At 42.6% G+C, this 144,179-nt stretch overlaps 3 protein-coding genes and 1 non-coding gene across 4 annotated transcripts; 1 reads left to right on the top strand and 3 right to left on the bottom strand.

Annotated features, from left to right (window-relative positions):
- Positions 1-33,321: 33,321 nt before the first annotated feature.
- Positions 33,322-38,366, bottom strand: CDKN1B (cyclin dependent kinase inhibitor 1B). The gene is made up of 3 exons (XM_012447694.2): positions 37,416-38,366; positions 36,772-36,901; positions 33,322-34,634 (listed from the first exon to the last, which is right to left on the bottom strand). The coding sequence occupies exons 1-2, from the start codon at positions 37,888-37,890 to the stop codon at positions 36,780-36,782; spliced, it is 597 nt and encodes a 198-aa protein (XP_012303117.1). The 5' UTR covers positions 37,891-38,366; the 3' UTR covers positions 33,322-34,634; positions 36,772-36,779.
- A 33,318-nt stretch (positions 38,367-71,684) lies between these two features.
- On the top strand, positions 71,685-98,271 carry GPR19 (G protein-coupled receptor 19). Its single transcript, XM_012447605.2, has 2 exons — positions 71,685-71,889; positions 96,660-98,271. Exon 2 carries the CDS (start codon positions 96,682-96,684, stop codon positions 97,927-97,929), a length of 1,248 nt encoding a protein of 415 aa, XP_012303028.2. The 5' UTR covers positions 71,685-71,889; positions 96,660-96,681; the 3' UTR covers positions 97,930-98,271.
- Positions 98,272-118,915: 20,644 nt separating this feature from the next.
- On the bottom strand, positions 118,916-143,710 carry CREBL2 (cAMP responsive element binding protein like 2). The gene is made up of 4 exons (XM_012447693.2): positions 143,437-143,710; positions 126,870-127,067; positions 125,495-125,639; positions 118,916-121,787 (listed from the first exon to the last, which is right to left on the bottom strand). Exons 1-4 carry the CDS (start codon positions 143,449-143,451, stop codon positions 121,783-121,785), a joined length of 363 nt encoding a protein of 120 aa, XP_012303116.1. The 5' UTR covers positions 143,452-143,710; the 3' UTR covers positions 118,916-121,782.
- Positions 132,567-132,699, bottom strand: LOC135275528 (small nucleolar RNA SNORA5). Its single transcript, XR_010343150.1, has one exon. It is a non-coding gene; the product is annotated as a small nucleolar RNA SNORA5 (small nucleolar RNA).
- Positions 143,711-144,179: the final 469 nt, after the last annotated feature.

Genomic DNA, 144,179 nt, shown 5'->3' with positions numbered 1-144,179 from the left:
AAGAAACGAACTTCATCTCCTTATAAGTCAAAATCATGAGACATTAAAGGTAAAAGAAAGTGAAGTTTAAAATAAAATTATCTTGTGTGTGTGGGTTAAAGTTCAAAGAAGTCCAAAATGTATCTTCCCCAATTTCTTATTATGCTTTGTCTCTACTGGAGGGGATTTCAATCTGGGGGTAGAGTTAGGGACCTTTTGCCAAGTGCAGCTTTATGCTGTATTTCATTGGAATGGGGGCATTTCCTTCAGGGCCTCCAAGTCAAAAAATAATGATAATATTGTTACCAGTAGAGGGTCTTGACTGCAAGTTGTCCAAGTTCTTGGCGTTTTGAACAAATAATTAGACAAAATGCCCAGCAAAGCAAAGAAAGAATGAAGCAACGAAAGAACAAAAGCAGGGATTTATTGAAAATGAAAGTACACAGCACAGTGTGGGAGCAGCCTGAACAATGGCTCAAAAACCCGGATACAGAATTTTCTTGGGTCCAAATACCCCTACAGGTTTTCCACAGGCTACTTGGAGGTCACCTCATGTAAATGAAGTGAGGGCCTGCAGTTGGTCTGATTGGTTGCAGAAACCCACCAATCAGAGGCTGAAGTGAAGTTACAAAGGTCACACTCCGGTGCAAACATCTAATTGGCTGCAAAAAGCAATCAGTCAGAGGCTAAAGTGAAGTTACAAAGTTGCACTTCTATGAAAAACGAAGACCCTGTCTGCAATCAGTCTGATTGGTTGCTGACAGCCAATTGCCCATCTGCTGGGCAGAAAAGGTGGGAGTTTGCAAAGGGAGTAGCCTCCGGTCCTTTTGTTATTTAGGCGTGGAAAGTTAGGGTTTTCCTTTCAATTTAGTTCTAGGAAGTTGGCATGAAACGGCCTAAAGTATTTTCCTGTTTCCAGACCCCATTTTCCTGCCTCAGTATCAGCCTAGTCTGGGGTGTACTTTTTTCTAAAGAGTCTATAGATTTAACAGAACATGTAAAAATGATCATAGCACTGACTCTATACCAACCACATTCATAAAACGTATTCCTAGCAGGTAGCTCAAGCAGACTTGCATACCCAGAATCAGTGCTTTCGGTGACCAAAGACTGTTGCACAGACTGCAGCCTCACCAAAAAATGCCAGCTGATCGATGCCAAGAGTACAAATCCACAGCCTGTGAATTTAAACCCAGTTAGTAGAAATCTCCTAGACACAGGTTAATTTCAGCACTGTGGGACATCACACTTACCGTATCTGGGAAGATCTCCCTCTGAGTACTGTTTGTCTGTCTCAGAGTATTTGAGAGGATGTTGCTTTCTTGCAGAGTTTAGAACTATGCAATGGCAACATCTTCAGTCATCACATCTTATTTGAGAGGAGCTGTTCTTTCTCACCCAGATATTCAAAACCTTTACATTTCCATGTCCCCGTTAAACTTTAGGTGCCTGCTCTGCAGTACTGCAATGAAGTGAACTTCCGCCTAGTAACAGGGTCACACAATACCAAATAAACATATTTTTTTCCTATGCCACAGTGGCTTTTTCCACTATCTTTTTCTTTTTCTTTTTTTTTTATTTTACTGATTATCAGGTAATGAAGAATTCCCACTATCTTTTTCTGTGAAATTCCTTAGGTCTAAAAAAAAAAAAAACCATTATTATATATTTCAGAACAGCTAGAAGAAAGATTTAGAATATTCTCAAATAAATGATAAGTGTTTAAGGTGATGTATATCCCAATTACCCTGATTTGATCATCACACATTGTATGCATGTATCAAAATATCGCATGCACCCCAGAAATAGGCACAAGCATTATGTATGTTTTAAAAATTAACAAAAAAAGATTGCTTGATACTTTATCCTGCCAAGAAAGAAAGAAAGAATCCAAGCACCCAGTTTCTAGCAACCTTGAGAACAAGTAGAGGGACTGATTCTTTATCCACATGAAATCAAATTTAGCCCCTCCACCCTTGCCCTCTCCTGCCCTTGAGGATATTGCAAAACAACATAAAAGAGGAATTAAAACTCGGACTGTCTATTTACATTACCTACCTACCTTCCATTAACACACTGGAAACCAATCTCTCACTAAGGCTCTGTGGTCCATAGAAAACCCAGCTGCTCCATGGTTTAAAAACACCTAATATTGGCTGGGCACGGTGGCTCACACCTATAATCCCAGCACTTTGGGAGGTTGAGGCGGGCGGATCACAAGGTCAAGAGATTGAGACCATCCTGGCCAACATGGTGAAACCCCGTCTCTACTAAAAATACAAAAAAAATTAGCCAGGCGTGGTGGTATGCGCCTGTAGTCCCAGCTACTCGGGAGGCTGAGGCGGAAGAATCGCTTGAACCCAGCAGGCGGAGGTTGCAGTGAGCAGAGATTGCGCCCCCACATTCCAGCCTGGTGACAGAGCAAGACTCCATCTAAAAAAAAAAAAAAAAAAAACCAAATTTTTTTTACTCTCTTAATATCTAAAAGGATAGTATGTGAAAAGGATGTTTCTTTCCTCCTGTAATTGAATACTTGCATCAGCTGTGACTGCTTATTAAGGCTCTTCAGCCCACCAGTCCCCACTTAGGCCCTCTGATAGCCCCATACCCTTGTCAAGGCCCTGCTACAGCCTCTGAGTGGCTTTTCTAAAATTTTTGCCAGGCCACGGCTGTTAAGAGCTAACTGTTAAGAGCTAATAGCCCAATATAAGCCTATACAAACTGCCAACATCAAAATGTCCTGCACACAGTAATAAGAACAAGACTCAGGGCCAAGGCCAATAAGCCTATACAAACTGCCAACATCAAAATGTCCTGCACACAGTAATAAGAACAAGACTCAGGGCCAAGGCCAATCTCTCGCCACTCCAGAAGCCTCGATCACTCCATATGTGTTCATTTGTGTTGGAAATAGATGGTCGGTGCCGCAAAGAAAAATTTGCACTGAGACAAAGGATCTTTCAGCAACGAAATTTTTACTTCCTGGACTATAGGAAGAGTACCCTCACTAGCCATCGTGCCACGAGAGTACAATGAACAAAGGAAAACAGACAAATTAATCCCTTGTGAATTTGGGATTGTCCTTACTGCTGTGTCTGATCTCTGTTGGCTGCAGCCAGATCTCACAAACTAAAACCCAATCGGCTAATAACTTCAAACTTTTCTAAACAGGTAAAAGCAATGGAGAGATGGGACATGCCTGTGAGCACGTCCAGCACAGGTATTTTGGTTAAAGTACAAGGACATAGAATGTACTATGTGCCTGTAAGCATGGCATGTCTAACAGCTACATAGGATAGGGCTTAACAAAGTTATTAGCACACTTATTTTTTAATAAGAAAAGAAATTTTAAAAAGGAAATTCACTGCTTCCCACAACTTGCTTCTCCTTAACTGTGCTTCTTCCTTTTTTTCTTACATTTCAATTTCTTAGCCAATGCACCAAATGTTGGAAGAAGGGCCCAATAAAAACACCCCTCCTCCTTTTTAAATTTCACAGAAAACTAAGAAATTAGATAAAGGAATAGAGGGAGAAGACCAAATTATTAGTTTATTCCTGATAGGACTGGGTTGCAGGATGCAGTTTAATCTGAGAGTCAGAAGAGCTTCCCAATACCAAGCTGCAGAATGAGATGTAGCAGTTCTGGTCCAAAGTAGACTTGCCTCGCTGGGGGCCGGAGTGTCAGCCTGCCCCTACAGCAGACCTGATGCTGGCTGGATTCCCAAGGGGAAAGTGGACAGGATAAGCTGAGCATGCCTCCTTTATTTTCCCCAAACTTTCCAATAAATTCACAGTTCAGGAGCAGAGTTAGGAAAGGGCAGAGAAAAGCCAGGTGTTACACTAAAGCAATTATCTTCACCTGGAAGGACAGGTTTTGTTTTTTAACTAGTAAGAGACATGGGCTAGGCACAGTAGCTCACACTTATAACCCCAGTGCTTTAGGAGGCCAACATGGGAGGATTGCTTGAGTCCAAGAATTCGAAGCTGAGGTGAGCTATAATGGCACCACTGCACTCCAGCCTGAGTGACAAAGCGACACTGTCTCTAGAAAAAAATATGTATGTATTATTACATGGATAATTAAATAACTTAAAAAGCAAGACGGTAGAAGCTACTACCTGGTGCCATGGTTATAATTTGGAAGTCTAAAGATAAGATTTATCTGGCATTATCAATTAACATCAGAGAATATGCAGTCATTTGAAAAAAAGAATGAAATTATGTCCTTTGCAGCAATATGGATGTAGCTGGAGGCCATTATCCTAAGCAAATTAATGCAGAAACAGAAAACCAAATGCTGCATATTCTCACTTATAAGTGAGAGCTAAACATTGGGTACACACAGACATAAAAATGAGAACAATAGACATTGGGGAATCCAAAAGGAGGGGAGGGGGAAGAGGATGGGGGAAGGGCTAAAAAGCTACCCATCAGGTACGATGTTCACTACTACTTGGGCAACAGGATCATCCAGAAACCCAAGCCTCAGCATCATGGAATATACCCATGTACAAACCTGTGCATGTATTCCCTGAATCTGAAATTTTAAAAATTAGAGGATGTTTCCCCATGTTCTCCAATAGTTTTTTAAAATGTCTTTATGAAGATATCTGAGTTCATACACTTAGTCATTCACACTGCAAGGTGTAAAATTAATTTCCTGAGTGATCATAGAGCTGCCAGATGACACCATGTGGCATTCAGGGGATTTAGCTCTGCTAAGTAGTATGAACCTCAGCCACAGCAAATGGGGACAGGAGGGAGCTGGCAGATAAATATCTCTTCTTTATATATATGTATGTATGTGTGTGTGTGTGTATATATATATATAGTATTGCTCTTTAGGTTCTGGGGTACATGTGAAGAACATGCAGGATTGTTGCATAGGTACATACATGGCAATGTGGTTTGCTGCCTCTATCCCCATCACCTTTATCTGGTCTTATTCCCCATGTTATTCCTCCCTAACTCCCTACCTGCCACTGTCCCTCCCCTAGTCCCCGCCAACAGACCTCATTGTGTGATGCTCCCCTCCCTGTGTCCATGTGTTCTCATTGTTCGACACCCGCCTATGAGTGAGAACATTCGGTGTTTGATTTTCTGTTCTTGTGTCAGTTTGCTGAGAATGATGGTTTCCAGGTTCATCCATGTCCCTACAAGGGACATGAACTCATAATTTTTTATGGCTGCATAGTATTCCATGGTGTATATGTGCCACATTTTCCCTGTCCAGTCTATCATCGATGGGAAATGCGCTCTTCTTGATCCTCTTGCCACCTTTCTAGAGAATCCTGAGTACGGAGCAAGCATGCTGGCTGAGAGGCCTGGAAAGATCAGCTTGCATCTTGCTTGCCTTTTGCTTCCCTTCTTCCTCTCCCTTCTCACCTGAAACTATCTGTGCTATTTTGAGTCATCCTGCTCTTGCCTTGAGGCCAATCTCAGCACTTAGTACACCCAATCTACCACAAATTTAATGTGTACTGGATGCTTAAGCAAAGAGAATGTTATACTACATGCAATATAGGAAGCCTTCCATTAAAATATTCTTTGGGTTTCTTTCTTTCCTCAAAAATTGACAGCTCACTTATCTCTCCTTCGTCTTCTCTTCAATTTTTTTTTTTTTCTTGAGACAGAGTCTCACTCTATTGCCCAGGCTGGAGTGCAGTGGCACAATCTCAGCTCTCCACAACTTCCACCTCCCAGATTCAAGCGATTCTCCTGCCTTAGCTTCCTGAGTACCTGGGATTACAGGTGCCTACCACTATGCCTGGATAATTTTTGTATTTTCAGTAGAGACAGGGTTTTGCCATGTTGGCCAGGCTGGTTGCTAACTCCTGACCTCAGGTGATCCAACCGCCTTGACCTCCCAAAGTGCTGGGATTACAGGCGTGAGCCACCGCGCCCAGCTCTCTTCAATCTTCTTGTAAAATTCTCTTTCAAATATCTCTTCATTTTGTGTTGGGTAGAGCAATTTGGTCTTCTCTCTGCCTTTTAATTCTCATAGTCAATCACCTGCTCAATTCAACAAAGGCCCTCTAAGGAGATGAGTACCCAAACTATTCACTTTTTAGACAAGAAGGGAGGTATTGCCAGTACATCATTTTAATATATTTTTCCCTCTGTCACACAGGCATAAAACAATGAATTCCAAGCAGGCAAGAAGTAGAGGGAAGAAAAAGCTTTGTCGGAGTGAAGCAAGTGTGGGGTCCAGGCAGGCACAAGTTCATAGTGATATCTGGTGAAGGGAAAGCAGATCACAGCACATGGATCTTATTCCATGATCTGCCCCCGTGGAGTCAGGCAGACAGACGCTCTACATAAAACAGGTTCAGAATGAGGCCAAATCACCTGGCAAGAGGAGGCCAGGAGCTAGACAAACATGGAGCACAGGCAACAGGAAAGCAGCTTAATAGGCAGTGAACCAAGTTCTAAGGCAGAGCACCCCAGAAATGTACTGCCAGGATCAGAACTGATCCCAGGGGCAGTGACCAATTCCCATCCCTTAAGTGGACAAATACACCACCTGCCTAGAGTCAAGAGCTGAGAAATGAGGAACCAAGCAGTTCTTTTTTTGTTTGTTCGTTTTTTTGAGATGGAGTTTCATTCTGACTCCCAGGCTGGAGTGTAGTGGTGCGATCTCGGCTCACTGCAACCTCTGTCTCCCACGTTTGACTGATTCTCCTGCCTCAGCCTCCCAAGTAGGTGGGACTACAGGTGCATGCCACCACACGCCTGGCTAATTTTTGTATTTTTAGTAGAGACAGCCTCCCATAGTGCTGGGATTACAGGCCTGAGCCACCACATCCAGCCATTCTTTTTAAAACAGGGTCTGGCTCTGTTGCCCAGGCTGGAGTGCAGTGGCACAACCTTAGCTCACTGCAACCGCCGCCTCCCAGGCTCAAGCAATCCTCTCGCTTTAGCCTCACAAGTAGCTGGGACCACCCAGCTACTTTTTATATTTTTTGTAGAGACAGGGTTTTGCCATGTTGCCCAGGCTGGTCTCAAACTTGTGAGCTCAGGCAATCCACCCACCTCGGCCTCCCCAAGTGTTGGGATTACAGGCATGAGCACCGTGCCCAGCCACTTCCCTACTCTTAATATTTTCCTTTCACACTTCAGAATACACTCTCCATATGTGTTAATTTCCTACTGCTGTTGCAATAAATTACTACCAACTTAGTGGCTAGAAACACCATACAATTAATTTTTAATTTTTTTTTTTTTGAGACAGGGTTTCCCTCTGCTGCCCAGGTTGGAGTACAGTGGTGCCATCATAGCTCACTGCAGCCTTAACCTACTAGGGTCAAGAGATCCTCCTGCTTCAGCCTCCGAGTACCTGGGACTACAGGTGCACACCACCCCTTGCTAATTTTTTATTAGTAGAAACGAGGTATTGCTATGTTCCCCAGGCTGTCCCAACACTTTGGGAGGCTGAGGCTGGTGGATCACTTGAGGCCAGGTGTTTGACCTCAGGAATTTGACCTCAAGTGATCCACCAGCCTCAGCCTCCCAAAGTGCTAGAATTACAGGCATGAGCTACTGCGCCCAGCCATCATCAATTTAATATCTTGCAGTACCAGAAGTCTAACATGAGTCTCACTGGGCTAAAAGCAAGGTGTCAGTAAGGCTGCATTTGTTTCTGGAGGCTCTGGGGGAGAATCCTTTTCCTTGCCTTTTCCAGCTTCTAGAGGCTGCTGCATTCCTGGGCTCCTAGCCCCGTTCCTCCATCCTCAAAGCTAGCAACAGCAGGCTAAGACTGACGTCACATCACTCTGAACCCCTCTTCTGCTTTCCTCTTCCAAGATTCAGGACCTTTGTGATTACATTGAGTCCATCTGGATAATCCAAGACACTCTCCCAATCTTATGGTCAGCAAATTAGCAAACAATTCCATTTGCACTCTTAATCCCCCTTTGCCATATAACATACCATATTCATAGGCTCTGGGGATTAGGATGTGCACCTCTTTGGAGGAGGCATTCTTGTGCCTCCCACAGACTGGAGAAAACAAAGCAGGGACAAGGGAAAGGGGGTGACCACTCTTCTCTAGTCACCTGTCCCTCTGACCACAGCTGGAAAGGCTCTTTGCTTTTGCTTTTAAGGATTTATTTTGTTAAACTGGGCTCACCTGGATAATCCAAGCTACTCTCCTCAAGGTGCATAACATTCATCACACCTGCAAAGACCCTTATGCCATTTAAGGTAACATAGTCCCAGGTTTCAGGGATCAGCATGTGGACATCTTGAAGGGCACCGATATTCTGCCTGCCATGCCTTATAAGTGATGGAATTTTCCAGGCATCTAGGCTTGTTGCTGACTCTGAAATTTCCAACTGGTGCTCTGTTAAAAGCCTGTGGTCGAAAATTCAGTTGATGGATATGATTATTTCAATTCAGTCAGAAAGCATAAGATTTCTCACTATTAGCTTCCCAGACATGAAAAATGTGTGCATCTTTTCTCTTGACTTGGATGTGAAGCAGCAATACGCTGCCATCACCACCATCAAGATACAAGAGTTACACCAGCCCAAGTCATTCCCTGTGCAGCCTCTTCGGAATCAAAACCCTCTCCTAACCCCAGGCCCCTGGCCCCTACTGATCTGGTTTCCATGCCTTTACTTTTGCCTTTCTGAGAAAGCCATACTAATGGAATTATACAGCATGCAGACTTTTGGATCTGGCCTCTTTTGTGCAGAAAATTGCCTTTGAGATTCATCCACATTGTTGCATACATCAATAGTTCTTCATTTTTCTTTGCTAAGTAGTACTCCATTGTATGGATGTACCATAGTTTATTTATCCATTCAATTATTGAAGGACATTTGAGTTTCCAGAGTTTTTTCATTTTGGTTTGGGTTCAGGTTTGGGCTTTTTTTTCTAGACAGGGTCTTGCACTGTTACCCAGGCTGAAGTGCAGTTGCACAATCATGGCTCACTACAGCTTCGAATTCCTAGGCTCAAGTTATCCTCCTGCCTCAGCCCCCCAAGTAACTGGGACTACAGATGCATGCCACCACACCCAGCTAGTTTTTGTATATTTTGCAGAGACAGGGGTTCATCATGTTTCCCAGGCTGGTCTCAAACTCCTACACTCAAATAATTTGCCTGCCTCCACCTCCCAAAGCGCTGGGATGCAGGCATGAGCCACTGCACCCAGCCCTGGTTTCCAGTTTTTGGTGATTAGGAATAAACCTGCAATAAATATTCATGTGCAGGTTGTGTTAACTTAAGTTTTCATTTGCCTTGGGTAAATACCTAAGATTACCAGATCGTATGGCAAATGGATGTTTATTTTTATAAAAAGCTGTCAAACTGTTTTCCTAAATGGCAATATCACTTTGCATTCTAACCATCAATGTTATGAAAATTCCAGTTGTTCTACATCCTTGCTAGCATCTGGTGTTGTCCGTTTTTTGCTTTGGTTTCGTTTTGTTTTGGTTTCGTTCTGACAGATATATGGTATTACCTCATTGTGGTTTTAGTTTGCAATTCCCTAATTACTAATGACATTGAGCATATTTTCATGTGCTTATTTGCCATTCATGTATATTCATTCTCTCATGGAGTGTTTGTTTAAAATCATTTGTCCAATTTAATTTCGGCTCTTTTCTTTTCTTGTCTTGTCTTGTCTTTTCTTTTGAGACAGAGTCTGGCTCTGCCATCCAGGCTGGAGTGCAATGGCATGATCTCAGCTCACTGTAACCTCTGCCTCCCGAGTTTAAGCGATTCTCATGCCTTAGGCTCCTGAGTAGCTGGGATTACAGGCATCTGCCACCGCGCCCAGCTAATTTTTGTATTTTTAGTAGAAATAGGGTTTCACCATGTTGGCCAGGCTGGTCTCGAACTCCTGACCTCAAGTGATCTACCTGCTTCGGCCTCCCAAAGTGATGTGATTATAGGCATGTGCCACCGCACCTGGTCCTGGGTTGTTTGTTTTCTTACTGTTGAGTTTTGAAAGTTCTTATATATTATATATGTAAGTTCTTTATCAGATAGGTTATTTGCAAATATTTTCTCCTAGTTTGTGATTTGTCTTTCCATTCTTTTTAAAAAACTTTTGAAAGACTAGTCAAGTGCAGTAGTGAGCAAAAGGGAAACAGTAGAACAAGGAGTTTAATAACTGTGGGCTTTTGTTTATTTGTTTGTTTGTTTTCGAGACAGGGTCTCGCTCTGTCACCCAGGCTGGAGTGCAGTGGTCCCATCTTGGCTCACTGCAGCCTCAGCTTCCTGGGTTCAAGTGATCCTCCCACCTCAACACCCCAAGCAGCTAGGACTACAGGCATGCACCATCACGCACAGCTAATTTTTTTCTATTTTTTGTAGAGATGGGGTTTCACTACGTTGCCCAGGTTGGTCTCAAACTCCTGAGCTCAGGCAATCTGTCCACTTCAGCCTACCAAAGTGCTGGGATTACAGGTATGAGCGTCCAGCTGGGAGTTCAATAACTGTGAACAATCTATTGATAACTTACTACCTTTGGATGAGCCTAAACATTTTAAAATTTATTTTATTTTATTTTAGAGTCATGGTCTCTCTATGTTGCCCAGGCTGGACTCAAACTCCTGGATTTGAGCAATTCTCTTGCCTCAGCCTCTTGTGTTTCTGGGACTACAGGTATGCACCACCACGCCCAGCTTAACAGTGTCTTTCACAATCAGGTACAGTGGCTCATGCCTGTGATCCCAGTACTTTGGGAAGCCGAGGCAAGCTGATCACCTTAGCTTAGAAGTTCCAGACCAGCCTGGGCAACATGGCAAAACCCTGTCTTACAAAAAATGCAAAAAATAACTGGGTATGGTGGTATGTACCTATAGTCTCACCTACTCAGGAGGCTGAGGTGGCAGGATTGCGTGTGCCCGGGAGGTCAAGACTACAGTAAGCTGTGATCACACCACTGCACTCCGGCCTGGGTGACAGAGCAAGACCCTGTCTCAAAAACACAGTGTCTTTCACCAAGCAAAAATTTTTAATTTTTACGAAATCTAATTTATAAGTTTTTTTTTATCTTATGGATAATGCTTTTGACACTCTATCCAAGAACTGTTTCCCTCATCCAAGGCCACAAATAGGTCTATGATTCATTTTGAGGTGAGTTTTATAAAATGTGCAAGGTAACTGTTGAGGTTCTTCTAAAAATTGTTTGCATATGGTTGCCATTTGCTCCAACACCATTTATTGAAAAGACTATCCTTCCTAAATTGAATTGGTTTTGTGGTTTTTTTAAAAAATCAATTGACAATACATGGGTGGGTCTGTTTCTGGACTTTGTATTCTGTTCCACTGATATATGTGTCTATCCTTTCAATAAATACTACTCTTTTGATTACTGTAGCTTTGATGAGTAGATAACTCTATTTTATTCCTCCAAAAAGCTCCATCAGTCAAGATGTGTCATCTTGAGCAAGTTATATAACCTCTCTTAACCTCAGTTTTCTCCACTATAAAAAGAGGATATTGAAGCTGGAAGGGTTGTTCACGCCTGTAATCCCAGAACTTTGGGAGACCAAGGCAAGAAAATCACTTGAGCTCAAGGAGTTCAAGACCAGCCTGGGCAACATAGTGAGATCCCATCTTTACAAAAAATAAACAAAATTAGCCAGGTGCGGTGGTGCCCATCTGTGGTTTCAGCTATGCAGGAGGCCAAAGTGGGAGGATCACTTGAGCCCAGGAGGTCGAAGCTGCAGTGAACCATGTCTATACCACAGCACTCCAGCCTTGGCAACAAAGAGAGATCTTATCTCAAAACAACAACAACACAACAACAAACAAACAAAAACATAAAAGAGATAGGGGCAGGGAAAAGATAGACATTGAAAAGTCACCACCTGAGTACATAAACCAGCTTCCTCCAATTAGACATAACATTGACTTGCACTGCTGTTAATAAGAGTTAGCATTTTGAAGCACTTCCATTAATCACCATTTTCACACATTATAATAATAAATTTGTAAAGCACTTCCAGATACATTATTTCAGTCAATCATGACAACACCTTTGTGAGGTTGTTTTCTTTATAAGCTTAGAGAGGTTAGGCACAAAAATAATGGCCCAACCTACAAGTTGGTCCTGGCCTAGCTGATGGAGATGTCCCACTGAGGGAGACTGCCTTAGATTTCAGTCAGTCAGATCCACACCCATGCGCACCTCCATCCAGGAGTACATTTTCATCAGAAAAGCAAATGGCCACTTCTGTGCCTGTACAGTGGGGCTGAAAAGAGAGGCTGAAAAGAAGACCTAAAAAGAAGACCTAGGCTTTAATTGTTCTTTACAGAATTAATTTGAAAATAGGAACTGAAAAACAGATTAATGAGAAAACTTCCCTAGGTTTTTTTTTTTAAGAGATGGGGTCTCACTATGTTGCCCAGGCTGGCACCAGTGATTGACTGGGCTCAAGAGATTCTCCATCTTAGCCTCCTTAGTAGTTAGGAATACAGGTGTGTGACACCCTACTGGGCTCCATAGGAGTTCTTTGATTGCACAAAGAAAATGACATTTAAATGAGATCCTTAACTCAATAGAATTAGCAAACAACATTTGGCTCTTATCTATCTACACCCTACCTCCAAAGTAATCTGGGTCTCCCCTTTCAGGCAAATGATATAGGAGGTGGGAAATCAGCTCAACTAAGATTGGCAGATAGAAAGCTTTGTCCATGGTGGGACACAGTGGCTCATGCCTGGAATCCCAGCACTTTGGGAGGCTGAGGCAGGAGGATCACTTAAGCCCAAGAGTTCGAGACCAGGGCGACGTGGCAAACCCCATCTCTGCAAAAAACACAAAAACTTAGCAGGTGTGGTGTCACATGCCTGTAGTCCTAGCTACTCAGGAGGCTGAGGTGAGAGGATCACTTGAGCCCTGGATGTCAAGGCTGCAGTGAGCCGAGATCGTGCCACTGAACTCTAGCCTGGGTGACAGAATGAGACCCTGTCTCAAAAAAAAGAGAAAGCTTTGCCCAGGGCCTTCTTATCTGCCTTGGAAGAAGGTGGTCTTTGAGAAACACCTATACGGAGGTGAGCATCAGAGGAGGTTTAGAGGCAAGTTCATTTTAAAACTTCTCCCTTGGACCTTCCGTGCTTTCCTAACTGTGAACACCCTTTGTCCTTTGCGAACGGGCTTCCTGACCTTAAAATATCCTGTGATAGTTGTAACCTGCCATAAAAAGTGGCTGCTAGTCCTAATAAAGTAGTATCCATTGTTTCTTTCTTTCTTTCTTTTTTTTTTTTTTGGCCGAAGCAACCTCAAAAAATGATTTTATTCTTTCCATCTTCCCTCAGAAGAGGCTAAGGTACAGAGAAGCAGAAAGGTGTTCTTAGAGCCATTCCAGACATAGCTGGGGTTTTGTTCTTGTTTTTAATGAAACAATTACTAGAGATATTGTGGTATTATTTTTCAATAAATGGCAAGACATTGCTGGCCAGAAATATTTAATTACCATATGGTCTTTTAATTGGGCAGAAAGTGAAAGGGAATAATTCAGGATTGAGTGTCACACTGAGCCAGTTGGCCTTCTTCCTGTTGAGATTATTTATAAGAATGACAGGAGAGTCCAAAGACCTGAATTTGAGCCCAGACTCAGCCGCCTCGTGTGACACTGAGCTACAGCTCCAAGGCTCAGTTTCCTCATTGTTCCAGCTACTTCTCAGAATTTGCATCAGGATTAACGGAAATAAGGTAGATGAGTGGCTTAGCACACACTGAGGCTCCACAGATGTTAGCTATTGTTGTTATTTATTTAACTGTACAGAGAGAACATCTCTCTGCTTATCAGACTGTGTGCTTTATTTTGTTTTGTTTGATTTGTATTTTGTTGTTGTTGCTGTTGTTCTTGTGTGCAGACTACACCAAAATGCAACCCAGGAACTTCAGGGATCTATAACTCAAAATCTAAAATTAGGAATCATTTTTTATACTTTTTCCCATTATAAACTGGAGATAATCCATATGTTGCAATAAAAATTGAGTTGGGGCTGGGCACAGTGGCTCATGACTGTAATTCCAGCACTTTGGGAGGCTGAGGCAGGAGTACTGCTTGAGGTCAGGGGTTCAAGACCAGCCTAGACAACATAACAAGACCTTCTCTCTACAAAAAAAGAAAAATGTTCTAAATTAGCTGGGTGGGGCACATGCCTGTAGTCTCAGCTACTCGGGAGGCTAAAATGGGAGGATCACTTGAACCCAGGAGTTTGAGACTGTAGTGAGCTGTGATGGTACCACTGAGTTCCAGCCAGGGCGACAGAACAAGACTCTGTCTCCAAAATTTTTCTTTTTTTAAATTGAGTTCATAGAAGAAGTATGAAAGTTTGCAACTGATAGTCCAGGTTACAACCTAATATTCGGTCTCTTGCATTCTAAGGTATTTTTTCCAAATGGGGAGGTAATGGTAGGGGATATAATTTTTTTTTTTTTTTTTTTTTTTGGTACAAGGTACAAAAAAGGTACAAGGACTTTGAGAGACATAATTAATGGGTTTGGTTTTTTTCCAGGTCACCTCTGCTAAATTCCTGTTTCACCATGGCTATTGAAATACGTGATTATTGAGTAATTGCATTCTGCTATTGTCAAGTGTCCTTAATTTTCAGGTAATACTCAACAGCCTTCTGCCTCAGCCTCCCAAAGTGCTGGGATTACAGGTGTGAGTTACCATGCCCAGCCCCAACTCAGTTTTAATAGTAACATATAGATTGTTTCCAGTCTGTAGTGAGAAAGATGTAAAAAATTATTCTAAATATTAGCTTTTGAGGCAAAACCTAGTAAGAATTTTCAGGTAATACTGGGCACATCCCCTTCCCTGTGTAGAGGGCAGGCTGAAGATCACTGCCTAGAGGGTCCATGAAATTCATTATTGCATTAAGGCTTATAATTATCTGTCCAACCAGTTTTGGAAGGAACTTTAGAATTGCCAACCCATTGTTAGGGAAACAGAGAGATTGCGATATTAAGTTCACCTAGTTCAGAGGACAGTTAACTACTGGGGTTCAGGTTTTCTAAAGGTGAGGACAACGCAGAAAAGGAAGGTAAAAATGTTGAATGGGGCAACTGGGACCTCACGGCCGAAGAAAGGAGGGTGTCCATAGAAAGAAGGATCTGAGGACCAGGTGCAGTGGCTCACACCTATAATCCCAGCAGTTTGGGAGGCCGAGGTAGCAGATCACCTGAGGTCAGGAGTTCAAGACCAGCCTGGCTAACATGGTGAAACCCCATTTCTACTAAAAATACAAAAATTAGCCGGATACGGTGGCACATGCCTGTAGTCCCAGCTAGCTGGGAGGCTGAGGCTGGAGAATCACTTGAACCCGGGAGGCGAAGGTTGCAGTAAGCCCAGATCACATCACTGCACTCCAGCATGGGTGACAGAGTGAGACTCTGTCTCAAAAAAACAAACAAAAAGTTAGATCTGGCAGGATCTGAGAAATATACTCCTTAATGAAAGATGAAACATAAAGAACCCAAGCTTCTAATATTCAGTTATAGCTATAGGACCATATTTTTTAAACCCATGTAATTAAAAGCATAAAATTACTCACACAACCTAAAACAAAAAGTTCACTAAGAAAAAGATAGCCATTCCTCAATGTGATTATATGAACATTAAAGTTAATAAAAAAGGTTTTTCTCCTTTTAGAAACTCTTAGCATATCAAATTATCTTTACAAGTCACTCTGAGATTTATTTTTTAAATATTATTTTCAGTTGCTATCCAGTAAAGGATACATTTCAAATGTATCTTGATTAGACAATCACCTGTAACAAAAGTTCCTTTCCTTGAAAATGCTTGCAAGGAGTTCAGAAAACATAGTAACTCCACTTTACTGTAACACTGATACTCTGTTCCCGGTCCAGCTTTTGCCTGCTTCTTTTTAAGGCACAAAGAGCACTCATCTTCTCAATCTCCCTGGCTTTCAGGCCACTTGACGATAGCAGAATGCAAATTCCTCAATAACCACCTATTTAAATAACCAAAGTAAAAACAGGAGTTTAGCAGAGTTGTCCTGGGGAAAAAAAAATCAGTGACCTGTACAAGATGTGTGTTCTCCCCATTCAGTCTCCCCCTACTATCTGTCCCCACCTGCCAAGCCAACTGTATCTCTTAGTACTCTCCAGAACACCCCTGTCCCCAGATCTGTCCCTTCCAGAGCCACCAATTTTACAGTCAGTTCCTTGCTCAAAAATCCCCAAGGACTTCTGTATCAGTTAAGATTTGCATTTGGCAGCTAGTAACAGAGCCCAGAAATCCTAGTGGCTTAAATGAGATAAAAGTGTATTTTTCTTTTCTGTAGAAGAATTCTGGAGATAAGTGACACAGAGTTGGTGTGACATCGCCTATAGTTCCTGTATCTTTCTGCTCCCCAATGCACCTTCTATCCTCAGGAACAAAGGATGCCTCCTCAAATTGCAGCCATCTTACACACCTTGTAGGCAGCCAAGAGGGGACAGACAGGCAGATGTCAAACTTCTTTTCAAATGCCGTCAGGACCTAACGAAGTCCAGCATACTTCATCAGCATTCATTAAATAATTTCAGATACAAGAACCAATTGATTCTGTGGCACTACTGAAGCAGGGCAATTTATCATGCACAAAACTTTATAGTAAATATCAACAGTATACCTAGGGCACCATACTAGGAACTACAAAGTATCATTTGAAATTATTAAAAGGATAGTCTTTTGGCCGGGCGCGGGGGCTCACGCCTGTAATCCCAGCACTTTGGGAGGCCAAGGCAGGCAGATCACGAGGTCAGGAAATCGAGACCATCCTAGCCATGGTCAAATCCCATCTCTATAAAAATAATAATAATAATAAAATTTAAAAAGGACAGTCTTTTAAGATATGTAAATATCTACATAATTAATCAGGTACAGTGGTTCATGCTTGTCATCCCAATGATTTGGGAGGCTTAGGTGGGAGACTGCTTGAGCAAAGGAGTTCAAGACCAGCCAGGGCAACGTAGTGAGACCCCATCTCTCAAAAAAATTTTTTTAATTAGCCAGGCGTGGTGGCACGCGCCTGCAGTCCCAGCTACTCAGGAGGCTGAGGCAGGAGGATTACCTGAGCCTAGGAGGTTGAGGCTGCAGTGAGCCAGGATTATGCCACTGCACTCCAGCCTGGGCAATAGAAAGAGCCCCCATGTGTCTTAAAAATAAATAAATCAATGCTTGCTCTGGTGAGTACAGGGAGAATCTGTCCTCATGTGTAGGAGTGGTGGCATATTCCAGAGTAAAAACATAATAATAAAATAGTGAACACACACAAAGCTACTACTTTATGCAGGCCTTGTTGTAAGTTCTTTACATATAATCAATGTTTTTCTTATAGAAATATATTCTTAAAACTGTGAAGAGAGAAGAAAGACAGGAAACAGAATTTAGGTATGTAAGGTACTTACTTAGTCCAGGACCTGGCACATAGTAGGCACTCATTATTGTTGTTGCCAACAAAATGTCTCAAGAGAACATTCAGTCCCCTTCCTCCCCCTAGATAACGACCCTCCACATTCTCAGGCATTCACTGAATCTCACTCCACTATCCTGCAGCCACATTCCCACGGTTGAACAAATCCGTCAGAAGACATCAATAGCAACTACAGCTCTGCTCAGGTAGATAACACCAACCCTGAGCCCCCCAGCCTGGATCCTCAGCCGAGGATACGCCAGAGATAAGCGCCCAGCTCCCTCCTTCTCGCTTTCTATCAGCAGTACTCTCTCTTGAGTGTAGATTTGTTTTATTTTGTTTTACTGGAGAAGGGAAGGAGGAGAGGTGAAGGCAAAACAGGGGAAAGGAAACAAAGAAGATAAGATGCAGGAGTTATTTCAGGTCTCAGTTTTGGCTGGGGCTCATATGCAGAGCTGTTATGTTTGAGACATATAAATGGCTCAAACTTTTCCTAAAGATTGAAACAGAAACAACTGTGATTGGACTGGGAAGTATACCTCACTTAGCTTAGCTCCAAAAGAACCTGAGTTGATGGCTGAAGAAATGAACAAGTGTAAAAGCGAATGGGGCGGGTCACAGCCACTGTAGCTTCCGGTGGTCACTGGCCAACTCTAGGTTGTTACACCACTGTAGCCAGCAGAGGTCTCTCTTTTATTAATCTCCAATTTAAAAAAACAAAATGAAGAAACGACCAAAAAAACTCTGGGTTGTTTATTTCCATTATCCTTTTGAAGTCTCTTTCTAAAGCCAAATAAATAATGAATCATTTGGCCAAAGCATCTTCGAATATTGAATCTAGTCACTTAGCAAAAATGAAAGACAAAAATGCTGACCTACTTGAAGCAAAAGATTCAGTATTCCTCTAAGCTATTCATTTCCTTAGAAGATTCACACCAATTGCACAGCCAAAGAGCAAAACATGGGCCAGACCCTAAAACAGCATGGGCAACTGACTCATTATGACAATGAAAAGGGAACTCCAGCTAAGCCTGGTAGCTGGGTGGAGCAGGAGGCTGGCAAGGTCCACTTCTTTGGATCGCTGGTTTTAAAGCTGACACGAGGCATGGCTCTTCCTTGAATGTGCTCCCTCAAAAGCCTGAAATATACCACTTGTGACCACATTCCCCTCTAATGGTCCAAGCACTTCACATTACATCCTCCTTACTTAATAAAACCAGAGTTTTGCCTGGGTTCAGTGGCTCATGCCTGTAATCCCAGCACTTGAGGCGGGTGGATCACAAGGTCAGGAGTTTGAGACCAGCCTGGCCAGTATGGTGAAACACTGTCTCTACTAAAAATACAAAACAAAATAAAACCAGAATTTTGGTTTTCGAAAATCAGATTGTGTATGTTAAACAGCATCATGGAGAACTATGAAAGCGAAAGCTTGAACTTCCCCTCCCATGTCCTGTGGAATGACCCCAATGGAAGACTAAGGATTTCAACTAATATTTGATAAAATGAGGAAACAATTATATTTAATTGAAGCTGCTCAAGCCACTCTCATTTAATTTTATTTAATTTTATTTTATTTTATTGAGACAGGGTCTTGGTCTGTCACCCAGGCTGGAGTGCAGGGGTGTGATCATGGCTCATTATAGCCTTGACCTCCTGGGCTCAGGTGATCATCCCACCTCAACCTCCTGAATAGTTTGCACTACAGGTACACACCATCATGCCCAGCTAGTTTTCTGTATTTTTAGTAGAGATGGGGTTTTGCCATGGTACCCAGGCTGGGTTCAAGTGATCCACCAGTCTCAGCTTCCCAAAGTGCTGAGATTACAAGCATGAGCCTATTTTATTTTAGAGACAGGATCTCACTCTGTCACCCAGGCCTGAGTGGCAGTGGTGAATTATAGCTCACTAAAACCATGAATTCCTAGGCTCAAGCAATCCTCGTGCCTCAGCTTCCCAAGTAGCTATGACTACAGGTGCTTGCCACCATGCCCAGCAAATTTATTTATTTATTGTAGAAATGAGGTCTCACATTGCCCAGGCAGGTCTTGAATGCCTAACCTCAAATGATCCTCTTTGGCCTCCCAAGCAATCCACCTCAGCCTCCCAAAGCACTGAGATTGCAGGCATCAGCCACTGCGCCTGCCAAGTCACTTTTAAATTATCCAGTGGTTTCCCATTGCTCTTAAAGTCCAAAATTCCTAATGTGGCTTAAAAAGCCCATCACTCCAGCCACAGCACTCGTTCCTACTGCCCTTGGCTCACTGCCCCCCAGCTATGAGCACCTTCTTTCAAAGCCCTTCTCTGACTTGCAGCCTTGGACTGTGTTCTGCTTGGATCACTCTCCTTCCCTTCCTCCTTTCAACTGGTTAACTCATGCTCAGCTTCCAGGTCTGAGCTTGAAAGTCATTTCTTTAGGAGAGATTCCCTAGCCCCTAGCTGTCAGGGCCCCTATTTCAGACTCTTACAGCATCCTACAAGGCAGCCACTGGAACACAGGGGAAGGCACTGCTGGTGAGGGGGATGGTATGGCGTTTTTTTTAAAATTTTTTTAGAGATGGGTCTTGCTCTGTTGCCCAGGTGGACTCAAACTCCTGGGCTCTAGGGATCCTTCCACCTCAACCTCCCAAGAAGCTGGGACTGTAAGTGGCTGCCCAGCTAAAGGGAGTGTGGAGTGGATTTTAAAGGCCCTTTTCTTTTCAGTAAACACAGGCTGGCTTGGGAAAAGAGTTTTGATTTTAGCCCCTGCTTGCTTCCTCAGCTGGTCACCTTTGTCTGGGACCCAAACTGCTAGAGCATGAAGCAGAAGCTCTGAGGTCCCTTTGTGGCACTCATTCTTCACAACATTCACCTAAATTCCATGAAATAATTATAGCTGTGATGCCTTGTGGTCTCTTCCAACAGCCTGGAGTTCCAGGAGGCCAGTGCTCCTGTTTGTGACCTTGGTAGAGGCTCCCTGAGTGTGGACGCAACGGTGCAGCAATGTCTGGCACTGCTAAGCAACCATCAGGTTACACATTCACGTGTTTTTTTCTAGTGAGATTATAAACGTACATTGTTCAGCCAAACTATTGTATAGTCGTCTTCCTTTGACTCCTCTGAATATGTGGTTTGTGGCCAAAAATCAAAACTCTAGCTTCCCTGAAAAATAACCAGATCCACAGGGATGGAATGTATGATCTTGACTAGGAAACAGGAAGTACAGAGCTGTAAGCCGGAGGAACCTATAAATCATCTCGCTTAACTTCCCCACTTTACAGGAAATCAAGAATTAGAATATTCTCATCTGTAAAATGGAGAGAGTGGATACAGTGATCTTCCACAGCCAATATTCTGAGATCCTAAGATGTGCCCCAGGTCAGTCACATGGAGAGGGACAGCCAAAGATTAGTCAGCTAACTTGAAATATAAAACAATTTTCCCAGCACTGTGTCCTAAGTAACTAATCTAAGGCAGGGAGTTGATCTGTTGAATTCCCAGGCGGATTCCCTGTGTGTGCCAAGTGCCAAAGATCAAGGAACGTGAGATTTGGGATCATGTTACCAGTAAAATCCCATATGGCAAAAAGATGGAATAACCTCAATTTTCCATGGTTTGTTAAGACATCCTTAAGTTAATGAGGATGATATTTATACCTCATGTATGTGCCCCAGAAGCCAGACTATGTACACAAACACGCATACACACACTCCTCATAACTCATGTACAGATTTAATGGCATCTGAAGTTACAGATAAAAATGGAGGAGAAATTGTTATAAAAATGCCTTGTGCTCTGCCAATGTCTGAGAAGAGCAAAACCATATATGAGACGTAAAGAGAAACTCTGATTCCGCGCTTAAGAAATTATCATGATAATTCTTTTTCAAATTTGAAATACCGGCTGGGCATGGTGGCTCAAGCCTGTAATCCTAACACTTGGGGAGGTGAGGTGGGCAGATCACTTGAGGTCAGGAGTTTGAGACCAGTCTGGTCAACATGGTGAAAACCCGTCTCCACTAAAAATACAAAAAATTAGTTGGGTATGGTGGCAAGCATCTGTAAGTCCAGCTACTCGGGAGGCTGAGGCAGGAGAATTGCTTGAACCTAGGAGGCGGAGGTTGCAGTGAGCCAAGATCGTGCCACTGCACTCTAGCCTGGGCGACAGAGCAAGACTCCGTCTCAAAAAAAAAATTTTTTTTGAAATACCTTTATAGTTTTTTCCTTGTTAAAATCTACTGTTAAAAATGCAAACAGTATATAAACGTTTAAGAGAAAGTATCTTCATAATCCTGCCCTCAGAAATAGGAACTACAGATGTTAATCTGATGGGTAACCTTCCAGGACTATTGTATGCCTATATACATGTGAATTTTAAAATTTTTCACAAAAATACTTTCATACCGTTCTGTGCCTGCTTTTGGCCATAATGTGTTATGGAAACTTTAATATTAAGCCGTGCCGGGCGCGGTGGCTCACGCCTGTAATCCCAGCACTTTGGGAGGCCGAGGCGGGTGGATCACGAGGTCAAGAAATCGAGACCATCCTGGTCAACAAGGTGAAACCCCGTCTCTACTTAAAAATACAAAAATTAGCTGTGCATGGTGGCACACGCCTGTAGTCCCAGCTACTCGGGAGGCTGAGACAGGAGAATTGCTTGAACCCAGGAGGCGGAGGTTGCAGTGAGCCAAAATCATGCCATTGCACTCCAGCCTGCGTAACAAGAGCGAAACTCCGTCTCAAAAAAAAAAAAAAAAATTAAGCCATATAACTTTTTTTTTTTTTAAGACACGGTCTTGTTCTGCCACCCTGGCTGGAGTGCAGTGGCGAGATCATGGCTCACTGCAGCCCCTACTCCTGGCTTAGGTGATCCTCCTACTTCAACCTTCTGAGTTGCTGGGACTACAGGCCTGCGCCACCAAACCTGGCTAATTTTTTGCAGGGGGTATTTTTTTGTAGAGATGGGGTTTCACCATGTTGCCCAGGCTGGTCTCAAACTCCTGGGCTTAATCAATCCGCCTCTCATGGTCTCCCAAAGTGCTGGGATTACAGGCATGAGCTACCATGCCCAGCCAAGACATATAACTATTAATACATATAAAGCTACCCAGAGTGTTTTAATGGCTATAATTTGTGCCGTTCTTGCATATACTACAGTTGGTTCAATCACATCATCAATTCTGTAATCCTACATCTAAAGGTTTTTATTTGGTTGTTTACTTTTTTGTTCTTATTAAAATCTAATATGTAACATTACAGTGATTACTCTGGTAAATATATCTTTAGTCACACATCTGACTGTTTCTCAAAATTAAATCTGTAGAAAAATGCGTACTTTTTTTTTTTTAATACAGAGTCTCACTCTGTTACCCAGGGTGAAGTGCAGTGGCACAATCTCTGCTCACTGCAACCTCTGCCTCCCAGGTTCAAGCAATTCTCCTGTCTCAGCCTCCTAAGTAGCTGGGATCACAAGCATACACCACCACACCCAGTTAATTTTTGTATTTTTAGTAGAGACGATGTTTTGCCATGTTGGCCAGGGTGGTCTTGAACGCCTGACCTCAAGTGATCCTCCCGCCTCAGCCTCCCAAAGTGCTGGAATTACAGGTGTGAGCCACCGCACCAGCAGAAAAGTACATTCACTTGAAACGCACAGTACATAAAATTTAAAAATGTGTGTGTGTGTAAGGGGGATTTGACATTTTTCTCCAAACAGTTAGCTGTAACCTAACACCATTTATTGCATAACATACTTTCTCTCTACTAAATAGACAATTTATGTTTATCATGTAATCAACTCTTCGTGAGGCTTTTAAAAGAGAATAGAGAGCTTTAAGGAAAAGCCAGAATAAGATGATGCTTTCAGAGAGACTGGTATTACCAGTAACATACAGGCATTAAAATCAAAAGCAGGAATGTATGGGGATGTGTTGAGAGAATCAGCCTCTTACACACTTACAGTTGTGCAGGCTGTAAAAGGCTGATTCAGGGGATATCTTTTTTCTCTTTTTTTTTTTTTTTTTTTGAGACAGATTCTCACTCTGTCGCCGGGCTGGAGTGCAGTGGCGCCATCTCAGCTCACTGCAACCTCCGCCTCCCAGGTTCAAGCAATCTTCCTGCCTCAGTCTCCCCAGTAGCTGGAACTACAGGGACGCGCCACCACACCCAGCTAATTTTTGTATTTTAATAGAGATGGCGTTTTGCCATGTTGGCCAGGATGGTCTCGATCTCTTGACCTCATGATCCTCCCACCTCGGCCTCCCAAAGTGCTGGGATTACAGGCGTGAGCCGCCCTGCCCAGCCGATACAGGGCATTTCTATGTATAAAGTAAGGAGATGCCACTAAGCTAAAGATGAGATTATTTGGATGAGAGAGATTTTACACTGAACCTGAAAGATGGTCGTGGCTTCCACACATGCACTCTTTGCTTCTTTGGTCACCAATGAAGCTGGAAAAATATCACTCACCCTTGGATAGAAAGGAGGGAAGCAAAGGTTAAACTGTCAAGAAAGAATAATGGCCGTCTTTGTATCTGTGTGTCTTAATTTACCTAAATTTATATATTCTGTATTTGGTTTATATCCTAATAGTTTGTAATTTAGCATGCCTTCATTTCTTAAGAGCCTTTCCTATTTCCTTTTCTGGTAACTGTGTTCATAACCTTTGATTATTTTTCTACTGGTTTGTGTTTTCTTCGTTGATTTGTAGAAACTCTATTTATTGGAGAAGTTAACCCTTTGATATATGGGTTGCAAACATTTTTCCCAATTTTTCATTGCATATGTATGTGGGTATATGTGCTATTGATTTATTACTGCAAATAAACCTATACTAAGTCCTTTCAGAAATCATTAGAAGTGACACTAAGTTCAAAAGGTGCCTCACAAAATTTTTGTGATAAAAATACATAAAATTTACCATTTTAACCATTTTTACATATCTAATTGTTTATTAAATGCCAATTTAAAATATTTGCTTTTCTTAATGGTTAGAACAGCAGTAATTAAAATAATAAGACATATTGACGAGGTGAACATAGTGTACTGGCTGTGGTTACTGGGAGAAGACTGGGTATCTCCATTAACTTGATTGTTTACAAATATGTAATGGTCATTATTATATACTGAGTATTGGGCTAAATACTGCACATATATTATTCCACTGAATACTTTTAATAACCCTATGAAAGTTATAAGCATCCTTATTATATAGACAAAGAAATAAAAACTTTAAAAGGTAAAGTAACTTGCAAATGGCTGTTCAGTAATTAGACTCAAGACCAGGCAGTCGGATTCCAGAACCTGAAATTCAACCACTGCAGCGTCTCACAAATAATGCAACCCAGTACACTGTGTGAGACTCTTTCAGACATAACATGAATGAACTTTTAAAATTTTCCAGTGGGTCAGGTATGATGGCTCATGCCTGTAATTTCAGCACTTTGGGAGGCTGAGGCAGGAAGATCACTTGAGGCTAGGAGTTCAATACCAGCCTGGACAACATAGCAAGAACCTGTCTCTCTCTCTCTCTCTCTCTCTCTCTATCACACACACACACACACACACACACACACACACAACATTAGCCGGGCATGGTGGTGTGCACCAGCTGTCCTAGCTACTTGGGAGGCTGAAGCAGGAGGATCATGTGAGCCCAGGAGATCGAGGTTGCAGTGAGTCATTGCACTCCAGCCTCGGTGGCAGAGTGAAACCTGATCTCAAAACAAAACAAAAAAATGTTCCAGTAATTGTATTTTTTTTTTTATTGTGGTTAAATACAAGTAAGATAAAACTTGCCGTTTAAACCATTGCTTTATTTATTTTTTATTTTTTTACAACTGCTACGCTATAGTGCAGTAGTGAAATCATAGCTCATCGTAGCTTGAGCTGCGGCCCTGAACTCCTGGGCTAGAGCAATCCCCTTGCCTCAGCCTCCAGAATAGCTTAAATTTATTTTTATTTTTATTTTTTAGAAACAGGTCTCACTGCCAAGATCGCACCACTGTACTCCAGCCTGGGCGACAAAGCAAGACGTCTTAAAAAAAAAAAAAAGAAACATCTCACTATGTTGCCTAAGCTGGTCTTAAATTCCTGGCTTCAAGAGATCCTTCCAGCTGAGCACAGTAGCTCACATCCGTAATCCCAACATTTCTGGAGACCAAGGCAGGAAGGTCACTTGAGGCCAGGAGTTCAAGACCAGACTGGGCAACATAAGGAGATCCTGTCTCTACCAAAAAGAAAAAAAATTACATCTTTTGAATTCTATGTTTATTGTTGTACTTAGAAATACTTTCCCCAACTCTGAGATTTTATTTTTTAAAATCCTTTGAGGTTTATCCTTGGATGTCTATGGTTTCATTTCTTTCTACTTCATTCTCTTTGATTCTTCAGGAATTATCCTGATGTGTGCAATAAGAATCCCACTTTATTTTTTATAATGCTGACACAATTATATTTAAAACTAGACAAGTTCATTTTAAATTCACATGGGAAAAATAGCAAGCAAAAGAAGACAGGAAAATTCTGGAGAAAAAAATAAAAAAGTAAAGGGACCCATCGACATGTGGAGAACCAGTCCTACCAGCAATTAAAACATATTATAAATTTACAGTCCTTATAATATGATCCTGAGTGAACAGACCACTAGAACAAAGGAACGAAATAGGATGATCAGAACCTATTATCAGAATTCAGTATAAAGAGGTGCAGATGAATTAGGGAGTACTACCATCTTTGTCATGCTGGGTGTTCCCATCCAAGAATATGGTACACCTTTTCACTTGTGCAGGCCTCTGCTAGAGACTCAATCTTAAAATAAGCACACTGCTCTGTCTCCCCACCGTCTTCCCATCCACGGAAGAGTAGTAGTGAGGCTCTGCCTGTGCAGGTTTTGTTTGGGGTCTAAATATTTTTTTTCTAGAGTCATTCCTAACATATTGGACTTTCCAATCTTTCTTTTTCTTTTTCTTTTTTTTTTAGACAGGGCCTCACTGTTGCCCAGCATGCAGCGGCATGGTCTCAGCTCACTGCAACCTCAGCCTTCTAGGCTCAAGCAATCCTCCCACCTCAGCCTCCTTAGTAGTTGGGACCACAGGCAGCACCACCACACCCGGCTACATTTTTTTGTTGTTGTTGTAGAAACGAGGTTTCACCATGTTACCCAGGCTGGTCTGGAACTCCTGAGTTCAAGCTATCTGCCCGCCTCGTCCTCCCAAAGTGTGCAGATTACAGGTATGAGCCACTGTGCCCAGCCTCCAGACTTCCTACTGCCAAAATGTGAAAAGCTGTGATGACCAAGTATGAGTTCATCAGACATATCTATACTATATTCCCATAGTCTGGGCTTGAACCCTACATTAAGTGTTAAAGATTAAACAGATTGGGCTCAGTGGCTCTCACCTGCAATCCCATCACTTTGGGAAGAGAAGGTGTGAGGATCACTTGAAGTTAGGAGTTCAATACCAGCCTTGTCAACACAGCGAGATCCCCATCTCTACAAAAGTAAAAAAACTGCTGTGTATGGTGGCACACATCTGTAGTCCCAGCTACTCCAGAGGCTGAAGTAGAGGATCTCCTGAGCCCAGGAGCTTGAGGCTGTAGAGAGCCATGCTCATGCCCAGTGCACTCCAGACTGGGTGACAGAGTGAGACCCATCTTTAAAAGAAAAATAGGCTGGGAGGGGGCGGTGGCTCACGCCTGTCATCCCAGCCCTTTGGGAGGCCAACGCGGGTAGATCACAAGGTCAGGAGTTGGATACCAGCCTGGCCAATATGGTGAAACCCCGTCTCTACTAAAAATACAAAAACTATCTGGGCGTGCTGGCAGGCACCTGTAGTCCCAGCTACTTGGGAGGCTAGGACAGGAGCATTGCTTGAACCTGGGAGGTGGAGGTTGCAGTGAGCCAAGATTGTACCACTGCACTCCAGCCTGGGCAACAGAGTGAGACTCTGTCTCAAAAAAAATAAATAAATAAAAGAAAGAAAACAAAATAGATAAATAAATTAATTAAAGATTAAACAATAGGTGTTAGATGTTGGCAGAATTCTATTTAAAGGTTTCAGAGATGCTAGGTGTGGTGGCCCATGCCTGTCATCTCAGCACTTTGGAAGGCTAAGGCAGAAGAATCATTTGAGGCCAGGAGTTCAAGACCAGCCTAGGCAACACAGCAAGACTCTCTCTACAAAGGAAAAAAAAAAAGGTTTCAGAGCACACATGTAATTGCAGTGACTCTGGAGGCCAAGGTGGGAGGACTGCATGTGCCCAGGAGTTGGAGTTTGCAGTGAGACATGACCACACCACTGCACTCCAGCCTGGATAACAGAGGGAGACTCTGTCTTAAAAAAAAAAAAAAAAAAGAAAAAATAAAGGCCAGGCTCGGTGGTTCTCACCTGTAATCCCAGCACTTTGGAGGCCGAGGAAGGCAGATCACCTTAGGTCGGGAGTTCGAGACCAGCCTGACCAACATGGGAAAACCCCATCTCTACCAAAAATACAAAAAATTAGCTGGGCATGGTGGTGCATGCCTGTAATCCCAGCTACTGGGGAGGCTGAGGCAGAAGAATCACTTGAACCCAAAAGGTGGAGGCTGCGGTGAGCCGAAATCACGTCACTGCACTCCATCCTGGGCAACAAAAGTGAAACTCTGTTTCAAAAAAAGAATAAATAAATAAATAAATAAATAAAGCTTTCAGAAACTGAGTTTGTGTCTCACTTTAATTTGAGAAGTTAGGATGGTAGCTGGAAGTTACCACTTACTCCTCAGTATCAATAGTCACCACTCTTAAAGATGGGGCCTTAAATTACCACAAGTGTTTTCCAACAGTAATGTCCAATAGAAATATAATTTGAGCCACATCTATAAATTGTCTAGTAACTACACTAAAAAAAAGAAACAGATGAAATTCATTTCAATATTTCATTTAGCCCAATAAACAAAAATATTATTTCAATATGTAATCCATATTAAAATTATTAATGAAATATTTAACATTTTCTTTTCATACTAAATCTTGGAAATGTGGTGTTTATGTCACATAGCACATCTCAATTTGGACTAGCCACGTTCAAGCACTCAAATAGCCACACAGCTCTACAAGATGCTAATGAGCAAGGAAAATGGCTTAATTTAGTGGAAATCCAGAAAGGCCAAGGTTGGAAATACAGTTTCTTAAGGGTCTGAAATAGACTTTGAAATCACTAGTCCAAATAATATTTGATATTTGAATCTTGTCTACAACGTTTCTATCAAGGGGTCATCCATGACTAGTGGTTGACTCACACTCCAGGGATGGCGAGCTCACTGCTTCCTGAGGCTAGCCTGTCTTCAACTCAGAAAAATTCTTTCCATTAAGGCACACATGTTTTCTTATAGTGTCCACCCTGGGTAGGTGGGTACCTGGAGGTCAGGAGTAACTAGTAGACCTTTATGATGTGGGATTAGAGATTAAGTGTACACAGCCTTGCTAAAGGCATAATCAGGTTGGTTTATGGCCTTTCACGGACCTTAGTTGGGTTGAATAATTAAGAGGTTTGTTAGGCTAAGAAGGACTGGGTGAGTTAAGAACTAAAAAATGTCACCACTGCGTTAGGAACTGTTAGAAGGCTAGAGCTGGATATCTGGTTAAAATCGTCCAATAGACTGCAGCAAGATTAACAGAGAGAAAGAAAAAGGTTATGTATCCATGCAAATTTTGCTAATATGGAGAAAGAATTTCACTAATGTGGACATAGTGATTGGGAGAATCATTTAACTTATTACAAACTTTAAAAATGTTCCCAAAGTAAAACATAATTGGGTTCTAAGTCATAAAGAATGTCATTTTTATTAGATGTGTGTTACCAAAAAAAAGTTATCCTAAATCTTAACATACACATATTTTATCAAAAGAATTTCCAGACCCAGAAATCAAAGGCACTTCAAAAGTCTCATTTCCTATCTTGAGATTGTTTTAACATATTCCGCCCGCAAAAACACTGGAAACCAGAAAACTTTTTAAAATTTTAATTCAATAAAAATGACCCCGACTGGCTCAATTATGATGGGTTCTGAGTGGCGGTTGAAATAACACATTTTTCCTCTATTTCTATTTCCTCTCTCTTTCTTTTCTTTTCTTTTTTTTTTTTTTTTTTTTGGTTGCGAAGAGGTGTTCTTTCTTTTCCGGGCCACCTTCACCCTCCCGCACTCCCCAATTCTACCTTTCCAAGGCAGGGGAAGGTGCATCCTCGCCAGGCTCCTGCCCGCACGCCTTCCGAGTACCCCGGCCCGCACCCGGTGACAAGGCGCGCAGGACATCCTTGAACGGGTTCGGTTACATCTCTGCCCCTGCGAGGCTCAGATAGCTGACCACCCCGCGTACCCCCGCCAGCCTGCACACTGTCAACCGCACTTAGGGGAAAATTTTGGAACAGAAGCTCCGCCCATTCTCCTCCCTTCTGCCTCCACGAACCGGCTCAAAACCCCCACCTCGGGCCGCCGAAGCAGGTTTCGCCACACGTTGTGGGGGACTGTATTTTTTACAAGAAAACAAGCATCCAAAAAAAAAAAAAAATTCAAACTGCACGCGCCGGCCAATGGGGACGAAGTAGGAGGTGGGCGGAGGCGGCGCGCGGGCGCGGCGGGGAGGGGGCGCCGGGCGGGCGCGGGGGCAGGGACCGCGGGGGATTCGGAAAACGCGGCGGGCGCCCGGTTCGGGGCTTTTTTTTTTTTTCTTTTTTTTTCCCTCCTCCCAAACCAGCTGGAGCGCGAGACTCCGCCTGAAACTGCAGCCTCTCCGATCCACCTTAAATCTTGAGCGGACTCGGCGTCGGGGTCAGTGGGCGCAGCCAATGCCAATCAAGTTTACAACCAGCAGCACAGGAGGAAAAAAAAGAGGAAAAAAATCATCGGCAAGTCCCCCTACACAAAATACGCGCGCACACACACACGTACGCGCGCGCGCGCACACACACACACACACACACACACGGAAAGGAGGGGGTGGGGCAGGCGCTCGGGAGAGGGCGAGAATGTTTGCGAAATACGAGTCCTAGGCTCCAGGGCTGCGGCCGGAGCGCGGGGCAGGCGCGCGGGGAACGCGGCCCGGCCCGAGCGCCATGATGGTCGCCGCGGCTCGGAGCCCGTTTTCTGGAGGGGGAGCCGCAATGATGCAATCCCCCGGCCCCGCGTCCCGGCTGCGCGCCCTGCTCCCTGCCTTTTCTCAACGTTCCTTCGGAGGCGCGTCGAGGTTTCGCGCCCAACGCCTTGATTTCTTTCTGTACTGCTCACTCTGATGCCTGCCCGCCGTGTGTCCCCACGCGTGACAGGCCTGGCGCGCAGGCGGCGGCAGAGGGGCTGGGGCTTACGTGTCAACTTGGCACTTTCGGTTCCGCGGGGTCTGCCCGCGGCGGACCCCACCCCAGCCCGGCCCCCAGGCCAGCCCCGATCCGGGAGGTGGCCGTTGAGGTTTTCCAGCGGGATTGTGGGCCCCTTCCCCACCCCCAGCTGCGCCTGTAGGATTTTTTTTTTAACCTCCCTTTTGGTGGAGAGTGGGTGGGTGGGCGTAGGGTGTGTCCCAGGTGAAAGACACGGCAAGTTTTAAAAAGAAATTTAGACTCTGAACACGAGACCCGAGATCCTAGACGAGCTTTAGAATCACCTTTTTCAGTGCGAAGAGCTTGAGAAGAGCAAGTGTGGGCGTTGTGATAATGAAGATGAAATGGCGAAGGCAGCGTCCCCCGGCCTCCGCCAAAGCCGCTCCGTGAGGCCGGGGTTGGTGGGCGCACCCCAGCCGGAGAGGCCGCTCGCCCCGCTCCCCGCCTGTGAAGCCCACGTTCCCAAAGTCCCCCAAGCACGCCCCCAGGTCCACATTTCCCCCGTCCCAGGCCCTCGCGCCGGGCGGCCGGGGATGCGATGGGGGGACGTTGCCAAACGTGGGTGAGGGCGCAGGGGACCCCCGCGGGCGGCAGTGGCGCTGGGCCCGGGCTGCGCGCCGCTGTGGCCCTCCCCGGGCGCGGGCGAGCCGGGCGGGCTTTCGAAATGCGCGGGGTTGCGGATCATTGGAGCCCAGGGTAGGGGTGGGAGCGGGCTGCCGCGCCCGAGGGTCCGCGAACTCGGGACGGCGCTCCCCTTAGCTCGGATATCCCCACGGCTCGGGAGGCGGCCGGTTACTCAGGTGGAACGTCCGTTTGCGGAGAGGTGTAGGGGCTTTCGCTGCTATCTCAGCGCAGAGGAGTGGATGAGGGAAGAAAGTTTCTGAGAAACCGCCCAGCCCAGCTGTGTGGCGGAGGCGCGGCCGCCTTGCGCGGCCTGCGGGCGCCCGGGCGCGGGAACTCTGCGCGACGACGGGGACAGTGCGGGGTCTGCATGTTACAGATGGGGAGCAAGACTTGATGGCCTTTTCGTCCCGAGGCACCAGCCAGCCCGACCTTGCAATTGCCGCGGCCGGCAGGCGCGGGACTGCTGGGCCGTTTGGGGAGACGACGGCGCAGTGGCCTGGGTAGCCGGGCCAGGGGTGGTGGGCGCCGGCGGCCGCATCCCCGCAAAGGGACTTTCGCGGCGGCCCCAGCAGACCTGGTCGCGGGGAAGGACGAGCTGAACTGTGGGTCACTTTTGGAAGCTTGACACAGGCAGGTAAAGGACGAAGGATACGGTCACTCGAGGCTGCGTTCCTGTGAACGTGCCTGGCGCGGCGAGCATCCACTTCTCCCTGGCCCGCATTCCTAAAACGCAATCTCTCAAAATTCTCTTTAAAGAGACCTCTTTACGAAAGGAGACGGGTGCCTGCAGCGATTCAGGCGATATTTTTTCCACTGTTAGAGACACTTGCTGAATTATCTTTTTTTAACTCAGAGGAACTTTCATTATTTTCTGACCCTCCACTCCTTCCTCCCCATTTCGAATTGTTTTTCTTGCTCCCTCAGTCTGTTTCTGAAAAACACTCTTGGATGCGAGTTTTAAACAAAATCACAAAACATCTTTAGTCTTTCATTAAAATAATACCTACTTGAAGGATGTGGACCAGCCACTAAAGGACCTATATTTCCCTTCCAGGAGGCCGGAGTCCAACCTGCTCAAAAAAAAAAAAAAAATCTTAGGGTCAAAAACTGTTGAAACTATTATTTGAGAGCTCCTTTTGGGTTACGATAAATGGAAATGTAGATATTTGAGCAAAATAATTTAACCCAAATCCAGATTTTTACGATTTACCCACTTACTAGAGTAAATAAGTCCTACAACTAAAATAATTTACTGTTACACCTTAAACACATTTTTTTAAATGTGAAATTATAGGAAATCATTTTAGTAATCTGACTTTAAAAATGCTTTCTCTTATACTTTTTTCCTTCGGTAAAAAATATATATCTGCTGTATGGATATGGAGACTCAAAACCCTCAGATTTGGTTCCTTACATTAGCCAATTTTTGGTTGTGTAGATTGTAACAAGGATATTTAGAAATTGAAATAATTTTTATATGACAACCAGTTAAATTTCAAAAATAACTACCTAGTGTAGAGTGCACACCGATTTCTTTAGGGCCCCTATGTGAACATTTTAAGCAAGATTTATATATTAGATGGTCCAAACAATTGCTTTAATTCCTCATAACACTTCTCATGTGTAAATACAGAGAAGTCACCATGTTACTTTCATTTTCAATCCTGCAAATGTGTATCAGTCTACATTTATGTAAGGATTTTTTTGGTTCTGACATGTTCATATCCTAGAAGACATTTTCACTAATGCAGACTTTGACAATCTTATTCATATGAAAATGTAGCTTTTCCATTTTCACCTTCTAAAGTTTTGTCCACCCACACAGACCTAAGTGGAAAACAGTAACTGCTAACTACATTCGGACTACATAAAACATCATCTGGGTTGTGGGCCTGAATTACCTAGATATTTGCCACTTCACATTTACATTTGTGTAAATATGACTAGAATGCCAGGTCAAACACCTCGTTTGGTAAAGCACATTACAATTTGACTCAATGAATAGCTATGGAAGTTTTCTTTATTGATTGCTTAATGTGTAACAATAATTGGCATCCTTTTCACACATTACAAAAAATTATACTTGGCTCAGTATGCAACCTTTTAAGCATAGCCATATTATTTAACAAAAGAGGAAGAAAACCTATTCTACCCAGTACAGCATTTACAAATGCACAAAACATGCCACTTTGGCTTGTATATTGTCTAGATTAAAAAAAAAATCTTTTAACATAAATAAGTTAGTATAATTTTTCAGTGTTTTTACAGAGTTATGTACACAGGTACACTTCAAATGGTTTTTTCATACACAGGCAAAGAAATACTGTTTAAAGATGTAGTATCCATTTCACTTATCCTACAAGTATGATTTTCTCTACATGAACCTTTCTTTAAAAATACCACTTTCCTTTGGATAAATGGACAGAGTAGGAAGCTTTAAATTAAAAATTATTTCATTTTTTAATGTGAAATTACAGATCTTTAAAAATATCGAGGGATTTAGAATTATTTTGACTGTGCTCAAAATGAAAAGAAAATGAAGAAATTTTGTCAACGAATTGAATAAAAGCAGATGGTCAATTCTCCCCCCAAACACCTCGGATTTTTGCCCCAAACCACCTGGAGTGATTACCAACCTGCTAAATAATTAACTGTGAAATTCCAACTTTAAGAGAGGCTGTGGAGGGCACTCAGGGTAGATTTTTGTTGCTTTTTAAAAAAAGCCATATGCAGCTATCTAACAATTTAGATAACTTAGGAGATCACTAGATCACCAAGTGAGAATAAACTTCCTATAAAAATAAAGAGCAATTATCTTTAGCCAGTGTTCAAATTTTGGCAATTTTTTAAATGAAGTATCAGCCATCTCTGAAAGGGACATTACATCTTTAAAGAAAACAATTCAAACCCTTCCCCAAAATTGCTTCTCTTCATGCAAGTCCAATATTTATCTACTTGCTGTAAATCAAAGCAAGCTCTTCATACCCCCCCTCCATGTGAGTTCCTCAGCCCCACCCCACCCTCCCTTCCCCAAAGTTTATGTGCTACATAAAAGGTAAAAACTATATACACAGGTAGTACAATGAAGCAAATAAGGAAAAACCTAATTGCATAATGCTACATCCAATGCTTTTAGAGGCAGATCATTTAAGAGTGCCTAAAATTTTAGTGTTATTGTGTTGTTGCTTCTCAGTGCTTATACAGGATGTCCATTCCATGAAGTCAGCGATATGTATTTTAAAAATTTTCATGTCTATCTTCCTTGCTTCATCAAGCAGTGATGTATCTGATAAACAAGGAAACATATTCTTAATTCTGCAAAAGAAAACAAGACAGAAGAATTAGAGGAAAACCACTAGAGTAACGTTACCAATATACTACAGCAATTATTTTGTCACCACGTTACTGTGGAAATAAACTTGAGTGATGGGGAAAAACGTATGTACTCTAAGTTTGATGACTACACTCATCTCCACCTAATATTCTGTTAACTGGATTTTTTTCCCTCTCTGATCCTATGTACTTTTGTCTAGAGCAGTGGTTCTTAACAGTGGGCACTGTTGCCCTTGCCCCCCAGGGAACATTTGGCAATGTCTGGAGACATTTTAGGTTGTCACACTGGGGGAGAAGATGCTGCTGGCATCAAGTGGGAAAGGCTAGGGATACTGCCAAACAATCTAAAACACACAGGGCAGTTTCCTACAACAAAGAATTACTCGGCCCAAAATGTCAGTAGTGCAGAGGTTGAGAAACCCTAGTCTAAAGAATCTAGGTCACAGACAAGTGGGAAAGAAACAGGAAAATTAGGAAACTGTAATAATTAAGGGTAAAAATTTACAAATTTTTTATTCAGAAATTTTTTATTTAAAAAATTTTTTTTAAATTAAAAAAATTTTTTCTCTACTCCTGTGACATATTAAATTTTCTAAATTTGAAAAATGGTTAGGAATAAAAATTACAAAGGCCTTCCAGAAGAAAATTTTATTAACATCATTTTCAAATTTTTTTTTATTCATACACAGAATTTACTCATGAATCCTTTTGAGTAAGTTCTTACTAATATTTCTGGTATTATTTGAACTGGCAATATTACTAACAAATGCCTCTCGCCATGTCAGAATGGGGCCAGATCAAAATCCAGGTCTGATTCTCGTGGCTCATCTGATGAGCTAGATTACAAGTCACAAACCAACAGGAGCTGCGAGTGTTAAGTCTGCTTCGGGAAATTTTTCACCTAATTTTCTCACTTCATATGGTTCTATGAAACAGAGGTTCTATAGTACAGTTTTGTATAAGCTCTGAAAAATATAAGGTATAGTTAAGTCGAATACACGATTTCAAGATACAACAAACCTGAATCCCACCTTAATCCCTGTTAAAATTTTTATAAGTGAGGATTTAATAAGTTAACATCAATATTTATTAAGATCACCTCATATGCTAAGCTATGTATGGGCTTTAAAAAAGAAAGAGGTCACAGTCTTGGTCTATAATATGCTAACAGACTGTTAATATGTATGTTAATTCGGTAATTATGACTAGCTAATCCATGTACATTTGGGGCCTGAATTATTCAAATTAGCTATTAACGGTGATCAGATTTTTGAGTATGGAAAAATCTCCACTTCCTTTGTGCTGGGTTGACCCACGGTCACCAGTCTTGATATTTACTACCCATTTCCCCTACAAATATCGAAATCACCCTGTTACAGCACAATTAGCATACGCTGGCTGACGTGTTCATGGATTGCTTACTGACAGCGTTAATTTAACTTCTGCTTTGCAACTTCAGTGTTCCCAGAAATTGAGAAACTTTAGTAATTTTTTATCTTTCCATTTTGCTTTTTGTAAATACTGATTCCTTCTCTCTACAAACTCTCTAGAACAGGGAAAGTGACCGTTTATGAAAATGTCAAAGATAGAACACAACATAGCACCCTATTCACATCTCTAATCCCTTGCATCATCCAAAAGTGAGCAATTTCTACCAAATATTCCCCTCAAAATTTAAACTTAATTATGTATTTGCCATGTTTCCACGTATGGCTCAAAAATGTTACTGACTCAAGCTGAACCTCTGGGAAATGAATTCTCATGAAGTGGGACTGGGGGAGTACCCCAATTCTTGTTCAGATAGGGAAAGAACCTATTGTTATATGTTTCAGTGGGACTCACAGAAAAATGACCTTCCTACCCGATGGGGCCTTGGTTACAGTAGCTGCTCTGGTCTACTATTTCAAGAGAAAGTATCTTCGGGCAAAGAAACTTTGAAGAATTACAGTATCCCCATAGTGATTCCCAGCCTTCCCAATCGCTACTTTTTTGACCTCACGAAGTATAAACAAAACAAAGCCCCACAGGCTTTTAATCTGCCAGCAAACAGTAAGATCAGGTATCGTGAGTTCTGAAGGCCCTGGGTTCCAGTGCGTGCTCCTTTGCTGATCAAACCCACCGAGCTGTTTACGTCTGACGTCTTCTGAGGCCAGGCTTCTTGGGCGTCTGCTCCACAGAACCGGCATTCGGGGAACCGTCTGAAACATTTTCTTCTGTTCTGTTGGCTCTTTTGTTTTGAGTAGAAGAATCTAAGAGTGGGGGAAATTTTTAAAAAGAACACACAATCTTTATTAGAAAAAACAATGGATGGCAGAAGTTGGCCCGATATTTAGGGGATGAAAAACCCACTACCTCCACCCACAATCCTGGATCCGTCATCCCAAATGGCCTTTAAGGGCACAAAATGAGGTTGTTTTCAAAAAACAGAAAGTGCATTCTCCGCCCCAGAGCGCTCTCGCTAGCCAGGAGGCGGACCCTTGATAAACATCCCAACTTTGTCACATACCTAAGGCTGGCTAGTGGGAGGGACCGCGATGTCTTAAATTAGGGAAATTATCGGATCTTACCATCTCCAGTTTCTGACTTAAAAGTTACAAACAAACAAGCAGTGGGTCGGGTAGCACTGGAAACCTAAGACCAATAAAGTTCGCTCTTCCAAAGCTAAATCAGAATACGCCGGAAAGCAAGCTGAGGTTAACACCCTCCAGGAGGCAAAGTGGGGCCCCAGACACAGACAATCTACGGTTGGGAAGGGGCCATTACCGTCAGCTGCAGGTCGCTTCCTTATTCCTGCGCACTGCTCCGCTAACCCCGTCTGGCTGTCGGACGGATCAGTCTTTGGGTCTACCAAGTGCGTGTCCTCAGAGTTAGCCGGAGCCCCAATTAAAGGCGCCGCCGGGCGGCTCCCGCTGACATCCTGGCTCTCCTGAGCCGGCACCTTGCAGGCGCCTTTGGGGGGCCGCGGGGGTCTGTAGTAGAACTCGGGCAAGCTGCCCTTCTCCACCTCTTGCCACTCGTACTTGCCCTCCAGGGGCTTGTGATTCTGAAAATCGAAATTCCACTTGAGTTGGCTCGCCTCTTCCATGTCTCTGCAGTGCTTCTCCAAGTCCCGGGTTAACTCTTCGTGGTCCACCGGGCCGAAGAGGTTTCTGCAGGCCGAGGGCTTGGGGTGCTCCGCCTGCCTGGCGTCCATCCGCTCCAGGCTGGGGCTCCCGTTAGACATTCGCACGTTTGACATCTTCCCCCCGGGTCTGTACGGCCGCCTCTCTCGCACTCTCAGAACAAAACAAAACGCCTCTACACAGCCCGAACCCCACTCGGGAGCCCAGCGACTGCCCTCGGAGCCAAAAGACACAGACCTGGACGAGCCACGGCCCGAGCTACAGGAGCGCAGGGTCTGCGGGAAGGGGCTGCGAGGAAGCCCCTGCCCAGCCGCCGAGAGTCTCCGCGGATCAAGTGGACTGGCGAGTGGGAGGGCGGGGAGGGGAGGGGAGGGGACCAGGCAAGTGGAGGGGGTGGCAAAGCCCGTCCGAGTCCGGGCGGTGCAAGCCCGCGTGTCCCGCGAACCCAGCCGCTCTTCAAACCTTGCCGGCGTCGGAGTCGCAGAGTCGTGAGCAAGCGGGGACAAGGGAGGGGGCGAAAAACACCCCGAAAAGACGAGCCCCCTTTTTTAGTGGCCCAATATGGCGGTGGAAGGGAGGCTGACGAAGAAGAAAATGATTGACACGGCTAGTCTATTTAAACAGAGGAGGAGATCCATTGGTTGCGGCGGCGGGAGCCGCCCCGCCGAGGCTGGCTAGCGCAGCCTTAAGGTGGCCCCGGCGCGGTTCCGCCTCCTCCCCGCGTTCCCGAGCGCGCCGCCTTCCCGAGCGCCGCCGGGAGATTGGCTTGTCGCGTGACTGCTGGAGGTGTACTGCTGCCAACAAACCTGCTCTGGCTGGCCTCGGAGAAATTAAAATTAAGACAAACAAACTAGCCAAACGGCCGGGAACCTGGGGCGGGGCCTGGGGTTCGGGGCCCGGTGCTGCGCTGGCGGGCACGCCGCGGCGCCTAAGTCCCGACCTCCCGCTCCTCGCCCGGGAAGCCGGGGGCCTAGACCAGAGGACCTCGAAGGTCACCAGCAGCTCGCTTAGAGCCAGAGTGGCGAGCTGCCCCCAGCTCAGCCTTCCCCAGTGGCCCCCACCTCGCGGCCTGTAGGGGAGGCCGTGGAGCGTTTGCTGGGGGGGCTGGGCACCGCCCCTGCCGGTTTGCCTTAGCTGGGGGTGGGTGGAGGCGGTGGGCAGTGGTTCGCTCAGCCTTAACCCAGAAGTTTCTGCCATCCCTGGGGTGGTAGGAGGCCTAGGGAAGAAGCCAAGGCGAAGGTCTTTCTTTTAGAAATTAGCCAGGAGTAGACGCGGCACTTAACATGAACTCAAGCTCTCCCTCAATGAAAATAAGAAAGGAACTCAAGATTAAAAAAAAAAAAGAAACTCGAGTAGTCTCTCAAGTCCGTTAATAAACTCCGTAGCTGTCTCAGACACATTTAGTTTTCAAAAACGAGGTTATACCCCTGGCCCAGGCTCTTGCTTCCCAAGCACAGTTAAGGCCATGGATGTTGGCTGCGTGTGGGAACTCGTTTCTTTCTACTTTTCAGTTCTTTCCCGGGATTGTAGCAGTTTCCTCTACCTGAGTCCAGCCGCCAAATACAACAGCTCCTTCCTTCCTCCACCCTTCTCTCTCACCAGATTTCACTGCTCCAACAAACTCAGAACAATATTCAGATGCTAGTGAATGCTTTCAGAGGACTGAAGGGTGAAAATACTCCCCTCGGGGTCAAACTCCAGATGATGAAATGATTTTTAAAACCACCAAACCATGTCCTAATGTCCGATACTGGTATTCCAGTGTTTCTCTGCTCCCTTTTGCAGCTAGAAATTTCTCTCATTGTGGGCTTGAGCACCGTGGTGGAAGGTAAAGTAGGAAGATGAGCAGGGCTGCCCTGAGACAAAGCTCAGTGGATCTTCAGCTGCTCTCCCCACCCCCGTGCCCAGTACCCATCATCTTGGTTTGGGCCAAAGTTAATGCATTTTACTGGAAACCAACCTTCCGTTCTAATATTACACAGCAGCATAATTTTCTTATGCACCTATGCTACAGATGAACTTCATGTGTAGCTTTCTTAGCCACATCTTGTTTGTCCACTTTGTGTGCCTACCTCATCTCATACACTCCAGAATGTGACAGCTGGAAGGGACCTTCGGGACCCTGTGGTTTAACCCTCTCGTTTTTACCACGGAGGAAATTCAGAGAGGTTTCCTGTCCAGGGACATGCATTCGGTTGGTAACGGATACAGGACTAGCTGCAGGTCTCCTACCACTCCGGTTGGTTCATATTCTGTTCCTTTCCTTCCTGATGTTCCTCACTGGTTCAGGGTTTTGTCTGGGTTTGATTGTACTGTAGTCTGCAGGTCCTGCTGTCTTACAAGTGACTCAAAATGGCTCCTTCCCAGGCCCTGGGTTGCCTGCAGATGTTTCCTTGATGCGGCCTGTGGTCGCTGATATTTAAATGCAGCTGTCACAGGCCTTTGGTATCACCATCCACTAGTTCAACTAAAATACAGACTCTAGAAAAACAGGAGTGATACCCAGAGAGCAGTAAAGGAGGCTGTGCCCAGAACTAGTTTTAAAGTCAGGACTTCTACCTAACTGACAGAAAAGAATTCACCTAGGATCAAGCAGGAGATCTCATCCTCTTTATTTTTTCTACTTTCAATGCTCTCAATTTATTGGACTGAAGACTGGGAGAGAAGGGACAGGAATATTAGGGTAGGCCTCACTACCATAATTTATACCTTACTCCCGAAATTAGATAGTTGTCCAAATTTTAAAACAATTGCTAGACAATACAGGAACTCTATATTATATATGTACATCTATTCATTTGCATAAACACCCAAACTACCACATATATGTAAACGGACACATTCTAGAGTATTTCACCTTGCCACAGCAGTTTGATTTTACTCGTGGAATTCATGTCTTATATGAAAGTGGAAAATTAACACTTAGATCCCCTTCACATGCTGAGTCTTTCAACTATTATATAAGAGCACCATTTTGTCGCTTTTTTTAATCTCGAAAAGTAAGCAAGTCACAGTCACGCCACCTTAAGAGGTCTGGCTGCCAGCAGAAAGGCTTTGCTTACAACGACCTCGCAATGATCTAAAGTGTTTTGTTTACAGTCAAGGCACCGGAGATCTGTACAGCAAATAATGAGAACGCAAACGTCTGCTGTAGTAGCTACGAAGCGTGAAAAAATATACTATGGAGTCCCCGAAGGAAGAGGGAGCGTGGAGATCAGAGCGCCATCCTCCTGCAGAGTGGGCAGCTGCAAGCTAGTAAGCCAGGGAGAAAATTTTCAGATAAACAGTGTTAAAGGCGGAGCCTGGTAGCAGACAGAAAGATCTACGCTGCACTGCTCTGAAGTGAGCTCTGTTTCCCCAAGATCATCAGTCCTGTGTGATGTTTTGGTTGCCATTTTCACTGCTGTTTTCCTACTTAGAGCTGAGAAGTGTCCCATAAGCCATCCCAGATTTCTGTATGCCTCAAAATCTGAGGAGAGAGGCAAAGACCAAAACAACTTAAGAAAAAACACCTGTGTCACAGACAAGTGCTAAGAGGGGGGTGGATGGGCAAGCCGCCGACATCGCCAGCTCGCAGATGCAGCGCTCTCACCGGGGAGTTGTGCAGCCCCGAATGTTTCTGCGAAGGTTCACGGTTCCTTGCGCAGCTGCCCCTCCCACTGCAAGCACACAGTTTCAGTCCTTCCTCGAGGATGTTTATAATGAGGCAGCACTCAACTCCACCATTCTTCTAAGCTCACATGTTTTTAGAGTTTAGGAATTTCACAGTCGTCTCTTTCTGACACTTTTAATTCTATTTCACAAATATTTACGGAGCACCTTCTATTAATTTGCTTATTCCTTCTTTCTTTGAAAAAATATTTGAGTGCCTCCTCTATACCAGACATTATCCTAGGCTCTGGGAATACAGAAGTAAACAAACAAACAGATTTAAACTAGAATGATGCTGACATTCCAAAAGGGGGAGGGGAGACAGAAAATGAACACAGCCCATGAAAGAAATATATACTGTGTAAGGAGGTGAAAAATGCTACGAAGAAAGAATAAACTGGGGAGAGGGAAAGGGAATGTTTCAAGGATCACAACGTGAATAAGTGGTCAGGGAAGGCCCCGTGGAGAAAGTGGCCTTTGAGGCCAGGTGCAGTGGCTCACACCTGTAATCCCAGCACTTTGGGGGGCAAAGGAGGGTGGATCACTTAATGTCAGGAGTTCAAGACCAGCCTGGCCAACATGATGAAACCTCATCTCTACTAAAAATACAAAAATTACCCAGGCATGGTAGTTCAGGCCTGTAATCCCAGCTACTCAGGAAGCTGAGGCAGGAGAATCACTTGAACCTGGGAGGTGGAGGTTGCAGTGAGCCGAGATCTTGGCACTGCACTCAAGCCTGGGTGACAGAGGGAGACTCAGTCTCAAAAAAAAAAAAAAAAAAAAAAAAAGTGGCCTTCGAGAGAAGCCCTGAAGACATAAGAAAGCAGCCATACAGCTCTCTGGGGAAAGAGCATCCCAGTAAAGGGAAGAGCAAATCAAGTGTCTCTGAAGTGGGATCTTGCCTAATGTGTTCAAAACAGCAGAGAGGCCCATGGCGTGGACAAGGCGAGCAAGTGGGGAGTGGTAATAGAAACTTCAGGGCCAGGCGCTGTTGCTCATGCCCGTAATCCCAGCACTTTGGAAGGCCGAGGAAGGTGGATCACTTGAGGTCAGGAGTTCAAGACCAGCCTGGGCAACATGGTGAAACCACGTCTCTACTAAAAATACAAATATTAGCCAGACATAGTAGTGGACACCTGTAATCCCTGGGAGTTGGAGATTGCAGTAAGCCCAGATGGTGCCACTGCACTCCAGCCTGGGCAAGACAGAGCGAGACTCTGGGTCCCTGACCTGATTTGGGCGAGACAGAACGAGACTCTGTCTCAAAAAAAAAAAAAAAAAAAAAAGAGAAAGAGCATCGGATCAGATAGGACCAGGTAGGTGTAGGTAGGGCTTTTATCATTGACCTGGTGATATGGTAAGCCACTGGGGCATTAGGAGGTTTTAAGCAGTGATCAATACCATATGTAAGGTATTGTCCAAGGCATTATTCTCAACAACGTGGGAAGTAAAGAAATGTTTAAGTCACAGTCCTTGCCTGTGGGGAGTATATACCATGTGCACAAAAACTAGAGGTAGGAACCAGGCCTAGTGGCCTGCACCTGTAGCCCTAGCAACTCGGAAAGCTGAGGTGGGAGGATCACTTGAGCCCAGGAGGTCGAGTCTGCAGTGAGCTATGATCATGCCATCGCAGTCCAGCCTGGGTGACAGTGCAAGCCATCGTGTCCAATAAACTAGAGGTAGAAAGCAATACATAGAAAAACATGATGCTATGAAGTACAAAGCAAGGAGAAAGAGGAAGGTCTCATGAAAGAGGTGATATATGAGTCAGATCTTGAAGAATAAGAAAATGTCAAGATAATGATGTTAAGGCTGTATTGGTAGGGGTGGTAAGGGGGGGTAGGATCAGACAGTGGTTGGCCATGGATGGCATGCTAAAAAATCTGTTGCTCAGTAAGTGCTGCAAACTGATGGAGCTTATGGTAAAGAGGATGATCAGTGTCCAAACTTTCCTCCTGAACAAAAGCAAGCCTGGGCCCTGGGCCTGGGTTGGAGCTATGGAGTTTGGATTTGAGAGATGGAGTGACCTGCTGAAGACGGGGCTGAGGGTGATATGAGAGGCAGTTTCTAGGGACAGGGCTAAATGAAAAGCTGGGAAGACAGTCCCACTGTGGTGTTCAAGTGTGAGGCAGAGAACCCTGAGCCCAGAAGGACAGGGCTTTGCACAGAAAGCAGGAGGCAGTCGTCTGCCATAATCTCCTCAGCCGCAAAGGTGTAGCTGCAGATGCTTTCTATATGGTGCTTCCAGCCTTGACTATGAGGGGGGAGGTGCACGTTAAGGGGCCCAAGCTGTCTTGGACAACCAGATCTTTGTGTTGAGAAGTAGTGTCTGACGGCAGAGTAAAGGATGGATGCGATGAGCCTGGAGAGACTGACACAGGGGGCTAATTTTGGAGGCTAATGAGTTAGTCAAGCAACAGATACAATGGATTTAAGTCGTGCTGTAGAGGAAATGGAAAGCAAGGAACAAACTCAGGGTTACTTAGGTAGTTGGAACAGATAAGAGGATTGGGAGAGATGGAGAAAGGGAGGACGAATTTAAGGACTCAAGGTTGGGTATTTGGGAGAGTAAGGCCATTAACTAAGAGAGGTAACAGAGAAGGAGAATATAGGAGAGACTATAACCTTGAACTCCTGGGCTCAAGTTTATCTTCCTGCCTCAGCCTCTCATGTGACTGATGGATCCAGTCCATCAAAATCTGTTGTTGCCTTTTTTCCCAGTGTCAGAATTATAACTGAGCATACAACTGCCCATCAACATGAAATTCCCCAGTCTCCTTTGCAATTAGGTGTGTCCTTATGATGAAGTATTTGCCAATAAAGTGTAAGCAAAGGTGATACGTGTCTTCTAGGCCTAGTGCATAAAACCTGCCGTGTGACCCCCTCAGAATCCGCCATTCTCATTCCCCCTTCTCATGGGCTGGAAGGTGAATACTAGAGTACTAAAGCAGCCTTGGAAACCACATGTTGAAGATGACAGAGCCACCCTCAACTTGGGTCCCTGACCTGATTTGAGAGAAAAAATAAATTTTTATTTTGTTAAACCATTACATTTTGGGTCCTTTTTTTTTTTTTTGAGATGAAGTCTTGCTGTGTTGCCAGACTGGCGTTGGCGTGATCTCGGCTCACTGCAACCTCCACCTCCCAGGTTCAAGTAATTCTCCTGCCTCAGCCTCCCAAGTAGCTGGGATTACAGGTGTGCGCCACCACACCCAGCTAATTTTTGTATTTTTAGTAGAGACGGGGTTTCACCGTGTTGACTAGGATGGTCTCAATCTCCTGACCTTGTGATCCACCCGCCTTGACCTCCCAAAGTGCTGGGATTACAGGCATGAGCCACCACTCCCAGCCCATTTTTTATAGCATTCAAATCACTCCTAACTAATGCACAGGGACCAGTTTGGGAGATAGGGAATAGGGAAGGTGAAGAATTTGGTTTATTACAGTCAGTATGAGCATTGAAATTAACTTAATCCCCAGAGAAAAGAAAGAATGAAAAGGTATGTCCCTTAAGAGGGCAACAGAAGGCCAGGCACAGTGGCTCATGTCTGCAATCCCAGTACTTTGAGAGATTGAGGCAGGAGGTTTGGTTGAGGCCAGGAATTCAAGACCAGGCTGGTCCACATAGCAAAACCCTGTCTCTACAAAAAAAATTTTTTAAAAAACAGCTGGGCACAGTGCTGCACACTTGTAGTCACAGCTACTTGGGAGGCTGAGGCAGAAGGACCATTTCAGCCCAGGAGTTCAACTTTATAGTGAGCTATGATTGCACCACCGCACTCTAGCCTGGGCAACAGAGGGAGACTCTGTTTTAAAGAAAATAAAAAGAGGGCAAAAGAGACAATACTGGAGACATGCATCTGACACAAAATGTGAAGGGATGTTATGATTGGTGGGGGTCTCTGAGACCTATCCATATTTATAAATGTGCCATTAATCATATGGCCAAGTCTGATCCTAAGTAGATTAGCAATTACTCAGGTACTGGAATGGGTTCAAGTGATTCTCCTGCCTCAGCCTCCCAAGTAGCTGGGATTACAGGCGCACACCACCATACCCAGCTAATTTTTTGTATTTTTAGTAGAAAAAGGGTTTCACCATAGCAGCCGGGCTGGTCTTGAACTCCTGACTTCAGGTGATCCACCCGCCTTGACCTCCCAAAGTGCTGGGATTACAGGCATGAGCCACCATGCCCAGCCATATGTGGTATTCTTAATTCTTATACATCACACTTAAGGTACGCAACACTCATTGTTTCTCTACTGTCCTGTACTCCCTTCTCAGACTCTCTTCCAATAACCTCTGCTGGAAGACAGCAGATTATGAAAACTGATTCCCATTCCCTTACCAAAGTTGACCAGTCAAGGGGAGAGGAGGTGGTTATTTGACCTAAACTTGGCTAGCCAAATTTTTTCTCCTGAAAATTTGGAATCAAGTTTAAGAAACTTCAATAAGTAAAGTGTAAGAATTGTAAGGCAGAGACTAATGAGGTAATGTAGACTGGAGATTGAAAGTGAGTTTTTGTTTTTTTGTTTTTTTGAGACGGAGTCTCGGTCTGTCGCCCAGGCTGGAGTGCAGTGGCATGATCTCGGCTCACTGCAACCTCTGCCTCCTGGGTTCAAGTGATTCTCCTGTCTCAGCCTTCTGAGTGGTTTGGGAATGGTCTGTGAGGCAACTGCTATTATCCTCTCTTGCAGATGAAGTCCTGAAATAGAGAATTGAGAGTTCCAAAGCCACAAAAGAGAGCAGAGAAGGCACTAGGACTAGTGTACTTATTAGTTCTACTTAAGCTGAGTCCAGAATCCATTGTAGAAGATGCAGTGACTTAGTGAGTTTGCAATTATATCACTAAGACTTCACTGGTTTAATTTACTTAGAATGCACTATTCATAAGACACAGGCTCTGGGGAAAATGGGACTCAAATGCCTGGAAAAATAACATCTTCGAAAAAATTAGATTCAAGAAGGGTTTAAGACTAATCTAGTGGGGTCAGAATTTAAAGGAAAAAATGCATCAGGCATTTTACTTAGATGAAAATTTTTATTTCCACGTAAAATGTAATGAATAAACGCAAGTTTACCAGCATTGCCAGCATCATAAGAACAGAAAATAGGCTACGGTGGGAAGATTGCTTGAGCCCAGAAATTTGAGACCAGCCTGGGCAAATAGCAAGACCCCATCTCTACAAAAAATTTAAAAATTAGCTGGGCACAGTGGCACGTGATTGGAGTCTCAGCTACTCAGGAGGCTGAGGTGGGAGGATCGCTTGAGCCAGGGAGATCAAGGCTGCAGTGATCTGTGATCACGGTACTGCACTCCAGCCTGGGTGACAGAGCAAGGCCACATCTCAGAAAAAAAAAAAAAAAAAGAGGATAGAGAATAAATAGCAAAACTTAGATTCATAATCACACACATAATTTAATTTCTACGGATGAAACATAAGTGGACAACTTCCATGACTAAAATATGGAATTTGGGCTGGGCACAGTGACTCATGCCTATAATGCCAGCACTTTTGAGAGGCCAAGGTGGGAGGATCACTTGAGGCCAGGAGTTTGACCCTGCAGTAAGCTATGATGGTGCCACTGAACTCCAGCTAGGCGACAGAGTGAGACCCTGTCTCTAAAAAATAAATACATAAATATGGAATTTGGAACAATAAACATATTTACTACCAATCCACCATATTCAAGTACATTCTATGTTTTACATTGAGAAGACATAAAGGAGAACATTTCCTCTGATTCTGATCTTAGTCTTCAGTTTATACAAACTTCCATGTAAAACAAAACTGGAAACTACCCACTTGCTGTTCTTGACCAACTCTCTGAATAATTACCCACATTAATATTTGTTCATTTCTTCATTCATTAAATTTTTAATGAGCCCTCTCCAGATGCCAGGCTCTCTGAGGACACAGCAGAAAACAAAGATAGCCAAAGTCCCTGCTGTCATGAAACGGAGCTTACACTCAAGTGTGGAAGACAGACAGTGCACAAATAAATAAGCATAATAGGTCATGCTGCTGTTAAGTACTAACATGACAAATCAACTGGTTAAGAGTACAGAGGGTAATGAAGGCACATGCTATATGAATAAGGAAGGACTTTTCAATAAAGTGATATTTGAGTAGAATCCTGAATGGAATGAGGGACTGGACCATGTAATTTTGTGTTGCAGGCACAGGAAATAGCAAATCCAGAGGCTCTGAGGTAGGAATGTGCCTGGGATAGTTGAGGGACAATAAGGGAACTAGTAAGCTGGAAATATGGTGAGTGGGGGCTGGGGAGTAGGAGATGAAGTCAGAGAGGAAGGAAGTAGAGACCCCAATCATGTAAACTGGATTTTATGCCAGTTGAGGTACATCATCCTTGAGCAGAGAGTTTTTTGATCTGACTTTGGGTAACTTTTATCACTTTGACTGCTAAGTAAGAAGTATTTTAAAGAGTCAAGAGAGAAGTAGGGACACCATTTATCACAGCAGACTATGCAGTAATCCAGATAAGGGGTCATGGACCTCAGACCAGACTGGTAGCAGTGTACGTGAAAAGAAAAGTAGAGAGTTGATAGATGTGTCTTTTGAAGATACAGCCAATAAGATTTGCTGAAGATTTGGGAATGGTCTGTGTGTGTGAGAAAGAGTTCATGATGACTCCAAGCAACTGAAGAAAGGTGTGACTAGTTGCTGAGATGGGGTTGATTGAGAGATAAATTTTGCTTTGGTCATCTTAAGTTTGCGATGTCCACAGACATCCAAATGGAGATGTCGAGTAAGCAGATGGATATATGAGGGCAGGGCAGAAGGGTCTATGCCGGAGACACACATTTTGAAATGCATAGCATTTAGATGATATTAAAGCAATGAGACTAGATAAGATCACCAAGGGAGTGGGTTTAGACATAGAAAAGACTTAGGCAGTAAGCCTTAGGGTAGTACAGCTTTTTGAAATCATGAGAAATATCTAAATAAAGGATATAGGGAAGGAGCCCCTGGTAGAGTGGAGGAGAGCCAAGAGAGGTGACCCAGGGATCAAATAAAGAGAGTGTTTCAAGGAGGAGAGCATGGTCAAATGATTCAAATGCTGCTGATAGGTCAAGTAAGATGAGCACTGAAAACTGACCACTGCATTTGGTTATCGAGGCCAGGGAGGTAGAGGCTGCAGTGAGCTGTGACTTGTAAGAGGAGCTTTGGTAAAGATGTGAAAGCCTGACTGGGGTGGTTTAAAAAGAGAAAGTCATGTGTATGCATGCTTATACCCACATGAATAAAATATGCACACACACTCCTACTCTAAGCAAAGGGTAGACGGGTTCTGATCAGGAAACCAGTCTGGCAACAGGTCAGGTTGGGGCCAGGGGTGAGGGCTGGCTGATGCGGAAGCAAGCATATTAAAAAGGTGCCACATATTGACGGCCTTCCTCCACTCTTTTATTGCATGGTTTTACACTGTTTCCTTCAATATATTTTCTTAACTGTCATCAAAAAGTTGTCATACTGGTCAGGCTTGGTGGCTCATGTTTCTAATCCCAGCACTTTGGGAAGTGGAGGCGAAAGAATCACTTGAGCCCAGGAGTTCAAGACCAGCCTGGGCAACATGATGAAACCCCATGTCTACAAAAAACACAAAAATTAGCTGGGTGTGTGGTGGTGTGTGCCTGTAGTCCCGGCTACTGGGGAAGCTGAAGTGGGAGGAGCTCTTGAACCTGAGTTGAAGGCTGCAGTGAGCCATAAACATGCCACTGCACTCCAGTCTGGGCAACAGAATGAGATCCTGTCTCAAAAAAAAAAAAAAATTTTGCCATGCTGACAAATGACCTTATCTTTGAAAGTAACCAGTTTTGCAGGGTATGCTAAAACACTTAGCAAAGAATTAGCTTCTCTTGTGAGTCCCACATTTCAACTGGCTAATGTTCTGCCTAGAAAATCACTGTAGAACAGCAATTTCTGTTCCCACCATAATACACTATCTTATTTTCCAAATAAACTGTGTAAGGTTTTATTATAAATTCCCAGTGTTTTTAAAGGGCAATAAGATGCATTTCTATTTATTCTTGACAAAAATAGGCAATTGGTCTCCATAATATGTAATTGATATAATCAATTATATCTCCATTGTCAAATGCATTTACAATTAGTTGCCTTTTTCCTTAACTCAGGATTAGATTGTCTGACCTAGAATGTTTCCAAGGAGTTTCCTTCCCTTCCTTTACTGAAGAAGCAGAAGCATCCAAAATAGTTAGGCGCCCTGTGGCCACAGGAGGACAGAAGAGGGTTAGTAATGAGACAGACTACCCTCCCACATCTCGGAACATTCATGAAGCAGGAATGTAATTGACCTGCTGTTTTGTTTAAACAGCACAGGAGGGCAGCACAAGGCCAGAACTGTCAGCCCTAATCCTGCAAATATTCCGAACCACAACCGTATTTATAATCTATTTTTCTAAATGCATGCACAAGAGTTTTAATCCCCATCAAATTTAATTGAACTCTAAATTTGCATAGATTCTACCTATTAAAGATTTTTTATCATGTTCCTACATTACCCACACAATAATCTGAATTTAACAATTATTTTATGAGAGTATTTTTTCTGTTTTTGCTTTTGTTTTCTGAGACAGAGTCTCACTGTTGCCCAGGCTAGAGTGCAATGGCATGATCTCGGCCCACTGTAACCTCCTTCTCTTGGGTTCAAGTGATTCTCCTGCCTCAGCCTCCCGAGTAGCAGGGATTACAGGCCTGCACTACCACACCTGGCTAGTTTTGTATTTTTAGTAGAGACAGGGTTTCACAGTGTTGGCCAGGCTGGCCTCAAACTCCTGACCACAAGTGATCCGCCTGCCTCAGCCTCCCAAAGTGCTGGGATTACAGGTATGAGCCACCACACCCAGCCTTATGATAGTATTTTAACAATTTTCTATAGTCAAGAGAAGTATTACAACCCTTAACAAGTGAAGTAGAACAAAAGATAAAAGGTGACTTCTTTATAGTCACACATACGATTGGTTGCAAAGTCAAGATAACAACCTAAATTTGATCCTTTCCCACTAAACATAGCTCTTTCAGAAAGTGCTTCCTCCGCCACATACACACCAACACATACACTGTCTCTATGACTTAATCACCTTGAATTCAGACATGACTCTATATAGTCTTTAATCTTTTTTGTATCCTCCAATGAGGCTAATTCTAATGCTTTAAACGAAATAAATGCAAAGTAGGTAATTAGCACCCAGTAGATATGATTGGCAAGTACACCTGGTTCCAGCGAAGATCTCGGAGATAGCTCCCAGTGAGCAGTATTAGGAATCTTAGACATGGCAGTCATGGAACTTATAAAGCCTACAGCCCCTTCCAAGAGAAAGTACCCAACCTCCAGGCACTGGCTTGGGCTCCTGACTCAGCACTATGGTTTATGATGGGGCCTGGTATAGACTGCTCTACCCAAAAGAAAGAAAATGGTTATAAGCTAAGCCAAGAATTAGAACTAGGAAGTACAGTAAGAACTAGGAAGTACTGGAAGAAGAAAACAGACAGATGCATTGAGAAGGCATAAGGGGCCAGCAGAATCACTATGTGCTGGAGCAAGGGGCCATAGGCTTCTATGGCAAAGATGTCTAGAATTCCCAGACCTCGGGAATCTTTGATTACCATTTACATGCAAACCTTTCAAGGTCCCATAGTTTGGCTTTTCATGTGCTTAAGACTTGGCATTATGGCTAAGATTCCTGTCACACACATGAACACGCACTCACGCATACTCCATACATTACTTGTGGTAACAAGTGAGACTGTCTCACAACCAATAGACCTTATCCAACCACCACTGCCACAGACATAGAGGCAAGCTCAAATTAGGTAATAGATCCTTTCCATGTCCAATATAAGTGCAATCTGACCCCAACCAAGCTCATTTGGAACATGTGCTACTTGATTCCAGGTGTACTTCATTCACTCAATATGTATCCTTTATTACCTACAATGTGTCAGGCATTGTGCTGAGTGCTGGAGTTATAGAGACAAACAAGCAAATAAGATGGTCTCTATTTTTGTGGGGCTCCTAGCTCTGTGGGAAAAGCATAGGAACATCATACAAAAAAAAGGAAAAAAATTATAGAAAATGTAAGGAAACTGTATACTGATTGCCTAAATGGTAGATTCTCTTTTGCACCTAAATCATCCTAACAGCTCTTCTATCCAAGTTCAGTTTATCAGTCCTGATGAGATACAAGAACAAAATTAAATAATTTTTTAATGCCTTTATCACTGGGGTGTAGAATAGTGTAATTAGAGGGCCAGGGTTAATAATTACTAAGTTCATTATGACCATTATTTAACAGGAATGCTGAGTTCTCAGGATTTTAAATGTGATTACGATGTTTTTGATTTAAAAGTTAGATATCCCTTACTGATTTCTTGTTTTGAGTGATTATCAAGGCAGAGAAATAAGGAAAACATAGTTTAAAATAGAGGAAGACAAGAAGGCACTGAGTAAAAGGGAGAAGGGAGATCCAGAAAACCAGGGTCTTTTAAAATGAGTCACCACTCTATGGATCTAGATTTACCACAGGCCTATATTTACCATGGATTAATCATAATTACTTAAAATATATATTTTTAAAACCCACCAGTACGTACTCTAACATGTTTAGCCTGACTTTATAACACTATTTTATACAGAGTGTTCTGTCTCACTTTTTTTTTTTTTTTTTTAGAGATGGAGTCTCGCTCTGTAGCCCAGGCTGGAGTGCAGTGGTGCGATCTCGGCTCACTGCAACCTCCGCTTCCCGGGTCCCGGTTCAAGCAATTCTCCTACCTCAGCCTCCCAAGTCGCTGGGATTACAGGCACCAGCCACCACACTCAGATAATTTTTGTATTTTTTTTTTTTTTTTTTAGTAGAGATGGGGTTTCACCATGTTGGCCAGTCTGGTCTTGAACTCCTGACCTTGTGATCCACCTGCCTCGGCCTCCCAAAGTGTTAGGATTACAGGCGTGAGCCACCACACCTGGCCCTGTTGCACTTTTTTTAAGCACTAGAGATGTGAGTCAAATACCAACTTATATTTTAAATTTTAGAAATATTCTATTATATCTAGTCTGTTATTCTATTACTAATAGAATGATTCTATTATTCTATTAATATTTAGAAATATTCTCTTATTCTATTAGTATTCTATTATTTTAGGATACAGCACAATTAAATTCAACAAATATGTAACTGTATCTAATTTGTAAAATCCATAAGGCTAGTCATCAGAGGAATTTTGAAAAGTGAATAAAATACAATCACTGTCTTCAGTCAGGGGAGCTTTACGCTACATATGCAAATTAAAAATATTATTCTACATATAAAAATCAGACAATAACATAAAAATAAGGCCAAATATGTGTTCTATAAAAAGATGATACAAGCAAAATGCTATGAAGTTTCTATAGGGGAGATCAGAAAAAGATTCACAGAAGAGGTAGTGTTTATTTATTTATTTATTTTTTTTTTTTTTGAGACAGGGTTTCACTCTGTCACCAGGCTAGAGTGCAGTGGCACGATTATGCCATAACCTCTCCAGGCTCAAGCAATTCTGCCATCTCAAGCTCCTAAGTAGCTAGGACTACAGGCACATACCACCACACCCAGCTAAATTTTTTGTATTTTGTAGAGACAGGGTTCCGCCATGTTGCTCAGGCTGGTCTCGAACTCCTAGAGTCAAGCAGTCCTCCTGCCTTGGCCTCTCACAGTGCTAGAATTATAGGCATGAGCCACCTGGCCTGGCCTTTGAAGTGGGTCTTTAGAACGCAATGGATTTTAGCAGGGAGAAAGGGGTAATTGAGTAAATCAAATGGAGCGATTAACTAAATGTTAACTTGGTGAATAGAAAGGACACTGTCCAAAATATCCCATAACTGTGTACCAACTCTTTGAAACTACAGGATTAGGATTTTCTCTCCCTTTTGTCTACTGGCAGTTCTATCTTCTACAATAAAAGCTTTACATGCCAGATATAGTCATTATTAGCTAATGGGCTACCAGCAAATGGGGAGATAATGTCAATATAATTCAGAAATTACATTGCTTCATTATTTTTCCCAGCACACTAACATTTTGTGGCAAGCAGGGACAACCTTCTCACAGTTAAACAGAAACCCTTAGCAACATATAAAGATGTTAAGAAAAAAAGCAAAAAAATTCTGCAAGAATGCCTTCCTTTGGTGCACATAGAAGCTTGTTTGGTGGCTTCAAGAGCTGTTTACAACATTAAGTTCTGTGGTAAAACTGTGAAGTGTAAGTGAAGGTACAAAACCATTTTCCCCCACTGGGGGAAAGCTGATTGATAAAAAAGGCAAAATCCGCAATCAGATTTTTAATTTTAATGAAACCGCTCTTAATTGGAACTAATGCCCTCAAGGGCATATACATCCAAGGAAGAATCATGTGCCCCAGGATTCAAGAAACTCAAGCAGCACTGTCCAACGGGAACTTGAGACAATTTAGGTTTTCTAGTAGCCACATTTTAAAAAAGTAAAAATAAAAAGAAATGTTGAAGTGACACTTCAACGTGTAATCAATATAAAATGTATTGAGATTTTTACATTTTTATACTAAATTCTTAAAATCTTATGTGTATATTTTAATTTTTTTGAGTTGTAGTTTCGCTCTTGTTGCTCAGGCTGAAGTACAATGGCACAATCTCAGCTCACTGCAACCTCCACCTCCCGGGTTCAAGCGATTCTCCTGCCTCAGCTTCCTGAGTAGCTGGGATTACAGGCATGTGCCACCAAGCCTGGCTAATTTTGTATTTTTAGTAGAGACAGGGTTTCTCCATGTTGGTCAGGCTGGTCTTGAACTCCTGACCTCACGTGATCTGCCTGCCTTGGCCATCCAAAGTGCTGGGATTACAGGTGTGAGCCACTGCACCCAGCCATATGTTTTCAATTTTGAAATAATGCTTTGGTGGATCACTTGAGGCCAGGAGTTCTAGACCACCCTGACCAATATGGTGAAACCCCGTCTCTACTAAAAATACAAAAAATTAGCCAGGAGTGGTGGTGCACACCTGTAATCCCAGCTACTCGGGAGGCTGAGGCAAAATAATCGCTTGAACCCGGGAGGAAGAGGTGTCAGTGAGCTGAGATTGCGCCAGTGCACTCCAGCCCGGGCGACAGAGCAAGATTCTGTCTCAAAAATAAATGCTTTAAGTTATCTATCATGAAAAAATGTCCTTGGCCAGGCACGGAGGCTCACGCCTGTAATCCCAGCGTGAGCCACCGGTAGGAGGCCAAGGTGGGCAGTTCATCTCGGGAGTTCGAGGCCAGTCTGACCAACATGGAGAAACCCCATCTCTCCTAAAAATACAAAATTAGCTGGGCGTGGTGGCACGCCTATAATCCCAGCTACTTGGGAGGCTGAGGCAGGAGAATCGCTTGAACCCGGGAGGCGGAGGTTGCGGTGAGCCGAGATCACACCATTGCACTCCAGCCTGGGCAACAAGAGTGAAACTCTATATCAAAAAAAGAAGAAAAGAAAAAAATGTCCTTCCACTCAGTTAATAAGTAAGGTTAAACTGTGTTGTTTCAACCAAGTTTGAGTAATGGGGAATGCATATCAGAGTCATTATTTGGCAATTTCTTTCGTTTGTCCTAGGGTCACAGTAATTCAAGAACTCAGATTCACATAAATATGTGGATACAAATGGCAGCAATTTTTCACTACTTTACAACAGGGTAATCACAGGGTAACATCCCAGAATACTGGCTAAACAAATGGCATGATTAACTTTTTCAGCTACTGATTGTGGAAATTTTGGTAAGTATATTTTCTGAGTCATAGGGCAGACTAAGTTACCAATCCATCAGTCAGTTTCTATTACTCACCAAAGATTTTTTTTCTTTGAGTGAAGAAAAATATTTTGACAACTTACTATTCTTAGACTATAATTTTCATCACATCTAAATGAACTAAGAGTCTCAAAGAAGTTACTGTTCTTTATCAGCTCTTCCACTCCCATACTTAATTTTCATTCAAGCCTTCTCATCACGTGCAATGAAAGTATTCAGCTTGTTTAATACTGGTTATTTGCCTTGACAAAGTAAGCCAGCTTTCTGAGTTAGTCTTTTTTTTTTTTTTTTTTTTTTTTTTTTTTTTTTGAGACGGAGTCTCGCTCTTGTTACCCAGGCTGGAGTGCAATGGCGCGATCTCGGCTCACCGCAACCTCCGCCTCCTGGGTTCAGGCAATTCTCCTGCCTCAGCCTCCTGAGTAGCTGGGATTACAGGCACGCGCCACCGTGCCCAGCTAATTTTTTTGTATTAGTAGAGACGGGGTTTCACAATGTTGACCAGGATGGTCTCGATCTCTCGACCTCGTGATCCACCCGCCTCGGCCTCCCAAAGTGCTGGGATTACAGGCTTGAGCCACCGCGCCCGGCCATCTGAGTTAGTCTTAATTATTAAAGTGAACAAGACACTCATTCACTTTATCTGCATTTCTTCTTCATGATGAAAATGCCAGTTCAATACTGGCTTGGAAAATTGATTTTCACCTTACCTTAACCAAGTCAGAGTACCTCTAGATAATGAAGCAGAATTTTAAAGTTACTTCGTACTTTGTTACAAATTTGTGTTAAAAGCTAAGTGTAAGGCCGGTCGCCTCGCCCCTCCAGAACCTCGGACACGCCCACCCCCCCTCAGCGCCTAGAAACTACTTCACCACTCCACGCCCAGCACAAAGCTCTGCACTCAGCACCTAGCTCGCCGTTAAAGAACCCCGCCAAAATTCAAAAAAGAAGCCCCGCCAGGACCTGCCCAATAGCATTTTGTCCCGTCCAGGCCCCACTCCCCCGGGCGGCCCGCTCACCAGAAATCCCGCCTACCTGCCAATAGCAGCTTGCCGTCCATGTCCTGCTCTCCCACAACCAATCAAACGCCTCCACTCCCTATAAAATCCCACGTCTAAGCGAAGTCCGTGGGACTTTTCTGGCCTCTCCTGTCGGACCGCGGAATCTAGCCCAGGAGCCGATTAAATTTCTTCATTCCAATAACTGGCCTCCGTTGCCTCTCATTTAAACCTTACAGTAAGTATTCAAGCTGCTGTTTTTACTGACTTTTACCATCATATTGAACATAAGAAAGTCCAGAGGCTAGCTTTTCGACATAAAAGGATTTTTCTGTGATCGATGCTGGACGCATGCAAAGCTTTCAGAATTGGGCTCCATTTGCTCACATGTCCATACATATTCTCTGCTTAATTTCACAGCTCTTGAAAATCCCACTTTCCTTATAGAAAATTTCTTGTTGCAAGTTGAAGTCTTCAAATGGTGACATTCAAAACATAACAGAGTCCAATAAAATTGCCAAATTTTTAACATTTATGCTTTTATCCAACTCTAAGATAATAATGATCCAGTTTAGCTGAATCTACCAGTTATTTAAGGTTGTTTTTTGAGCACATTAAAGTGTATCATTAGAAACACTTCCATAAAAATACTTTTTAAAAAGCCAGTTTGCCTGCCTTTTGTTTTCAAACGAATCCAGTCATATCTGTAAAACAAGTTTCCATCATATCTCATTTTATAAGCAACATCCTCTTCTAAGCCACCTGAAACTGACTTTGAAGAGATCTTCAAACCATTTCAAAAATCTGTTTGTCGGCTTGACCTTTCTCGGGTTAGTGCTTCTAGAGTCATCTCTAAGTTTCAAATTTTGCAGAGCTGCCTGTTTTTTTCCTTTGCTTCAAAAGTCAGTCTTCAATCATGCAGGCATCGCTCGAGGTTTGCTCGAGCAAAAAGACCTTAGGTTTGGTCTGTCTTGCATTTTCACCACAACTGGGCCTACATTCTAAATAGGTACCCAAATACCACCCATGCATTTGACTAACTATGGCTGCTTGCCACTTTGAGTTCTGGTTAGGGTGGTGCTATCGTTTTTCCTCAGCTTCATTATCAACATCTTTCATGACAGCTCTGACACGGCACCGATTTCTGAGTGTCCAGGGTTTTCACTACCATTATTTTCCTTTGTTTCAAGTTGACACACGTCCAGTTTTAAACCTCCGATCCGTGTTCCCAAATGAAAACGTGACTTCCATTATGAGTTACACGTCAAGGGAGCAAACCAAGGCGCTCGCGGCGAAGTGGGACTCAGCGCTTCGCCTGAGCTGGTCCACAAACCACCGAGCAGGCGCAATGGCAGCAGGACGGTAACCTGGGTAGCCGCCAATGGACTTTTTCGTAGAGTGAAAAGCGGAAAAGCCAAACAAAACGCTGGGTCCAAGGTGGTAAACTGGCTTTCTTTATTTTTACTTAAAAAAAATTGTTTCTTAAGGACTAGTTGTAAGGCCTCTGGGCCTTGCAGAGATCTCCCTTGTGGAATTCATAGGCCCCAGAGAAATGCCGCTAGCCTGTCGGCTGGTTATATTGGCCTAATTTTTTGTCTTGACCTTTTTTCATTTGACTGCAGCACTAATCCTAATCCACTGAGGCGACAAAAAAAAAAGGTCGGGGAGGGCAGGAGGAATTCTAACGCCACAGAAAACCTTTCTACTAGCTGGCCATCCCCAAACCACGCGAGATCTGCCTGAGGAGAAGCGCGACCTCGCGAGTGCACGTTTGCGCATGCGTCTGAAAGTTTCCAAACTTTCCATCTAGTGAGAGGCGGCCAGATTTTGCCCTCGGGAAGTGTCTGTCGCGTTGATCTGATGGATTCAAGTACACAACACCACATTCTTCGAGATTTTGCAGGCAAAAAGTCCACAAGCGTGTATGGTCGTCCCTTCTTTCCGTTTTTATATTGGCCGTGAACCCTGTGAGGGAGGTTTGAGCCAATCGAGTAGTAAAGGAGTGGGAGCAGGAGAGCCGATCAGTGAGCTTGTAGAATAAAAGAGAAATCTGAGGGGCCATAGGATTTATTTACTTTTCGGCTGGTGACCAAGAGGATGTGAGTGTGAGCTAAGGTAATACAGTAGGAAGGAGAAGATGGGAAGATCTGAGAGGTAAATGAAGGTAGTAGCTATATAGTCTACCTGAGAGGTCAGACTAGAAAGAAATTGACAATAGAGGACATTTTTCTTAAAGGAGTGTGAACTTATATGCATGTTGGTAAATAGGCAGAAATGGCATGCATTTAGTACATGATGTATATAAGGTGGAAATTGGGAAGCCCCTAATGGAGTGGAACGAGGAAGTTTCTAAAAGCCATAGTCCTGAACACAGGCTGAGGTGGAATTGAGAACGGTCGTGATAACAGAAGTCAGGAATTTGGGAACTGTCTGGAGTGATTTGACCTCTTTATGTCTCTCAGGATATATGGGACACCTGCACAGGCATTGGATTTTGCCCCGCAATATCTTAACGGTGCCACCCAACACCTGAAGTGTCTGCCTCCTTCGGATGGAGCCTCCTGGCTCCTCCCACCTCTCATCAGCTTTACCCTTTAGCTGCAATGAAATGTGGATTTCATGGAATAAAATGGTGGCATTCAGCTACTACATTACTCAGATGTGTCACTGACACCTTATAAAAGTACATGCTTCTAGCCTCTAGCCTCCCAGTTCACTAGATATTAGAATCCATCTTGATATTGGCAGCAATTCTATGCCACCTAGCTAGTATATTTTGATTCTTTGTGAACTCTCTGGAGTACAAGGCAGAAGAATGCTTATGGAATACATAATTTTACTCCAACGAAGGCATGGCTGACAGGTAAACAATATCACTTCATCTATAAGAAAAACTAAATATGGAAAGCCACAGGATTGAAGCTAGCAGTGATGGAGAAGGATCCTGGTGTGAATATATAGAATGGAAGTACTTCAGTAAACAGCCAGGCATGGTAGCCACCTACCAAGAAGGTGACTTCATTTCATTTTGGCAGCCTAAAGTATATCCTGGCAGCTGGGTTGTATGTGTGAAGTGCATAGGCAAATGCTGCAGGAAAAATCCATGGAGGCAATGAAATGGGATTTCAGGGGTAAATATTGGGTGTCTTGTTTTGGGGAGTGGGATCGTCCAGCTCTGAGAGGCATGACATCTCAATATGATGTCATATAAAGTGTGTAGAATTGGGAATCAGACCTGGGCATTGACTTTAGGGTCTGCCAATCACTCTATGTGACCTGTCTGAGTCTCAGTTTCTCTATTTGTAAAATAAGGATAATAGTGCCTATGTCACAGGATTATTGTAATGACAAAATGAGGTAGCATAGAACTTAGTATATAGTACATGCCACCTACCCATTGAGTTGTGGATGCTCTATGCATCATAGGTCTGTCTGTATTTAGGGAGACTTAAGACAGGTACTCTACCATGCCTACACATTAGAATCACCTTGGGAGCTTAAAAAAATCCTAATGCCCTGGCTTTACCCTAGACCAGTTAAATCAGAAGCTCTGGGAGTGGAGCCAGACATCAGTATTTTCGTAAAGCTCTCTATTTTGCAACTAAGGTTGAGAACCACTGCATTAACAATTCCCTGTAGAAGGAGAAAAGAAACCTGTGGCTTAAGACCTCCTGATCTGGATGGTTATATATTTGAAAAATTTCTGGAGGAATAAAGTTTAGAGCTTGAGACAGGCAGATAAGTAGGGCATCATGAGCTCTATTCAGGAAGGAGGCCACTGTGATAAGAATGGGGTTAACATACTAATTTGGGAAAGGTCATTGATAAAGCCATCAGGATAATTGCCAGATATACACAGAATTAGCTATAAAGATAGAAGAGTTTCAGTCTTCCAAGCTGGTCTTTTGATCTAGCACAGGAAACACAGATGATGATGTCTTGATTGCATTACACATGATGAATCTTGGGCCATCAGCAGGGCTGATGGCAGTAGTGGGTTGGGACAGATCTTTACAACCTGCATTGCCTCATTGGTTGGGGAGGGCATCAAGGCATGATTGAAATGTTATTTTCCAATGATAGGCTGCTATACATGGGAATGCATGTGCAGCGGAGCATTGATAATGAAGCTTTTTCCCATAGCCTATCAGGGTTGATGTGGCTGCTCTGACCACACAAGTGGTTTTGTTATTAACAGACGAGAAAGGTGAGGTTCAAGCCTGTCTTTGTAGCCTTTCAGGGAACAGAGAATCACTTGGAATAGGAGAAGTGGCATGGTCAGGAATTTCTGCTTCTAAGAGACAAGTTACTTACTAGTAGGACAATTCTGGTTTCTAAGTTTATAAATAATTCAGAAGTTGAAGTCACTATACTACTTTAGTTATTCAATATAAGACAAATGCATAGTGAGAATGGCCAAGAATATCTTTTGCTACATGAAGTTACCTGTCTTTAATTGGGTTCCTTTTTTTGAAAAGCAGGCACACATGAGTGAGAGAGTCTTCCTGGGACAGATAGGAATGCTGGACACATTGGTCTCTGTCTTTAAAGGTTTTTATGAGTTACAGTGAGCCAGAACTAGAGCCAAAGACAAGTAATGCTTCAGTTTCTTAAGGGCTTTTTCAGCTGCTGGAGGCCACTAGTACTCTTGCTCAGAAAGCAAAAAAGAAAGGGGCTTAAACCCAGTTGAGGAGAAAACAAAAAAACTATAGGTAGGTCTTTTCTGCTTTGTGGATCTCAAATACCTGTTGGACCTTGTTCAGAAACTTTCATATTGTACCAGTATGGGATTCTGGTTCTATAAATGAGGCTATCCAGTCCATCTTTCTTTCTGCCTCTTTTTGGGATGTAAGAAATTAAATTTGGGCTGGGCGCAGTGGCTCATGCCTGTTAACCCCAGCACTTTGGGAGACCAAAGCAGGAGGATTGCTTGAGCCCAGAAGTTCAAGACTAGCCTGGGCAACATGGTGAAACCCCATCTCTACAAAAAATTAACTAGGTGTGGTAGTGTATGCCAATAGTCCCAGCTACTTGGGAGGCTGAGGTAGGAGAATCACTTGAGCCTGGGAAGTCAAGGCTGCAGTGAGCTGTGATTGTTCCATTGCACTCCAGCCTGGGCAACAGAGTGAGAACTTCTCTATAAATAAATAAATAAATTTTAATATAATTGATATAGTTCAGTAAGGGGACTAACTTCCTTGAATATAAGTGGACTTTTCTTTTGTATGCATTTTTTTTTAAAACAGGTTCTCACTCTGTTACCCAGGCTGGAGTGTAGTGGTGTGATCACAGCTAACTGCAGCGTTGACCTCATGGGTTCAAGCGATCCTTCCACCTCAGCCTGCCATGTAGTTGGGACCACAGGTATGCATCACCACACTTGGCTAATTCTGTTATTTTTTTTTATAGCAATGAGGTCTCACTATGTTGTCCAGGTTGATCTTGAATTCCTGGGCTCAAGCGATCCTCCCATCTTGGCCTCCCAAAGTGCTAAGATTACAGGTATGGGCCACCGCTCCGGACCTGCAATGTATTTTTTACTCTAAGAAAAGTATTTTGGGTCAGGTGCTAGGAAGCTTGATGATACGATGTATCTTCTAAAAATGTATCTCCTATTACTACAGTTGCAGCCTGGGATCCTGAATGAAGTGTTATCCTCGGATATGGTAAATAATCACAAGAACTGAACAAAAGATTTGCCCAAGCCATAGGTGGCCCAGTTGAGATTAGAAAATATAAGTCTGTGCTGGGTCCAATCAGTATAGCTTTGTGAACTTTTCAGTCAACAGTCACAAGGCCAAGAACAGAAACAGAGAAAGAGGCTATTGGGGGTTACCAGGATCAGAGATTGCTAAAGTGGGTACAGGGAGAAGACAAAGAAATGGCTAAACACTGTTGGCCAGATAAGGAGACACAGAATTCAGAGACTGTGCTGGAGGTTATGAACTGGGTGAAGAGCAGATTATGCAGAAGTGAGGAACAGAATGTGGTAGAAGGGTAGGAGACACTGGGTGAGGAGAGAAGCAGGTTGAAAGTTAGAAATAGAAAAACTTCAAGTGGGTAACAGTTTAACAGCTCTTATAAAAGTACCTCAAAATAGCAGTGCTGCCTTACATCCCAAGATAGGAGATACCAGAGGGAGGCCACTCTGTGGGACTTGCCCAGAATGTACGAGGGTGAGAACTGATTAGATTACTCTTTAACTCTCGCCCATATCAAGGATCTAAAAGAGCCAAGAGTGAATGCTAAGAAAGAATTTTTTGGTTTTGAGGTGTTATTAAAAATTTTTACATATTTATTTTTAATAGAGACAGGGTCTCGTTATGTTGTCTAGGGTGCTCTCAAACTCCTGAGCTCAATCGATCCACCCGCCTCGGCCTCCCAAAGTGCTGGGATTACAGGCATGAGCCATCATGTCCAGTGGAAAGGGGTTTTGAGAAGGATATTTAAATGGAGTTATTGGAGTGCTATGACGAGTTCATCACTGAGAAAGAAGAGAAGGGGATTTAGCTCTTCACCCAGATACTAGGGAAAGGGGCCTTCAATGAGACCACTTGGAAAGCTTCCCAGAGTTTAGGTGGACACAATGGACTAATGACTGTCTTCCACCTGAGCACTCTTACAGGTTGAAAGAGAGAGGCCGGGCACAGTGGCTAACGCCTATAATCCCAGCACTCTGGGAGGCCGCAGCAGGCGGATCATTTGAGGCTGGGAGTTCGAGACCAGCCTGACCAACATGGAGAAACCCCGTCTCTACTACAAAAATACAAAATTAGCTGGGCGTGGTGGCACATGCCTGTAATCCCAACTATTCGGGAGGCTGAGGCAGGAGATCGCTTGAATCCGGGAGGCAGAGGTTGTGGTGAGCTGAGATTGTGCCGTTGTACTCCAGCCTATACAACAAGAGCGAAACTCTGTCTTCAAAAACAAGAAAGAAAGATAGAGAGGTTGCTACTTTGTTGGGATGGACTTACATTCCCAGAATTTCTCAGGACAAAGAAGGCATATGTATTTCCTGCAAACTAGATTTGTGTTACAAAAAAAAAAAAGAGAAAGAGAGACGCCAGCAGGGAGTCATCACTGGACCTGACCAAGATGACCACCCAAAGACAAGAACAGACTTCAGCAAGGAAAAGCCAAAGGTCTTTCTGGAGTTAGGGTAAGTGGCCTGCTGGTCAAAGGAATTGTAGTTGAAAAGTTCGTAGAAGTAGGGGTTTGTCCCCACAAACCCACATAAGTGCCCATGAGATAAGGAATCCGTTTTTAATACCTGTGAGGTACAGGGAAAGTGATGGCAGTCCAACAAAGTAAGACGTATTGCTCATCCTCCTCTCAAACCCTGGAGGGATCAGCAACTAGGAGCGGCAAGATGTAAGGAAACAAGTCAGGAAAAGAGAGAAGTGGTCACACTCTTTTCCTGAATTTAGGCTTCCCTATCTACAGAAGGCACAAACTGGGAGGAGGGAGAAATGCCTAAACTAAGTCAGGTGCCAACTTTTGACTGTTATACAGGACTGGATATTTTAGTTATTACCATCTCTTAACTAAAGGTGACCAGAAGAAGTAATGGGACCACTCAAGTTTTAATTCAGGAATAGGAGAAGAGCCAATCTTGCAACCAAACACCCTTGAAGGGAGTTTTCAAAGGGACAGTGGACAATAAAATGAAATGGTTTTAGGTTAATCTCAAAAGTCATGCTTATTCAGTGTGCTGTTACGCTATTATTGAGCACCTGCTTTACTCTTTTAGATACTAGAGGTATAAAGATGAATTGGATGACATCCGCCCTGCAAGAATCTATGAGCTCTATGCAATCATTTAAGTACTATATGTGAAAATTAAAGTACTATAGCAAAATGGAAGATGTGAGTAACTTATTTTGGAAGGGTACAGAGTGGGAGAGAAATAGAACTGTAAATAAGACAAAACCCATCAGAGCTTGAAAGAGTAGATGTTCACAAGGAGGACAAGGCAGAGAAACTGTGTCAAGTCTAAGCCATGGAGGCATGAAACAACATGGTGGACGTATGGAAGCAGTACAAGCAGTGTGAAGGGCATGGTTGTTCAGCAGGTGACTCAAATGGAGGTGAAATGGAAGTCATAGGGGTTGAGGAGTTTAGACCAGAGCTGTTGGCAGGCTCATTCTGGAGAGTTAATGGAATTTTAGAAACATACACCATGATACCATTCATTTCATCTATCAGTCATTCCTCCTGTTTGCCCTTGCCTTTTATAAAAGTGGCCAACAGCCCTTTCTAGAGAGTGCTGAGAAGATAGTATGGGAACTCTTCTCCATCCTGTTCTCCCATCTGATTGGATCTGGCTCTGTATCTGACTTAGGGTGGGTCAAACAGACTCTGCCTCCTAAGAATTTAGAGTCAGAACATTGAGAGACTGGGTCACTCTGACAGGAGCATTGAATTTATAAATGTGAATTTCAGCTCCAAGGGCACCAAAGGGCAGCCATTTTGGGGCCAGTAATACAGTAAGGGACAAACAGAACTAGTTGATCTCTCAAGAGAAGTCAGTGAATGCAGCTAATGAAGAGAAAGAATTGGAGGCAGTAAGCCATGTAGCCTCAGAGAGAAAGAAAGAGTCAGTAGCTACCTTGACTCTGACCACTTTCAGGACCCTTATTTCAGTCCTGTCTAAGGTCTGGCTGCCACTTTTTGTTCTTGAGTTCCCTGTACTTCCCCCTGAGTCATAATAAATCCATCTCTACCTAAGGGGCTTTCTTTTTCTCCTTAGACAACAGTGTTATGTGCTTAACTATGTTCTCCCCTTCTTATAGTTCTTTGTCCTAATAAAACCGTGTTATCTTCCACATTAGGGATATACATGTATAGCAAAGACACTTATTTAACTCATTACAGTTCAGATATCTCATGAAGATGTGGGTCCTTTATTTTGTCTAGAGTTTTCATCTATTAGTCATCTATTACTGCATACCAGTATTCCCCACAGTTTAGTATCTTGAAAGAATAATATCAAGTTCAACAGAGCTTAAAAAAGAAAACAAGCAAACAAAAACATTATGTCCTAGTTTCTGTGGATCAGGAATTTGGGAGCAGCTTAACTAGGCCATCTGGCTTAGGATCTCTCACAAAGCTGTAGTTGAGATGTTGGCTAGGGGTATGGCCACTTGACTAGGGCTGGAAAATCTGCTTCCAAGGCCGCTCACTCACAAGGTTGACTAGTTAGTGCTGGTTGATGAGAAGCCTCGGTTTTCTATGTGTGGGCCTGTTCACAAGGCAGCTTGGGTTTCCTCAGGACGTGGTAGCTGGCTTGCCTGGAATAAGTAATCCAAGAAGGTGAGAGCCAGGTAGAAACTGTCGGAGAATCACTTCTGTCACATTCTGTTTATTAGAAAGAAGTAACTAAGTCTATCCCACATTCAAGGGAAGGTGGATTAGGTTTCACATCTGAAACCTAATGTGGCAGCCAGAGCTTACTTAGATGCAATCTTTGAAGGCATATCAAAGATTTGTGGATATATTTTAAAACCACCACAACCTGTTAGGTTACAGGAAAAAAAAAAACCCAAAATGTCCAGTCCTGTTCCAAATACAGTTCAGTTTCATTCAGTTCCTTTCGATAGTATAAGTCTCCTATAATACCTCCCAAAGAGGTCCTGTCATCTTTTCTGATGATATTTGTATGGAGGGAAGCAGGGGTATAATTACATATCCTTGTGGCACTGATGAGAGAGAGGGTACCTCCTGGCTTCATTCTGGACCTAGAGTATGCACTGAGTGGTACCTTCAGGTTTCCAGGACGACACCCTGATGTAGTTTGAATATTTGTCCCTAATAAATATCATGTTGAATTGTAATCCCTGGTGTTGGAAGTGGGGCCTGCTGGGAGGTGTTTGGGTCACGGGGCAGATTCCTCATGTCTTGGTGCTGTTCTCACCATAATGAGTGAATTCTCTTAAGATCTGCTTGTATAAGTGTGTGGCACCATCCCCAACTCTCTCTCTTGATCCTCCTTTCGCCATGTGACATATAAACTTCTGCTTCACCTTCCGCCATAAATAAAAACTCCCTGAGGCTTCTCTAGAAGCTGAGCAGATGTGGGCACCATGCCTCCTGTACAGCCTGCAGAAGTGTACAGTTAAACCTCTTTTCTTTATAAATTACTCAATCTCAGGTATTTCTTCATAGCAATGCAAGAACAACTTAATACATACTCCTTGTTTGTCTGATCCCTGGGGAACATGCTGTCCTGGGATGCTGAAGCCTGCAGCTGGTGAACTCATGGCCCATCTTTGGATTCAGACAAATCTCCCAGGGAGTGTTGGCCACCTCCCCTGGCAGACTCAGTACCCCTGTCCCCTGCTGTGGGGTTACCTTGACTTGGCTGTGGCACGCCTACTGGCTGTTAGTTCAGCATCCTTCAAGAGAACAGAAAGACTTGGAATAATTGATTGCCCTATCTCTGTCTGACCATGCTATTGTGGACTTGGCCCGAACAGCCATAAAAATGCAAGGAATCTGGTATGAGGGACTTGGGCAGTTGTCTCAGAAAGGGCGTCAAGGCAGAAATCCCTTACCCTGAACACTGCTCTCAACATGGAGGTAACTCCCTGTGATAGGCAGCTTTTTATTTCATGATTTGACTTTTTGATGAGTCCAAGCTAGTTCTCTGTAGAACATTCTGCATTCTTGATTTGGCTGATTATTTCTTCATAATATCTTATTACTTCTTTCTCCAACTCTTGCCTTTTTATTAAAAAAAAAAAAAAGTAGGCCAGGCACGTTGGCTCATGCCTGTAATCCCAGCACATTGAGAGGCTGAGGCAGGAGGATCTCAAGATCAGGAGTTCAAGACCAGCCTGACCAACATAGTAAAACCTCGTCTCTACTAAAAATATAAAAATTAGTTGGACATGGTGGCACACACCTGTAATCCCAGTTACTTAGGGGGGGAGGCAGGAGAATTGCTTGAACCCAGGAGTAGAGGTTGCAGTGAGTGGAGATCACACCATTGCATTCCAGCCTGGGCAACAGCTAGACTCCATCTCAAAAAAAAAAAGAAAAAAAAAAGACATCATATGTACAGATTTGATTATATTTAACATTTTTAGAAAGAATACTTCAGTAACATTGATAGCTTACATCATTTCAGCTTAGGCACGAAATTTCAGCTTGTCTCATTATTAGTAATGATAAATTTGGTCACTTGGTTAAGTTGATGACCTCCTTCCCACTGTCTCCACTGAAAATGGACACACATCCTTTGCACTTTATAAGTTAATCTACAAATAACCTGTTCAACAACTTTTCATGTTACGGTGTGAACACCATTTGTGATCTTCTCCTGAATCGGTTACTTCACTGGGGGTTGCAAAAATGGTGTTCTAACTATAGTAGTCTGTATTTATTAACTAGCATTTTGTGTAAAGAAGAGCCTTTTTTTTTTAGATGGCGTTTTCGCTCTTGTTGCCCAGGCTGGAGTGCAATGATGTGATCTCAGCTCCCCGCAACCTCCACCTCTGGATTCAAGCGATTCTCCTGCCCCAGCCTCCCGAGTAGTTGGGATTGCAGGCATGCGCCAACACACTGCTAATTTTTGTATTTTTAGTAGAGACTGGGTTTTGCCATGTTGGCCAGGCTGGTCTTGAACTCTGACCTCAGGTGATCCCACAGGCCTCAGCCTCCCAAAGTGCTAGGATTAGAGGCGTGAGCCACCGCATCCAGCTGAGCTTTCTTTCTTTTAAGAGATGGGGTCTAGCTCTGTCTCCCAGGCTGGAGTGCAGTGGCACCATCAGAGCTCACTGAAGCCTCACCCTCCTGGGTGCAAGCGATCCTCCCACCTCAGCCTTCTGTGTTGCTGGGACTACAGGCACATGCCACCATCCTCACTAAGAGCTTTCTTTTAAGAAAACTATTTTAATGAATTTCTCAGTGGACTATTGGGTAGTGGTTTGTTTTCAATTTCGTTGAAAGTGCTTGGAAAGCTCCTGATTTTTAAAAGGATTTGTTACCCAAGTATTGGAGCTATTCACTTTCTCAATACTATTCCCATTATTTTCAGTTATTTCTATGTTTGGTCCCCAGGAGGTTTTTAAATTCAGGCAATGCAGGATTTGAGGTAAAGGTGGAAAAGAGGGTCAGCAGTCTATGGTAAGATGAAAGAAAAGCTAGGTGGAAACCAAGAACCAGCATGACATCTCGACTGCACTAGTTCTCAGAGAAGCAGTTTTAAAATGCATACTTGTAGAAGTTGAGGATCTGGAAATTAGTTCCCATAAAACTCTGCATGCTTTGGGACCCTCTGGAAAGTTTTTGCATGAAGCCAGAGCTCTACAGGACAGAACACTGAGCAAAGTCTTCCAGGTTTGGTTGATGACAAGCTAAGAGCAGAGCTAAAGGAATTTAGAGACTGGCTTTCAACACAATAGCCTGGATTTCAAGCCTATTATCTTGTTCCTATTTTGAATTTCAGAGGCCAAATACTAATTTCTTTTTTTCCATTCCTTTTGTAACATCTAAACAGTGCCAAAACCCTATCTCCAGGGCAAATGGACTTTCCAGGCAGATGAGAAAAAGATCACATTACTCATGTTCAAAATATTACCTCAAAATATTACACAAGCATTGTGGAATTTTGTGCATTTGGATGGAAAACAACTGTTTCTTTATCTTCATCCAATGTCAGGAGTAAGTTTGGTGATTATAAGTACAGTATATTTTAAGCAGAATTAGTATAATATATAACATGTTTTATGACCATCCTTAATAAAATTTTGGGTTATGATTCCTTATAAAATGATTTTTGAATATCATTAAGCCATAATTTATACATGCAGTCATCCTGGAAGGAACAAATGCTTTGGTCATTTTTTTGGTTTCAAATAATTTAAAGCAATCTTTGTGATTTATCATGTCAAGGGGCCATAGTAGCAAGTCACAACACATTAAACCAACCAGTTATTTTAGTCTAATCCATTATTGATGATGCAGAATAGCATAGTACACTGTGCCTGCTCTGGAGGCTGAGTCAGTGGTTCCAAATCCTGGCTCCCACACTATGCAGCTTTGAGCACATTAGTTATCCTCCCTAAGCCTCCATTTCTTCATCTGTGAAATAGAAATGCCAGCAATCATATTCGTCTCGTTGGGTTGATAGGATTAAATGATATAACATATATAAATATCTGGGCACATGTTAAATATTAGTTGTTCTTATTGTCGTTGTATTTATCCTTGACTAAGAGAGGAGATGACATCCAAGTGACCAGCCTGCTGACTCAAAGAATTTCTTCAAACACTTACCTAACTTTCTTGATAAGTGAAATTTCTTAAAATGTCAAGTGTTACAATTAACAGTTGAATTTCTCTGAGTCTTACATAGAAAACTAGAATTAACCTCCTCCAAAAATAAAAATAGAAAATATGATGAGGATATTGATCCAGGAAGGACCTTCGGTTTCTTGAAATTATACTCCAGCTTCCCTGTGCCACCTCTTTCCTTACAAAGTTTTCATTTCTACACATGCAAGTCAGCATTCCTCTTCAAAAAAGTAAATATTCTGAATTGCCTGGTTAGGATTCTGAGTTAGAAACAACTAATTATACGCCAGTGTTATAAGATAAATGTATAGTCAGTTTATATTTCTGACTCGGAGTAATCCAAATGCTACCCAAGCATTAGTAAAATGTATATTTATTTAAAATAATTTGGCAACTCACATTAAAAGAAAATTTGTCTTTTCTCCCATAATATTATAAAGAATCCTCACATTGTTCCTTGTATCAGCAATCAGATGTGGTTCTAAAGTATCTCCCAATTAAGGCTGTTAGGACTTAGCTAATGGCTTCTCAAAAGTCAGATCTTCTAAACTGAGGAGAAACAGATTTCTTGAGTTCTTTCCACCATCCTGTGACGGCACTTTATGGTCATTCTATGAAGCTGGAATTTTCATTCAGTTGCACCTAACTAGATTTTTTTTTTTTTCTGAGGCAGAGTCTCACTCTGTCACCAGACTGGAGTGCAATGGCATGATCTCAGCTCACTGCAAACTCTGCCTCCAAGGTTCAAGCAATTCTCCTGCCTCAGCCTCCTGAGTAGCTGGGATTACAGGCATGCGTCGCCATGCCCAGCTAATTTTTGTATTTTTAGTAGAGATGGGGTTTCACCATCTTGGCCAGGCCGGTATTGAACTCCTGACCTCGTGATCCACCCACCATGGCCTCCCAAAGTGCTGGGATTACAGGCATGAGCCACCGTACCTGGCCCCCTAACTAGATTTTTAAGGAAAAAAAGCAGAGGAGGATGGGGAGAATAACTATTGCAGTGTCCATACTAATTCCTAGAATCCTTTCAAGATTTAGGATCAGCAACAATCTAATTTGGCTCTAAGAATACTAGCTGAAATGCCTCCTCAGCAATTCAGTCCTTTTCCCTCTGCCTTTCTTTAGTCAGCAGGGTCCCATGGTGACCGGTTTTAAAAGAAATTATCCTCTTCAGCAGTTACCTAGCACCATGGCAACCAGGACGTCAGCAAAGCAGGATAGACCCTGCACAAAACAGCTCCAACCAGGCTCCCTCCCTCCCTCTCCACTTCAGTCCTGCCTGAAGGCTAGGGATGGGGCTGATGACTTCTATATTTGTACATCCAATAATTCCTATGTGTTTCTGTGGTTTTTCCCATAAGCATAGATATTTGGGCATACTGTAAACTATATTATAAAAATCTCCCTTCCCCCGCACAAAAAAAGCATAGATCATATTTAATGGGTGAGGACGTGTGATGGGATGGGGACAGGGAGGTAGATATGAGATGGTCTTTTGGGTTTAAGGAAATATAAAAATTATGTTTGAGTTTATAAGGTAACAATAAGCTGATAGTAGGGGAAGTCAGAGCCCTAAACATATAGTGTGGTTTATATTTAGGCACAGGACCTCAGGGCAATTGTAAAAAATATTTGTATTTACTTGAGAGTAAATTAGACAATGGCTTTAACAAGCACTGAAGGGGTTGTAATGCTGTCCGTGGTGCTGAACACTCCATTGTCCCAGATATGTGCTAAGGGGGATCCAGAGGGAGGTTAAGGAACACCTTACCAGGTCAGGGTACTGCCTGAAAGAAAGAGAGGGGTTGAGGAGAAAGCATCATTTATCTCCCATACAGAGCAACTCTGAATGCTCAGGATTAAATCTTCAGATGGAAAAAAGAGAAAGTAGAGAAGGCAGGGGGTTTGGGTGACTGAATCTTCCCCTTTTCATATGGAGATTTTTGGCTGGAGCCAATCAGGGCAGAGATTTCTGCTGCTTTGCTCCTGAAAGGAAAAGTGGGGGAAGGGAGAGAGAGAAGATGGCTACATTCTCTCCTTCAGCCACATGATCCATATCCCATGTGATACATTCCAGAGCCTTAGAAAGGAGAAGGGAGGGGCATCAAGAGAGTGGGGCTGGGGGCGGGAAGATGGTTTAACAGTCTACCCTGCACAGCGTCATCTTGTCTCCCTAACAGGAAGCAGGCTGTGAGCCAAGGGGAAGGCAGAGGACAGAAATGAATGTGTTTCCAGGCTTTCCTGGTGGTTTATGGCATTCTCCAAACTCCTATGCAAGGGCTATTCCTGACCAAGAAGAGCTAAGGAAAACGTCTCTGAAATCAAGTCCGGATGAAGGTATGTGATAGGGATCCCTTGGTATTGTGACTGAAATTTGGTTCAGAGGACATAATACCTTCTTTTTTTCCAGGCAATTTGGAGATTTTTGTCCTGCCTTAGATACTGGTTAGAGGCTTTAGATTTGTTACCAGTCCAGAAAAGATGCCTAGGGAGTTCTGTAAAATGATAATTCATCAGAGTATGTGCCTGTTGAAAAATTGGATGGAAATTGTGTATAGTGATAATTAATGAAACAAAGCATTCATTGATGAAAAGGATTTTTCCCCCTTGAATCCTGGAAAGAGGGGAAAAAAATTACCGAAACCAACTAGGTTTCATCATCACTGCAATAAAAGCCTGTTTCATCCCTTTTCAGCTGCTTATTCTATGCCCATGTTCCTAGAGGTTATTGGCAGTGGCTTGGGGAGCCGAAGTGGGCAGGTGTGCTGTTCCTTTGTGCTGTGTGATCATCTTCCTTCTGATGTTCCTGGTACCAGGAGTCTCGTGATTGTTCCCAGCTCTGATTTAAGACAGTAGACTGCCACAGAATTTCACATCTTGTAGAATTTCTAGCAACAAGGCCCTGGGGAAATTCTCAAAGGAATCTACCAAAGTTACAGGCTAAAATAATCAGCCACGAACTCAAATTTTCATGTCTTTGACTATTTCCAGCACAAAGAGAGGAGCTAGCAAATTTAAATTTTATTTTTTATTTATTTAACAGATACTTAGAAAGTTCTTGCTATGTGCAAGGCACTGTTCTAAGCACAAACAGTCATTGAATCCTTATAACAACACTTTGAGGAAGATTTTATTACCCACATTTTAAAGATGAAGAAACAGAGGCACAGAAAAGTTAGGGAACTTTCCAAAGGTCACACAGCTAGCAAATAGTAGAAGCAGAACTTGGACCTATGAAGCTTGACCCCAAAGCCCATGCTCTTAACCACTGAGCTATGCTGCTTGCCTGCTCATATTATTTCAAATGATGTCAGTGTCAGTTTGGCTTCAAATTTTGTTCAGCTGATGCTACTAGAAGATTGAATTGTCTCGCTTTGCTAAAAGAGATCCCCAGAGAAATCTATATTTAATCTTAAATTATCCCTATAGTCACATTCTGTACCCCCAAGTAACTTAGTAAGTAATTGCTGTTCTATTTCTCTTGTGTTCTATAGATCTCTGTAGTAAAACACTATGTTACTATGGTGACCAACTGATGTCTAAAGAAAAAAGAAATCTAGAATTATATCATGGGTTTTAAAAAATCAAACCTAGAAACACTCTTCCATCCTCAGAACCTAGTAAGACCAGCCTAAGCATATTGTCTTTAAAAGCACCTACCTAGTTCTCAAAATAAAATAAATAGATTAAAAACTTCTAAAATTATGTATATAAACTATAATATCAAACTGACTGGATTTATTGTTTTAAAATGATGTTATCATACCTTAAAATAAGGGAACTGATTTCTTTTGCAAATTATTTTAGGTTTTTAAGGGTAAAAGAGGAGATTTGCTAATAACTTTAACGCTAGAAATTTCTGAGATACAAAGATTTCCTTTTTTTGATCTGTGTAGATTTCCTTCTGGTCTTTGATAATAAAGGATGACTGATCTGATTCCTATAAGCTATGGAAAAACTGTGAGAAATAACTAGTTCCCTTCAGGGTTTTATTGCACAGTACTTTAAAAAATAATTGTGTCCCCTACAATATTTAACTTTAGTCTTTAAGCTTAAGCCTTTGATCTCTGCTGAAATCTACATTTCCCTGGGACAAGTAACACTTTTATGCTATTATAGTCACAGGAAGTGAGCTTCTTGAGGGACAGTATCCTTTCCTCTTTGGATTTCTAGCCCTCATCACCAGGCCTTGTTTAGGATTGAGCTCTCAATATATGGTGAATGAAGACTGGGAACAGTCAAAACAATGACAGTATTCTGCTGGTGCTAATTTGGGAGTCCACGCCTGTTTTATTTTGCGTGTGTTTTTAGGGATGACAGTGAGGAGACACATGTGTAGTAAGAATTTGGCAACAGTCAAAATTATGCCTGAAGTTTATATAGTTAGGCTGGCCCTGGAACAGCAGCAAATTAGAGTTTAGAAAGTACACATAAATTATTTCCTGGAGATCACCAATCCCCCTGACATTTTTATTAACATTTAGAATGAAGTTCCTCTGATATTTTTATTCATATCTAGATGGAAGCACCCCTAACAGTATTATTCTCCTCTGATGTTTTGCATGGTCCCATCTCCCAGTGTTGAAACAGTTCAACTCAGTTTGAGAGTGAATGTCTTGAGAAGAAACTCCTGCCCCAGGCAATTCTCTCCTAATTCAATCTGGCTCCCCATCCTTCGAACTCTGTATAGAAAGCTCACAGGACTGCAGGACTGTTTCCCAGGGAACTCTGGGATCTTGAGTGTCAGTGTGGGTTAGGTTCAGATTGCCTTTCCCAAACCATGGCAGTTAGGACTGAATGAAGAAGCTTGTCCTGGGGCATTTTGAAAGCTTGGTCAGGATTTAAATTCAAGTTCTCAAGATAGTGAGACTTAAAATAGTCACCCTCCTGATAATATACACAAACATAGCCTATGATTTTTCCATCTAATTAAATCATTAAGGGGTTGTGGATAAGGTGCAAGTCCTTGAATTCTACCAGCATATGTTGCTCACCTCAAGCATTACCTGCTGAGCGAGCTGCATAAAAGAAACAACAGCCCTGATGGAAGCACTAACGAGCTGGCAAGTGCTCCATGCCCCCCACACATCACACATGCAGGGCTTCTCAGATAGGCAGGGCTAGCACACACATGAGCCATGGATCTGGAAGCCTAGCTGGGCTTCCTACGCAGCCCTCTGGAATCTAAAAGGGGGCAACCTACTCAACCAGCTAAATGGGAGGATAGAACAGAGGGAGAGAAAGTGGAGAGGCTTCCCCTTAAGGAGAGGCCTTGCCAAGTATGATTTCAACCTAGATATGATGGGTGAAAGCAGAAATAAGAAGAGGGAGAATGAGCTAGGGTGAAGAATATGAAAAGTGATACCTGGGTCCTGCCTTTCAGAAACAACGGCTTGCCTGCAAGTAAACCCTGCCAAATGAGTCAGGGCCTGCCAGAGGGATGATCAAATCCTTTCCTAGGGTGGATGTAGGGAGGGGAGAGAAGAGAAAGAAGGACCTAAGCGTGGATGCAGTTTCTTCTCTATCAGCCAAGGTAAAAAATGGGATGACATAGGAGTTGTGCTCTTTAAGAGGATGGTTTAAAAAGGAAAAAGGGAGGCTGAGTGCCATGACTCACGCCTGTAATCCCAGCACTTTGGGAGACTAAGGCAGGAGAATTGCTTGAGCTAGGAGTTTGAGACCAGCCTAAACATAGGGAGACCTTAGGCCAGGCACAGTGCCTCATGCCTGTAATCCCAGCACTTTGGGAGGCGAAGGTAGGCGGATAACTTGAGGTCAGGAGTTCTAGGCCAGCCTGGCCAAAATGGTGAAACCCCATCTCTACTAAAAATACAAAAATTAGCCAGGCATGGTGGCAGGTGGCTATAATCTCAGCTACGCAGGAGGCTGAGGCAGGAGAATCACTTGAACATGGGAGGCGGAGGTTGCAGTGAGCTGAGATTGCGCCACTGCACTCCAGCATGGATGACAGAGCAAAACTCTGTCTCAAAAAAAAAAAAAAATAGGGAGATCTACAAAAATAGCTGGGTATGGTGGCACGCACCTGTGGTCCCAGCTACTCAGGAGGTAGAGGTGGGAAGATTGCATGAACCTGGGAGGTTTAGGGTATAGTGAGCTGTGATCACTCCACTGCATTCCAGCCTGGGTGACAAAGTGAGACCGTGTCTCAAAAAAACAAAAAAGGCAAAAAGGGAGTTACCATCATGAATATATTTCCCTGTTTGTAGAGTCATTTTCCCTTGGCCAAACCTTTAAAGCAGTTATCTCCTGGAGCATTTTATTCAGTATACTGTCCCAAACACAGCAAGTCTGTCATGTTTAATTCTCATAGCAACTCTCTATAATATGCATTATTAGCCCCAGTTTTGGCTGAGGAAACTGAAGCTCAAAGAGGTTAACTCACCTGCTCAATGTCCACAGACAGCAAGTAGAATCAGGATCTGAATCTAGGTCTTTTCATTCTGTGCCCTTTTTACTATATCACAAGTAAATTTCTTTTCTCTGCATTCTTTTAAAACATTTTTGGATATCAGATCAATACAAATATCATTCTAGAAAATTTGGAAAGTATAAAGCAGTATAAAAGGATAATTAAAATAAAAATCAGTGTGATCTTGCCACCTGGAAACAATCACTGTTAAAATTTTGGTATATTTCTTCTCAATTTTTTTCAATGCATATAATGATAGCGAAAGCAAATGTTTGTTGAGCACTTGCTTTGTTCCAGACGTTGTCCTTAGCTCCTTTTTTGTGTAATTTATCATTAAAAAATCAATAAAGTGAGTATTGTTATTATTATTTATTCTTATTCTTGAAGACACTCAGTAAACACAAACTTGTAAAATAATTTACCAACGGCTACACAGATTATAAGTGATTTGAACCCCAGGCAGGCTGACCCTAGGGCAGGCTTTCTCAACCTTAACACTATTGGCTTTTGGGGCCAGATAATTCTTTGTCATGGTGGCAGTGGGGGAGACTGTCCTTGTCATTGTAGTTTTGGTTTTTGGTTTTTTTTTCACAGAGACAAGGTCTCACTCTGTAACCCAGTCTCGAGTGCAGTGGTACAATCATGGCTCACTGCAGCCTCAAACTCCTAGGCTTAAGTTATCCTCCCACCTCAACCTCCCAAGGAGCTGGGACTGTAAGCATGCACCACCATGCCTGGCTAATATTTTTTTAGTTTTTGTTTTTTTTTTATAGAGACATGGTCATACTATGTTGCCCAGGCTTATCTTAAACTTCTGGCCTCAAGTGATCCTCCCACCCCAACCTCCCAACGTGCTGCGATTATAAGCATGAGCCACTGTGCCCAACCCATTGTAGAATGTTGAGCAGCATCCTGGTTTCTACCTACCAGATGTCAGTAACACTTCCCTCTCCCAGATGTCACACCTAAAAATGTCTTCAGACATTGCCGAATGTTCACTGTGAGGCAGAATTATCTCTGATTGAGAACCACTAGTCTAGAACCTGTGCTCTCAGCCACTATATTATATAGCCTCTTCATGTTTAAAATGCACATGAAGAGTCAGACGTAGTGGCTCATGCCTATAATGCCAGTACTTTTGGAGACTGAGGTGAGCAGATCACTCAAGGTCAGGAGTTTGAGACCAGTCTGAGCAACATGGCAAAACCCCATCTCTACAAAAAAAAATACAAAAATTAGCTGGGCGTGGTGGCATGTGCTTGTAATTCCAGCTACTCAGGAGGCTGAGGCACAAGAATCTCTCCAACCCAGGAGGCAGAGGTTGTAGTGAGTTGAGATGGCACCACTGCACTCGAGCGTGGATAACAGAGTGAGACTCTATCTCAAAATAAAATATTAGGTCAGTGCAAAAGTAATTGCAGTTTTTGCCATTACTTTTCATGGGAAAAACTGCAGCTACTTTTGCACCAACCCAATAAAGTTAAAAAAAAAAAAAAGAAAAAGAAAATGCACATAAAGATATTTTATTCTATATCCAAAGAGGGAAATAAATCTTCAAATTTGGGTGCAGGCCATGAAACTTTGCTGGAATGTCAGTGGCTTTATGGATCAAGAAAAGTGCTCATTGGTAGATTCTTATAAAATACTTATTAGTAGACTCAGAGAACTGGTTATACACTCGCAGTACCCAGTAGAGAGAATAACTGCACTTTTCTCTCTTATTACCTTTCCCTGGTTCTCTGGGCCAAGCACCTTAGCCTTTAAGAATTTAGATTTGATGTGTACATTCGCGGCATATCAGGACTATGTATATCAACAAAGGTGTCAAAATATATTGCTGTGTCCCAAACACAGCATGCTGCAAATAACTGCTTACTAATAAATAATCAGTGGTTTATTTTTTTTACAAGTAATTGGAATAAATTTAAGGATACATAAATATAACAATTTTTTTTCAGTATGATTCTTAGGTGGAGATTAAAGGGTTGGAATTACAGGTCAAGCTCCTAGAATTGCCCATAATTCTGGATATATCCATGAGGATATATCACACATATGAACACATTTGTCATGTGTCTCTGAAAAAGAAAGATTGAAAATTGCTGTCATAGGTGATTTGAGTCAGCCATTACTGATATGCAGAGAGCATTGAATTAAGAAGCACTGAGAAGTGATCATTTATAAACTGTCTAAAAACAGATGGCACTGCATATATATATTATCCAGGTGAAATATACGTAAATACATGTTCATCCGTGTTTTCATATAGTGGCATAATTTGTCCATGAAAAAATATACGTTAATGCAATATTAAAGTTAACATCTGTGGCCAGGCACAGTGGCACATGCCTGTAATCCCAGCACTTTGGGAGGCTGAAATGGGTGGATTACTTGAGACTAGGAGTTCAAGACCTGGCCAACATGGTGAAACTCCATGTCTACTAAAAATACAAAAATTAACTGCATATGGTGCACATGCCTGTAATCCCAACTACTTGGGAGGCTGAGGCACAAGAGTTGCTTCAACCCAGGAGGCAAAGGTTGTGGTAAGCCAAGAATGCACTACTGCACTCCAGCCTGGGCGACAGAATGAGACTCTGTCTAAAAAAAAAAAAAAAAAATTAACATTTGCTTCATAAACTTGAAGGTTGCTTTCTAGAAAACCCTGACTGAGGACAGTGGTACAGATGAAAGTTTACCCGGAATGTTGACACGAGATTTGAGACGGAAGGTGAATGCTCCTGAGAAACGTGCTTAGTAACTTCCTGCTCAGTGCCTATACTCGTTTTGTTTTGTTTTGTTTTTGTTTTTAAAGCAAGTGCTGCCACATCTGGCTAATTCTTTTATTTTATTTTTTATTTATTTTTTGAGACAGAGTCTCACTCTGCTGCCCAGGCTGGAGTGCAATGGCACCATCTTGGCTCACTGCAAGCTCCACCTCCTGGGTTCAAGTGATTCTCCTGCCTCGGCCTCCCGAGTAGCTGGGACTATAGGTGCATGCCACCATGCCGTTTGTATTTTTAGTAGAGGTCGGATTTCACCAGGTTGGCCAGGATAGTCTTGACTTCTTGACCTCGTGATCCAGCCGCCTCGGCCTCCCAAAGTGCTGGGGTTACAGGCATGAGCCACCATGCCCGGCCTATACTTGTTTCTTAACAAGTCCTTCACTTTCTTTTTAAATAGCTGTAAATCCCAACTACTTCATTGCTCTTTGCTTTGATTTTTATTAAGTCTAGTCTTTGCCTCTTGATACTGAAGTCAGAACTTAGAAATGAAACCAAACATTTACCTCCAAAACAACTGGCTTCCTCTAACTCAATGAGCACACAGCAGGTGTTCAAAAAATGTTTGCTGTAATGAATTGAATTTAGTGAGGTGCAAATTCCTTGGCCAAATTGTTTTCTTCAGAAGTTGAAAGACCTCATACTGGGAAGAAAGGTGTAGAAAACTGACAGAGGACACTCGATTGTAGAAATGTTTCTCTTCTCTGAGAGGTTTGGTATTAGATAGAACGGAAAGCAAACACTGGTGGCAGGTTCTCTTTGACCAGACCACTGCTTGCAAGGAATCTTCAGTAAGAAGTTGTTGACATATCGAGGATAATTACTGTGGAAAGCTGGGCTGGACCCTAGGTAAAATTTGTCTTTCCTTTGGAGACCCATGCTACTGATCTATGATATAAAAAACTACCAGTGCTGGGTCCCCAGCAGCCCTAAACAACTTCCCAGTCCTCCCATCAAAATGCCCTCTCAGAACAAGCTCCCTGCCAGATGAAAGTGGTGGGTTATAAATTAAATGAGCTCATCTCAGATAACAATGTCCGCCTGTCACTTTTTGCTCATAGAGCTGAAATGACCTTAAAAATCATCTAGGCAAACTTATGCATATTGTAGACATGGAAACAGATTCAGGGAGATTGATTTACTTAAGGTTCTTATGCTGAAATAATAATAAGACTGGGGTCTTTTGACTTGTTCAGTGCTTATAATCAGAATTAGAACCCAGGTTTCTTAACCCTCAGCCTAATGTGTAAGGTGAAGTAGAAAACACTATACTTTTTAAGATTTTTGGTTTTCTAATATTTCAAATGCTAGTGGGGTAGTAGAAGGTGATACAATGACTGGTATGAATTTTAGTACTCACACTCAAATTATATAAGAAATGCTATACTAGTTTCTATTGCTGCTGTAACAAGTGAACACAAATTTAGTGGCTTAAGATAACACTGTTTATTATCTCACAGTTCTGCAGGTCAGAAGTCTGGGTAGGTTTGGCTGGGTTCTCTGCTTAGAGTCTCCCAGAGTGAAAATCAAGATCATAGCAGGACCGTGATCCTTTTTAGAGGCTCTGAGGTTGACTACCCTTCCAGGTTCATTCAGATTGTTGACAGAATCCAGTGCCTTGTGATTGCAAGACTAAGATCCTATTTCCTTGATGGCTATCAGGTGGGAGCCACCATACCTCCTAGAGACTTCATCCTGGTCTGTCTTTGTGGGTCCCTGCATCTCAAGCCTGCAATAGCATGTCAATTCTTTCTCATGCTTGGAGTTCTTTTTTTGACTTCTCCTGCTACTGCCAGAGAAAGTTCTCTGCATTTAAGGGCTCCTGTGATTAGATTGGGGCTACCTGGATAATCCAGGATAATCTCCCTACTTTAAGGTTCATAATCTTCATTATTATGCAGAATCCATTTTGCTATATAACATAACGAATGCACAGGTTCCAGGGATTAGGGCATGGATATCTTTGGGGGACCATTCTGCCTACTACTCACATTATTTCCTTTAAATAATGGCAAGGCTCTATCCTACCAGGATGATTGGAACATCAGTGGCAAACATTACAGAGACTCCCTTCCTCTTCCTAGGTCCTGGGATTCTTACACAGAACAAAATATATGGGGTACTTTGTTCCTTTCAGCTCCTCTTATCCCTCTTTCACCCTAACCTGCTCCCCACATGATAATTTATGTTCTTTTGTCTACAAAAAACTCTGAATTGCCTCCAGGACAACAGACTATCACAAGAGTCCTAAGTCCAGCCCTCATGGAGCCTAAAACATTGTTAAGGACTTGGAACACGGCTGGGACCTAAGGCAGCATGTTGGCTACACTCTCTTGTCAAATATTTATTTATTTGGTAGCGACAGGGTCTGACTATGTTGCCCAGGCTGTGATAGCCTCTTTTTTTTTTTTCTTTTTGAGACGGAGTCTGGCTCCATTGCCAAGGCTGGCGTGCAGTGGCTCCATCTCGGCTCACTGTAACCTCTACCTCCTGGGTTCAAACAGCAGGGTCCTGCTGAGTCTACCTTAGATGAGCCATTCTTCATCATCTCTGCTGCTGCTTCCATTGTCTCCCCAACCCCAGCCCAGGGGAGGGTCCTCACCATGCTCTTTTATAGCAGTCTACTCTTCTTTCATTGGACTTACTACAATTTACTACATTCATTTCTCCGTATCTGTTTATTACTCTCCACCCCTCTACAACTAATTAGACTATGATCTTCATGAGGGTAGGGATACAGTTTCGATTACCATTGTGTATCTAGTTATTAGCATAGTGCATTTTGGAGCATAGTATGATCTAGTGTATATTTATGGAGTGATGAATGAATTGGTTAAAATGGGCAAAGGTTTTCAAAAGACATTTTTCCAAACTTACATATTCAATAGCCAACTGGTATCTCTACATGGATATCTAGTGGGAATTTAACTTGTCTAAAATAGTATTATTGATTTCAAGCTCCCTAAAATTTTTTTCTCTTGCTCTCAGGCTCTCAAAACTAGGAGTCATGCCCATCCCCTAACCCAATCACACATCAACTAATCTTATTGGGTCTGTCTCCATAATATTTCCAATATTTCCTTTTTTCTTTTCTTTTCTTTTTTTTTGAGATGGAGTCATACTCTGTTGCCCAGGCAGGAGTGCAGTGGTGCGATCTTGGCTGATTGCAACCTCTGCCTCCCAGGTTAAAGCAATTCTCTTGCTTCAGCCTCCTAAGCAGCTGGGACTACAGGCACATGCCACCACACCCAGCTAATTTTTGTATTTTTAATAGAGATGGGGTTTCACCATATAGACCAGGCCAGGTCTTGAACTCCCAACCTTGTGATCCACCCACCTTGGCCTCCCAAAGTGCTGGGATTACAGGCGTGAGCCACCACCTCAGCCCATAATATTTTCTTTTTTTTTTTCCTTTTTGAGACAGTCTCACTCTGTCACCCAGGCTGGAGTGCAGTGGCACGATCTCAGCTCACTGCAACCTCCGCCTCCCAGGTTCAAGCAATTCTCCTGTCTCAGCCTCTCGAGTAGCTGGGATTACAGGCATGCACCACCACACCTGGCTAATTTTTGTATTTTTTAGTAGAGACAGGGTTTCATCATGTTGGTCAGGCTGGTCTCGAACTCCTGGCCTCAAGTGATTCGCCCATCTCGGCCTCCCAAAGTGCTGGGATTATAGGCGTGAGCCACCGCACCCAGCCAATATTTTCAGTATTTATCTACTTTTCTCCACCTACACTGCTACCACCCTGGTCTAAGCCACCATCATCACTTACTTAGATTATTGTAATAGCATCTTATTTATTTATTTATTTAGAGATAGGGTCTCACTCTATCATCCAGGCTGGAGCACAGTGGTGTGATCACAGCTTACTACAGCCTCAACTTCCTGGGCTCAAGCAGTTCTCCTGCCTCAGCGTCCCACCATACCCAACTAATTTTTATTTATTTATTTGGTAGAGATAGGGTCTGACTATGTTGCCCAGGCTGTAATAGTCTCTCTTTTTTTTTTTAATTATACTTTAAGTTCTGGGGTACATTTGCAGATCTTTCAAGATTGTTACATAGGTGTACACATGCCATCGTGGTTTGCTGCCTCCATCTCCCCTTCACCTACATTAGGTATTTCTCCCAATGTTATCCCTCCCTAACCTCCCCACCCCCTGCTATCCCTCCCCTAGCCCCCGACCCTGCAACAGACCCCAGTGTGTGATGCTCCCCTCCCTGTGTCCATGTGTTCTCATTGTTCAACACCCGCTTATGAGTGAGAACATGCGGTGTTTAGTTTTCTGTTCTCGTGTCAGTTAGCTGAGAATTATGGTTTCCAGATTCATCCATGTCCCTGCAAAGGACACGAACTCATTCTTTGTTATGGCTGCATAGTATGCCATGGTGTGTATGTGCCACATTTTCTTTATCCAGTGTATCCATTTTTTTTTTTTTTTTTTTTTTTTTTTGAGATGAAATCTGGCTCTGTTACTCAGGGTGTAGTACAGTGGTGCGATCCCAGCTCACTGCAACCTCCACCTCCTGGGTTCAAGTGATTCTCTTGCCTCAGCCTCCCAAGTAGCTGGGATTACAGGTGCCCACTACCATCCTGGGCTAACTTTCGTATTTTTCGTAGAGACTGGGTTTTGCCTAACTATGGCCTAACTATTTGCCTATGTTTATTTGTTTTGCCTAGCTAAAGAAATAAAAGTGTCAATAATTCAGAAATGATTAGTGCTGTGTAGAAAAATAAAGCAGAATGAGGGCCCAAGACTTGATAGGAAATGGAGTGGCAGATGGTTGGTTAGTTGGTTACCCAGTGACCATTCCCAACTCCTCCCTCTCCTGCCTCTTACTTAAGAGGCTAAAAAGGGAAGATAGTAATTTCCCCACTATCCCTTGCAGCTAGGTGTGGTCACATCAGTATAATCTTCTTCTATGCGGAGACAAGAGAAAGTCTCCTAGAAGGGTGTTGGGATGTTCTTGGAAAAAATACTTCTTCCTTGACAAAAGAAAAGAGGTATGTGGTGGGTATTCTCATGGGCTTGGCTGCCTCTCTGCTTCTTGCCTCTGCAAACTGTCATATGAAGATATCAGGGCACTGGGTGGTATCTTCTGAGGTCAGGGGAACTCCTGAGACTCACCGAGACACAGTGCCCTGACACTGGTGCTGCTAGAACACTCACCTCCAGACTTACTAAATAAGCATCAGTATCTTTATGGCTTAAGCCACTTTGAATTTTGTTACTCACCACTGAAAGTACCCTGACTGAAACAGAGTCTGGTTTTTTGTTTTTTGTTTTGTTTTTTTTTTGAGAGAGAGAGAGAGTCTCACTCTGTCACCTGGGCTGGAGTGCAGCGGCACGATCTCCACTCACTGCAACCTCCGCCTGCCAGGTTCAAGAGATTCTCCTGCCTCAGCCTCCCGAATAGCTGGGATTACAGGCACCTGCCACTATGCCCAGCTAATTTTTTGTATTTTTAGTAGAGATGGGTTTCACCACGTTGGCCAGGCTGGTCTCAAACTCCTGACCTCATGATTTGCCCGCCTCGGCCTCCCAAAGTGCTGGGATTACAGAGAGTCTGGTTTTAGATGGAGTGGTTAGAGAAGGGTTCTCTGAAGAGGTTCTGTTACATCTGAAACCCCAATGACAGGAAGCCAGCCATAATATTCAGGCAGAAGAAATGATGAGTGCAAAGACCCTGGTGCAGGAATGAGCTTGTTACGTGGCTGTAGCACATAAATGCCAAAGAAAATGATAAACATAATATAATATAATATATTATAATATAACTGGAAAGGTGGGCAAGAGTAGGATTACACAGGGCATGTAAGGCATGGTTTTATTCTATTGAAGGAAAATCCATCACAGGTTTTAGGCAAAGGAGTGAAATTAATATGACATGTTTTTTTTTAACCCTCTCACCCCAATTTATATTTTAAAAATACAACTTTAGTTGCTGTGTAGGTGGCCAAAAGTAGAAGCAGAGAGAATAGTTAAGAGGCTATTACACCCAGCACTTTGGGAGGCTGAGGCAGGTGGATAACTTGAGGTTAGGAGTTCAAGACCAGCCTGGCCAACATGGTGAAACACCGTCTCTACTAAAAATACAAAAATTAGCCGGGCGTGGTGGTGTGTGCCTGTAATCCCAGCTATTCAGTAGGCTGTGGCAGGGGAATCGCTTGAACTCAGGAGGCAGATGTTGCAGTGAGCCAAGATCATGCCACTGCACTCTAGCTTGGGCAACAGAGCAAGACTCCATCTCCAAAAAAAAAAAAAACAGGGATCTTGTCTGTCTAATTACTATAACATCTGTGTCCCCAGCAATGAACACAACTCTGGCAACACTAAGTGATTTTTTAAAAAATAGACAAATGTTATGATTGAAGACTATTTTGCACATAGTCTTCAATCATAACAAAATGATCATTTCTTAGGGTGAATCTGGAGTGCAGTGGTGTGATCTCGGCTCACTGCAACCTCCACCTCCAGGGTTCAAGCAATTCTCCTGCCTCCCAAGTAACTGGGATTACAGGCACCCACCACCATGTCTGTCTAATTTTTGTTTTTTTAGTGGAGATGGGGTTTCACCATGTTGGCCAGGCTGGTCTCAAAACTCCTAACCTCAAGTGATCCACCTACCTCGGCCTCCCAATGTACTGGAATTATAAGCGTGAGTCATCACACATGGCCAGGGTGAAATTTTTTTTGCACTGGTTTCTTTTACATTTTATCTTACTTTACAGATTTTGTGTGAACATAGGGAGGTAGGGAAGTTCAGGATTAAACCTGCAGCTGGGTCCTGTATACACGAAACTCTGTTAAGCTACTAAGAAGCTGTTGGGATAAGAAATATTAGATAGTATTCTTTATACATCCGTGGGGGTGGTCACCCCTAAAGAGATGCCAACATGACCTAACATTTTTTTCATGCAATCTTGTTTACAAAGAATTAGGGGTGGACTGCAGCCTGTGGACGACATAAACCTTCATGTGGGCTAAAGCTCAGGCTCCTTTCAGTTACATTCCTTTGGGTAGGGTATCTACCCAGTGGTTATCCATCCCTTCACAAAACTGTCAAGGAGATGAAGTTTCTCTTCTTCACCTTTCACCCTTCACCCAGCCCTTCCCATAATGATGCCCCATCTTAATTCTCTCAGTTTCTAATGGTCCTCATGGCTTTCGCTTTTGGCATCTCTTACGTTTTCATTTTCACTAATCGTAGATTTCAGAGATAGAATGAATGGGTCTCAGAGAGCACTGCTCTACTGATAAAATATGAAACTGAAAAAAAATGTACAGCTGGTCTTTAAGACACATTTATATTTTAACAGGGATCTTGACTTTAAAAGAATGATGCTGTAATTGTGAGAGAGGTTAATATTTCCTAATTCATGTGAAGGATAAAGAAAGAGACCAATGTGATAGGAGAGTAATAGTCCCTTAAATCTAGATAGCCAGGATTTCTGAGCCAGGAATGTTCATGGTTGTTTTAAGCTATTTTGTGAAGTTAGAAGAAGCTGTTTTGAAAACAGTTCTGTTTTAAAAAAAATCATGTTCCCTTGAAAGCATATCCAGTTTCCAAACAAAAAAAAATATTCCCAGTCTGATCTTGAGAAACTGCTGGATCCCAGTTAGGAAACAGTTTGAAAGGTTGAATTATTATGGAGGAATATATATATATATATGTATATATAAAGAGGAGGAAAGGAAAAAAGACTAGTAGAGAAAATTCCAGGCCTATAAGTTTGTAGCACCAGGAGTCTCAGTTGGTGGACAGAAACTCTGTTTTCACTGGCAGTGTGAGGTTCTGAGGTTCTTTTGCAATTAGTCAAAATATCTAATGAAAATTGTATTTTGTTTTGTTTTGTTTTTGAGATGGAGTCTCACTCTGTCGCCCAGGCTAGAGTGCAGTGGAGTGATCTCGGCTCACTGCAACCTCCGCCTACTGGGTTCAATCTATTCTCCTGCCTCAGCCTCCTGAGTAGCTGGGATTACAGGCCCGCGCCACCATGCCTCGCTAATTTTTTATATTTTTAGTAGAGACAGGGTTTCACCATGTTGGTCAGGTTGGTCTCGAACTCCTGACCTCGTAACCTGCCCGCCTCAGCCTCCCAAAGTGCTGGGATTACAGGTGTGAGCCACTGCGCCCAGCTTTTTTATTTTTATTTTTTGAGATGGGTTGTCGTCTGGGTTGGAGTGCAGTGGTGCAATCTCAGCTCACTGCAACCTCCACCTCCCAGGTTCAACTGATTCTCCTGCCTCAGTCTCCCTAGTAGCTGGGATTACAAGCACCAGCCTCCACGCCCAGCTAATTTTTTTTTTTTTTTTTTTTGCATTTTTAGTAGAGATGGGGTTTCACCATGTTGGCCAGTCTGGTCTTGAACACCTGACCTCAGGTGATCCGCCTGCCTCCCAAAGCGCTGGGATTACAGGCATGAGCCACCATGCTCGGCCTCTAATGGAAATAATTTAAGCAGAATGGATTCTATGGGCTTTTGAAAAAGGCATATTCAATCCAGTTGTATCATGTATTTTGATGTAGGATTTCTTAAAAAGTTTGATCTGGCCAAGATGTCACATAAAATCATCCCCAGTTTGGAGAAAATGTGTATATTTATTTGGGCCTCAATGATTTTCTCCTTAAAAACATTGTTGTAAATGATGATTAGGTACCCAGTCCCCTTCACAAAAGCCATTTATCCTTGACAAAGCTAAATTATGTGACCAATGCTAGTATTATCACTATAGTATGTGATGTGTGATATGGTTACTAAAATTTGTTTGTCCTATGACTTAAAAGACTAATTTTTGAAACAGTTTGTATGTGCCAGACACAGAACTAGGTGTTCTATAGAACTATATCTAAAAATAACACCTGTTGTTTTCCTCATACCAGGCAGATGCACATGTATTAACTCATCTAAGTCCTGTGTATATCATCTAATTATAATAATCAAATGAGATAGGAACTGATTATCCTCGTTTTACAGATAAGAAAACTGGACATCAAGAGGGTTAGGTAACTTGCCCAAGGTCACCTAGCTAGTGAGTGAGTGACAGGAATAGGATGCAACTGACTTCAAAGCCTACCTACATATCCACTTTGCAGTATGCCTACACTGTGAGATTTAAAACATAGATTTTTTTTTAGCAGAAGATTACATTCTTGGAGTAGGTTTGCCAGATTTAACAAATAAAAATACAGGACACCAGTAAAATATTGAATGGGACATATTTTTACTAAAAAATTATTTGTTATTTATCTGAAATTTGCATTTAGCTGGGCATCCTGTATTTTATCTAGAAACCTCATCTGAGTTGACATTGTAAGAACGTGTCTCACCCTCTCTGGTTTTCCTGTTACCCCACCACAGTCATGCTGGTGGCTACCTAGCCTTATGTAGTTATTTATTTATTTATTTATTTATTTTGAGCTGGGGTCTCATTCTGTCGCCAGGCTGGAGTGCATCGGTGCAATTGCGGCTCACTGCAGCCTCCACCTCCCAGGTTCAAGTGATTCTCCTGCCTCAGCCTCCTGAGTAGCTGGGACTACAGGCACGTGCCACTATACTCAGCTAATTTTTGTATTTTTTTTAGTACAGACAGGTTTTCACCATGTTGGCCAGGCTGGTCTCGATCTCCTGACGTTGTGATCCACCTGCCTCAGCCTCTCAAAGTGCTGGGATTACAGGCATGAGCCACCACGCCCAGCTGCCTTATATAGTTTTATAAAGCACTTAATGTTCATACCAGAGTCTTATCTTAACTGGGCATGGTGGTTCATGCCTATAATCCCAGCACTTTGGGAGGCCAAGGCAGGAAGATTGCTTGATCCCAGGAGTTCAAGACCAGCCTGGGCAACATAGCAAGACCTCATCTCTATAAAACACATACACACACACACACACACACACAAATATACACACACACCAGGGCAACATAGCAAGACCTTATCTCTATCACACACACACACACGAGTCTTATCTCAGGGCCACACAGCAAGATAGCCACTTAGGAAGCTTCAGAAGAGCTTGTGTGGCCTCCTGAGCCATTTGTAAGTTCAGCAATGTAAGTTCAGGACTTGGGATAGGTTGCCCTGTAAGCCCTGCCCTACTAGAAGTGGTGTGCAAATAAATGTTTAAAAACTGGCTCTGCAGAGAGAAAAACAAAACAAAACAAAACAAACTTCAATTTTTGGTGTTTGTCAGTTTCTCTGGTATAAATACTCCTACTGTGACTGATTCATGATACCAACGTGATGGCTTTGAGCCTGGAGTTGGGAAGAAATGTATATATAGTTGGCTCAGGGGTCCCTCCACAAGCCAGTCTCAGCCCACTACTGTTACACAGGCATTTTTCATTTTCACATGTAGGCAAATCAAGCCCACACAACAATGAAAGGTTTAAAATAAAATCTCTATACCATGGTATTTTCTGAATTTAAACAATTAAAAATTTTTATTGTACTTTAGATTCTGTGGTACATGTGCAGATCATGCAAGATTGTTACATAGGTACATTCATGGCAAGGTGGTTTGCTGCCTCCATCCCCCCATCACCTATACCTGACATTTCTCCCCACGTTATCCCACCCCACCCTCCCTCCTTCTGGAATAATACAATTGATCAGACTTTTTCCTCACTTCAAACTGAAGTCTAGAATTCTGCTTTCATTCTGTTTAAAGGACAACAGTTAATTACGTGTTAGGTTGAAATTCCAATACTCTCACATTCTTTATTCTAAAGAAAGACAATTTTCCAGGCCAGCACGTCCGCCGCACTTCTGATGCTAAACTTCCATGTGGTACATTGTAGGAGTGATCATTTTTTTAAACTGTTCACTATGTCACATATTTCTGAGCTAGCATATTGAACAGTTGTATCTGTGGGTAGGCAAGAGGCTATGGGGAATAACTTTGTACTTCTCTGTTTGAATGAAGAGCCAAGACAGACTTACCCATGCCCAGCCAATTTGACTCTTTAAATCCAGATCCAGCCTTTTGTGGTCTCTCACTGGTCAGGAAGCCTTGATGGTAGTTAGGAGCAAGGACTTTGGAGTGACCACTTTCCAACTATATGACTTTGGGGGAAAACTTCCGTTTTTTTTCATTTGTAAAACAGGGTCAGTAATTATACCTACTTCGAAGGGTTACACATATAAAGTACCTGGTACATAGTAAGCACAAAAATAAGTACTAACTCTTGGTAGTATTAATGCTGTAACTACTGTCATGATTGTAATCTTACTGCTCATTAGTAAATAGTCGTATGTATCCATGTAGGTCCAGCAGATACTTCCCATTCTACAGAAAATGTTTCCATTGTGTTTTTTTCCCAACCAAATCATGTAAAAAATCAACATGATAAAAATTCTTGTTTGACATTAAATTTTTAAACAAATCTCAAGAAATAAAAATGGTCTTGCTACCTTGTGAGAATGTTTGTGAATCTTTATAATCTCAAGAAGAGAAAACATTAGTTGTTAGGGTATTTTTAAATCTAGAAGACAAAAATTCATTCATCTATCCATTCCATCCAACAAAGTATGATTTTCAAAAAGTTAGAATCATGACATACAAATATTGGATGACCTTTTTTTTCCTTCTTTGAGACGGAGTCTCACTCTGTTGCCAAACTGGTGTGCAGTGGCGTGATCTCAGCTCATTGCAACCTCCACCTCCCAGGTTCAAGAAATTCTCCCGTCTCAGCCTTCTGAGTAGCTGGGACTACAGGCATGCATCACCACGCCCAGCTAATTTTTGTATTTTTCTTAGAGACGGGGTTTCACCATGTTGGCCAGGATGGTCTCTGTCTCTTGATCTTGTGATCCATCTGCCTCAGCCTCCCAAAGTGCTGGGATTACAGGTGTGAGCCACCACACTCGGCCGAACAGATGTTAAAGATTTATTAACATAATACCAAAGGAACCAATGAGATAACAAAGCTGGTTCCAAGAGCATTTGAAGAATGCATCTTTATAGGCATTTTTAAAAAAGAATTTCAGCATAAAATTGCTAGGTAAACACAAAACTGGCTAATGTCCTACAGGCAGTAAGTCCGTAACCTTTGAGATTATTTTTTTTTCTGTTAGACAGAAATCTACAAGTTGACATATACATATGTTCACAGTGTCTGGGCACTAGTCAAACAGTAAATAGCAAAGTCAAGCACAGCTACATTCTCCTAGAGAATTAAATAATCCTTAGGGAGGCCCATTTAAGAATGTCCCAGCGTGACCTTTAAGGATATGTCCTTTTTTGCCTTCAAGTATTGGATAATTTTTACTAACATATCCACCCATTCATATATTCATTAAACCTTTTTTTGTTTTTTTTTTGAGACAGAGTCTTGCTGTGTCACCCAGGCTGGAGTGCAGTGGTACAATCTCTGCTCACTGCAATCTCCACCTCCTGAGTTCAAGCGATTCTCCTGTCTCAGCCTCCCAAGTAGCTGGGATTACAGGTGCCTGCCACTGTGCCCGGCTAATTTTTGTATTTTTAGTAGAGACAGGATTTCACCATTTTGGCCAGGCTGGTCTTGAACTCCTGACCTCGTGATCCACCTGCCTCGGCTTCCCAAAGTGCTGGGATCACCGCACCTGGCCTCATTAAACCTTTTTCAATAGCTATGTGCCCCAGGGATATAGAGGTAAAGATATAGTCCCTATCCTCAAGGAACTCATAACCTAATGGGGGAGACAAACATGCAAAATAAAAATTACGAAGCAAAGTGATAGGGCACATCTCCTCCCAGATGCCCCAGGATCCTATCATTACAGGGGTCTGCCCAACCAGTCCCCAGTTCTTTTTTTTTTCCCCAAGATGCAGAGTCTCACTCTCACCCAGGCTGGAGTGCAGTGGCATGATCTTGGCTCACTGCAACCTCCAACTCCCAGGTTCAAGTGATTCTCCTGCCTCAGCCTCCCAAGTAGCTGGGACTATAGGTGTGTTCCACCACACTCAGCTAATTTTTACATTTTTAGTAGAGATGAGGTTTTGCCATGTTGGCCAGGCTGGTGTTGAACTCCTGACCTCAGGTGATCCACCCGCCTGGGCCTCCCAAAGTGCTAGGGTTACAGGCATGAGCCACCATGCCTAGCCCCCAGTTCTGCACTATGACAACCCATCTACCATTTTCCCCCTTCGTGTATGAATCTTAAAGCCTGGATGGAGAAGTAGATAGTGGGATAAATGAATGATTCCTCTTTTAGATCATATTTAGACAGAGATTAATAAGGGCCTTCAGTACCTCCACCAAGGGAGTATGTTAAATGGTAGTCTCAGAACTGGCTGGGAAGAAATAGGTTGAACAGGAAAGAGGTGAAGAAGCCTTTCTTGTCACTCCTAAAATTACTGCATATGGATGGCTCTGAAAAGAATTACTAATTAACCAGATCTTATATTTCAGAAATACCCCCTTGAAGATAAGCAGGGGAGGCCTTTCTGAAACTTTACTTTGGGACCCTAGAATTTAGTTATAATATGGTAGACTTTTTTTCTGGGAGGAAAGTGCAAGAACCTGTCTGAAGAAACCTAAATTACCTTCGCTTTCCCTTAGATGAGATGTCTGTTTCATATAGCAGTAGACCTGGGTAGCTGCAGTTTCACCTGCCCTGCTTTTATCGGGAGTCATGTTTTCCCTATCACCATGGTCCCCAATGTTTCAGCTCTCTGAGAATATATAGTGGTTTTCTATCTGCATTTAATTCTCCTAGCAGAGGCGCATAAAGTAAGAGCCATTTATGTCGGTTCTCTGTCCTTACAGATCCAATTTAGTAAACATCTAATAAGCGATGATTAATGTCAAAAACTCCAGTGGAAGCTGTAGAGCATGGAGAAAAAGAGTAACATCACCTTTCCCTACTGGAGTCCATAGTTCAGTGGAGAAGACAGAAACATGGAAGTATTTATTTATTTATTTATTGAGACTAGGGCTCACTCTGTTGCCAGGCTGGAATGCGGGGGCGCAATCTTGGCTCACCGCAACCACCACCTCCTGGGTTCAAATGATTCTCCTGCCTCAGCGTCCCCAGTAGCTGGGACTACAGGCATGCACCACCACGCCCAGCTAATTTTTGTATTTTTAGTAGAGATGGGGTTTCAGCATGTTGGCCAGGATGGTCTTGATCTCTTGACCTCCTGATCTGCCTGCCTCAGCCTCCCAAAGTGCTGGGATTACAGGCACGAGCCACCACATCCAGCCAGATGGAAGTATTTCTAAAGCAGAGATTATTAATCTTGACACACATCAGGATCACCTGGGGAACTTTGAAACATCTGATACCCAGGCTGGACTCCAGAGCAATTAAATTAAAATCCCCAAAGCTGGAACCCAGGCATCAATATTTTTTAAAGCTCCCTGGGAGACTCGAATGTACTGTATTGCTAACCTAGAGCAAAATAAACTTGGAAAATGCTGTATGAACAAGGGTACTGCAGCCATTCTGGATATGCTAATGTTCTTATCCACTGTCTGACCGCATTTCTGCCCATGAATGCAGAAAATATAACCTCTCATTGTAACCATGGGAAACATTGAGGTCAGTTTGATTGTAGGGCATTTAGAAACTATGTACTCTGGGAGGTATGGTCTGAAGGAAACTATGTTTCCGAGGGGAAAAGGGCCCCAAAAAAGATCAACCCGAAAAATGACCCCAAAATTCAATCTACATGCTATCTCCCCTGGAATGTTTTATTCACTTGTCTTCCTGAAGAAGTCCTATTCATCATCTAGGCTCCCAGCTCAAACTTTACCTCTTTTGTGAAACCTTTCCTTTTCTTCCCCTTACCTAGGCCAAACTGGGTCCCTATTTTTCTCTTACTTAGCTCCTTGTTTCTCGATTTACGGAATGAATAAACAGAACTGCAGCAGTTTTAGGTGGAGTGAGAAGTCATGCCACCAGCAGAGGAAACCTAGACTCAGGAACGCCTCGGGCTCCCTCGTCCCGTTTCGGAGCATTGGGATTCTCTGCTTCCAAATGGTCAGGCTGGGGAAATGGGCAGACAGACTCATGGGTGTAAAGCAATTGGAGGAAATGATGGAAGGGGACATCCCCAGGCTTTAGTTAAAGCAGTGAGCTTGAGCTTCATTTGCAGAGTTTTGTCGTTAGAGGAAGAAAGAAACAGAAGGAAGTTCACAGGTTTTCAAGTATGTCCATTAACTAAGGAAAAGTGCCTGTGTGACTCCTGTTTTATTCAGGCCACAGGCATCCCAGAAAAGATAGAACAGTTTACTGTCTGGGGAAATTGTCTGTTTTAGTTTATTTTTAAACTTTAAGTCTTAAAAACCAAAGGGTTCTAAAAATTTTCGTAGCTTTTACACATATGAAGGTGAAAAGATGACTTCAATCTTGTATGTATGAGGGTCATGCAGTCCAGATTTTTTAGAACAGTACTAATTTTAGATCTTATATCCTGATTTCTTATACAGAAAGTATGGTTGCTATTCTTACCATTGGCTATCATTTTTCCAGCATGCTTAAAGATATTTTAGTAGTCAAAAAGTTTAATTATTTCAGGTTTCTGTGTGGTAGAAAAAAAAATTTTTTTTTAAATTTTTTTTAATTTTAATTATCTTAAGCTCCCTTAAGTAAGTTTGCCTCATGGACAAAAAAGCCTAAAGATAATACAGAACAGGCACTGAGTATATTGCCTTGAGCACCAGACTTGTATTGAATGTAGCTTTTTGGTGAAGATGATACATATTAACATTTCTTTCTCTACCATAAATTAGCACAGAAATCCTTTAAAGAAAAAATGAGGGCCCAGCGCGGTTGCTCACGCCAGTAATCTCAGCACTTTGGTAGGCCAAGGTGGGCAAATCACTTGAGGTCAGGAGTTTGAGACCAGACTGGGCAAAATGGTGAAACCCTACCTCTACTAAAAATACAAAAATTAACCAGGCATGGTGGCGCACACTTATAATCCTAGCTACTCAGGAGGCTGAAACACAAGAATCTCTTGAAGCTGGGAGGTGGAAGTTGCACTGAGCCGAGATCATGCCACAGCACTGTAGCCTGGGCGACAGAGCGAGATTGTGTCTCAAAAAAAAAAAAAAAAAAGAAAAAAAATATTAGTCATTAAGAACTGTTCTTTCATTATGAACTATTCTTTTTTTTTTTTCGAAATGGAGTCTAGCTCTGTAGCCCAGGCTGGAGTGCAGTGGCACGATCTCAGCTCACTGCAACCTCCACCTCCCAGATTCAAGCAATTCTCCTGCCTCAGCCTCCCCAGTAGCTGGGATTACAGGCGCCCACCACCACGCCCAGCTAATTTTTGTATTTTTAGTAGAGACGGGCTTTCACTGTGTTGGCCAGGCTGGTCTCAAACTCCTGACCTCATGATCCGCCCACCTCAGCCTACCAAAGTGCTGGGATTACAAGCGTTAGCCACCCGCGCCTGGCCATGAACTGTTCTTTAATCCCGACTGTCACTTAAGAAATGTTCCTTTGTGAGGTGCAAACACAGGAGTCCACCAAGAGAGAAATAATAACTACTCAAAAAGCCTGTTGCTGGAACCACATCCCCTTGTGCCACAGGCCAGATGGAATCTTAGCAAAATGGCAGCTGTAACCCCACATGGGCTTTTAGTTTTAGTGGGCAAATTTTTGAAAATATTAATGTTTATCCTTATCTCTTACCTTAATAACCATAATTGTTATGGTTATTATGGATTAAATTGCTACTGTTTCTCTTTTTGTTTCCTGGATTCCAACCAAATTAAACCTTCATAATCTGTGAGCAAAATCACCTCAGTTTTAATTGAATGACCCACAACTATTTAATCTTTTTGCCTATTTAAAAAGTGTAACATTTTTTCCTCACTGAATAATACAAAAAGTATAAAATAAAGGCTAAACTTTAAAATATTCTTTTATATCTACGAATGATAAGCTTTTTAAAAAGTGCTTAGTAATTTTAACACTTACTTTTTTTTTTTCTAGAGATAGGGTCTTGCTATGTTGCCCAGGCTGGATTCAAACTTCTCAAACCAAGTGATCCTCCTGCCTCAGCCTTCTGAGTAGCTGGGACTTACAGGCGTGCACCACTGTGCTTAGCTAACAGTTACATTTTTTGTTTGTTTTTAATCACTTCACTGCCATAAGGTCTCTTGTAACCTAGTTATATTTCTTAGAGGACATCTTGTATGTTCTTCAGTCAGTACATTATTTTATGAAACAATAACAACAGAATAGCATCAAACTATATGTCACTGGTAGGTGGCAAGCTATTAGTGATGAACTGTATCATCTTGTGGAAAAAGCAAGCTATTTTCAGATGTCATTAAATTAGGAGCTGTTTCTGGCTCATGTATCAGTGTTGATTGCTCCGTGTGTTACCATATCCTTCTGTAATGGAAAATCTACACTAAGTAAGGACAGCACCCTTCCCAATAGCTAGCCAGTCTACAGTCACAGACTGCTGTTAGCTACGTCCACAGTCAAAATCTGTGTGTTTCCATCTGCCCACGCTTTCCTCTCTTGCAGCCTCATGACATTTAGGAACTTCTCACATACTTGCCCAGAATTCCAGCAGATCTTCAGCTGGTGGTAACACCCTTACCATGAGCCAGATATGAGCTCCCTAACCCTCTGTGATCCCTGATGAGTGAAGGGAACAAGGATATGGGTAGGAGTGGGGCTTGGTATGGCTAAGGGTCAAGAGAAGGTGAGACCAGAGGGAGCCTGGGCTGGGATCTACTGAAACAGCTCCTAAAATGAAAACAAAATGGGGGCCAGAACTTTTTCTGGATAGTAGTTATGTTTTCCTGCCAAGGCACAAGTCCTCCTCATAGACAAATGACAACCAATCTACATGTCAAATAAGATCGTTAGCCTTAATAAACATAACCAATCTGTATGACACCATTTTAACAGGAGGCCTCATTCTTCTTTTCCCCATCCAGAATTAAGAGAAAAAAAGTGAATATGGTTTTTGCTCACAGAATGGACAACAGCAAGCCACCTTTGGTTATTTCTACACTTCTGGTGCCCCTCCAAAACCGCAGCTGCACTGAAACAGCCACACCTCTGCCAAGCCAATACCTGATGGGATTAAGTGAGGAGCACAGCTGGATGAGCAACCGAACAGACCTTCACTATGGACTGAAACCCGGAGAAGTGGCCACAGCCAGCATCTTCTTTGGGACTCTGTGGTTGTTTTCTATTTTCGGCAATTCCCTGGTTTGTTTGGTCATCCATAGGAGTAGGAGGACTCAGTCTACCACCAACTACTTTGTGGTCTCCATGGCATGTGCTGACCTTCTCATCAGTGTTGCCAGCATGCCTTTCGTCCTGCTCCAGTTCACCACTGGAAGGTGGACGCTTGGTAGTGCAATGTGCAAGGTTGTGCGATATTTTCAGTATCTCACTCCAGGTGTCCAGATCTATGTTCTCCTCTCCATCTGCATAGACCGGTTCTACACCATCGTCTATCCTCTGAGCTTCAAGGTGTCCAGAGAAAAAGCCAAGAAAATGATCGCAGCATCGTGGATCTTTGATGCAGCCTTTGTGACCCCTGTGCTCTTTTTCTACAGCTCCAGCTGGGACAGCCGTTGTAACTACTTCCTCCCTTCCTCCTGGGAAGGCACTGCCTATGCTGTCATCCACTTCTTGGTGGCCTTTGTGATTCCATCTGCCCTCATAATTTTATTTTATCAAAAGGTCATAAAATATATTTGGAGAATAGGCACAGATGGCCGAACAGTGAGGAGGACAATGAACATTGTCCCACGGACAAAAGTGAAAACCATCAAGATGTTCCTCATTTTAAATCTGTTGTTTCTGCTCTCCTGGCTGCCTTTTCATGTAGCTCAGCTGTGGCATCCCCATGAACAAGACTATAAGAAAAGTTCCCTTGTCTTCACAGCGATCACATGGATATCCTTTAGTTCTTCAGCCTCTAAACCTACTCTGTATTCCATTTATAATGCCAATTTTAGGAGAGGGATGAAAGAGACTTTTTGCATGTCCTCTATGAAATGTTACCGAAGCAATGCCTATACTATCACAACCAGTTCAAGGATGGCCAAAAAAAACTATGTTGGCATTTCAGAAATCCCTTCCATGGCCAAAACTATTACCAAAGACTCAATCTATGATTCATTTGACAGAGAAGCCAAGGAAAAAAAGCTTGCTTGGCCCATTAACTCAAATCCACCAAATACTTTTGTCTAATTTCTCAGAATTCTTTCAGTTGTTATGCACCAGAGATTAAAAAGCTTTAACTATAAAAACAGAAGCTATTTACATATTTGTTTTCCTCAACTTTCCAAGGGAAATGTTTTATTTTGCAAAATGCATTCATTTGTTTATTATAGTTTTTGTGGGTTTTATTTTACTTGCTTCATGTTTTAGGAAAAGCGTTCGCTTTGAACTATAGCCAACAGTTATTTTGCTATTAATATATTAGTTACACACATAAAAAAGAAAATGCTTTCTTACCACTTATTTACTGTTAGGTTCAAAAACATAAACTTAAGCCATACACACAGTCTTTGATTGATGATTCAATCTAGTTTTTTGGTATTTGGTTTTGTTTTTTGTTCTTTTTGAGACAGAGTCTTGCTTTGTCACTCAGGCTAGAGTGCAGTGGCATGTTCTCAGCTCACTGCAACCTCCACCTCCCGGGTTCAAGCGTTTCTCCTGTCTCAGCCTCCTGAGTAGCTGGGATTATAGGCACGCGCCACCACACAGCTAGTTTTTGTATTTTTAGTAGAGACGGGGTTTCACCATGTTGATCAGGCTGGTCTCGAACTCCTGACCTCATGATCTGCCCGCCTTGGCCTCTCGAAGTACTGGGATTACAGGTGTGAGCCACCGCGCCCAGCTTATTTTGTTTCCTTTTCCTCCTTATTGAATTTTTGTAACTAGGGCTTCAGTTCCAAATTAAATCCCCATGTCACCTATCTCAGAGATGTCTATTTCCTTCACTAAGCAACATTTAGTATGAGTTTAATATTGTATAGGTTGTCATGTTACCTTCCTCCAAGTAACCACTAGCCAGATCTGCTATGGAAAGCATGCCATATACTGGAACTTGCTGGGAAGTCTTCTGTGGTTGGATTTTAATCAGAATTTTTAGGGGAAAAAAAGCATACAGAGTTGCCTAATTTCTCTTGCACTTTCTCTTGTTTTTATCCTTCCTTCATCTGAGCAGCTGATGAAGCCTTGAAAAATGCAAAGTCAATGCAATGTTTTCCTCACATTTGTGTCCCATCTAGGCTGTGTCTAGAACATTTACCTCCCATTTTTGAGTTATATACAAGTAAATGAGCAGGTGCTGTTGCTAGCATGTCTAAAAAATGCCAAAGACAGAAATGATAGATGGCATTTTCTGTATTCTGCAATTCAAGCAGAGACTTTCAGCTGCCCGGCCCTACCCCTACACAGCAGGACAGCAAGGGCAGGGACTGCCTTCCTCTTTCCCTTAGAAACTCATGAGGCCATTTCCCTGGCCACAGCCTGTTCTCCCTCATCTCTCCTCTCCAGGGCACATACCCTGGCCAAGCTGAAACACTTCTTTGCCTGTGATAACTAGGGATTTTTTTTTCCTCTGGTTCCCAGATCTCCATTATTTCAAATCGATGACCAGCCAGCACATTTAAAAAATGTTTTTATTCAAACAATAAAGGGTTTACAGACAAGACTGGTATGCATTTTCATGCCCTAGTTAACAAGAGCTACAAATAATAACTCCAGTTGTTCAGCAATTTTACATGCATTATCTCCTTTATCCTCTCAACAATTCTGTGATGTATTTATTATCATCCCTTTTATAGATGAGCAAACTGGAACTCAAAAGTTATGTGACCTGCCCAAGTTGGAATGTGACAGAACTGGTATTCAAATTCAGGGCCTCTAACCGCATGTCTGTCGCTCTTTCCTTGACATTTCAATGTCTCCCTAGAGAACACAAGGGGCCAAACCCATCCAGGCCTTGAAGGGCCTCCTGACCACGGCCTTGCTGGAAGTCAAAGTTCTAAGAGAATTTGGCCATTCTTTTTCCTGTTTTATTTTTTGAGATGGAGTCTCACTCTGTTTCCCAGGCTAGAGTGTAATGGCATGATCTTGGCTCACTGCAACTTCTGCCTCCTGAGTTCAAGTGCTTCTCCTGCCTCAGCCTCCTGAGTAGCTGAAATTATAGGCACCTGCCACCACGCCAAGCTAATCCAAAGTGCTGGGATTACAGGGGTGAGACTTTTTTATTTTCAATTTTAAAAAATCAGCTGAATTTAAGATTCACTGGTTATTCTTAAAAAGAGTCTATGTGATTCCTGCTGACAAGTGGTGGTAAAAAAAAAAAAAAAGAGTCTAGGTGAAATGTAGTGAGCTGGCCCTCACCTGTCCTTGGCTATAGATAGGTTCTTGGGCTAGTACTGCAGAATGTTTGAGATGAGGAGGGAAACCTGTACCTTCCCACGTCTCAGACAAAATTACATTTGATATTTGGGGCAAAGAATAACAAAACATTTAATCTACAAAACATTTACAGAGCTGATGTTTTTAAATTGAGATGCTTTTTTCAATCACAAATTCCAAAGACAGAAATAATCTATTTTTCTTTCTCCCTTTCCCCTCCTCCTCACATTCTTATCTCATCAGCAAATGGCTCTAAAACAACCAAATGTGCCAGATATTTACCTCACTTAGCCCTTGAATTTGATGATTCAGACTTGAAGAGATCCTGCCGTAGTTTTTATTGTCTTTTTAAATGAAATATGACTTTTTAGAATTAGAGTGTGAAAAGTTTAATTTGTTTCCAGTTTGTTTTTTATATATTTATAGATCTCACTAAGTGATTTCTAAGTTCCATTCTGTCTTTAATGTTCTGGGAGTTTACTATATTAGGTGGATATTCGGTGAGACGACCTCATACAAGCTCTTGTGTAGAGAGTTTTTTTTTTTGTTTTTCTTTTTCAGACAATTTCTCTCCGTCACCCAAGCTGGGGTGCAGTGGCACAATCTCAGCTCAGTGCAACCTCTGTCTCCCAGGTTCAAGTGATTCTCATGCCGTAGCCTCCCAAGTAGCTGGGACTACAGGTCCACACCTGGCTACTTTTTGTATTTTTAGTAGAGACAGGGTGTGGCCATGTTGGCCAAGCTGGTCTTGAACTCCTGGCCTCAAGTGATCCATCCACCTTGGCGTCCCAAAGTGCTGGGATTACAAGTGTGAGCCACCATGCAGGCCAGAAAGTATTTTTAATCCCCCAAATAACGACAAATTAAGAGTATTAAGTCACAATTAAGAGAGCTCCAAAGTCGCATGACCTGTATTCAGCTATGTTCTCTCAGCGAGTTGGTAATTCACTGCTTTTTTGTTTAGCTTAATATTCAGCATTCCTGGCATCTCTCTTGATCCTGAATTTGGAGGAGGCTTCACATAATGCACAGATTGATGAAAATTCGCTTAAGTCCCACAACACAAGAAGAGCATTCAGCGCATCTCACATTTACTCCACAAGAACCAGAATTAAGCCACAGGGAGACAGGCTATTGGAGAGAATAAGCAAATGACTACCAGGTGCACAGTGAGGTGCACCACAAATCCGGATTCATGTGGCCTCCAAACAGGAGTCCAAGAAAGGCAACGGGGGAAGCAGCCTCCACAGTGGTGGGAGTTCTCCTACCTGGTGCCAGGTTCTCATAAACCATCGGTGGGGAGGGAACGGACAGGGATGCATCCTTTGAGTGGAGTTTGAATTATCCCTTCTCAGCTTCATTGAATGCATTAATGCCCAGCCTGCCACTGAGTCAAAAAGTACATCCTGCTCAGATGCATTTGCCTATGAGCCTTTCATCACAAGCTTAGCCCCCATGGCCAGAGCTGATACCCTGGGCCAGACTTCTCCCTCAGGAAGGACAATTTTATCCTTGGTGGAGGCCCATCTCCACCAAGCATGTGGGGAGTAGAGTCGTTTGCCAGAGACTGCTGGCAATTTCACCTCTCCCTGTGGGCACAGCCCCTCTTCTACTCTTCCATCCTTGCTGCCATTTGCACAAGCTCACTTTGAAACCACATAACCAAGCTCAGCTGGGGAGACCTGACCAGGATCCGTCTCCAGGTTATGCTCTTCTAAAAACCATATGTAAAAGAAGGAAGGAATTAGACACTTTTAGAGCAGAAGGGATGTTAGGAGACCTAGCCCAACCCCTTCATTGGTTAGAAGTGGAAGTTAAGACCAAGAGACATGAAGTTAGGGCTAACCGACAATGTCTCCTACCCATCAGCTCAACTTTATTTCAGCTTTGCCATTTGGCTTGCTGTGGCATAATTCATTTATTTTTTTTAATACATTAATTTTATTTATTACTCAGCACTTTGGGAGGCCAGGCAGGCAGATCGCTTGAGCCCAGGAGTTTGAGACCAGCCTGGGCAACATAGTGAGACCCCTCATCTCTATAATTAGTCAGGTGTGGTGCGTGTGCCTGTAGTCCCAGCTACCCGGGAGACTGAGGTTGCAGCTCAGATCCACTCCCACACTCATCTTGGCTCACTGCAACCTCTACCTCCCAGATTCAAGTGATTCTTCTGCCTCAGCCTCCGGAGTAGCTGGGATTACAGGCCCGGTGCCACCACGCCCTGCTAATTTTTTCATATGTTTAGTAGAGACAGGATTTCACCATGTTGGCCATGCTGGATGTATTATTAGATTTTTAAAAATCCAAACTGTGTGCAGGAGAATATGAAAAGAATACGTAAGTCTTCACTGTTCATTTAACCTGCTAATTCATCTGTGAAAATGATGACCTTGGACTGCCGTAATTAGAGAACAATGGAAACAAACCGACTTCCTCTAGCAGTTTTCCAGAATGACCGCTTGATGGCACTGTGACTTGTGGGCAGAGCCCACCACCTCTTCATGATGCCTGTCACACTGGTGAATTCAGGGAAGTCCTCGTCTCATAGCAACAAGACAGGGGAAATTGCTGAGCACCCAGAAGCAGCTGTAGATTAAGTAATCAGTCAGTGTGTTCAAAACACAAAGCATCTAAACATTGGAGGAAATTCCAAAATAATACCCTTTTCAGACATGAAATCACTAGTCAAAATATTGTTTTAAACCCATTTTACAAATGTGATCATTTTCCAAAAACTCCATCAGACCACCAAGCTGGCATTAGTGCCACCCACACTTGCCAGGGCCTGTCTTTTCCTTTTCCGCTCTTTTCATCATTGACTCAGAAAATTCATGGACTTTTTCATAGCAATGTATCTAGAGTTTCTCTACAAGTGAATGCTCATATGCTGCTCATAAGCAGGCAGTTAAATTTATTTTAAAGTGAGCCTCTACAATCCGGACCATTCTGAAGTTTTTGCACAATTGAACACTTCCAGAACTCTTAAGAACTCTATATTTTCTTTCTCAGAAGAAGCCTCTTTTATACATGTATTTTTTATTTTTCAATAGAGACAGGGTCTCGCTCTGCCACCCAGGGTAGTCTTGAACTCCTGGCCTCAATGATCCTCCTGCCTTGGCCTCTCAAAGTGCTAGGATTACAGGTGTGAGCCACTGGCCTGGCCAGAAGAAACCCCTTTAAAAGTATTGCTTTACAAACTCTCTGTGAACCCTAATTAAGTTATATGTGTGGAGTTATGCGATTTAGATTCACCAGTAATTTGAAGAATGTGTGATTTTAGTTCCACAGAAGAAAGACCACCAACAAATGCTGGACTCTGCAGTGAGGAGTTCACATGTATCTGGTTTGAGGCTTATGATGCAGGTCTGCGGTTTGGGCACGTAGGCTGCTTCCCAGCAGGCAGGCAGGAAGGCAGTTCCAGTTGCTTACCCACAAGCCCTAGATATAGGAGATTCAAACTCCTGGAGGGCAATTCTGAATGAATCCTTTCTATTCTGCTTCCCTGCTGTATCTTCCAAAGAATAATCCCCTTTAAGACTACTGTACATTCAGCCAGTAGGACCCTGACTATGCTCGCTTAGGAAGGACAGTAAGACCATAGCACAGACCGCTGGACAACAGAACAGTAGCTGTTAAGAGTCGCATGGTGGGGAGGATGGCAGCACAACAGCTGAGAACAGATCGGTCTCTGCTCATCAGTCAAGGTCATCTAACTTCCACACTGTCTGGTCCTCTAGGCAGATGCACTGCGCTTGAATGACCCTCTTATAAATTAGAAAAAAAATAGGTACAAAACTCCAGTGAGATAGTCAGCCAGCACAGTTTTCCTTAGTTTCAGAATAGTATAATGGCTACTGTTAAGGGCTCTAGAGTCAAAATTTCTGGGTCCACGTTCTGCTTACCATCTATTTAAGCAAATTGTTCTCAGACCCTGCCTTCTCCATATTTAAAATGGGGAAATAACAATACTTACCCATATCAGGGTTCTCCAGAGAAATGGAACCAATAGGAAACATACATAGATGATGGCTGGATGGAGAGGTACTTTTAGGAACCGGCTCGTGCAATTATGGGTGCTGATAGCAAGGCTGAAATCTGAGGGGATGCTAGCAGGCAAGATTTGATGCAACAGCCTTTTTTTTGTTGTTTTTTTTTGAGACAGGGTCTCACTTTGTCACCCAGGCTGGCTGGAGTGCAGTGACACGATTTCAGCTCCCTGCAGCCTCAATCTCCCATGTTCAAATGATCCTCCTGCCCCGGCCCTCCAAGTATCATAGCTGGGACCACAGGTGCACACCACCATGCCCAGCTAATTTGTCTTGCTTGTTTTGGTTTTGTTTTTTTGTTTTTTTTTTTTTTTTTTGGCAGCCTAAAACACCACACATATATTATCTCATAGTTTCAGTAGTAGGAATCTGGACACAGCTTAACTGCTTAACAGTGACTCTTCTGATTCACAAGGTTGCAATCAAGGTGTCAACCAGGGTGAGGTCTCATCTGAAGGCTCATGTGAGATAGGATCTGCTTTCAAGCTCATGTGGTAGTTATCAAAATTCAATGCATCCAGGGCCTCAGTTCTTGCTGGTTGTTGACCCTCAGCTCCTTGCACATGGGCCCCTCCAGCACGGCAGCTTGCTTCATAAAGCATCAAAGGAGAGGGGCTGCTAGCAAGACAGAAGTTGCTATCTTGTGCAACCTGAGCATGGAAGTGACATTCCATCACCTTTCCTGTGTTCTGTTGGTCAGAAGCAAGTTATATCTCCTGCCCACACTCAATGGGAGGGGACCACACAAGGGTGTGAATATCAGAGGCAGGGACATGGGGGGCCATTTTAGAAGCTGTCTACCACAACAAAATGGCATGTGGTGAAAAGTAAATCTGTCTCTTACCCTAGATTTATCTCCCAGTACCTCTCTCTAGAGGTAAAGTTTATTCAGTTTTTAAAAAACATAAACTCTTACAAATCCAGAAACAGCCTCTGCATATAAAAGCTAGTATGTGATTATAAATATATCACACCCCTTAAAAATACAATTATACAAACTATTTGGCACTTTGCTTTTTTCACTTGATACATCTTAAGGTTTACACTATCTCAGGGTATTATTTTTAATGACTGCATGTTATTCCATTGTAAGGATGTACCATAGTTAATTTAACCATCCCCTTATTAATGGTCATTTAAGTTGTTTCCAACTTTTTGCTCTTATGGACAATGCTACAGAAAATATCCTATTCAGGCATCTTTTTTTTTTTTTTTAAGATGGTGTCTCACTCTGTCACCCAGGCTGGAGTGCAGTGGTGCAGTGGTGTGATCTTGGCTCACTGCAACCTCTGCCTCCCAGGTTCAAGCAATTCTCGTGCCTTAGCCTCCCGAGTAGCTGAGATTACAGGAACACGCCACCATGCCTGGCTAATTTTTTTTATATTTTTAGTAGAGACAGGGTTTCACTATGTTGGCCAGGCTGTTCTCAAATGCCTGACCTCGTGATCCACCCATCTCGGCCTCCCACAGTGCTGGTATTACAGGCATGAGCCACTGTACCCAGCCCCTTTAATGTACATTTCTTTATAAGTGAGGTTAAGTAGCTTTTTATATTTAAAAGCAACTCTTTTTTTCATGTCCTTTGCCTGTTTTAGCAGTGAATTATATATCAGTTAGGTCACTTCTGATTTCAGTGACAGACTCAAATTGACAAAAGGAATCAACTACTCCCCTAACTAAAAATTGTGGGAGTAGAACTTCAGGCGTAACTGGATTTGAGACTCAAACAATGTCATGATGAAGCGGCCTCGTTGTCTGGGGTGATACCCAAGGTTTGTTGTCTCATGCCAAGAAAACCCAGGATGTGGACACACAAGGAGGGAAGTTAAGAGCTGAAGTTTAATAGAAAAAAGGAAGAGAAGAGCTCTCTCCTGCAGAGAGAGGAGTCCTGAACAGGTTTCCACTTCTGCAGTGAAATGCAGTATGTTTTATAGGTGAGCTTGAGGAGGCAGTGTCTGATTTACATAGGGCACAGAAGATTGGTCAGAACAACTGTGCCATTTGCATAAGGTGTGAAAAACTGGTTAGAGCTAGGTGTGCTATTTGCATAGGGCACGAAAAGCTGGCTGCTCCTACCCTAATCTTTTATTATACAGATAGGTTCTCTACCTGGCCAGTGCCATGTTGCCGTTTCTTTAATGTTCACGTGGTAATGAAGAAAAGGGAAGATGGAGCCTCCATGCTGAACATACCTGTTTCCCAGGTAGCCCTTTTCTATTGGCACAGCTGCTGGCATTCAGCTGTGCAAGCTTCCAGATTGCTTATCTGTTTTTGAAGCTCAATTTTTCAGGCTGTTGTTAGAAAAAAATAATTTGGGGCTGCTTTTTGTTAAAAGGGAAATTCTGCCACTCTTTTACCATCGCTATCTGCCTAAATACTTTGTGGTTCATGTATCAATGAGAGAGTTGGTACTCGCTCTGCCCTCTGCCTTGAAGTAGCTTGGCTTTGAAGCAAATGAGAGTAGCAGCTCTATCCCCTACAGCTTTTCATATGCCAAGTTCAGCAGGAAAGAGCAAATTTACTTCCCACAGATATCTTAAAAGTTGCAGAATTGAGTCTCTTTGATTCTGATTGGCTGGAGTTGGGTCAGGCCCAAGCCAGTCCCTAACCCAATCATTTTCACCTGGAAAACATGATGCTCTAATTATTTAAGGAAAACACTCTGTCATTTTGAAGCAGATTGTATTAGTCTGTTCTCACATTGCTATAAAGTACTACCTGAGATGGGATAATTTATAAAGAAAAGAGTTTGAATTGACTCACAGTTCCACATGGCTGTACAGGAAGCACAGCTGTGGAGGCCGCAGGAAACTTACAATCATGGAGGAAGGGAAGAGGGAAGCAGGCATGTCTTACATGGCTGGAGGAGGAAGAGAGCGGGGAAGGTGCCACACACTTTTAAACAACTAATCTTGTGAGAACTCACGGACATGAGAACAGCAAGAGAGAGATCTGCCCCATGATCCAATCAGCTCCCACCAGGCCCCTCCTCCAAGAATGGGGTTACAATTCAACATGAGATTAGGGCAGGGACACGAATCCAAACAAACCATATCATTCCACCTCTGACCCCTGCCAAATCTCACGTCCTTCTCAAATTGCAAACTACAATCATCCCTTCTCAACAGTTCCTGTAACTCATATCAACATTAACTCAAAAGTCCACAGCCCAAAGTCTCACCTGAGACAAGGCAAATCCCCTCCAGCTATGAGCCTGTAAAATAAAAAATAGTCAGCTGGGTGCAGTGGTTCATACCTGTAATCCCAGCACTTTGGGAGGCCGAGGTGGGCGTATCACTTGAGGTCAGGAGTTTGAGACCAGCTTGACCAATATGGTGAAACCCCATCTCTACTAAAAATACAAAAAAATTAGCCAGATGTGGTGGTGAATGCCTGTAATACCAGCTACTTGGGAGGCTGAGGCTGGTGAATCTCTTGAACCCGAGAGGTAGAGGTTGTAGTGAGCCTGGGCGACTCAGCGAGACTCCGTCTCAAAAAAACAAAACAAAACAAAATAAAATAAATAAATAAAAAACAAACAGTGAGTTACTTCTAAGATACAATGGGAGTACAGGCATTGGGTAAATACACCCTTTCCAAAAGGGAGAAATCAGCCAACACAAAGGGGCTAAAAGGTCCATGCAAGTCTGAAACCCAGCAGGGAAGTCATTAAATCTTAAATCTCCAAAATAATCTCCTTTGACTCTATGTCTCGTATCCAAGGCACACTGATACAAAGAGTGGGGTTCCAAGGCCTTGGGCAAGAACCTCAGGATACAGAAAACCCTCTGTCCTTGTGATAAGGCAGGGGTCAAATTGAGCTACCACCCACCTGTGGATGGCTAAACAAAGAGAGTACCCTATAACACGTCCACTGGGGCTTCAGCTGTAAACATTCACCCCTAGACAATGCCGGGAGTTGGAGCCCCACAGCTGCCCATCTATACGCTCCTTTAGAGGTTCCTGTGGCTCTGCAGGGTACAGCCCCCTAGGCTGCTGGGCTGCTTTCATGGGCTGGGGTTGATGCCTGCGCTGATCCAGGCATGGTGCAAGCAGGTCTCTGAAATGCCTTTGAGGTATTTTCCCTATTGTCTCGGCTATTAACATTGAGTTCCTCTTTACTTACACAAATTTCTGAAGCTAGCTTGAATTCCTCCCCAGAAAATGGGTTTTTCTTTTCTACCACATGATCAGGCTGCAAATTTTCCAAACTTTTATGCTCTGCTTCCTGTTCAAATGTAAGTTCCACTTTCAGATCATCTCTTTGCTCATGAATGTAAGCATAAGCGGCTACAAGCAGACAGGTCAAGTCTTGAACGTTTTGCTGCTTAGAATTTCTTCTGCCAGATACCCGAAATCATCACTCTCAAGTTCAAAGTTTCACAGATCTCTAAGGCAGGGGCACAATGCTTCAACCTCTTTGTTAATGCATAACAAAAGTGACCTTTGCTCCAGTTCCCAGTAAGCTCCTCATCTCCCATCTGGCACATGGACTTCATTGTTCTTATCACTACCAGCATTTTGGTCACAATTTAACAAGTCTCTAGGAAGTTCCAAACTTTCCCTCATCTCGCCTCCTGAGCCCTCCAAACTGTTCCAGCCTCTGCCTGTTACCCAGTTCCAAAGTTGCTTCCACATATTCAGGTATCTGTATCGCAATGCCCCCACTTCTTGGTACCAATTTTCTATATTAGTCCATTCTGGCATTGCTATAAAGAACTACCTGAGACTGGGTATTTATAAAGGAAGGTATTTATAAAGAAAATTGACTCACCATTCCACAGTCTGTACAGGAAGCATGGCTGGGCAGGCTTCAGGAAACTTACAATCATAGCAGAAGGTGAAGGGGAAGCAGCTACATCTTACATGGCCAAGGAGGAGGAAGAGAAGGTGGGAGGTGCCACACACTTTTAAACAACCAAATCTCATGAGAACAGCAAGGGGAAAATCTGCCCCCACAATCCAACCACCTCCCAATGAAACGAGTGAAGTTCCCTTGTCCCCCTTGAAGGCCATGTGATGGGGGTGTGCCTCACTTCTTCAGTGCCCCACTGCTCAAACCTCTAAGGGAGCATACAGATGGACAGATGGTGAGGCTCCAACCACATGGCAGTGTCTAAGGGTGAATGTTTACAGCTGAAGCCCCAGTGGGCATGTGTTACAGAGTGTTCTTTTAGTTTACCCATCCATAGGTGGCTTGTGTTAGTCAGCTCAATTAGACCCCTGCCTTATCACAAGGACAGAGGGCTTTCTGTATCCTGGGGTTCTTGCCTTGGTTATACTGGAAGAATCGTATTGCATGTTGGCTTGGAGATTCAGTGCAAGGTTTTATTGACTGGAGGTAGCTCTCAGCAGATGGGGGAGCCAGAGGGAGATGGTTTTCTTCTGGAGTTGGGCCGCTTAGCAGCCCAGGCTCTCCTCTAACCACCTTGGTCAAACTCGACGTCGTTCTGCTGGTCAATGGCCTGCTGGCATGCCAGCGTGCCTGTCGATGTGTTCTTGACATCCTCTCAACATCCAGCCACTTGTGTGTTCCTCCATCAATGTGTTTCTCTGGACATCCAACCACTTGGGTACCTGCCTGCTAGGGTCTTGGGGGGTTTTATAGGCATATGATGGGGGCATCGCAGGCCAGAGTGGTCTTGGTAAATGCAACATTTGGGTGCAAAGACAGGAGTACCTGTCCTCACCTATGTCAATGGGCAGAGGGCGGGGGATGGAGCCCTCACCAGGGACCCACCTTTCTCTACCCAGCACTTCCCTGCCCCCCTTCCATATCACCAACACTGGAGGTTGCAATTCAACATGAGATTTGGGTGGGGACCAAATCCAAACCATATCAAAGATATTTTCTATTTTATCGTTTGTCTTTTAAAGCTTTGTTATGACATTTTTTTCAAACAGACACTTTTGTGTAGTCCATTTATCAGTCTTTTGGGTCTTGCCTAAAAAGCACTCCCAACTCTGATTATTTTTTCTTTTATTTTCCATGTTTCCTCTTAAGGTTTTTTTTTTTGAGATGGAGTCTTGCTCTGTCACCCAGGCTGGAGTGCAGTGGTGCAGTCATCTTGGCTCACTGCAACCTCTGCCTCCCAGGTTCAAGCGATTATCTTGCCTCAGCCTCCTGGGTAGCTGGGATTACAGATGCGTGCCACCACACCCAGCTAATTTTTGTATTTTTAGTAGAGACAGGGTTTCACCACATTGGTCAAGCTGGTCTCAAACTCCTGACCTTGTGATCCGCCCACCTTGGCCTCCCAAAGTGCTGGGATTAGAGGCATGAGCCAGCACGCCCAGCCCCCCTCTTAGTATTTTTATAGGTTTTTTGGTTTTTGTTTTTGTAGAATGTTTACATCTTTGGTCATTTAGCATTAATTTTGTCAAAGGAAAAAAGTATTTAATTGAAAATGGGACTGGCCAGGCACGGTGGCTCATGCCTATAATCCCAGCTCTTTGGAAGTCTGAAACGGGCAGATCACTTGAGTCCATGAGTTTGAGACCGGCCTGAGTAACATGGCGAGACCCAATCTCTACAAAACATAAAAAAAAAATTAGCTGGGTGTGGTAGAGTGTGCCTGTAGTCCCAGCTACTTGGGAGGATGGGGTGGGAGGATCGATCACTTGAACCTGGGAGGTGAAGGTTGCAGTGAGCTGAGATCATGCCACTGTACTCCAGCCTGGGCAACAGACCAGACCCTGTCTCAAAAAGAAAAACAAACAAACAAGAATCAGCCTCTGTAGTACCGAAGTATTTTGAAATACATTTATTTCATTCGGGCCACAAAAGGACCTAACGAACCATCCCAGCCCAATATTTGCATATACATCTTAGACAACTAGACTTTTGTATGCCATATTCACAGTCTCCTTCTGAAAAATTCTGAATAAACTCTGCCACCTTCTGATTCTTTCGATTTCCATTTTCTTTGTTCTGATCATCCTCCATCTAGCATATATTCTCATAAGAGGGCAGAATTGCTTTGTACTTAATAAATTATATCACATTTAGGTATTCTTTCTCGAAATTCTACCAAAGTCACCTTGACTGGAATTTAGGAAGTTCTCCCAAAGCTCAGTCATTTGTTTACTGATGATCTCTGGTTTATTCCATAGATAGGTAGCTGCATTCGTTTGTTGTGGTAGACATTGTTGGTCATACTTCCTAACAGCCACTCTACCTCCTTCCTTGCTAATAGCACTGATTTTGTTCAGGTATGAAGTACAGTGAAGGCAGGGAAAGCTGGTCTTAAGGGATTAACTGTGTTTAAGTCAATCATGGTAATTCCATTCCCTCTTATCAGTGATTGGCTTATTGGTGGTTCATATAGCCTAAACTTCTGGTCAGTGAGATGTAAAGATAAGTCTGTTGAGGGGACATCTGGGAAAGGTTTCTCTCCCTGATAAGATGAAGTAGTAAGGCAGGAAAATACGGTCTGGAGGCAGGGAACATAAGGCTGATTCACACTTCAGCTATAACAGAAAATATCCTCTCCATAGGGCATACACTGAGTAGATAACTTTGTAACTTTACCTCACCCTCTTCATTTACATAGGGCATACCCCAAGTAGAGGGTATTCAAACTCACAAAAACTCTGTAACAGGGCCATTGAGCTCCTATGCTCAGTCCTGCTCCCACACTGTGGAGTGTACTTTCATTTTCAAAAAAATCCCTTCATTCCTTCCTTGCATTGTGCGTTTTGTTCAATTCTTTGTTCAAACCATCAAGACCCTCCACCGTTAACAGTGAGAAAAAACTCCTTCTCCTCTTTAGATCATGGTTGTGAGAGAGTGATGCCTGGAGCAGTTATATTACAACCATGAGTGGGTAAGCTGAAGGTCACAGCCAATCTGCAGAGGATGGTGGAGCAGAAGGAAGGAAAGATTCTGGGTTTTAAATGACTTTTTTTTTTTTTTAATTACAACCTGTTTATTAGGAAGGTAAAGAATAAAAAAATGGGGTGGGCATGGTGGCTCACACTGTAATCCCAGCACTTTGGGAGGCCAAGGTGGGCGGATCCCTTGAGGTCAGGAGTTCAAGACCAGCCTGGCAAACGTGGTTAAACCCTATCTCTACTAAAAATACAAAAATTAGCTAGGCATGATGGCAGGCACCTGTAATCCCAGCTACTTGGGAGGCTGAGGCATGAGAATCACTTGAACCCAGGAGACAGAAGTTGCAATGAGTTGACATCGCGCCACTGCACTCCAGCCTGAGCGACAAAGCGAGACTCTGTTTCAGAAAAAAATAAATAAATAAATAAATAAATATAAAAATAAAAGAATGGCTACTCCATAGACAGAGCAGGCTGAGGGCTGCTGGTTGCCTATTTTTGTGGTTATTTCTTGATTATATGCTAAACAAGGGATGGATCATTCATGCCTCCCTTTTTAGACCATATAGGGTAATTTCCTGACTTTGCCATGACATTTGTAAACTGCTTAATGATACGGTTGAACCACTGTAGTCCTCAGACTTATTATGTGAGATAGGTCTTTGTTATTTATGTCAATTTTAGTTGTGTATTCTTAACTTGCAGCTGAAAGCTTCCTAACTGATATCCCATCCTTATACTATATAGGTTATCCAATGATGTGCAGTTGGCTCATACACACTTGCAAGAACCAATCCTAAATTTTCAAAAACTTTAGGAGCTGGTTAAGAACGAGACAGGAGAATTGCCTGAACCCAGGAGGCGGAGATTGCGGTGAGCCGAGATCGCGCCATTGCGCTCCAGCCTGGGTATCAAGAGCGGAACTCCGTCTCAAAAAAAAAAAAAACACAGTAGCTTCAAACCAACTACAGTGGGAATATTTCCACCCCAGAAATTGGCAAATACTACAAATCAGGCCGCCCCCAACCAAGAGTCAGTTGTTAAACATCTATCAGTACACAACTGGTTACATTTTTACTAAAAAGAATACTCCTAAAAAGCCATATTTATTAAAATGACATTGGCATATATCAGACTTGTAGAGCTATTCTATTTTCATCTTACCTAATAACAAATGGATGAGCACATTTTAGCTTGATGTTTTGTGTCACCCCCAGTCACATAATGATGTGCCTAATGATCTGAAAATATTAATTTCATTAAGAGTGATAAAGGAAGCTGGGCATAGTAGTTCACACCTGTGATCCCAGCACTTTGGGAAGCTGAAGTGGGAGGATTGATTGAGGCAAGGAGTTCAAGACCAGCCCAGGTAACACAGCGAAATATCTCTACAAAAAAATTTTAAAAAAGAAAAAACAAACAGCTCCTTACTCCCAGCATAGCCATAATAGAAATTTTAAAAATTAGACAGGTGTGGTGGGACCTGTAGTCCCAGCTACTTGGGAGGCGGAGGTGGGAGAATCACCTGAGCCCAGGAGGCAGAGGTTGCAGTGTGAGCTGAGATCAAGCCACTACACTCCAGCCACAGAGCAAGACCTTGTCTCAAAAATAATAATAAAAATAAAGGAACCCTGTGATGAGTCCCACGTATTTGAAACCATCTTCCCAAATTTCCTACTTCAAATATGTCTAGCTGGGTACCCCTGTATCATCTAAAATGAGTCATCATCTCCTGAGCTCAGATTTGTTGTGGTTTGTTTCTTACACTGGTCTGGGTTCTTCTGATTTGTGCTAAAGACTCCCTTCTCCCCACTACTCCAGAAAGAGGACTGTTGCTACTATTAGTCAGCTTTAAAGACATTTTACTGGTTATTGCTAGGTAGATTTCTCACTCTGCCTGGTTCAAAAGGCTCATGGGCACACAGGTTTTTTTTTTTTGTCTGGAGTGGTAAAAAGGTGAGGTTACTCCAACAAGGGAAGAGGCATTGCCAGCTTTCATCTTTGGTTTGGCTCCTGATATGATTTGGATCTGTGTCCCCACCAAATCTCATGTCAAATTGTAACTCCCAGTGTTGGAAGTGGTGTCTGGTGGGGGGTGACTGGATCATGAGGGCAGAGTTACCATGAATGGTTTAGCACCATCCCCCACTTGGTACTGTATGGTGAGTTCTCACAAGATCTGGTTGTTTAAAAAAGTGTGTGGCATTTCTCCCTCCCCTTTGGTCCTACTCCTGCCATGTAAGACACCTGCTCCTGCTTTGCCTTTCACCATGATTGTTTGCTGAGGCCTCCCCAGAAGCAGATGCTGCCATGCTTTCCAAACAGCTTATGGAACCATGAGTCAATTAAACCTCTTTTTTTTGTTTGTTTTTTGAGATGGAGTTCTTGTTGCCCAGACTGGAGTGCAATGGGGCAATCTCAGCTCACTGCAACCTCTGCCTCCCAGGTTCAAGCGATTCTCCTGCCGTAGCCTCCCAAGTAGCTGAGATTACAGGCACCCGCCACCATGCCCAGCTAATTTTTTTTTTTTGTATTTTTAGTAGAGATGGGGTTTCTCCATGTTAGTCAGGCTGGTCTCAAACTCCTGACCTCAGGCAATCCACCCACCTTGGCCTCCCAAAGTGCTGGGATTACAAGTATGAGCTACCGTGCCCGGCTAAACCTCTTTTCTTTATAAATTATCCAGTCTCAGGTATTTCTTTATAGCAATGTGAGAACAGAGTAATACAGAAAACTGGTACCAGGAGTGGGGTATTGCTGTAAAGACACCTGAACATGTGGAAGCTACTTTGGAACTGGGTAACAGGAAGATGTTGGAAGAGTGTGGAGGGCTTAGAAAAAGATAGAAAGATGAGAGCTTTGGAACTTCCTAGAGACTTGTTAAATGGTTGTGACCAAAATGCTGATAGTGATATGAACAGAGATGGCCAGGCTAACGAGATCTCAGACAGATGAGGAACTTAACTAAGAAATGGAGCAAAGATCACTTTTGTTAAGCTTTAGCAAAGATTTGGAGGCCCTTTGTGCCACTGTGCCCCTGCCCTAGGTATATGTGGAAATTTTAACTTGAGAATGATGATTTTGGATGTCTGGTGGAAGAAATTTCTAAGCAGCAAAATGTTCAAGATTTAGTCTGGTTGCTTTTAACAGCATATGCTTAAGTGCATGAGCAAAGAAATGACATAAAACTGGAACTTATATTTAAAAGGGAAGCAAAGCATAAAAGTTTTGAAAATTTGCAGCCTGGCCATGTGGCAGACAAGTCCATTTTCAGGGGAGGAATTCAAGCCCACTGTAGAAATTTACTTAGTAAAAAGGAGCCAAATGCTGACAGTCAAGACAATGAGGTTAAGCCATCAAGACATTTCAGAGATCTAAGAGACAGTCTTTCCCATCACAGGCCCAGAGGTCGAGGAGGATTGAATGGTTCCATGGGCCAGGTCCAGGGCCCTGTTCCTCTGTATAGCCTCAGGACTCTGCTCCCTGCATCCCAGCCACTCCACCTCCAGCCATGGCTCAAAGGTGCCTGGATACAGCTCAAGCTGGTGCTTAAGAGGCTGCAAGACATAAGCCTTAGCAGTTTCCACATGGTGTTAAGCCTGCAGGTGCACAGGGTGCAAGAGTTGAGAATTGGGAGCCTCTGCCTAGATTTCAGAAGTTGTATGGAAAAGTCTGGATGTGCAGGCAGAAGCCTGCTGCAGGGGCAGAGCCCCCATGGATAACCTGCTAGGGCACTGTGGAGGGAAAGTGTGGGGTTGGAGGCCCCACAGAGTCCCCACTGGGGCACTGCCTGGTGGAACTGTGAGAAGGGAGCCACCATCCCCCAGATTCTGGAATGGTAGAGCCACCAACAGCTTGCACCATGCACCTAGAAAAGCCACAAGCACTGAACACCAGCCCATTAGGGCATCCATGGGGGCTGAACCACAGGGATGGAGCTTCCCAAGGCTTTGGGAGTCCACCCCTTGTACCAGTGTGCCCTGGATGTGAGATATGGAGTTAAAGGAGATTTTGGAGCTTTAAGAGTTAATGACTGCCCTGCTGGGTTTCAGACTCGCATAGGGCCCCGTTCTTTTGGTTGATTTCTCCCTTTTGGAATGGGAGTATTTACCCAATACCTGCACCTGTTTTGTATCTTGGAAGTAACTAACTTGTTTTTTATTTTATAGGCTCACAGGTGGAAGTGACTTGTGCTGTCTCAGATGAGACTCTGGCCTGTGGACTTTTTGAGTTAATGCTGGAATGAGTTGAGACTTTGTGGGGCTGTTGGGAAGGAGATGCTTGTACTTTGCAATGTGAGGACAGGAGATTTGGAGGGGCCAGGGGCAGAATGATATGGCTTGGATCTGGTCCCCAACAAATCTCATACCAAAATGTAATCCCCAGTGCTGGGAGGTGGGGACTGGTGGGAGGTGACTAGATCACAAGGGTGGAGTTTCCACGAATGGTTTAGCACCATCCCCCTTCAGCCCTGTGTAGTGAGTGGTCACAAGATCTGGTTGTTTAAAAGTGTATGGTAGCCCCCAATCCCTGGTTCCACTCCTGCCATGTAAGATGCCTGCTCTTGCTTTGTTTCCATCATGATTGTAAGTTTCCTGAGGCCTCCCGAGCCATGCTTCCTGTACAGCCTGCAGAACCACATGTGAGCCAATCCAACCTCTTTTCTCTATAAATTACTCAGTCTCAGGTATTTCTTTATAGCAATGAGAGAATGGACTAATACAGCCCCTATATGAACTCTCTTCCTCCTTCTGAAAGAAGGCTTGGCCATCTTTGTTTTAGTTTTCTTTCTTTCTCACTTTTTCGATGTTCTTTCTCTTCTTTTGTAGCAGCTGAGGCCTATCCTGACCCAGAAGGAGATGGTTTAAGGGTATTTATTGCCATAAGTCTTGTACAAACTTTTCTTGTGGTCCTGACAAGCATGGTCTCTGTTCCATTTAAGTAGTAAGATCTGAAACTCAGTGGGGGCTTGGGACAGCCTTTTGGCCTATTTTGTTCTGGGCTATTCAAGCCTACCTAGCTTAGACACAGGTGTCGTCACATCTGGCCTGTGAACTTGATTACATGTTGGGCTCAGGTTTATAATGTGCTTGCCAGGCACTGCTTTCCTTCTCAGGAAGGGGTTGCTGAGGCATGGTAAGATTGGGTTTGGTTCTGTTGGATCATGGGAAAATTTTGCTGCCCAAATATTTATCTTATTGCAAAGTCAAAATGGCCTGTAAGCCAGAGTTCAGTGTCCAGCTCTAGCCCTCCTCAATGTAGTAGTGGCTGGTGAACTGTGTCACAACACAGTAGATAAATTAGTTGTGCCTGCTTTTACTCCAAGGCTTAAGAATTCAGCTGATTCAGCCAGGCATAGTGGCTCATGCCTGTAATCCCAGTACTTTGGGAGGCCAAGGCGGGCAGATCACCTGAGGTCAGGAGTTTGAGACCAGCCTGGCCAACATGGTGAAACCCTGTCTCTACTATAAATACAAAAATTAGCTGGGTGTGGTGGCGCATGCCTATAATCCCAGCTACCCGGGAGGCTGAAGCAGGAGAATCATTTGAATCCCAGCTACCCAGGAGGCAGAGGCTGCCGTCAGCCAAGATAGCACCACACCACTGTATTCCAGCCTGGGCGACAGAGCAAGGATCTGTCTCAAAAAAAAAAAAAAAAAAATTGGCTGATTCACTTCCCAGTCATTTCTAGAGTTGGACTGTGTATTTCTCTGTGACCCATAAGTTTCTGAGTCAGAACTACTATGTGTCTGTGAACTGATCTGAATTTGATACGAACATCTCCAAGCTGCCTACAGCTTTATAAAAAGAGTTCTTCCAGCTCTATGTGTTCTTCAATCATACACACTTTGGGACTCCAATGTGCCTGCTCTGTAAGTGCAATGCTAGCCTACATTGGGCCTTTTTCAGTGGTGTTAGAAACTGACTGAGAGGGTGGGGGATCCACAATTTGTAGCAATTACTAATTTCTATGATGTAAATACTCCCACCATTGTCCACTGAAAGCTACTATCCTGATGTCACTGAACAATTGAGTTGGGAAGAGCTGTACACAATTGGTTCTCCTCTGGGGAGCCAGCAAAAGCCAGCTGCAACACACCAAGGTTTCACACAGTTTTTAAAAGGCACCCCCGGTGGAGGAATTAAGAAAGGTATCCTTTGGGCAAATTAGAAAAAGACATCTCTTCTGAGCAGAACTGTGCCACGTGTATACCTTGGTGAAAAGGCAGGAGCCCCTTCTTCCACACATAGCTTGTTGAGGGGAATGTAAACTAGATTTTTAAGACCATTCACCTCCTTAACTGTGTATTTTTGTGCAGTGCAAAATCAGCACAACCTTATAAGGCAGTCATGCCTGATTCATGACCACCCTGTAGTTAAGTAAAATGGATGGAATAGGAGAAGAGAACTAAGTTACCTAGTAGCCCAAAAGCTGCTTTATGCAGATAATTATAGGATGATATTGCCAGTTGGAGTATTAGTTGTTCTTAAAATTAGTCTAATTAATAGAAGGCTATTAATGCTAAAAAGGGCCTCCAACTATAACATTCTAAGGATAGACGTGATATAGTTAAAAAGACCTGGGAAATGTGATAGCTACAATACTACATATTTAAAGTCCAACTCACTAAATATACTGATCTTTAGTGATTTAAATCCTAACAATAGTCAAACACGGGGATAATGTGAATATTTAAATTTAATGTAGTTCTTTCCTATTTAACAAGCAGTTTTCTATAACTCCTATTTAACCTACCAATTGTCCTGTGAAAGTTATCCTCCCTGTTTTACAGAACTGAAAAAGCAGGTTGAGAGATCAAATAATTCAAGGTGACTCAGAAAATAATTTAAGGTGACTCTTCCTTTTAAAAACTAAATATGTAATGGATAATACGCAACTGATTTCTTGTGAAATACAACAATTATGTTTTTAGATTTTCTTTGCCTTTATTTTAACTCAAGGTAAGCCTAGTTTAAACCTATACTTTTTGTAATTAGCCAAATCAAATGATCATAATTCCAAGATGCTAAAATAGAATGCTACATAGTGATGCTGATAAACACTGTCAATTAGCTGGCAAACAGTGATGTGAATTTACTGCAGGAAGATCATTCTGATTTAGATATAATAGAAAACAATTTTAGATAAAATAGAAAACTTTTTAAAGAACTTCAACCATATCTTAAAACTTGATCTAGTCAAACTTATTCTGCATTATATTCAGTTGCTCTAATATACAGCAGGTTGATGCTAAAATAATGACAGAATTTGACTGGTCTAAATATACAAATACATTTGCCCCCTTATCTTTCTTTCTTTGGGAAAATAAGAAAACGAAAACATTACTTGGTTTACTCAGAAAGCAAGGAGAGCAGCACCTTCTCCTGGACTCCATGACTCTCAGCCTTCTTGCCATCACAGGTGAGGGGTGCCAGGATTTCCCTATGCTGCTCCTTCACTGGAATGGGAAGGAAATGCTCCAGCTGTTTTAATCAGTGACATTTATTAACATGCTTCAAAAGTGACCAAAGTGTGCAGCCAGCACAACAGCCGAGGCAATCAACGTTCTCTTAGTGTGAACTCCTCCAAAATACCAAATAAATAGGTTTAGGAATAACCTCAAATAAACTGTAATTTAACTTCACGCAAAATTACACATCCTCTACCTGAAGACAAAGTCACTGCTCTTCCCTGCTCCTATAAAGATACTAGCGGGAAGGGAGGAAGCTCAAATGACTCTGTAATTTAGAATTACAATCAGAGAAGAAATACTTCAAGCACAATAGAGACATTCCATTGAAGAGCCACATTCATTTTGGAATGTTTGTTATGAAAACAACTCTTCTAGGGTAATTCAAAAGGTACTGAACGAAGCAATATAAAGTCAATCTTGGGTTGTTTTGCAAAATAAAAATATACAATTGAGTAGACCAGATGGCAAAAACATACCCAATTACAATCTGAATGCTGTATTTAAAACCTTTAAATTCTTAAGGCCTGAATATCAACAAACCTCTTTATATTTATGATCCTAAAAAGACATTAATTATTATTAAACCCCCAACTTCCAAAACAGAGAGAGACCCAGCAAACTGGGCTAGTGGTATGTCAGTACACAGTCACACATGACTAGACTAGACTAGACTAGAGATCTGAGTTTGCAACCCAAGTACAAGAGGTCTTTAGGAGCTCAGGCTAAGGGGAGGCACTTTATTCAAATGCATGGCCTGAGAGAAGAGGGAAAGTACCTTGTAATCTTAAACTATGTGGTCCATCTCATGCCCTTCCTCAAAGACAATGGAAACTACGATATCTCCTCTTAAACTGCCAGTTCAGAACAAAACATATTTTGTTTGGAAGCTAAATATTTGCTTCACTTGAGTGAAGAATAATTTAGCAGCGACAGAGAACATAACTCCTGTTTTAACCATGGGGAAGAGAAGAGAGTGATAAAGTATCTCACTGGAGAAATCAAAAGATCCCTGGGTCTGTCTGGGTATATGACATTATGAGCTTGATTCTTCAACCATCACTATTTGGTAGTCAGGAAGAAAATAAGTGTAGCTGCAAGGGGAACTGGAAAGAACTACCCTGCCCTTCTGAACCCCCAGCCAGGCCCACTAGCTGCGGTGCTGTGTACAACTCCAGCTCCAGTGTTTCCCTCTACAGTGGAGGCATAGCCTGGCTGGTTCAGAACCTGTCAGGCAATTTATGTCCAGGCAGAAATTAAGCGTTCTGGTAATGGCTTCGGTTAGTAGATCTACCAGCAATTTGTCCCTTTTTTTGTTCCAAATCTTAAGGCAGAAACTCAATCTCAGCAGCTAGTTTCATCCTATTTTCTTCAGAAAAATTCTCCAATTTAGTAGAGTATATAAGAAAATGTGTGTGAACATTCACTCCTGTCCTCCCCAGATACATATATAGACATACAGTAAGAAACATACGTACATATATACCCTAGGTTGTCAAGATAATGTATGCTGCTAAAATGCCTGAAAGGTTACTTTTCACTTAAAAATAAAATTTGATGAATTATTCTCCAAGTATGAATTTGGCCCTAGCAAATTTTTATAAATATAGTTTGAGAAGACAGCAACAAAGATTTTAAACAGACGCTGTCTTGAGAGTTTTCCTGATAGATTTTGTTAACATGTATGTTATTTAAAACAGGCATATCCTTATGGATTATAAAAATAGAAATGTATATATTTGTTAATACATATTCACAGCTTATGCTGGAATGGCTCACAGGAGAAATCATGGTTCATGCAGAGAATAAGAATTACTCAAGTAAATAAAAATAAGATTAGGTCCATAAAGACTGAGAACTTATAAATAGTAATCAGCTCATCTGGTTTCTCTCTGTAGGGCAATCAAAAACATGAAAGGCGGTGACACATAAACACACACAGACATACAATTACATGAATTACATGGAAAGAATATAAATTAACCAATAAAGCAATGTGGAGTTAAGGTGCAAAAATACAATCTTCATCCATTTTCTCTACTCCTGTGTTTTCAAGCATCACAACATGTTAAATGTCATGGGTGGCAATACCAAAACCCAGACAGGTCTGAATGTCTGTAGATTTTCTAGGTGTTAAAAGTTAAAGCAAGATCCTTTGAGATCTATGATCACACATTTTGGTAGAAATTGCAGATTTACAGAGATGACTACTGAGCAGTAGGTAGTAAATGGAGCCAAGAAGTACACTCTTGTCCATTCATCTTCCATGGGAATCAGAATATAGGCTTCAATCACTGACTTATCATTTTATATAATCTTCACCCTGAAAAATAAAAGTTACCAATGTAAGAATGTTTTTAAAGTAAATGAAGTTTGATTAATCTGTTTTAAGATGCATGAATTTTTTTTTTTTTCAGTTTAGTATCTTCAGGCTAATTTTTAAAAATACAGACTAAAAAGAAGCTGATTTGGCTTTTTCCCATTAATTCAATTTAGATGAAGGCAAATGTTTTTTCTAATTTTTAAACATTTCAGTAGCTTTTAGGGTAGAAGTGGTTTTCGGTTACATGGGTGAATTTTACAGTGATAGAGTCTGAGATTTTAGTGTACTTGTCAACCTAGATGAAGACAAATGTCATCTAATAAAAGTTATCAAAAAGTCAATTTCCTCAATTTTGTAAAAAATATTTAAAAGATAAAAAGTTTGTTCTGTGCTTCCAGAGGATGACTTTAAAAAAAGTTAATTAAAAAAAAGTTTGTAATGTTTCCTTATAATTGTTTAAAGTACTCCCAGAGTAATCACAATAATGAAGAAATCAACATAGGATATATTCATTTCAAAGCCTTTCCAGTTTCTTCAACAAATGTTGCTGGGACAACTAGAAACTCACATGCAACATCCTACCTTACACCATATAGAAAAATTAATTCAAAATGGATCAACCACCCAAATAAAAGAGTAAAAACCACAAAATTCTTAGAAAACATGAGGTGGGTAAATCTTCATAACTGTGGATTTGGCAATGGATTTAGCATCAGTAACAAAAGAGCAAAAATAGATAAATTGGACTTCATCAAAATTAAAATATTTTATGCATCAAAGAACACCATCAACAAAGTGGAAAGATAGCCTAAAGAAGGGGAGAAAATATCTGCAAATCATTTAACTGATAAAGGTTTTATAACCACAGTAAAAAACTGTTACCACTCAACAACAAACATAACTCAACTAAAACACGAGCAAGGGACTTAGACATTTCTCCAACAAGCACATGAAAATATGCTCAACATCATTAGACATTAGGGAAATGCAAATCAAACACAATGAGATACCACCCCATACCCATTAGAATGGCTAGAGTTTCAAAAAATGGAAAATAAGTGCTGGTGAGATGTGGAAAAATTGGACAGACAAACATTGCTGGTGGGAATGTAAACTGTTTTGGCTGCTGTGGAAAACAGTTTGACTGTTCCTCAAAAATTAAACACAGAATTGCCATTTGACCCAGCAATTTGAATCCCAGGTATATATACAAATAAATTCAAAACAGGTATGCATATACTTGTATACACATATTCATAGCAGTAATATTCACAATATCCAAGAGGTAAAAGCATATGTCCATAAATGGATAAACAACTGTATATATATGAATATTATTTGACCATAAACAGGAATTAAGTACTAATGACACACACTACAATGTGGATGAACCTTGAAAACATTATACTAGGTGACAGAAGCCAGACACAAAAGGTCACATACTATGTAAGTTCCATGTATATGAAATATGAATATACAGAATAGGTAAATCTATGAGACAGAAGACAGATTCATGGTTGCCAGGGGCTGGGGGAAGCAGGAAATGGGGAATAACTGCTTAATGGGTTCAGGATTTTCTTTTGAGGTGATTAAATGTTTTGTAACTAGATAAAAGTGATGGTTGCACAACAATGTGAATATACTAAATGGCTCTGGAAATTTTTATGTTATGTGAATTTTGCCTCAATTAAAAACAATCCTTACAGTGATGGGCTACTGTACTAGAGAGCCTGGACTAGGTGAGGACAAGTTCTACCATTAAAGCTGTGTGATCTTAGGCACCTTACTCAGCCTTTCTGCTACTTCTTCATCTATAAGTATAATTCTGCCAGGCGTGGTGGCTGACGCCTGTAATCCCAGCACTTTGGGAGGCTGAGGCGGGCAGATCACAAAGTCAGGAGATCGAGACCATTCTGGCTAACATGGTGAAATCCGTCTCTATTAAAAATACAAAAAAAAATTAGCTGGGTGTGCTGGCACCCGCCTGTAATCCCAGCTACTCAGATGGCTGAGGCAAGAAAATTGCTTGAACCCAGGAGGTGGGAGTTGCAATGAGCTGAGATCACACCACTGTACTCCACCCTGGGCATCAGAGCAAGCCTCCGTCTCATAAAATAAAATATGTATAATTCCTTAACGCAATCATTGGAGGAAATATTTAAGATAAATATAAATGAAAGTACTTTGTAAACTGTAAATCAAAATACAAATAAAAGGTAGCATTATTAACAAAAAGTGAGATTAGTGCCACCCCCATTTATGGACTAAGTCTATTAATAAGAAAATTTCAATAAATTTATCAGCTGCTCTTTATAGACTCCATGCAAAATGCATTTTAAAATGCATTTAGGCCAGGTGTGGTGGCTCACACCTGTAATCCCAGCACTTTGGGAGACCCAGGTGGGCTGATCACCTGACGTCGGGAATTTGAAACCAGCCTGACCAACACGGAGAAACCCCATCTCTACTGAAAATACAAAATTAGCTGGGAGTGGTGGTGCATGCCTGTAATCCCAGCTACTCGGGAGGCTGAGGCAGGAGAATCGCTTGAACCTGGGAGGTGGAGGTTGCAGTGAGTCAAGATAGTGCCATTGCACTCCAGCCTGGGTAACAAGAAGGGAACTCCAACTCAAAAAAAAAATGCATTTAGAATCTAATTGGAATCTAATGCCATTTAGAATCTAATTTAGAATCTAATGCCACTTCGTTTTTTCTTTTTTCTTTTTTTTTTTTTTTTTGAGACAGGGTCTCACTCTGTCACCCAGGCTGGAGTGCAATGGCACAATCTCGGCTCACTGCAACCTCCACTTCCCAGGTTCAAGCAATTCTTGTGCCTCGGACTCCTGAGTAGCTGGGATTATAGGCACATACCACCATGCCTAATTTTTGTATTTTTAATAGAGACAGGTTTCACCATGTTGGCCAGGCTAGTCTCAAACTCCTGGCTTCAAGCAATCCACCTGCCTTGGCGGGAGACTACAAGTATGAGCCATCACACCTAGCCAGAATCTAATGCCATTTCACTTGCTTATTAGTGTGTTACAAATGGCATCCACATTTTATTTACAGATATACTCCAGCACTTTGGGAGGCCGAGGCGGGTGGATCATGAGGTCAAGAGATCGAGACCATCCTGACCAACATGGTGAAACCCCGTCTCTACTAAAAATATAAAAATTAGCTGGGCGTGGTGGCGTGCGCCTGTAGTCTCAGCTACTCAGGAGGCTGAGGCAGGAGAATTGCCTGAACCTGGGAGGCGGAGGTTGCAGTGAGCCAAGATTGTGCCACTGTACTCCAGCCTGGCGCCTAGCGATAGAGTAAGACTCTGTCTCAAAAAAAAAAAAAAGACATACTAAGAAAAGTGATCAACAGAAACCCTACTTTGAGATACCCTCTTTTTTTTCTACTCTTTTGAGGCAGGGGCTCACGATGATGGCTCACTGCAGCCTCAACCTCCCTGGGTTCAGGTGATCCTCCTGCCTTAGCCTCCCGAATAGCTGGGATTGCAGGCATGCACCACCAAGCTCAGCGAATTTTTGTATTTTTTTATAGAGATGGGGTTTTGCCACACTGCCCCAGCTTGTCTTGAACTCCTGAGCTCAAGCGATCTGCCCACCTTGGCCTCTCAAAGTGCTAGGATTATAGCCATAAGCCACTGCGCCCAGCCAAGATACCTTCTTAAATATAAATTCTCCCACTGTACTCACAGGAATTGCTATTAGCATCTGTCTTCCCAGCCTTGGTATGCCTGCTTGAGTTCTGCTGAGATTTGTTGTGCTCTTCTCCAGTGAGTAGGGCCTTTATTTCAGAAGGGATTTTTCCTTGGTCCATTGCCATGCACCACTGCTTGTACTGAAATATGTAAAACATATTTAAATGAACTTCTACTCATCAGAGTTTAGGAACCACTGGTAGAAATGCTAGACATAAGAACTCCCATGGCTAGAGGTCACGTTGGTTGCTGGGAATCCCACCCTCCATGGTATTACCTATTTGTAACTGAGGACATCTATGAGATCTGCCATCTTTCAGAAGAGGTAGAGAAACTGCTGCTGAATTGTCTTGGATGTACTGGAGTGTGGCTCAGATTTAAAAGCCCCCTGTGGTTAAAAGGACATCTCCCCACAGTGTGCCACTAGTTAGAATTCATCTTTTTTTTTTTATAATTGTCACAGTATTATTTCTACTCCCAAAATAAATAAATAAATGTTAGTAATTTCCTTTCTCTCTTTAACAAGTAATCATTAAACATCTACTATCTACCAGAATACACACTAGGGACTTCGAGGGTCTACAAAGACAAAGCTGATCAAAGCTTCTGCCCTCAAGTGGCTTACAATGCAGAAGGTAAGAAATAATTTATAGCATAGGTCAAATTCAACATATCAAAAATATCTACTGAATAGTATATATCTGGACAATATATACAACACTATTCATGTCCCTCTCTTCATGTTCCAACCTTACTGTCTTACTTCCTAAAAACCTGTGGAAGCCTGTCCCAGCTGTGTAATGATCACGGTAATATCTTTCTCTTCTGTCACCTCCACCCTCAGCTCACAATAGAGTTTCAATTCTGTCTTATCTACTCTCTTTTACATTTTTACAGCCACTGCCCAAAGTCTGAACCAATGAACGAATAAAACATGTAAAATAAATAAATTCAATTAAACACAAATGGCATGCTACGCATACCTATTGTTGTATTGCCTTGTCCACTTAGCAATATATTGTATCTTTCTACGTCAGTAAATATATGTGTATTGTGATTTTTACTGGCTACAAAGTAGTCCAATATACAAATGTAGTAAAATTTATTTAACCCGTCTTTTATTGTTGTCCATCTGGGTTATTTTCCATTGTCTTTTCTCATAAACAGTCCTTCAGTTTAACAGTCATGTACACTCTGCGCCCACTAGCAGTGTATGAAGATGTCAACCTGCCTCCATCCTGGCTAACAGATTAATATTCTCTCCAATGTTTTCCAACTAGACAAGTGATAACTGGTATCTTCGTATTTTAATGTATTATTTATTTGACTGTTAAGGTGATTTTTTCATGTGTCTATTGATGCTTTCTTACCATTTCCAGTTCCTCTCTGAGGGCACATATAGCTCTTTCTCGACTGGATACCAACTCTTCCAAATACTGATATCTCAGCTTTTTGCGGGCTCGGCATTCTCTTGCACTCTGCCGGCTTCTCTCAAGTTTTGCTTTCAAGTCAATTTTGGCTGGCTTCCGACCACGTTTACCAGGCTTCTTTACTTTGCCTCCAACCACCTTCAGCAAGCAAGAGAAGAAATAATTTTTCCCTTAGTTCTGTGTACAGCAAAGTGACTATGGCTGCATATTAGCAAAGAGAACATTTATAAACAAAACATACGTGCAGCCTATGGAACTGAGAAAGCATAATCCCATCAGATGTCTTCTGGCTCTTTAAAAAGAAAAAGTAAAGCTATTGCTATTTGAAGGTGACATGATTTTATACGTAGAAAATCCAATCCAAAAGAATTATTGCTGCTCCCTGTCACACCAAAAAACCTATTAGAGCTAATAAATGAATAGAGTAAGGCTGCAGGATACAAGATCAATACACAAAAATCAGTTGTGTTTCTACACACTATCAATGAACAATCTGAAAATGAAATTAAGAAAATGACTTCACTTACAGTAGCCTAAAGAAGAATATAATACTTAGGAATAAATTTAACATAAGGAGTGTAAAATCTGTGCACTAAAAACCATAAAACATCATTGAAAGAAATTAAAGAAGATCTGATAAAAGGAAAGGCAGCACATGTTAGTGGGCTGGAAGACTTATTACTATAAAGAAAGCAACATTCCTCAAATTGATCTATAGTTTCAACAAAATTCCTATCAAATCTCAGCTTCATTTTTGCAGAAATTGGCAGGCTAATCCTAAAATTCTCATATGGAAATATGAGGGACCCAGAATAACCAAAAGAATCTTGAAAAACAAGCAAACTGGAGGCCTCACTTTCTGATTTCAAAATTTATTAGAAAGCTACAGTAATCAAGACAGTATAAAACTGGCAAAAGGACAGACATACAGATCAATGGAAAAGCATAGAGAATTCAGAAATAAATCCTTACATTTATGGTCAATTGATTTTCAACAAGGTGCCAAAGTGATTCAATGGGGAAAGAATAGTCTTTTCAATAAAGGGTGCTGGGATAGGTGGATAGCCACTTATAAAATAATTAAGTTGGATCCCTACCTTGCACCATATACAAAAATTAAAAATTGAACAAGCTGGGTACAGTGGTTCACATCTGTAATCCCAGCACTTTGGGAGGCTGAGGTGGGAGGGGATCTTTTGAGCCCAGGAGGTCAAGACTGCAGTGAAGCCATGTTCACACCACTGCACTCCAGCCTAGATGACAAGGTGAGACTCCTTCTCAAATTTTAAAAAATAGAACAAAGGCCTAAATGTAAGAGATAAAACCATAAAATCTTAGAAGAAAACAGGAGTTACTCCTTGTGACCTTAGATTAGGCAATGGTTTCTCAGATATGCTAAGTACAAGCTACCAAATTGTATTTCAAGGATAATCAAGATAAAAAGACAACCCACAGAATGGGAGAAAATATTTGTAAATCATAAATAAGGGACTTGTATCTAGGATACATAAAGAACTCTTACAACTCAATAATAAAAACACAACCCAACTTAAAAAGGGGGCAAGGATTTTAATAGACATTTCTCCAAAGAAGATATACAATCACCAATAAGCAAATGAAAAAATACTCAGCATCATCAGTCATTAGGGAAATGTGAATCAAAACCACAAAATATATCACTTTATACCCACAAGGATGCTTATGTAATAAAAAGCTAGCCAATAACAAGTATTGGTACAGATGTGGAGGAAGTGAAATCCTCATACATTGCTGGTGGGAATGTAACATAATGCAGCCACTTTGGAAAACATTTTGGCAGTTCCTCAAAAAGTTAAACATAAAGTTTATAACCCAGCAATTCCAATCGTAGGTATATTCCAAAAAGAAATGAAAACATATGTCCACACTAGAACTTGTATATCAATGTTCACAGCACTGTTATTCGTGATACCTAAAAAGCAGAAACAACGCAAGTGTCCATCAACTGATGAATAGATAACAAAATGCAGTATATCCACACAATGGAACATTATTCAGCTATAAAATGGAATGAAGTATTGACACATAGTACAATACTGATAGCCTTGAAAACATTATGCTAAGTGAAAGAAGACAAATACAAAAGGCCAAATATTGTATTATTCCCAATCTATAGAGACTTAAAGTAAATTAATGGTTGCTTAGGGCTGAGAAGGGGAAGAAAAAAATGGAAAGTGCCTGTTAATGGTCTCAGTTTCTTTTTTTCTTTTTTAAATTAATAGACTTTCCTTTTTAAGAGCTGTTTAGGTTTACAGGAAAATTAAGCAGAAAAGTACAGAGTTCCCATACTATCCCCGCTCCACTCTCACAGCTCCCCCATTATTAACATCTTTCATTAGTGTGGTACATTTGTTACAACTGGTGAACTAATACTGATTTATTAGTAGTAACTGAAGTCCATAGTTTACATTAGGGTTCTCTCTTGGTGTTGTATATTCTATGAATTTTGATAAGCAGTATCATACAGAATAGTTTCATTGCTCTAAAATCCCCTGTGCTCCATCTATTCCTCCCTCCTCTGAAACCCTGGCAATCACTGAACTTTTTACTATAATTTTGCCTTTTCCAAAATGGCTCCTTTCACTTAGCAATATACATTAAAGGCTCTTCCATGACTTTTCAGGGCTTGATAGCTTGTTTCTTTTTCTTTTTCTTTTTTTTTTTTCCTAAGAAACAGGACCTCACTATGTTGCCCAGGCTGGTCTCAGACTCTAGGGCTCAAATATCCTCCTGCCTTAGCCTCCCAAGTAGCTGGAACTAAAGGTGTACCTAGCAACTCATTTCTTTTTACTGCTAAATAGTATTCCACTGGAGGGATGTACCACAGTTTGTTTATAAGACTCTCTTCTTGGAGTGATGGAACTGTTCTGGAATTAGATAGTGGTGATCGTTGCACAACTCTGTGAATATACTAAAAATCAGAAAATGAACAAATTAAAAGGGTGAATTTTATGGTTTGTGAATTACCTTTCAATAAAGCTATTATTTTTAAAAAGAGACATGGTTACTTAGTGAACCTGAAAAAGCAAAAGGAATAGCTGAAAGGGAAGAATCAAGGTAGCACAGACACAGAACTTATGAGGAGAATGAGTATTCTGGAAGGGAGGGGTCAAGCATAAGGTTCTAACTCATGAGTTTTAAGGTTGAGAATTAAGATAAAACTGGACTTAATAAAGTAGGGGGGTTGCTGATAATTCTAAAATTAACCATTACAGCAAAAGACAAAATAGAAACCAGTCTGCAAAGGCCTGAGGAAATTATGGATGGCCTAGGCTTCACAGTCAACAGGTTTAACTTCCACAGAAAGAGAACACATAATTAAGAGTTGCATGCTCTTTAGGAGTTAACTGGGGCTTCTTAAAATGAGGAAGCCTCCAGCACCCCACATTTAATCCTATTCCAAAGATTCCTGGACTATTTACATCCCATTTTTCAGGACAAACAGAATAAAAACATAAATTCAGGGTGTGTGGTCAGAAAGCACTCATTACGAACAAGGCCTTGAGTTAGGCACTCTACATGCTATCTCATGTTATTTCACACTACCTCAGATGAGGTAAGAACTATCATCCTCATCTTTTCAGGTAAAGAGGGGCACATTAATTCCTTTATTCAGTGACCTTTTATTAAATACCCACATTGGCCGGGCGTGGTGGCTCACGCCTGTAATCCCAGCACTTTGGGAGGCCAAGGCAGGCGGATCACGAGGTCAAGAGATCGAGACCATCCTGGCCAACATGGTGAAACCCCGTCTCTACTAAAAATACAAAAAAATTAGCTGGGCATGGTGGCGCGCACCTGTAGTCCCAGCTACTCTGGAGGCTGAGGTAGGAGAATTGCTTGAACCCGGGAGGCAGAGGTTGCAGTGAGCTGAGGTCATGCCACTGCACTCCAGCCTGACGCCTGGTGACGGAATGAGACGCTGTCTCAAAAAAAAAAAAAAAAAAGAAAAGAAAAATACCCACATTATGCCAAACACTGTAAAACTCTAGCGATAAATACAAAACAATAGGATACTTAACCTTGATGCATATAGACAAGTGAAAAGCAGCAGCCATGAAATAATAACATTGCAGACAGAGGAATATCAATATAGACAAGAATGCTGGTGGTGGAGGGATATGTGTACATAGACACAGACATGAATATGTGATCTCTTCATTTCATAGATGACCAGATTTTAGTCCAGAGACTTCCATCAGAGCAGGGACTAGAACCCAAGTCCCCAGATTTGTAACACAGCAACCTGTCAGAAGGTCATCAAGCATACCTATTCCCATTCTCATCTTAGACAGGACTCATTAACCTGATCATATAATTCCCTGAAAAAGCTCTAACACTGACAGGTGCATTAAATGCACTGTTGTATTCATGCTGTATAGTCATTCATTTAACACAATTCACTTTTATATTAGGCACTCAAGGGTTGTGCTGAGGTTAACTAACAAACTTTTTCATTTTACACCCCATTGAAGTTTCCCCCTATTATTGCGACTCTCCATGCCCACCCACTAAAGTCATGCCAATGTATTCCTTTATAAACCTCTGATTTCTCTCTTCTTCTCCATTCCTCCTGACAGTGATAGGGGGCAGAAAATTCAGACAGAAAAGGGTGGGTCCCAGGCAAAATCCATCCTCAAGCCAAAAAGCCTGAAATGGCAGCCCAAAATGACTTACATCCCTATTTTTCCACTTGAATGTTGCCTTTTCCTAAACCGCCCATGGCTCTGCCCCACCCCATCCTGTGCCTATAAAAACCCCAGATTCAGCCGGTAGATGAGACGATAGCTAGACGTCAGAGAGAAGCAGCTTGACTTCAGAGGAATGGATTGATGGCGTAACTTCAGAGGAGAGTCTGGCCAGAGACAGCTAGACTTCAAGGGAAGATTACCTACCTATCTCATCCCCTTTTCAGTTCCCCTTCCTGCAGAGAACCACTTTCGTCAGAAATAAAATCCCCTGAATTCATCATCCTTCAATTCGTTTGTGCAACCTCATTTTACCTGGACGCTGGACAAGAGCTTAGGAGCCACAAGTGCAGCTATAAAAGGCTGTCACACTGGTCCTTTGCCCTTGCTGGTGGAGGCCAGCTGCCTCACATGAAAAGGCAAACAGTCCACTGAGCTATTAACAGTTGAGACAGCCACAGATGGCAGAACTCAACAGAGCATTGTAACACTCCCTCTGGGGCTTTGGAAGTCTCAGGCACCCCCCCAACCTGGATGCTGCCATGGGTCTTCATGAAGTTCACTATTTCCAGCATCAAAATGGCTGGTCAATTCCAGTGCTGATTCACTCCAGTTCCCTCTCTCATTTGCTCACATGCTCCCTCCTGCAAGGAGTTGAGAGCGGTAGGCTGAGTATATGAGGCACTCCTGTTGCAAGTCCCACAAAACAGGGAAATATCCTACTTCACTGATACCCCAACACTAGTCAGAGCACTACTCACAGATTATTATGACAGATTTCCAGTGCATCTCCCTACCATCTCTTCTTTTTTACCCCACTTCCCTTGTCAATTCATTTTCCAAAGAGCTGGCAGATTAACCTTTCTTTTCATAACTTTTTTTGTTTGTTTATTTTGTTTTGTTTTTCGCTTGGTGTCTATAACCAAATTTATCCCTGAGCCTGAGACACAGAACAGGGCCCATGAGTCACAGTGTTTCTGTGGCAGCCTTCTGGGCCAGTGCCTACCATGTGAAGGACAGGCACTGAATTTGACACGGCTGCCTTTTCATAACTTTTGTGTGTTTTTCTTCACTGTAAAAAAGTAATACCTGACCATTATAGAAATAAATTTTCTCTAATGGCCCCTGGCCATGTCACCCTCAAGTTCAAGAAAACACCTGTGGCTCAGCACTACTTACTAAGTCACCATATACAATATATTCATTTCTTAGGGCTGTTGTAACAAATTACCACAAATGTGGTGGCTTAAAGCAACAGAAATTTATTCTCTGGTTCTGAAGGTCCAAACTGGAGCAATCTGGTAGAGCTGCATTCCCTCTGGAGGCCATGGGAAGAATCCATTCTTTGCCTCTCCAGCTTCTGGTGACTGCCAGCATTCCTTGACTTGTGGCCGCATCACTCCAATCTGCCTAAGTGGTCTCACTGCTTCCTCAACTGTCCATCAAAGCTCCCTCTGCCTTAGTCTTATAAAGACACTTGTCCTTGAATTTAGGGCCCACCTAGATAATGGAGGATAAGTTCCTCCTCTCAAAATCCTTAATCACATCTTTTGCCATACAAGGTAACACTCACTCTTTTACCACATAAGGTGATAACCACAGGTTCCAGAGATTCAGACATGTACATAGCTTTTTAGGGGCCACCATTCAGCCCACTGCATCCAGGATTCCCGCCTCAAGTCACTCTTCTCTTTCATTATTCCCAGCAGGCACCCTCTGTATCAAGTCAAACCAGTCTCATTAGAGACCACCAGCCTGAACCCCATTGCCCGCATTTCTAACTAGAGCTACATTTCTGTTTTCCCTCTATCCCCATCATCCAAAAGGGCAAATCTTGTTTTCTTTTGTTAAGATCAGTTCTAGCCCATTTTCTCTGAAGCTCTCACTGACCACCATCCTCAGTTCATAAGTCATTTTTCTTCAGAGTTCTGGAACACAGAGTTAATATCACACAGAATTGATATGTTTTGTTATATATATATTTTTTAGTGGACTCACACATTTTTCTATCTCCCCAAGTAGTCTGAGCTCCTCAAGCACAAAAGCTATGTTTTCTACTTCTTTTGTAACCTCCATAGTATAAAGCGCAGAGCTAGGCATTTAAGAGATATTTATTAAAAGATTGATAATTTAATGAATAAATGAGAAAGAAAAATCGGCAATATTTTGAAAGTGATTTAAATTACTACTACTACCACCACCAACTTTAAAGAAGTCGTTAAAAAGAAATGCTCCCTCTCAGGGATGTAAAATCTGAAAACCAATTAAGAACTCTTCTTTTAACACCCTTTTTACACTTATTTACATCCTGATGCTCTAATTAAGGTGACTAATAAAAGTTTCAAGTTGTTAAGGGTTAGAGAACTACTGTATTTACATGAAGAAGTGCCAGCAGCCTCAGCCAAAGAGGAAAACAGGAGGGCTTGTTTTGTCTTTCTCTTAAAAACGGGAAGAGAATAGTTATCTCCCACGGATTAAAGAAAAATAAGATAAATATGAATGTGGCTAGCCACTGCTCTTTACCACTTTAAAGAAAAAACAAAACAAGCAGCAGTATTTTCATTTGGTGTCAGGGCTACCATAACTTCCTTCACAGCTGTGGGTTAGGCTTTTTCTCTTTTTTTATTTGCCAGGTCTACAGAAAGCGGCAAAGTCTACTCACACCTTCCTGTTGCTAACTTTCTACCAGTTTTTCTAGTCGACAGGAAAAAGATCAAGTAGGCATCTTTAGCCTGAGAGTTAACTTCTGCTTCTCCTCTCTCAACCACTATGCCTTCCCCCATCCCTGCAAATGATTAGTCCTCTTTTTAAAAATCTCTTCACCCTTGGATTGATGGCATAACAGCCCTGTCTTCTGGTTCTCTTACATCACTGACTTTTCTTTTCAGTTTATTTTGCTGAGTCCTATTCTTCAAGAATCTTCTGATCACTTTAGAGTTTTCCACGGCTCTCTTTAGCTCTCTATTCTCTCCACTCCTTATCCTTAAGGGATTTTATGCAGCTGCATCAACTGCAACTTACATTGTAAAGTCTCTAATATGGTCTTCAGTCCAGGCTTTTCTTCTGTGCAATCTAATCACACCAGTGAGAAGTTAAAAAAGACCAGGATTTGCTTAACTCAGTATGTGTTAAGTTCTTTTGGTATGAGTTCACACATACATTAAATTCTCACAATAACTCAATAAGGTCCTTATTAACACACCCAATCTGTATCTGAAGGAAGTAATATCTAAAGAGATTAAATAATCTGTCCAAAATCACAACAGTTAGAAAATGTGAAAATGAGACTTGAATTCAAGTCATATACTAAAACCCATGTTCTTTCATAATTGGACCATCTGCCTCTGGTCTTGTCCCAGTTCCTACATTTTCACCCTAATCTGTTCTCCATATAGCCATTGGCATTTTTCTTCAAAAACACAAATCTGATTTTGTCACCTCTGCTTTAAAACCCTTCAATGATTCCCCAACATCTATGGCCTTGGTTTTAAAACCTCACTACACATAAGAGCCACTCAACTGGGAAGCTTATTAAAATTCAAATTCCCAGACCCAATCTCAAAAGAATCTGGTTCAGCAGGTCTCTTCCGCACTGAAAGATACTGACCCAAATTTCTCAGCCTTATCTGCCAAGCATATTGCAATTTGGTCCCTGCTTATCTTTCACCCTTATCTCTGACCACACCACTACTTGTGCTTCACGCTATAGTTCAGGGTTAACAAATTACGACCCCACTGGCAAGCCAAATACAGCCTGCTGCCAATATTTTTTTCCCCTGCTCCGAGACAGTTTCGCTCTTATTGCCCAGGCTGGAGTGCAGTGGCGTGATCTCCGCTCACTGCAACCTCTGCTTCCCAGGTTCAAGTGATTCTCCTGCCTCAGCCTCCTGAGTAGCTGGGATTACAGGCACTTGCCGCCATGCCCAGCTAATTTTGTATTTTCAGTAGAGACGGGGTTTCTCCATGTTGGTCAGGCTGGTCTCGAACTCCTGACCTCAGGTGATCTGACCACCCAGGCCTCTCAAAGTGCTGGGATTACAGGCGTGAGCCACCACACCCGGCCCAGTTTTTGAAAATAAAGTTTTATTGGAACATAGTCATACCCATTCATTACATTCTGCTGTGGCTGCTTTCATGATACAACGGTAGAGTGGAATAATTCCAACAGAGACCATATGGTGTGCATGGCCCTTTACACAAAGTCTGTCGATCCTTCTCTAGCTGTACCAAAATACTTACTTTCCTGTGCAAGATGCTTTAGTGGAGGACATTCCATCTTTCCTGTTTTGGAGGGGACTCCAGTTCTTTAAAGATTCATTCCTACTCTGTGAACCCATGTCTGACATACCTCGACAGTTAAGCACCCACTGTTAGTGCCCCAAAAGAGCTTTGCTTCTATTGCCCTCATTTTCTACCTCACTGTACTGTAATTACTTTTCTGTGTCTGCCTCACCCAATAAAATATAAGTTCCCTGAGAACAGTTACAAACTCATAATCATCTTTGCAACTCCACTGCCTAGCACAATGTCTCATATGTATTAGGTGTCCAACAAATGTTGGATGAATCAATAAACTTTTCTGAAAATCTTAGAGGACAAAACATTCTGAATAAGGTTATTTAAACTTAGATTTCAACTGGTTTCTGTGGTATTTAGATTACTCCTTGGTGGCCAGGTATGGAGGCTCACACCTGTAATCCCAGCACTTTGGGAAACTGAGGTGGGCAGATCACAAGGTCAGGAGTTCAAGACCAGCCTGGCTAATATAGTGAAACCCTGTCTCTACTAAAAATACAAAAATTAGCTGGGCATGGTAGTGCGTGCCTGTAGTCCCAGCTACTCACGAGGCTGAGGCAGGAGAAACGCTTGAACCCGGGAGGTGAAGGTTGCAGTGAGCTAAGATCACGCCATTGCACTCCAGCTTGGGCAACAGAGTGAGACTTTGTCTCAAAAAAAAAAAAAATTACTCCTTGGTTTCTGAACTATCTGTAGAGGTACTCAAGTTGAAATGTGCATGTAACCTAGACAGGAAAGGAAGGTAGCCTTTCAGGCATGGTGGCTCATGCCTGTAATCTCATCACTTTGGGAGACCAAGGTAGATAGATGGCTTGAGCTCGGGAGTTTGAAACCAGCCTGGGCAACACAGTGAAACCCCATCCCTACAGAAGATATTTTAAAATTAATCTTCTGTAGTTGGATTTGGTGGCAGGTGCCTGTAGTCCCAGCTATTCCAGAGGCTGAAGTGGGAGGATCACTTGAGCCAGGGAGGTAGAGGCTGCAGTGAACTATGATTGCACCACTGTGCTCTGGCCTGGGCAACAGAGTGGGACCGTTTCAAAAAAAATAAAGAAAAGAAAGAAAGCACATTAATATCAACTGTCAGAGATGTGTTTAATAGATGACATGGCTCTTCTGTCTTGGTCTTGTAGAAAGTGTTGATGTGAATAAGAGGACAGGAAAAGCAGAAAATGTCTGGGCTGCAAGGCATGGCCCAGAGAAGGTAGCTCCAACTCAGCAGAGGATGGTTAAGGAGCCAAAGGATAGATGTGGGAATGTCAAAGAGATCTTTTTGCCAAATTAAAATTTTTTTTGAGAACTAGCACTACTTAGAACTGGAAAGAATCAGAAGACTTTGGCAGAGGGAGGGGGTTAAAAGGTTAAGGAAAGTGTAAGAAACCTCATTTCCAGAGAATCACATAGAGCACAAGGTGGAAAGGAAGTATGGAGGGAAATGGTAGCCCACGTTGGCATGCTGTTGCCAGTCACCGGCCCACTCCTGCATTGGTCCCTCAACTGGATCTTGACACCTTAGGCTATTTCAATGTATTCATGTGTTCATTCAATAAAGTCCAACATAAAATAAACAATGAGAACCTTCTATCTATGATCAAAGCCTCTGAAAATAACACATTTCTATTTTTTTCTTTTTTTTTTTTTTTTGAGATAGAGTCTTACACTGTTGTCTGGGCTGGAGTGATCACAGCTCATAGCAACCTTCACCTCCTGGGCTTATGTGATTCTTGTGCCTCAGCCTCCCTCCTGAGTAGCTGGGATTACAGGCATGTACCACCATACCTGGATAATTTTTTGTATTTTTTTAAGAGACAGGGTTTCACCATGTTACCCAGGCTGGTCTTGAACTCCTGAATTCAATCCACCTAAGTTGGCCTCTCAAAGTGCTGGGATTACAGGCGTGAGCCACCACGCCTGGCCAAGGAGAAAAAACTTTCATAAAAACAAGCATACTTTCCTAGTGGTAAACATGGACATGTCCTCAGGAGACTACCTTTCTCACACTATCTAACAATTCAGGACAGAACATAAGTTCATTTTATGTCCCATCCCACCTAGGGCATAGTCTGGAGCAAAGGGTTGTGTAGGTGCTGCAAACCTTATACAACAGCATATACTTAAAAATTACTAAAATGAGCATCTCAGGGACATACTGCACTGTGGTAAGGCCCAAGGAATCACTGCTAGGTAATATAATGATAACGTGTTTTGAGAGCCTACCATGTGTTAGAGTCTGTACTAGAACTTTAAATGCATCATCCCTAATCCTCACCAAGGCCTCACCTATTGACCACATTTAACAGATAAGGAAATGAAAGCTCAAAAAGGTTAAATAAGTTAGCTGAGATTTTTCCTTCCCAATTAGCCTCGTAGGAGATCTGCTCAGTTAGTATTTGAGCTCTGCTACTTAACACACTTCTAAGTCCTCACTTTGAGATGCCCAATCTATCTCTTGCTTTATTTCTCTCATATGCCATTGTATGTGCTGGCTGGTTTGCTCAGCTGGAGCACACTTAATAAAGCCTGCATATATCAGGGCAATCTCCTTAATGTCACCCTGATCCAATTCAATTCAATCACTATTAATGAGTACTTTATGCTATATTAGGCACACTGTTAGACACTTTGGAGGCAAAGCTGTTCCCCATTCAAATCTGTCCTGTTCTCACTCCAGCCGGCTAGATGGCAGAGTGTGGGGAACTCGGGGCAAACTCATTTATCACCACTGGTAAAAACAAAAAAACAAACAAAAAAAACAACTCAGAATATAGAATCTTTATAAACAAAGGTCCTCACATCATCATCATGTTCCTGACCTACTCACTCAAATACTACCTCTCTATAACTGCTGTTCCTGCCTACTCTGTCCTCTTCCTGTTGCCCTGGACTTGCTGTCAGCCAGTTTGTCATCCTTTATGCTCTCACTGGCACAGCCACCATACTTCCAAACCCCAATCCTCGTCTTCCCTTATACTGAGGAAAACAGAACCAGAGACTGTGACTCATACAGAATGTGAGGGAAGAGTGTGTTTTGTGTGTATGTCTGTATATACTAGGAGGACAGTACAATTCTGTGGGATTATAACTAGGACACAGAAAAGGCAGGGCTGGGAGCTGCCAAAGCCTTACGTAAGGACAGTTTCACACTGCCTGACTGTTGAAGGAGAGTCCAGTATTATACGTGACATGTAAATATTACTCATCTACAACTACAACACGCATTCGAAGTGCAAGTAGAGTACTCCAGAGGCACTCTCCAACCAGAGACATTTAAAATGAGTTTTCTTTTTGATACTCACTAAGGTTTTCAAAGCTGCTGGTTTTTAAGTACTTATAAAAACAATGACTGAATAAAGAGTGAGAATTGAATTCATTTTGCTTACCTGTGTATCCTTTAGAAAGTAATTCGTGGATGGCTTACCTTCAAATTTTAAGTTCACTCTTTTAGGCTAAACAATGACATTTTGAACCTTCCCCACCCTACCAGATTGCTAGTTTGAGAAACAACCTTTATGTGATCTTATAGCTAAGTAAAATAGCCCAAAATCCTATGTATTTTTCTTGGACTTATTTGAAATTATTGAAGACTATCAGAAGGTTGTTAAATGTTTCAAAGGTTTGAAAAGGAAAAAACTGAGAATCAGAAAGAATATATTCTGAATCTCAAGTTAGAAAAAATAAAGAATACGTTCTACTCTTCTTAAACAGCCATAACATTAGTATTATTTTCTGGACAAGATAATGGATATAGCCTTAAGATTTAATTTCAAAATTAACACTGAAAGATCAAGCTAGCAAAGAGTTTTATGAAATATTATTTCTGCCTTTCAGCTGGAACTGCCATCTTCCAGTAATTTACAAAAATCATGAACACAAAGAGAAAAAGAAAAGGCACCAACAGATGTTCTCCAGGCCTTTTAGGAAACATGGAGTTGTTCCTCTGGCCACATACATGGAAACCTATAAGAAAGGTGATCTTGCAGACATCAATGGAATGGGGACTGTTTAAAAAGGAATGCCCTACAAAGATCACCTGAGTTCAGGAGTTTGAGACCAGCCTGGCCAACATGATGAAACCCCGTCTCTACTAAAAAATGCAAAGAATTGGACAGGTGCAATGGCTCACGCCTGTAATCCCAGCACTTTGGGAAGCCGAGGAGGAGGGCAGATCACTTGAGGTCCGGAGTTTGAGACCAGCCTGGCCACCATGGCAAAACCCTGTCTCTACTAAAAATACAAAAATCAATCTAGCCTGGTGGTGTACACCTGTAATCCCAGCTACTCAGGAGGCTGAGGCAGGAGAATCACTTGAACCCGGGAGGCAGAGGTTACAGTGAGCCGAGATAGCGCCACTGCACTCAAGCCTGGGCAACTAAGCGAGACCCTGTCTCAAAAAAAAAATGCAAAAAATTAGCTGGGCATGGTGGCACATGCCTGTAGTCACAGCTACTAGGAAGTCTGAGGCAGGAGAATTGCTTGAACCCAGGAGGCAGAGATTGCAGTGAGCTGAGATGGTGCTACTGCACTCCAGCCTGGGCAACAGAGGGAGACTCTGTCTCAAAAAAAAAAGGAATAAAAGTAATGTCCTACAAATGTTACTATGGCAAAACTGGAAGAGTCTACAATGTTACCCAGCATTCTGTTGGCATTGCTGTAAACAAACAAGGGAAAGATTCTTGCCAAGAGCATTGATGTGTGATTGAGCATATAAAGCACTCTAAGAGCTGCCAGCTTCCGGAAACCTGTGAAGGAAAATGATCAGATAAAGAAGCCAGTGAGACCCTCATCTCTGCAAAAAATTAGCTGGGCATGGATGTACCTTCCTGCAGTCCCAGCTACTTGGGCGATTGAGGTGGAGGACTGCTTTGAGCCCAGGAGTTCAAGGCTGCAGTGAGCTGTGACCACGCCACTGCACTCCAACCTGGGCAACAGTGCAAGACCCTATCTCAAAAAAAAAAAAAAAAAAAAAAAACAAGGAAACTAAAAAGAAAGGTACTTGGGTTCAACTGAAGCACCAGCCTGCACTGCCAGTAGAAAGGAGCCTGAGCTACTGGAACTTCTTCTCTATGAATAGAAATGTGAGATCCCAGAGGGCACGGTGGCCCACACCTATATATAATCCTACCACTTTGGGAAGCCAAGACAAGCAGATCACCTGAGGTCAGGAGTTCGAGAACAGCCTGACCAAATGCCCTGTCTCTACTAAAAATAAAAAATTAGCTGGGTATGGTGGCACACACCTGTAGTCCTAGCTACTGAGGAGGCTGAGGCAGGAGAATTGCTTGAACCCCGGAGACAGAGGTTGCAGTGAGTCGAGAGCATGCCACTGCACTCCAACCTGGGTGACAGAGCAAGACTCTGTCTTTAAAAAAAAAAAAAAAAAAAAAGTGTGATGCCCCCTCCCCAAACAAATATTCAAAGCAAAAACAAAACCAAAAAATTACTTGCTGATTTTTCTGGAAAACCTTCAGAACGTTCCCTTTCTCTCTTGGAAATACCATTTCCCCAATACCATACCCACGAATGTTACTATGCCCAAACTGGAAGAGTCTACAATGTTATCCCGCATTCTGTTGGCATTGTTATAAACAAACAAGGGCAAGATTCTTGCCAAGGGAATTAATGTGTGTATTGAGCATATTAAGTACTCTAAGAGCTGACAGCTTCCTGAAACATGCCCCCCTTCTGTCTTGGGAATACCACTTCCTATTAAGAGGGCTTTGCTAATTCACAAGCAATCCGTTTCTCTAGGTGAGTCCCAATTCCAGAGTACTGCAGTGGGCTTTTCCTTCCATCTGTCACTTTTCTCACAGTCCTCTACATGAAGAGGAAGGGAAAACAAGAAAGAATAAAACAAGGAGCACAGAGAAGTCGGAAATTTTTTGAATCCCTCTGAAGACATGTGAAACAAAAACTGCAGCAGCAGCAAAAAAAGGCACCCAGACAAAGCTATCGTAAAGAGTATGCCAGAGACTGTGAAACATAAGACGCTGGGAAACACAGGGAAGGATGGTTTTTACTTTAAAAACTGGCACATTTGGTCGGGCGCGGTGGCTCACGCCTGTAATCCCAGCACCTTGGGAGGCCAAGGCGGGCGGATCACGAGGTCAGGAAATCGAGACCATCCTGGCCAACATGGTGAAACCCCGTCTCTACTAAAAATTCAAAACAAAAAAAAAATTAGCCGGGCATAGTGGAGCACGCCTGCAGTCCCAGCTGCTCTGGAGGCTGAGGCAGGAGAATCGCTTGAACCCAGGAAGCAGAGGTTGCAGTGAGCGGAGATGGTGCCATTGCACTCTAGCCTGGGCAACAAAAGCGAGACTTCGTCTCAAAAAAAAAAAAAAAAAAAAAAAGGCAAATTTTATAAGTCTGATTCCTTAAAATAAAAAAGTCCAATTCCAAAACATCGTGAAACATCAAAAAGCAAATCCCTGAATATCCCTATCTTCAGGAAATAAAACTAAAATACACTAATGTGGGTAGATAAAAAGAAAGGCAGCCAGGTACGGTAGCTCCCGCCTGTAATCCCAGCACTTTGGGAGGCCGAGGTGGCGAATCGCCCGAAGCCGGGAGTTTGAGACCAGCCTGACCAACATGGAGAAACTCCGTCTCTACTAAAAATACAAAATTAGCCGGGCGTGGTGGCGCATACCTGTAATCCCAGCTACTCCGGAGGCTGAGGCAGGAGAATCGCTTGAACCCGGGAGGTGGAGGTTGCGGTGAGCCGAGATGGCGCCATTGCACTCCAGCCTGGGCAACAAGAGCGAAACTCCCTCTCAAAAAATAAAGAAAAAAAAAAAAAGGCTATACACAGATAAACTATATGGATTAACCAATAATGAACATTACCTATTATCTTACAATCATAAAGTAAGCGATTTTTACAGGGAAATCGAATAGTGATGGGATGTTAAGGTTAACAAGAAGAAAATCACTTTTTTTTTTAGAGAAGGTTTCCCAGAGGAGGTTAAACTCCAGACTGGCCAAAAAGCAACAGGAGCTTAGCAGTGTTCCAACCAACCACAGGAAAATACCTCAGAGTGGGAGTGAACTGATTATATGAATGGGGCATTGAGTAAGGGAGCCTGAGAAAAGAAAGGGGAACCGTCAAGGGGAATAAGGCTGGTTCAGGGTGCACTAAAGTCTCCAAACGGGAGACAGGGTAAGAGGCAGCAAAAGAGTGCAAGAAGAAAAAGCACAGTAGTTTCTTTACTTATCTCGACAGGCAAGTTAAGGACTAGAACTAAAAAGCTAGCAAACAGGGTTGCCTGGGAGTGAAAATTTTCCAGGGCCCTTCCTGGAAAAACGGAGCCCCGGCGTTCCCTGATTTCCCGGCTGGGTACCTTCGGGCAGTGACTGGAGAGGCGCAGGGATGTTTCAGGCAGGTGTCTGTTGGGTGTTGGCATGGACTACACAGCGGAGGTTCAGCCGCGGGACCAGCATTGAGCGACAAGCAGGCGGCGGCGCGTGCAAACCACAATACTTACCTTACTGTCATCCATCTCGGCAGACAGGCTGGCCCGGCCAGGCACTCCCTCCCGGAGTCCTCCCCCGGCTCAGCTGGCCCGGCCCGGCCCCCGCCCCGAGGAAGAAGGGGATATGGTTCTGGCTGCCTCCTCCTCTCGCCTAACAGTTCGCTTCCCTGATGCCACAGTCACAGGGACTAGGGACCAGTTCAGGAATGGCAGAGCGGACCCTGGAGGCGGCCCCAAACGCCTCCCTTCGCCGCCGCCGCCGCCGCCGCCTCCTCCTCCCCCTCCATGGCAGTCTCCGGGTGTTTACAGACGCGCTGGAGAGCCGCCGAGACCTGAGAGTGGGCGGGAAGGCTGCACGCGGAATGATCCCTTCGGCTGCCGTAGCACCGTCGTGTTCTGGGAATTGTGGTTTTTCTTATCGCAGTCTCTGCGCTGCTGACTGGGAAAAAAACTACAACGTCCACATAGCCTCAGCAAGGGGACGCTGTTTTTCTTTTGCCTACTAGCGCGGAGGAGGCGGGGCCGGGCTGCAGGCCCAAAGTGCGCCTGACCTGATGTTTTGGCTCTTAAGTGCCAGGGCCTGGCAGGGCGGGGAGGGGAGTTCGGGGCTCTGCGGAGGCAGCCCTGAAGGCGGGATGCCGGGAGCAGGCCCTTCTCTGGGACGCTGAGGAAACCTTAAAGATTCTTTATTTAAAAAACCGAAAAACAAAAACTAATAATGTAAAATGGTGCAGCTACCTTGGGAAACAATTTGG

This window comes from Aotus nancymaae, unplaced genomic scaffold, assembly GCF_030222135.1.
Source record: "Aotus nancymaae isolate 86718 unplaced genomic scaffold, 86718_ANA_hifiasm-v0.15.2.pri h1tg000016l, whole genome shotgun sequence".
NCBI lineage: Eukaryota > Metazoa > Chordata > Mammalia > Primates > Aotidae > Aotus > Aotus nancymaae.
This window is presented reverse-complemented; position numbering and strand designations above follow the sequence as displayed.

Coding starts and splice junctions, on each gene's coding strand:
- CDKN1B (XM_012447694.2), bottom strand. CDS start 37,890: ATGTCAAACGTGCGAATGTCTAACGGGAGCCCCAGCCTGGAGCGGATG. Junction 36,902..37,415: donor GAAGCGACCTGCAGCTGACG/GTAATGGCCCCT, acceptor CCCCACTCTTAG/ATTCTTCTACTCAAAACAAA.
- GPR19 (XM_012447605.2), top strand. CDS start 96,682: ATGGTTTTTGCTCACAGAATGGACAACAGCAAGCCACCTTTGGTTATT.
- CREBL2 (XM_012447693.2), bottom strand. Junction 125,640..126,869: donor TCAGAGAGGAACTGGAAATG/GTAAGAAAGCAT, acceptor TACATATTTCAG/TACAAGCAGTGGTGCATGGC.